At 44.0% G+C, this 104,346-nt stretch overlaps 6 protein-coding genes and 1 long non-coding RNA gene across 8 annotated transcripts; 2 read left to right on the top strand and 5 right to left on the bottom strand.

Moving 5' to 3' along the window:
• Positions 1–9,557: 9,557 nt before the first annotated feature.
• Positions 9,558–11,027, top strand: LOC115780002 (nuclear factor 7, ovary-like). The gene has a single exon (XM_030728917.1). The coding sequence runs from the start codon at positions 9,603–9,605 to the stop codon at positions 11,025–11,027; it is 1,425 nt and encodes a 474-aa protein (XP_030584777.1). The 5' UTR covers positions 9,558–9,602.
• Positions 11,028–18,854: 7,827 nt separating this feature from the next.
• LOC115780414 (tripartite motif-containing protein 35-like) lies at positions 18,855–20,303 on the bottom strand. The gene has a single exon (XM_030729589.1). The coding sequence runs from the start codon at positions 20,283–20,285 to the stop codon at positions 18,855–18,857; it is 1,431 nt and encodes a 476-aa protein (XP_030585449.1). The 5' UTR covers positions 20,286–20,303.
• Positions 20,304–41,952: 21,649 nt separating this feature from the next.
• On the bottom strand, positions 41,953–43,446 carry LOC115779997 (tripartite motif-containing protein 35-like). The gene has a single exon (XM_030728908.1). The coding sequence runs from the start codon at positions 43,444–43,446 to the stop codon at positions 41,953–41,955; it is 1,494 nt and encodes a 497-aa protein (XP_030584768.1).
• Positions 43,447–52,208: 8,762 nt separating this feature from the next.
• LOC115779996 (tripartite motif-containing protein 35-like) lies at positions 52,209–53,633 on the top strand. Its single transcript, XM_030728907.1, has one exon. The coding sequence runs from the start codon at positions 52,209–52,211 to the stop codon at positions 53,631–53,633; it is 1,425 nt and encodes a 474-aa protein (XP_030584767.1).
• A 1,956-nt stretch (positions 53,634–55,589) lies between these two features.
• Positions 55,590–65,112, bottom strand: gmppb (GDP-mannose pyrophosphorylase B). 2 transcript variants are annotated; one of them, XM_030729304.1, is made up of 11 exons: positions 64,980–65,112; positions 62,864–63,035; positions 62,698–62,778; positions 61,892–61,940; positions 61,573–61,715; positions 61,215–61,373; positions 60,626–60,704; positions 60,254–60,271; positions 59,176–59,303; positions 58,889–59,071; positions 55,590–57,416 (listed from the first exon to the last, which is right to left on the bottom strand). In XM_030729304.1, exons 2-11 carry the CDS (start codon positions 62,990–62,992, stop codon positions 57,285–57,287), a joined length of 1,101 nt encoding a protein of 366 aa, XP_030585164.1. In that variant the 5' UTR covers positions 62,993–63,035; positions 64,980–65,112; the 3' UTR covers positions 55,590–57,284. The 2 variants fall into 2 exon arrangements, with proteins under 2 accessions (XP_030585164.1, XP_030585165.1); XM_030729305.1 differs by lacking the exon at positions 60,254–60,271.
• Positions 65,113–74,557: 9,445 nt separating this feature from the next.
• LOC115780224 (uncharacterized) lies at positions 74,558–76,200 on the bottom strand. Its single transcript, XM_030729311.1, has 4 exons — positions 75,780–76,200; positions 75,537–75,698; positions 75,361–75,456; positions 74,558–75,185 (listed from the first exon to the last, which is right to left on the bottom strand). Exons 1-4 carry the CDS (start codon positions 75,939–75,941, stop codon positions 74,877–74,879), a joined length of 729 nt encoding a protein of 242 aa, XP_030585171.1. The 5' UTR covers positions 75,942–76,200; the 3' UTR covers positions 74,558–74,876.
• Positions 76,201–76,290: 90 nt separating this feature from the next.
• Positions 76,291–80,652, bottom strand: LOC115780229 (uncharacterized). The gene is made up of 5 exons (XR_004019966.1): positions 80,315–80,652; positions 79,616–79,686; positions 77,894–77,965; positions 76,852–76,915; positions 76,291–76,772 (listed from the first exon to the last, which is right to left on the bottom strand). It is a non-coding gene; the product is annotated as an uncharacterized LOC115780229 (long non-coding RNA).
• Positions 80,653–104,346: the final 23,694 nt, after the last annotated feature.

The raw sequence follows: 104,346 nt of genomic DNA, 5'->3' as shown, positions 1-104,346 counted from the left end.
TATCCGCCGATCACTGATCAATGTGTCATTGGCAACATGGAAAAAGGGTTAGAGCACAGGTCTTGGCCTGTGCGGCAGCTGTTGCAGTGCATTGTGGGATTTGTAGTGGTGGGAGCACCATTTACCTACGAGCCATTAATAATAGCGATATGAAATCATCTCACGGGCCGTATAAAATTATATTGCAGGCCGGACTGGCCCGCGGGCCTTGATTCTGACATGTGTCCTAGGGGGTTGTATAATTGTTTCTTTCTTCCTTTTTAATATTGTGGGGTATTTACTGTACAATATAAAGCACTTTGAGGTGACTGTTGATAACTTCTGCTATATCCTGGGAATCCAGAAAAACAAGCGTCAACTTTGTCTTTCTTTCTAATTTCCTACATCTTTGGGATCAAAGAAACATCTCACAATGTTTTCTTTTGTTCATAGAAAACAAACAGGGGAACTGAACGATTTAACTAATTATGTATGGTCATTAACGAACAATGCAAAATTAAAACCAAAAAGAGCAACAGAATTGTGATATCTTATTCTGGACCCTCTACAGTACATGCAGATGCTTCTTTAATACAGTCCTGCTTGCACTGCCACACCCCACAGCTTATCTATAAAACAGCTGATGTGAAGTTACTGATAGTTTAATGGGAATGTGTCTCTGGGTGGCCTTAAAATGAAAGAGTCTCTCATTCAAAGAATTAAGGTACAACATAACCATATGTCCTTAATCTCTCCACTTTGTTACATATTCCATATGTACGAGGTAACTCTTTGAGACACCCCGAGAGGAGATGGTACAGCCTAATATCCTAACCACCACAGTTTAAGTACACGAGCTATGCACAAATGTACGCATTTACATGACAACCAGGTCAGGACCCTACAAAACATGAGCAGAGGGGCTATTAGTGTGCAAAATGCAAGACTGGCACCAAGAAGATCCTGCAGAGATGCAGAGGGAAAGTCATAAAGGCGCTGTGATTGGTCCACAAGACACTAGATTGACCATGGAGAATATTTCCAGCTGGCTACCTCTGAGATGCACCCAGCACTTGCTCTCTGAAGAGAAACTGTCTGCCATATTAAGATGGTCGAATCTGGAAAACGTGGACTCACATGACCATGTCGCAGCCCTCCACAAGGCCCAAGAAGTAACCACACCTCGGACTGAGTGGCACCGTGCTCAGGACGGGAGGAGAGTACCCAAAAAGGCATATCCTTGGTGAATGGCCTCTACAACTCAATGGGACAGCCTGGGCTTTGACTCTCTGGGTCTCCCCAAGACTCAGAGAGTCAAAGCAGACAAAAAGATGGTCTGTCTTGCTAGAGGTCTGTGTGCATCTTACATACTCTGTCAAGATCCGGCTAGGGCACAGCTACTTCCTGACCCAAAGCCACTAGTGGGAAGTGACCATAGCTCAACAAACTGGGACAGGAGGACTTGGATAGAGCCTTTGCAAGAAATGCAGGGTTAGGTCGAAGGATACCCCTGATCCTTCTGTCAAAAACCTGCAGCCGTCGGTGTGAACTGACGGAAGAGGGAGGCTTTTAAAAGTGGGGACAAAGACTGCTACAAAGAGGCCAAGTACAGGTTTAGCAAGGAAGTGGCCACTGCTAGATCACATCACTCTGAGAATATACAGCAGCAGATCTCAGAGAACGACGCGGCCTCTGTATGGAAAGGTTTTAGGCAGATTACCAACTACAAGCCTAAAACCCCCCACTCCACAGACGACCTACAAACTGCAAATAGACTGAACGAGTTCTATTGTCGTTTTGATGGTCAGTTCAGCAGCCTTCACACCTCCACCAGTCCCAACTACAATACAGCCAACACAAATATTCACCCCCCAACCTCCCCCACTCCCCACACCTCAGAGAAGCCCACATCATCAAGGACTCCCACCCCAGAGTCCCCCTCCTCCCCCACCCCCACAGTCTTTTGTATTCAGGAGGACCAGGTGCTAAAGCAGTTCAGGAGTGTCAAAGCTCGCAAAGCTCCAGGTCCAGATGGTGTCTCACCTGCCACACTGAGACACTGTGCTAACGAGCTTGCCCCATTGTTCACGAACATCTTCAACTCCTCACTGGAGGCTTGCCACGTGCCTGTCTGCTTTAAAACCGCTACCATTGTTCCTGTCCCCAAGAAGCCAAGGATCACTGGACTAAATGACTACAGACCTGTGGCACTGACTTCTGTGGTCATGAAGTCATTTGAGCGTCTGGTGCTGTCCCACCTCAAGTCCCTCACAGCCCCCCTTCTGGACCCCCTGCAGTTTGCCTACAGAGCCAACAGGTCTGTGGACGACGCCATCAACCTGACTCTGCACTTCATCCTACAGCATCTGGACTCCCAGGGAACCTACGCCAGGATCCTGTTTGTGGACTTCAGCTCTGCCTTCAACACCATCATCCCTGATCTCCTCCAAGACAAGCTGTCCCAGATGAACGTGCCAGATCCCATCTGCAGGTGGATCATTGACTTCCTGATGAACAGGAAGCAGCACGTGAGGCTGGGGAAGAATGTCTCGGACTCCCGGACCATCAGCACCGGCACTCCTCAGGGCTGTGTCCTCTCTCCTCTGCTCTTCTCCCTGTATACCAACTGCTGCACCTCTGACCACCAGTCTGTCAAGCTTATTAAGTTTGCAGACGACATGACTCTCATCGGACTCATCTCAGACGGGGACGAGTCGGCCTACAGGATGGAGGTCAAACGTCTGGTGTCCTGGTGCAGCCACAATAACCTGGTACTGAACGCTCAGAAGACAGTGGAGATTATAGTGGACTTTAGGAAGCACACAGCCCCTCTACCCTCCATCATCCTGACTGACACCCCCATCACCACAGTGGACTCTTTTCGCTTCCTGGGAACTACCATCACCCAGGACCTCAAGTGGGAGCCCACCATCACCTCTGTCGTCAAAAAGGCCCAGCAGAGGATGTACTTCCTGCGGCAGTTGAAGAAATTCAACTTGCCAGCAAGGACCATGGTGCAGTTCTATACTGCCATCATTGAGTCCATCCTTACCTCCTCCATCACTGTGTGGTACGCTGGAGCCACCACTAGGGACAAACAGAGACTACAGCACGTTGTGCACTCTGCTGAGAAGGTGATTGGCTGTAACCTCCCATCTCTCCAGGACCTGTACACCTCCAGGACACTGGGGCGTGCAGGTCGGATCACAGCCGACCACTCTCACCCTGGGCACAGACTTTTTGACCCTCTCCCCTCAATTCAATTTTCAATTTTATTTATATAGCGCCAAATCACAACAAACTGTCGCCTCAAGGCAGGAGGCTACGGTCCATACGGACCAGAACCTCCCGCCATAAGAACAGTTTCTTCCCCTCTGCTGTTGGACTCATGAACAATAACCCTAAGACTGTTACCACCACCCTCCACAAACGCTGATGACCCTATGTTTATGCGCCTGTCTGACTGCACTGATGTACATATTAGTGGAATATAGTCTACATTCTTTTATCTTTTAATTAGTCTCTGCACTGTATATTTTGTAATTTTGTAATATTGTGCTATAGTTATAGCTCTAATATCTCTGTATATTTGCAATTTGTATACTTGTATATTGTCTTATAGTTTTTATACTTATTTGTTTTTTTTCTGTACGCACGAAGTACCGCAGCAATTTCCTAATGCGGTGAACCTGTTCACCCATATGGCAATAAAAACCTTCTGATTCTGATTCTGATTCTGACAGAGCATGGAGCTCTCTTATCCTGGCAAATGTTATGGCAATCAGAAAAGCTGTTTTAAGGGAAAGTCATTTAAAATTTGCATCATTGAGGGAATTAAAGGGGGGGATGCTGAAGAGTGCCAGAGACTGTGGAGGTATCATGGGGGAACCAAGAGTCCAGACATGTGAACTGTATGTCTGTGGGCACCTTTAAGAAACCGGGAGTCAGAGATGATTCATACGGATTGAGTGCTGAGCGACCAACATGATCTGCCTGAAGTGCTGCCACCTGCCTCCAGCTGGGATTGCAGAAATTGCCAGGATGTCCTGGCTGTGGCCTCAGAGTGGTCAATCTGGTTGACTGCCCACCAGTAGGCAAACAGTCCCTAGTGGTAGCCAGCCCTAGTGGATGGTGCAAAGTCTTGTACTTCTGTACTATCTTGTACAGAATCATCTCTGCCTCAGTCCTGTTGCCTACAAGAATTTAGTATCAAAGTACTTAAAGACGGTCCTGATGTCCATTACAATTGACATTTATTCAAAGACAGTTATTTCAACACATATATGATTTAACTCCAATACTCTTTCTGTAACCATTACAAACAAAGTCATATATGATAACCATGATTAAAACAACAAAAAGTAACAATATTTGACTTCTCCTATTTTAATAAAATGTTCTTCCTGCAATGCTGGACAATTTGGAATAGGAACAAAAAAGTTCCCAACATGCCAGCCTGTCATATGGCATATCCCCAGAAAGAAAGGAAGTCCTCTTTAGAGTACAACAGGATTTAATTGAGTTTCTTGAAAAACTTAAAAGATGTGCATGAAAATGTAATGTCCAATACAGAGGACAAAAGTCAATGGGCCGGGTCTCAGGAAGCATATAAATGAAACTGAATTGAATTGACCTGAATAGGACCACAGGACTGAACAGACAATCACTCTCTCACAGCCACACCGACAACTACTTTATCACCAGTTTAACTAACAATGACGTCACTGGACTGAGGGAGAGTCTGAGTACCCAGAGGAAACAGCCCATGACAGAGCAAACAAGCAGCACCAAATAATGACCTCCCTGTCTGTGCGTGCTCTCGTTCAAAATAACCACCGAGATCTCAAATGTTGATCTGTTTCAAACAAAAGAATAAAGCAGCAATCCTCCACTCAGATGAAGATGACACAGTAATGTACGGCACGCTCTGCAAGAATTGAGGAAACGTGTGAAATGTGTTTCCTCATTCCTTGACCGTACGAGTATCATATAACATGCTTCATAATTCAGAGTTTGACTCGATTTCTGGACAGTTTGTTCGAGACTCAGAACCAGAGTAGATGCAGGATTTACAGCTCCATCAGAAAGAATCCTGGAGACACTGGAGTGCTGGTAAACCTGCTGCTAGTTCCCTGTCATGGATGGAAATTAAAGAAGACAAGGCTCTGAAGCACATTTTAGTTTTAATCAGCTGACTTTTCCAGAACCAAATGTCTTCTCAAACTGAACAGGAGCTCTGCTGTTCCGTCTGCCATGACATCTTCAGAGACCCTGTCATCCTGTCGTGCTGCCACAGCTTCTGCAAAGACTGTCTGCAGATGTGGTGGAAGGAGAAGACGACACACACCTGCCCGCTCTGCATGAAGATACCCTCGTCAAGCAATCCACCTGTTAGTTTAGTACTAAAGAACCTGTGTGAGGCTATGTTAGAGGAGAAAGCTGCAAGAGGAGGGGCACCAGAGACAGCAGCTGCTGCAGAGGCACCAGAGACAGCAGCTGCTGCAGCATGTGAGGCTCTCTGCAGTCTGCACTCCGAGAAACTCAAACAGGTGGGGACCACAGACCACTTCTCAGTACCTATGCTTTCTGGCTGATGTTTTGGTCACTTTTGAATGTTGGTGGTGCTTTCACACTCGTGGTAGCATGAGACGGACTCTACAACCCACACAAGTGGCTCAGGTAGTGCAGCTCATCCAGGATGGCACATCAATGCGAGCTGTGGCAAGAAGGTTTGCTGTGTCTGTCAGCGTAGTGTCCAGAGGCTGGAGGCGCTACCAGGAGACAGGCCAGGACACCAGGAGACGTGGAGGACGCCGTAGGAGGGCAACAACCCAGCAGCAGGACCGCTACCTCCACCTTTGTGCAAGGGGGAACAGGAGAAGCACTGCCAGAGCCCTGCACAATGACCTCCAGCAGGCCACAAATGTGCATGTGTCTGCACAAACGGTTAGAAACCGACTCCATGAGGATGGTATGAGGGCCCGACATCCACAGATAGGGGTTGTGCTCACAGCCCAACACCGTGCAGGACGCTTGGCATTTGCCAGAGAACACCAGGATTGGCAAATTCACCACTGGCGCCCTGTGCTCTTCACAGATGAAAGCAGGTTCACACTGAGCACATGTGACAGACGTGACAGAGTCTGGAGACGCCGTGGAGAGCGATCTGCTGCCTGCAACATCCTTCAGCATGACCAGTTTGGCAGTGGGTCAGTAATGGTGTGGGGTGGCATTTCTTTGGAGGGCCGCACAGCCCTCCATGTGCTCGCCAGAGGTAGCATGACTGCCATTAGGTACCGAGATGAGATCCTCAGACCCCTTGTGAGACCATATGCTGGTGCGGTTGGCCCTGGGTTCCTCCTAATGCAGGACAATGCTAGACCTCATGTGGCTGGAGTGTGTCAGCAGTTCCTGCAAGATGAAGGCATTGAAGCTATGGACTGGCCCGCCCGTTCCCCAGACCTGAATCTGATTGAGCACATCTGGGACATCATGTCTCGCTCCATCCACCAACGTCACGTTGCACCACAGACAGTCCAGGAGTTGGCGGATGCTTTAGTCCAGGTCTGGGAAGAGATCCCTCAGGAGACCATCAGCCACCTCATCAGGAGCATGCCCAGGCCTTGTAGGGAGGTCATAAAGGCACGTGGAGGCCACACACAATACTGAGCCTCATTTTGACTTGTTTTAAGGACATTACATCAAAGTTGGATCGGCCTGTAGTGTGTTTTTACACTTTAATTTTGTGTTTGACTCTAAATCCAGGCCTCAATTGGTTAATAAATTTGATTTCCATTGATGATTTTTGTGTGATTTTGTTGTCAGCACATTCAACTTTGTACAGAACAAAGTATTCAATGAGAATATTTCATTCATTCAGATCTAGGATGTGTTATTTGAGTGATCCCTTTATTTTTTTGAGCAGTGTATCTTGCAGACCTATTTAAAATGTAATCAGCCACTGCGTCGTATAGTATATTTTGGTGAGCCAGCCAGGAGGTGGCATTGGTGGACTCCAAGACCATCACTCGATAGTCCACCCAAGAGACCAACCTTCACCTTTCAGAATGGAGGACATTCACCTTCTGCAAGCCAGACTGAGAGCAGTGCCATGCCAGATGAGGGAGGAACATCTCACGGATGTCTGCAGGTCCCTGAAATGTGACAGCCTGGACAGGAGAGAGCCCGGCAGTGTCCCTGGCAGCTGCTTAATAGGAAAGCAGCCGATAAGTTTGAAATTGTTCAGGGTGATAAAGGCATTAAAGAAATCCTGAATGATGTCTTGATAAAAATGGAGAAGCAGAACAAAGGACACAAGACTGGTCCAAAGGGAGGGACAGAGGGGAGGTGCTCACCACCCTGTAAACGTTCCCTAAAGAGTAAAGAACATCAGCCCTGAAGCCCCACATTCATATCACTAGACAGGGGTGTAGAATTAGGTAGGAATGGGAGGGCTACGTCCCTACCACTATACAAATAAGGGCTGTTATGTCCCATCTAATATTTTTGATTGACATATCACACTCCGTGCTCCACGAAGTGTTAACAAGATGCAGAATACTCACTGTAGGGCTGTGGTCATTACCATGTCAGCAAATACAGATGTAAGTCGCTCTACACCGAGGGGAACCCGCCAAACCTACGTCTTTGCCATCAGAGGTCACACTGAAAAGAGAGGTAGGTGGACAAATAGGTAAAAATGCACAGAAAGATAAGTGGTCGCACCTTAGCTTTGTCCAACAGATAGACTGAAACAGAAAAAGGCCATACAGAAACTAATAATAGAAGCAGAGATTACAACTGACAACTCACTGACCTCTACCACCAACTCATTAACCTGTCTCAAGAGAACAAGAAACCTAGATTTGATTTCAGAACCCATGGATGAGGTAGCCATAGGTAAGAAATATTGGAAATTTTAATGGTATACTACTTCAAGATGATAATTATTGGAAAATGGTTGGGGACATAATAAAAATAGATTATACATAGAAATTGGAATTTATTAAGATTAGGAAATTTGCCTTAGAATTTTGTAAAGAAATCATTAGACAAAAAAGAGAACATGAAAGCCAATTGCTCAGAAAAATAAGCCAGTGTTGTAACAAAGCCAAATTAGATTAGTTAGAAAAAAATAAGTTGATGAAGCTGCAGGTTGTTAGATCAGTTGTATTTGGAAAGAGCTTATGGTGCTTTTAGAAGATCATGAGCAAAGAAATTCTTCTCACCTCTTTCCAAAAGAGGTGAGAAATATCATATTTAAGACCTCAGAGGAATGTATGCAGAAGAAAACACTCATGTCAACTATGAAACTAGGACGAATCTCTGATCCCCAAACCTGGAAAGATAAAAGGATTTTAGATCATCTGAGAACAAACACGTAGCTAAATACTGATTACAAATTATTCTCTGGTGCTGTTGCTGCTAGACGCTAAAAGGTAAAAGGTATCTCAACTATTATCAGCGAGACACAGTCGGGTTTCTTAAAAGGAAGGACAATTCATAACAATGTAAGACTGTACAGGCACGAAGGAACGAACCTGACTGACTCGCCCTCACTCATTCACACAAACACACACACCTGCCCCGCCCCCTTCTCCTCTCAGCTACTCACCTGCCTAGCTCAGCCTCAGCACACATACAGGTAACAGAAGAACATCTTTTATGTTGAGTTCATAGTTTAGACCAAGCTCAAAATAAAAATCTATGAATCTCTCCAACAGGCTGTGTGTCCTGATGTTGGCTAAAGTCAGACGCTGTTCTGTGCAGATGTTCTGTAATTTCCCACTTTTCTACTGTCACCTGAATGTGTGCTGAGGCTGGGCCAGGCAGGTGAGTGGCTGAGAGCTCTTTTGTAACCGCTGAGTTAGCAATTAAAGACAACTATTGCCGGCAGCCTCTCGCCTGTCCTTTCAACATCCCGACGAAGGCTCCAGTATCAAGACTGAAGTGGAAGTTCATGGCCTTCAATCAAAAACTACTGCAGGATATTTTTTCTTCTCTCATGTCCCCTGCGGGGCTCCGTAGTAAATGACATCTCCCAGAGACTGAAAGTTGCTCATCTGTTGTGTTGTTTTGAGTTTTCATATTCTTTAAACTTCTGAACCCATATTAGAATTTCTATTTTACTCTCTTACTACTTTCTAACTTACTTTGGAAATTTTATCTTTATTGTTCATCTTTTGAGGATTTAATTTTTAATGTATCATTTATTTTATTATTATTATTTACAGTGAAAATGCTTTTTGTAGTACTTGTTACCATCCTCTCTCCATCTATTAGTTAAAAAAGAGCCACTCCCTGTTTTGCATTCATGTTCCTCATTTATTGTCTACATGTCAGTTTTGATGCACCATGACAGTTTCACTCTGTGAGTGTTTGGATTCATCGTCAGAACAGAGACGAATTACACGAACAGCAAGAATGATACCGGGAACACTGAAGTACTGGGAACACTGAAGTACTGGGAACACTGAAGTACTGGGAATACCGGGATACACTTCAGCTCTGTGCTGCTGATTCCATGTTACAAACAGGAGTTTTAAAGAAGTCGCAGCTAAAAGTGAAAGTAAGTTTTGAGACACTTCCTCTCTGGACGGCTCACCGTCTCCATTGTTGATAAAATGTCCTCTCAGTCTGAAAAGGATCTCTGCTGTCCCGTCTGCTACGACATCTTCAGAGATCCCATCATCCTCTCATGCAGCCACAGCTTCTGCAAAGACTGTCTGCAGACGTGGTGGAGGGAGAATCCAGTGCACACCTGCCCGCTTTGTAAGAAGACAAACCTGTTAGAGGATCCTCCCTGTAACCTGGTGTTGAAGAACCTGTGTGAGGCCTTCTTACTGCAGAGAGATCTCAAAGCTTCTGCAGAGTCTGAGCCTCTCTGCAGTCTGCACTCTGAGAAACTCAGACTCTTCTGCCTGGATCATCAGCAGCCAGCGTGCGTCGTATGTCGGGATTCAAAAGCACACAAAAACCACAAGTTCAGCCCAATTGATGAAGCTGCACAGGATCACAGAAAGGAGCTGCAGGAATCCCTGAAGCCTTTAAAGGAGCTAAAGATGATCACTGAAGGTATTAAAGAACAGTTTGACCAAACAGCAAAACACATTAATGTCCAGGCCCAGCAGACAGAGAGGCAGATTAAGGAGCAGTTTAAGAAGTTTCAGCAGTTTCTACACGAGGAAGAAGAAGCCAGAATTGCTGCTCTAAGGGAGGAAGAGGAGCAGAAGAGCCAGATAATGAAGAAAAAGATTGACGATCTGAACAGAAAGACCGAAGTTCTCTCTGAAACAATCAGAGCCACACAGGATGAGCTGAGAGCTGATGATGTCCCCTTCCTGCAGAACTACAGGGCCACACTGAACAGAGTCCAGCAGCGCCCTCTGGAGGAGGATCCACAGCTGGTCTCAGGAGCTCTGATAGATGTGGCCAAACATGTAGGTAACCTGGCCTACAACATCTGGAAGAAGATGAAGGAGATGGTCTCCTACACTCCTGTGATCCTGGATCCAAACTCTGCTGAATTGCACCTCATCCTCTCTGAAGATCTGAGTACTGCGAGTCTTGGAGAGACGCAACAGCTTCCTGACAACCCAGAGAGATTTAACTACGATCTAATGGTTTTGGGCTCTGAGGGCTTCGACTCAGGGATTCACAGCTGGGATGTTGAGATTAGAGATGATGAATTTTGGGGCTTTGGGGTGTTAAAGGAGTCTGTTAACAGAAAGGGACAGGTACAGTCTGGTTTCTGGCAATTATGTTTAAATGAAAGGAAATATGTAGCATACTCTCCACCAGTTACATATAAAGTTCTCTCAGTGAAGAAGCTGCAGAGGGTCAGAGTTCAGCTGGACTACAACAGAGGGAAGCTCTCATTCTTTGATCTGGACACCAACTCACACATTCACACCTTCAAACACACTTTTACTGAGAAGCTGTTTCCATACTTTGGCACTGAGAAAGAACCACTGAAGATTTTACCACTGACCATAAAATTGGAACATCATATGAACGTTCTACCAACAGGTTTTTGGTCTCGATTCTAAACCAGCAAAACATACAAACAGAATCAGGGACATAGAACCAATCACTATATCAGACCATGCTCTGGTCATCTTAAAGAGCAACCAGTTAAAATATTGGAGATTAAATGTGTCACTACTAAATGAGGAAACAGAAACAATTTAATAGTAAATCCTATGATAATAACACTTCATCCCCTCTACTCTACTCAGTGTGTATGTGTGTGGGGGAAGGGGGGGGGGTAACATTACCATTTCTTCCAGATTAAAAATCTGAGACTAGCAGAAAAAATATTTTGAGAGGGAAATTAGAAGACTACAGTCAGAATACCAGCACCCAAAAGAACAGAAAACCTTGATGCTGTTAAAAGAGACTAGACAGAAACTAGATGACCTGCTAACTTATAAAGTTGAAGAAAACAGAAATTACTATGAATTTAGCAATAAAGCAAACTGCTAACTGGCTTTCCAGCTATGCAAGACCCAGTCTAACAGAGTAGTACATAAAATGAAAGGCCAGAATACTAATCTGATGCTAACTCAGCCAAAAGATGGTACAGAAGCTTTTGCCACCTACTGCTATAATCTATATAGAGAAGAATCACCCCCATGAAACCAAATCCCTCCTCAGCTCAAACTGAATAGACTAACGGCAGAAGAAGCAGATATGATTATATGTCCAAATACAGAAGAAGAAATTCAAAGAAATATTTCCACATAAAAAAAAATCCCCAGGCATAGAAAGTTTCCCTAGAGAATATTATAAGATCTTTGTGAATGAATTAACCATAGTTCTGTGTAGAGTATATAAGTACACTTTGACTGAGGAGACACCCCCCCCCCCCCCAGCTCACAGTCAGATGCAGTGGTAAGTTTGATAAAGAAAACAAAGATCCAACTTTATGTACCTCATACTGACCAGCAGTGATCGTATAGTTACCTTGAAAAAGTAATCCGATTACTGATTACTCCTTTCAAAAGTAACTTAGTTACTTTACTGATTACTTAATTTTAGAACTACGTTAGATTACAAGTTACTTTATCAGTTACTTTCAGCAGCTGCCAGTGTTGTGCCAAAAAGTGATCCCAATGTTTCTGTGTGTTTTTATGTTAATGTCTTTGCTTATATTGGTAAACAGAGTGCTGTCAGCATGAATTATGAAGGGCTTATATATAAAATGAAGAAATAACCTGTTTTTCAAGAATCTTATTGTACCTACATGATAATCAATCCAGAGCTTTTTGGCCACTTCAGATATCTTTATAGATCTGTGATGTTATATTTGTTGTGATTTCTGCAGCTTTCTGAGCCAGATTTCTGTTTAAAAAGATATTTTTAATGTCAATGATGACTTTACCTTGATAAAAAAACAAAACTGCCTATTACAGGGAATGTAGAGATTTTACAATCTTTATTTGACAGGCCTTATGCAAGATCGGCAGAGAAGGGTCTGACTATAATAAATCAACTTCTTGATGGGCATGTATTCAAATCATTTACACAACTTAGAGATGAGTTTTACCTCAAAGTAACTTATATAGATTCCTACTAATCAGAAGCTACACTGGGAATCTATCAGAAAACCACTTTATTGGTCTGAACTCCTGCTGCTAACAAAGAAACAAGTTTCCCTTCTGTATGAAAACTAATGCTGGGTGTGTCTGATGACACACAGCATGTGAAACATGGACGAGGACGCCTGCTTCAAACATCATGAAGCCAACTTCGGAAAGAATTTGACTGGAAGACTAAAACGAGATTCTTCAGGATGCCACTGGCAACCTTTGCATCTAAAACCCACCACAGCAGTAAATGCTGGAGGGCCTGTGATGGTGGGAGACCACACTCACATCTTCATCTTCTGGGACTGTCCAATAAATATTAAGGAGGAACTGGAAAAAGATGTTAATGGACCTTCCAGTGGACCTTTTATTGTTTCTACCAGCTGTGTTTCCTGACCACATGTTTGCCATAGAGCAATGTTACATATATTATTGATGATTGCAAGGAAGATGATTACTATTAATTGGAGGAAACCCGAGCCTCCAAGGGTTGGCTGCATGAAGATGAAGCATATATATAAGATGGAGCACATGACTGCCCAGCTGCAGCTAAAAATGACTTTTTACAAGACAATGGAAACCAATTACCAAATATCTTGCCTAGGGCTCTCATGCCCACAGTATTATTATTAATTTCATTGTGAGTGCAAAATGTGAGTGCAAGTGTATCTGCTGTAAGATACAAAGTGTGGCTACATTTCAACTTCCTGTTTCGATAACAAGATGGTGACGATACAATTACACTAATCTATATTTTGTACTGAGATTTGAATTTTAACAATATATTGTAAGATAAGTGATATTCCTTACTGCAACAAACACATACAGTTTTATCTGTGAATCAGAAAAAAAAAAAGTTTTTCTTTTTTAACGTAAGAGTGCGGCACCTCTGCTGAACACCAGAGGGCGCTCCTCAGTCATCGCTGTTGGCTGGAATAACTTAAGCTACTCCCAAACTGCGTCCTGTTATTGGAAGCAGCGATCCATATGTTGTCTCCAGTTAAATATATAATCATATGTATATTCCCAACAGTGTGTAATGGGTTTGGAATATGTCATAATTATTAAGTTACCAAACTGGAAACTATATGAATCAGTTTTATTGCTAAATCAGTAAAACTGTTGGTGAACATTATTAGGTTTGGACCCATTAGCTCGCAGCATTTTGTTTTTGTACATTTCTTTGTATTTAATTTGTTCAAAGGTGAGTCTGTAAGATATTTTTTATTCACCTACAATAAGTTAATGTTGATAAAATTATTTAGATTTGAAAGTATTTAAAATGTAAAAATAAAGTTATAAAAAGAAGGTGCTAATTTTTTAAGAATCATAATAACGTTTATGTGATAAAATTTTGACTCTCTTCTGTCTCAAGCTTACTCGGCTCCATGAAAGGCTCCACAGCATCATGTTGTGTCTCCATATAATCTTTCATTACTCAGCTGTACATGCTCTTTCACACACAATGTTCTGACTGTATTCTGTGACCATGACTATAAATGATTATATGCTTCATCAAATGTCCTGCAGACTGATGCTGTACTCTGTACTGGTGTTTGACCCCTTTGCAAAGGCAAATTAAAGTAAGGAGAAATCCCTGAAACACTTACAGGATAAACTGTAATTATTTGAACAAAGTGAAGGAAGCTACAATCAACCAGCAGTCGACAGAGAGATCCAGGCCTTTCACACAGAGAGGTAGAATAATAAACAGTTTATAAGACTTCACAAGATTCTTCTACAACAATGAGCAGGAATCCACAGAAGGAAGCGAAAGCCGAGATCGTTGAGGGCAGAAAAGAAGCAGAAGTGCCAAATAATGAAAGAGAAAATTGAGGATGTGAGCAGAGAAAGATCAGCTCTTTCAGAAACACTCAGAGGAACTGAGAGCTAAAGATGTCTCACTCCTGCAGAAGTACAACATTGCACTGAACACAGTTCAGGAACGCCCCCTAATGATCCAGAGTTGGTCTCAGGAGCTCTGATAGATGTAGCTGAACACCTGGGCAACCTGGCTCTCAACATCTGGAACAAAATGCTGGAGATGGTCTCCTGACTGCTGTGATTCTGGCTCCAAATGCTGCTGAACCACAACTCATTCCTTACTGAAGATCTGACTAGTGTGAGCAGGGCTTTCAAATTGTTTTGGAGTAGCAGGCGCCTTCTGACCGAGACCGAAGCCATGACGGCAGCAGACGATATGAATAGTCACATGGCAGTCGTGAACCAATCAAATGGCTCAGATTGAAAGAACGTAAATATTGCCATGTGCGTCCACATGGCGCTGGAAATGGAGACTGCGCAAAAATTTATATTTAGGAAAATTAAAATGTAGATGGCACAGAGTGGTGAAGTAGGTGGAAAATGCACCTGCCACCAGGATAATTTGAAAGCCCTGGTGAGTCTTGGACTCCTCTGGTATCCAGAGGAAACTGGGAATATAACAGGGTAAACAAATAGCAAAAAAAAAAAAAAAATCAGACATGGATAACACAGTAATACAGTACACTCTGCAAGAACTGAGGAACCTTCTCAAATCTATTTCCCTCATTCCCTGACTGTATGGGCATCAAACATGCTTCGTAACTCAGAGTTTGACTTGATGTGTTCGAGAATCAGAACAGGAGCAGACGCAGGATTTACAACTAGAAGGAAATCCTGGAGACAGCTGAGTGATGGTAAACCTGCTAAGTCCTTCCCATGTGTTATAGTGGACACAATAACCCACCACCTCTGGAACATGTAACAATGCTGTCACCTTGTAGTCCAGTCAGAGACATGAGATGATGTCCCATTAGGTTATTTTCCACTGTTACATGTCAAGCACACACTCAGGCTGACCAGTCAAAAAGTGCTTCTGAAATAGGTACAAGTAGAAAACATTCAAATCTCTCTTTCAACATCTATTCAGCTGTGTCGTGGTCATCAACAACAAATGATCCTAACCCTATGGACAGTAGAGGCAGGGAAGGAGAGATGAGCACAGAATCATTACAAGGGGTCTACACTGCCCTCTACTGGACCTGTGAATTCACTCACGTGCCCCTCTGACACCTGGGTTAACACAGAGGTGTTGTCAGCAGCAACAGGTGTAAATATTACAACAGCTTAGTTTGATACATATTAGCTCACCACAATAACAATCACATTATGAAAAATAGCCTGTGAAGCATGGCTATCACATTTTTTATATAGTAACATAGCTGCTCTTACACTAGCAGCAGTATAAGTAGCAAGCATGGCTAACAACAACAAGCACCAGGCTCTCAAAGTGAACCTACTGGTCCCGTGAACACTGCTGAACTGCTCCTCATCCTCTCTGAAGCAGTGTGACGTTAGGAGAGAGACAGCACCTTCCTGCCAATCCAGAGAGAGCTGACGGTGCTGAGGCCTTCACTCTGGGATTCACTGCTGGGGTGTTGGGGTTAGAAATGATCAGTACTGACAGGGTCATTTCAAAGGGAGGGACAAATACAGACGGGATTCTGGGACATGTGTTTCTGTGATGGCAAATGCCCAGCAGCCTCTCCACCACCTCCACCTCTCAGTGAAGAAGCTGCAGAGGGTCAGAGACCAGCTGGACTATAGCGCACACACGCACGCACGCACGCACGCGCACACACAAGCTCAGCTGTTTCCTACATTAAAACAAAGAATGAACCCCTGAGGGTCACTGGTGCCTGAAGAGTGGATCATCATGTGACCCCTTTGGTTTCTGAACCAGCTTCACGTGTTTCAGGTTCATCTTCCCTGGAGAAGAGACAGAACATGTTCTCTCACACCGATATGTGTCAGTGTGTCACAGGTATAAATCATGGTGGAGATGATCTGTGTATGCTGCATGTATATGAGTCATTATAATCTTTTTTGATCTTTCATATTTGCTGCTGAAACCTCGTTTTTGTAACATTTGCAGTAAATTGTGTGCCACAGGCAGCCACAAAAATACTAGACTGAGCCTATTTGAAGAAACTGCTGGATTTAATAATAAAAGATGTACAGTATGTTGTGTTAATATTAGCAAGATGTGATTTTTGCATTATTATAATTTAACTCAACTGTGCAAAGATTATTTTTGTTTTTGCTTTTTCATTTGTTAGTTTTCATGAAGCCTGCATGAAGTTTATCTTTGGTTAAAAGAAAAACGAGACAAAAGTGTTTTTATTATGCAACTATTTCAGTTTAAATTCTGTTCTGACTTTTAATATGATGATAAAAGATGCGCACACACACATATACACAGTCCATGCAGTTCATGATGAAAATATCGTTCAGGTAAGTTGATCGAAGTGTGACTGCTTGTCGAGCAGCTGCAGGTGAAGCAGAGGTGTTTCTGGCTGCAGCAGATATCAAACAAACAGACGAGGTGGGTTTTGTTTTGGTCGTGCAGTACTGTTGTGGGTCTCGCTCACATGATTCTTATTAATAGATATTAATAGATTAATAGGTGTCTGGTTTGCATGATTAGTATTACATGATTGCATGATTATTGTCAGAGTTCACCAAACTCTGACATGATCAACCGTAAGCTTTGAACACTCAGTTTCTTTTTCAGGAGAGGTGATCATAGCTGGATCAACCAGCATGTGTGTAAATCATAAAGAAACCATCATCGTCGCATCTCTGATACCAGCATCACCACAGAAACGAGTAAATAAAGCGAGCCTTCATTTTAATCCAGGGGACTGAGGAATGTGTCACTGAGGAGCATGGCTTATGTTTGATATTGTCTTCTGAACATCAGGTACATCAAACCTCTCAACCTTTAAAGTAAGTTTATTAAAAAGAAGAGAAAAATCATTGTTTTTAATGAAGAGTTCTGTTGGACCATGAAATAAATCAATATAATAAGGAAATTGAAAGTGCTCATTTCTGCCAGGTAATGTTACTGCATTGTATCACATGAGTTTATCTCACTGTTTGCTGAGCTTTAGAAGAAAATCCACCAACACTGAAGCAAGGACTGTGGATGGGGCAGCAATGCTCCCACCTCTGAAGAAGAAAGCGAGGAAAGCCTTCAGAAGGATGTCTTCTATGCCTACTGCTGTCAGGAAGAGAGTCCCTGAGAGGGGTCGATGGTGATCAGGAGCACTGGGACATTTCCCCGTGGCCTGAGGGTATTTTGGTTCATGGTGAACAGATGCAGAACCACACATCAGATTCTCTCAGCCACAGACTGTGCTCTCTTTCTGTGTGGTCTACGTGGTGCACACAGCAGTTATTCATATAAATGCATCTGTGCAGTGTCTTTCTCACCACTGGCAAAGTAAGCAGTATGAACCAGGTAATAATGAACACCTTGATAAGAAGGAAGGATGGAGGAACGAATGAGGATGTGATACCGAGAAGTTATAACAAATCAACAGTTAGGAACCACGTCCCCCTAACACGAGCTAAAACACTAAGTTTTACATCAACAATCAGTTTCTGTGTGTGTGTGTGTGTGTGTGTGTGTGTGTGTGTGTGTGTGTGTGAGAGAGAGAGAGAAATGTTGAGCTAACTGTGTCTCTGCTTAAAAAAGTCTGATTCAGTTATTTTGTATAGCCGTGACCAACCACACCAAACCTGACGGTGCACACAGATGAGCACGGGGCAGTCGGCGTGTTTGTGACTGCAGACTCATTTTAATAATAATCGTCTGACTGGATGTTTGAGTCAAAGGAACATTTAATGAATGGAGAAGTTTTGATGCATAAAACAAAAACATCAGGAGTCGGTGTACTGCAGCAAAGCGAATGTTTCCTGCAGCATCAGATCTGCTGGTTAAAGTGGAGGTAACAGGAAACATGACTCTTTTCCTCATGTTTACTTCTGTCACTTCCTCACTGCTCACACCTGCTTTTCCCAGACTGTAAATCAGCAGGACACAGTTAATGTCTCTGCTGCTGCTGTGATCTTCAATCTTTGACTGTTTTTAAATATAAAGGATGTTTATGGCACTGATGAGTTTTTGCTTCATGGTTTTGTGAAACTGAGTCACGAGTCATCAACACATCAGTTTGTAATGAATGCTCGGTTATTCTGACTGAACTGTGTCTCCTCTGAGAACACTGTGTGGGTTTCCTTTACAGGCGTGCATGCAGTGTATGATGATTGTCCACCTTGGAGCACTGACTGGCGTTACTGCAGTCAATGAAAACTAAACTAAAACTGGGGCTAAAGCTCAGTTTTAGTGAAAAGAAAGAAAATTAAAGCAGACAGTGACCATTAGAAGAACCTGAGGGCATTCGAGCAATAAGCTGCAAACCTTAAACACTGCTGGAGTGTGTTTCATGAGCACAAAGCTGGCTAACTAAACCAAAGTCCTGTTGGCAGAGGGGCTGTGTGCTGCTCCACTCTTACAGGCACTGCTGAGATCTGCAGGGGTAGCTTGTTGTGGTTTCCAAAGTATGGAAAGAGCTTCTCGGTGAAGCTGAGCTTGAAGGTGTGAATGTGTGTGTTGGTGTCCAGATCGAAGAAGGAGAGCTTCCCTCTGTCGCAGTCCAGCTGGACTCGGACCCTCTGCAGCTTCTTCACTGACAGAGCTTTAAATGGAGGTGGAGGGGTGGATGCTGTGTATTTGCCATCAAGGAGACATAATTCCCAGTATCCAGTCTGTACTATTCCTTGTCTCCGAAAAGACTCCTTTACCACACCAATTGCCCAGAATCGATTCTGATCATTTCTGATCTCAACATCCCAGCAGTGAATCCCTGAGTCGAAGCCCTCAGAGGTCAGGACACAGTGGTGTGAATCAATTCTCTCTGGGTTGGCAGGAAGCTGCTGCCTCTCTCCGAGACTCACACTGGTCAGATCTTCAGAGAGGATGAGGTGAGCTTCAGCCGTGTTTGGATCCAGGATCACAGGACTGTAGGATACCATCTCCTTCATTTTGTTCCAGATGTTATAGGCCAGGTTACCCACATGTTTGGCGACATCTATCAGAGCTCCTGAGACCAGCTGTGGATCATCCAGCAGGGGGTGCTGCTGGGCTCTGTTCACTGCAGCCCTGTAGTTCTGCAGGAAGGGGACATCTTTGCCTCTCAGCTGCTCCTCTGTGGCTCGGATTGTTTCTGAAAGAGTTTCTATCTCTCTGCTCAGAGACTCAATTTTCTTCTTCATCTTACTCAACTTCTGCCCCTCTTCCTCCCTCAGAGCAGTGATCCTGGCCTCCTCTTCATTTTGCAGAAACTGCTGAAACTTCTTAAACTGCTCCTTAATCTGCCTCTCTGTCTGCTGGGCCTGGACCTTAATGTGTTCTGCTGTCTGAACAAAGTTTCCTTTAGCATGTTGAAAGATTTCCAGTTTATCCTGTAAGGGCTTCAGACGTCTCTGGAGCTCCTTTCTGTGATCCTGTGCAGCTTCATCAATTGGGCTGAACTTGTGGTTTTTGTGTGCTTTTGAATCCCGACAGACGACACACGCTGGCTGCTGATGATCCAGGCAGAAGAGTCTGAGTTTCTCAGAGTGCAGACTGCAGAGAGGCTCAGACTCTGCAGAAGCTTTGAGATCTCTCTGCAGTAAGAAGGCCTCACACAGGTTCTTCAACACCAGGTTACAGGGAGGATCCTCTAACAGGTTTGTCTTCTTACAAAGCGGGCAGGTGTGCACTGGATTCTCCCTCCACCACGTCTGCAGACAGTCTTTGCAGAAGCTGTGGCTGCATGAGAGGATGATGGGATCTCTGAAGATGTCGTAGCAGACGGGACAGCAGAGATCCTTTTCAGACTGAGAGGACATTTTATCAACAATGGAGACGGTGAGCCGTCCAGAGAGGAAGTGTCTCAAAACTTACTTTCACTTTTAGCTGCGACTTCTTTAAAACTCCTGTTTGTGACATGGAATCAGCAGCACAGAGCTGAAGTGTATCCCACTATTCCCAGTACTTCAGTGTTCCCAGGACTTCAGTGTTCCCGGTATCGTTCTTGCTGTTTGTGTAATTCGTCTCTGTTCTGACGATGAATCCAAACACTCACAGAGTGAAACTGTCATGGTGCATGAAATCTGACACCCATGTAAACAATAACATGCTTATGAAAAAGGGGAGTGGCCGTTCTTTTGTGCCCAGGGTGGAGCGAGGTGCTGTGGACATGAATCACGGAGCGCGCACCCACGCTGTCTTTAAGGGTTTTGTTTACCTTCTTTTATAAAGATCAGTTATCTGCTGGGCTCACAGGACTGAATTACAACTCTGGGTCATAAAAGTGAACTCATGTCAGCTTTTCAAAGATTACACAGAGACAGAACGTGACAGCATGGAGATTTTAATTCCCACCGTCAGCTCGACACAGAGCTGCAGCAGAACGTTGCAATGTTCTGTTACACATGGGGGTAACAAAGTTACCACAGGCCAACAGTAGTGAAAAACATGTTTGCAATAAAAACATTTGGACCCCAAAGTATAGATAAAAATGAAAAGTGGGAGAGGTGATGCAATGGTTAACAGCCAGTGGCTTATTACTTACTGCATGTCAAATCTCCAAATGCTCACCAAAAAGCAGCGTTCTTCCCTTTTGGCTTCCCAGTCACTGCCCGGCATTCCTCTGTGTGTCAGGCAGCTTCCCTCCTCCGACTCATCCTGCTGGTCTAAACTGTCGCAGTCGAAGAAGCACGTTATTACACTGATGCCACATTCAGGAACTTTAATACGCTGGTAAATGGGGTCAGCAGGCTCTCAGCTTAGAGAGGGATATGCTGCTCACACAAGCACCGCTCCACAGCAGCAGCTGTATCCACTCAGCTCTACGAACTCATCGCTTTAGATCAGGACAAAACATCTGGACACATTTTAACATTTAAAGCTGAAATCTTTAAGTTTTACAAACATTTCTTTTCATTGTATTAAGAAAACTAGCAGTCCAGTTAATATACAGATAAAAATAAATACATTCATCAGACAGAAAAACCAAACTGAAACCAAATACACTAAATCTGACAGGGACGTGTGGATACATGCTTTGACTGTTTCCTGTGTATGTCTACTCTGCTGCACAAAGGCAAAAATATAAAATGATTTTATAGACACATGAATCATATAAACATTAAAATGAACACAGAAGGAAACCTGCAACAGAAAGTACTGAAGAAACTGAGAGACGTGAGAGGGGGGGGGGGAGCTAAAAACCATACCCACGGGCTAACCTGCGCCCTCTAGAGGAATAAACGTGGTCATTGCCAACATCACGCTGGAATGGCTTCTATTGTTATGACAAACCGGCCAATGCTGCTGTGGACCAGCGCTTCATTGGGTTACTTTGAATTTTAGTTGCATATATTTCTAAGGATTAACTTTGCCATTTGTTTTCATACCATAATAATACAGATACAGTGTGCCACACACTCTAAACATTCATTATTGCAGTCATGTCAATTATCAGCATTACCAGAATGTTTGATGAATGTGCTGCTCCATGCTGCCACCATCTCTGAGGTCCGGACTGTCAAACAGGAAGTGGAAGATTCCAAACCCTTTTATAATGGGGGGGGGGGGGGGGGGGGGCAAACTGGTGTATTTGTGTAAAAGCTTCAGAAAAAATATCTAATTTTGTGAGTTAATTGATAAATGCTCACATGGTTTATTCTGGGGCGGGGCTTAAGTTGTAGAATAGAATAGAATAGAATAGAATGCCTTTATTGTCATTAAACAGGATGTACAATGAGATTGGAGCCTGGGTTGGTGCTCTGAGGGGTATTTATGGGCACATGAAGCTTTTGTGAAACAGTGAAACACTTTGAGCCAATTGTTTAAAAAATGGCTTCATTACTCGAAGCTTCAGTTACAGCATCTTTGCATTCTTTGAGGCGCACACATTATGACCAAATATCATGATATCAGCTTCTATTTAGAAACCAAGATGGAGGATCGTGTGTGCTGGGAAGCAGAGTGCTGGGAACACATGGCGTACATTGGGTGTGCTTGTGTAACTATGGCAGGATGTTTGGATGTTTGGTTTCTTTTTTTGCTCGTAATGGGATGTGTCAGTGAATCACCTGACTGGACCTTGAACCTGTCAGGTGATTCATTCGGGGAATGAAGCAGTTTCTGCTTTGGACGTCATATGTCACCTGATTTATTTCAGCCCAAAGCGAGCTTTGAAGCAGTGATTTGATGGAACTGTAAGCCCAGAGTTCGAGGGATGTATCAAAGCTTCAGTGTTGCACTGCCATCATTACTGAGGAGAGTCAGGGAGCACTGCAGGCCTAGAGTGTTGGCTCAGGCCCAGTAGCCACGGGGCTAGTCTTTGGGGGATTATTGGTTTAGCTGACTTTTGAGTTTCCTTTGGTTCTTTTGAAAAGTTTGTTTTTGTATAATTTTGGTGTTGGTCATCAGCCTGACCTGTCTTGTTATCAGCACCTGTAAATAAACTGCACATCTGGTAAAGAGAGTTCGTGGCTCCAAGTGTGCTTCCTCAACTGCAGCTGTAGCCCTACTACAAGGGATTACTGCAGCTGATCAATGCTTTGGTAGGCAGCATGTTTCTCTGTAACCTTCCAGCATCTTTCAGTTCAGGTGTTCAGCCAGGTAATGAGACTCCTGCACGTCCTCTGGGCTCCATGGTTGGGTTTTAGAAAAGTCAGATTGTGAAGAAATTTGGTGAATCACATCTTGTTAGACCAGGTCAGATGAGTGTGCAGGAAGTTTGTCTAGTGGGAGAGGAAATCTGCAGGAGGAGGCCCATTTTAAACTGTATCTTTGTTACTAGCAGCCTGTGACAAAATCACACAGTTTGTTCCTATTTCTTTATTTGGTCCAACAAAAATGCCAAAGATAACTCAGTTTGACCAAGGTGATTACCAGAGAGCTTCTAAAACTTGGCCTCTGCTATTATGGTGTATTCTGTGTGCTTGACAAAATGTTGAGGAAACTGAAGAAGTGGAGGATAAAAGAAGCAACAGGCCTAAAAAAATCTTTCTATAGCCGATCAGTATCTGAAAGTTCTTTCAGGAAACAGGAGCAAATCCAGCAAAGACCTGACAGGACCTGAGAGCTGCATCTGGACCTTCAGCTGATCCATCTACTGTTCACTGAAGCATCATCAGAAACGGTCTCAGTGGAAGAGCGGCCATTTATATTGAAGGGAAACAGTGAGGACGGGCTGAGGTCTGCCACATTACACAAGAACTGTACTGAAAATCAGTGGCAGCAGGTCTGATGGAGGGATGGATCCAAATCTGGAACTGATCGATACTGATCGATAGGTAGAGAGGAGCTCAGGAGAGGTCCAGTAGTGAGAGTCTACAGCCATCTGTAGAGCATGGTGGAGGCTCTGTCATGGTTTGGGCTGCATTACAGCCGGTGGTTTTGGAGATCTTATCAAAACTGGTGGAATTACAAATGCAGAAAAGTGCCTTCAGACTTTTTATCCCCCATCTGGAAATCTGAAAGATATCTGAAGCTCCTGTCTGTGAGCCTGTGCAGCTTCTCCCATGGGTCTGAACCTGTGTTGAAGGTGTGTTTTTGAATCCCCACGGACGACACACGCTGGCTGCTGCTGATCCAGGCTGGCTGCTGCTGCAGAAGCTTTTAGATCTCTCTGCAGTAAGAAGGCCTCACACAGGTTCTTTAACACCAGGTTACACTAACAGATGTAACTTTTTACAAAGCGTGCATCTTTGTTTGTTTCTCCACCACAGCTGCTGTGGCTGCATGACCGGATGGCAGGGTCTCTGAAGACATCGTAGCAGACGGGACAGCAGAGCTCCTTTCAGACTGAGAGGACATTTTGTCCATTAGAGAACCGCCCACTGAGGAAGTTTCTGTAAAACTCCTCTTCATAACATGGAATCATCAGCAGGATTAACTGCCAGGAATTCCAGCGTTCCCAGTGTTCCCAGTATTTTCTCCTCTGAGGTTGTAGTCCCTCAGCCTGCTCACATGGTGAGTCTCAGACACACGGCTCAGTGAAAAGTGAAACTGTTGCGTGACTTGTGTGCTGTCACACCTGCAGGAGTAAGGAATGAGGAACAGATTCAGGGAGGGAATGAAACAATGTTTCACTCATTAAAGCAGCTCCACAGCAGTGATGCAGGTGGAGCTGTTACCACACAGTGGTAATCAGTCGGAAATCCTAATATGAAACTAAGAGAATCTTTGCAGATGTTAACAGAGTGTCGGTGAGATTTGGTTCGTTCTTCTTTCCAAACTGACTTTTAATCTTGAAGGTTGGAGTCTGTGGCTGACTTCACGTCTGGATTGTTGTCATGCTGGAAAGTCCACCTGCGTCTCAGTGGGGGATGGTGTGGAAGTGGATTTGGCCTGAACTCAGTCAGCCACACCTGAGAGCTGTGCTGTGCACTAGGGTTTAATATTTTTCCCGAAAATGACATGAATCAAATCCTGGGAAATGACGAGCCATTTCCCGGGAATCCCGGGAAAAAGTTTATTTATTTTTTTATTTTAATTAGGCCTTCTGTAGCCTGTGTCGGCCTTAAACTATTGTGATATTGTAGAGGTAGCTTTCCAGCTATGTCCTGTTATGCCCAGTAGGGGGTAACGTTGGCTTGATTAACGCAATAAAACCTACATCTCGACATTCGAGTGCTCGAGCTATGCGGTGTTGTATCGTTCCTCAACACTCCCTTAACAAATATAATTCAAATATTCCTCCATTGTACATGGAATTATACCAAGATATTTTACAACTGCTGGTGCAAAACAATACGGTTCATCTCCACAGCATTGATAAAGGCTCAGCCACGCTGTTGTGGTGACATCTGTTGCGCTATATCTCCACCAGTGGAACGCTGTAATAGTCATTGAAAAGTTAACTACTGTACTACACTATAATATGGCATAACACAGGGCCTTGAGTAATGCACTACGACTTGGTCATTGCCATTCTGGCAACAACAAATTTATAACACCATCTGAGGGTTAAAGTAGGTTCGCTGTGAATCGTCTATTGAAAAACTGGCCAATCCTTATAGCCTAAAAAATATACATTTTACTCAACTCCATTTTAAAAGCGAAATATGTTAAAGCAATCTATTTCATGATAATTTCTTCACACATTAGGCCCGTATCCTAATTCATGATTGTTAGTAAGCGGCTGCAAACGAGGAAAAGAAACACTCGAAGTTAAACAGATATTTCTTTATTGTTCAGGGCAGGCATATTTTATAGGCTATATAATGCAATATAACAATATATAATAATATAAAATTATATAATACAAAATACCTTAGGGTAAACACATTGCCTACGATTTCAATAAATTAAAGAGGAAAAAAGTACAACTGTGTAATACCTCTATTAAAACGCTTGAGATGAAGGCTGAAGCCTTAAACGGAGGCTGAACGTGCCTGAAATGAAGAGTAATGCTTTTCGCATTAAACGAACCCTTCTCTCAATATTTCCTTAAATTTAACATTCTGAAGCTTTCTTTTCTTTCTGAAAGTCAAATCGACGCGCGCGACTTTTTTCCCGGTTTCCCGTCTAACGTTTCCCGGGAAACGGGAAATGGTTCTGATCGCATTTCCCGGGAATCCCGGATCCCGGGATTAAACCCTACTGTGCACTGCTGATGAAGATTTATAAGGAAAACAAAAATATAACAGCTAAAGGCAACAATGTTGCTTCCAAAAAGACTGCTTTTTTTTTAAATCTAAGTGAGCTTCTGCTTATCTCTCAAAGTTCCCACATATGATTTCTAGCTGCCCACATTCAGCTGCAGGCTACGACCTCCTGCTGCAGATCATTCTCTGTCTTCAACTCTCACTGAGCCTGTGCTCTGAGCTGACCCTCACTCAATAAAACACATTTGTTCTGTTTTCACTTGTAATGATTTGGGTTTTGGTTTGGACGCCCTGCTCGATTCCTGTTAGTTAACTAATTAATTATTCTGCATCTCTCATGTATCCATTTTTCTTCTGGCAACAAATGTAGAGAAGAGGTTCAAATCTCTGTCTTCCAGCATGCTTTTTAAACAGAAACACACATGCCTACACACATATACTTAACAGGCAAACATGCTCTCTCATACACAATAAAATATTAATAATTAATAGCAGATTAGAAAAAAATTGCCTGGTCTGATGATTCTCAATTTCCACAGCAACATTCAAATAGTAGTTTCAGAATTTGGCATAAACAGCATGAAAGCATGAATCCATGCTGCCTGTATCAGTGGTTCAGGCCGCTGCTGCTGGTGTGATGGTGATGATGGAGGGGGGGTATGTTCTTGGCACACTTCCCCTCAGTAATAACAGAGCATCATGTCAACACCGCAGCCTAGCTGAATATTGCTGATGAAGATCCCTTTATGAATAAAATACAATTCTGTCATGTAACGTCTGTGTGGCAGACAGGAAGGAGGACCCCAATGCAGGACACGCCGGGCAAAGGTAAAAGGTAATTCACTTTATTTACAGGTGCTGAACAAAAGGCCGGACTAGGCAAAACTCAGGGCAAAAATACCAGACTTAATTCACAGGCAGAACAGAACACACAGCAGGGAGACGAGACGAGGAAAAGACAACGACGCGACAACAGGCACCGAAAACACTGGACTAAAATACACGGGGGACTGATGAGGGAAGAGGAAACAGTTGGGAACACAGGTGATGCTGATTACCAAGACGAGACCAGGTGTAATTCCTCCAGGTAACGACAGACACAAGTGGCTCTCTCTACTGATGCAGTTTATTGAATCGGTTTGATCAGGATTCATAAACACACCGTGAAAACTAAAAACACAGACGAGACAATGATTAGCTTGGTTAAAATAAAGACAATTGGCGAATAAACTACTTCCAAAACATTAAACGAACAAAATACCTCGTTGGCTGAGTACCACATGAGGAATTAAGCTTTCTTCTTGGTTTGCTTCTTCTTTCCTTAAACTTCTGCGTCTATAGCCTTTCTTTCTGCTTTCTGAAATCGCCTTTCCTTGTTTCCCTTCCGGGATCTCTTCTTCTACTTATCTATACTTCTAACATCACAGCACCCCCTAGTGGCGCTACACCAAGTTAACATAGAAATACACAAATGTAGAAATAGAAATGTGACAGTTACACTCCCACCAAATCTCACACTCTTAGTAGTGGGATTTCCATAACACAAACTCAAACTGACACATAGTTTAAACAGTAAAAATGAATAAAATAAACTTACTCCGCTTCAATCAAAACAACAACTTTATGTACAGGTCGTTCTAAAGAAACTGTTTTCATCACTAGTTTGTCATTTTTGTTATATGCCTTGTCACTGAGTAAAAGGCTGACTTTTCTCACTTTCTTATCTGCTCCAGGATAAACAGCTGTGACTTTAGCTAGCCTCCATTCATTTCGTGGTGCAAGATCTTCTTGTAGCAGCACGATATCATTTATCTGCAGATCTCTTCTGTGCACATTCCACTTTTGTCTTGGTTGCAGGTTGAGCAAATATTCTTTCCTCCAACGGATCCAAAACTCGTTGGCCAAATATTGTACTCTTCTCCATCTTTTTTGAAGATACAAATCTTCCTTTGTGAACTCTCCTGGCGGAGGCTGAACAATGGTTGACTTCATAGTTAGAATGTGGTTCGGTGTCAATGGTTCAGGACCAGTTGGATCATTCAAATGTTCCACAGAGAGTGGCCTACTATTGATAATCGCCATGACTTCATACAACAAAGTTCTCAACGATGTACTGTCGAGTCTTCTCATGGAATGGTCAAAAACAGCTGAAAGAACACTACGGATGGTCCTTATCTGCCTCTCCCACACTCCGCCCATGTGGCTTGCTGACGGAGTATTCATGAGAAATTCACATCCAAGTGCTTTCACCTTTTCCTGATCCATATCCTTTAAGAGATTAGCAAACTCTCTCTGGGCACCAACAAAATTGGTTCCTCTGTCACATCTTAGCTGCCGAACATTACCTCTGATTGCAATAAACGCACGCAAAGCATTGAGGAATGCGTCTGTGCTTAAGTCGTCTACTACTTCCATATGTATGGCTCGTGAACATAGACATGTAAGTATGAGTCCATACCTCTTAAACTCCTTCCGTCCATCTTTGATGAAAATTGGACCAAAACAATCCATACCTACATAGGTAAAGGGTGGTGTAGTTTCTGTCTGGTCTTTTGGTAAATCTCCCATGGTTTGAGACTCTGTTTTTCGTCTGTACTTCCGACACTTGACACATTTGAAGATGTATGATGAAACTGCACGGCTGCTTCCAAGGATCCACCAACCGTTAGCACGCAGTTCATTCATAGTCATTCCACGACCTTGATGCTGAACCTTAGAGTGAAAATGTCTTATCAATAAAGTTGAAATATGACTGTCCTTAGGCAGTATTGCTGGATGTTTCACATGTGGATGTAACACTGCTTGACTCAAACGTCCGCCGACTCTGAGTATGCCTTCCTCATCCAGGAATGGATTTAACTTGTACAGTTTACGGTCCTTGGTCTTGGAAACAGTTTCCTTTGACTTCAGACTCCTTATTGCTTCAGCAAAGGCTTTCTGTTGAACAAGTTTAATGACAAACAGTTCTGTTTCTCTTCTCTCTTCTAAACTTGTACTTTCCTTACTTTTCTGTATATCACCCTTAAATTCCTTGACCCTTTTTCTCAAGATTGCAAGTGCTTTGATTAGTCTGGACCATTCTGAGAACTTCTCGAATCTGTCAAGAATAGTTAGGTCTTCCTTGGCATTGGTTGTACACACAAAGGCTTTGCGAAGTTCCGGGTCATTTCCCTTAGTCTCTCCCACCTTGACATCTCTATCGGGTAGGTTCTTTTCCCAGAGAAAGGCTGGTCCTGTGAGGACTTCAGTTGTTCTGCTGTTAAACCTCTAGAAGTGTGGTCTGCAGGGTTGAACTCTGACGTAATATACGCCCATTGCTCTGGTTGTGTGCTTGATTTGATTCTTTGGATGCGGTTAGCAACAAACACTTGAAATCTTCTGGAGTCATTATTAATGTAGCCGAGAACAACGGCTGAATCTGTCCAAAAGAACTCTTGTACATCTGGGATTTCAAGCTCTGTTTTGAGTAAATCACTGACCCTAACGGCAACAACTGCTGCTGAGAGCTCGAGTCGAGGAATAGTTGTGACAGTAGAAGGTATGACTCTTGACTTGGCCATTACCAAACAGCAATGAACTTGATCTGTTTGGCTAATGACTCGCAGGTAAGTACATGCGCCATATCCATTGACACTGGCATCTGCAAAGTGATGTAACTCATAGCCTTTGACTTGTCCAAAATCACACGGAACGAAACATCTTTGGATCTGTAAGTCAGCTAAATTGGAAAGATCTTTGATCCAGGACTCCCACTGGGGTCTTAAGTGCTCTGGAAGCTCTTGATCCCAATCTACCTTATCCCGGCACATTTGCTGGAGAATCTGCTTGCCCGCAAGAACAAATGGTGCAATAAAGCCAAAGGGATCGTAAACTGAGGCTACGGTGGAAAGTACTCCCCTTCTTGTCAATGGGTTTGACTTGACTTGAACTCTGAATCTGAAAGTGTCTGATGTGATGCACCATTCTACTCCAAGGGCTCTCAATGCGTGAACTAAGAGACATATCCAGATCTTTAACTGTGGCACGCTCTTCAATTGGAATAGTGGACATAACACCCTCACTATTGGACACAAACTTGTGGAGTCTTAACTTCCCTGTAGAGCACAGTTCTCTTTAGTCTTTGATAAGTTGAATGGCTTCACTCTCAGTAGAAACACTTGCCAAGCCATCATCGACATAAAAGTCTCTCTGTATGAAGCGTATCACGTTTTCTGGAAATCTATCTTCACCTTGGGCCGCCAGGTGTTTCAAACCGAAATTGGCGCAGCCTGGAGAAGATGCCGCTCCAAAAAGATGAACTTTCATGCGATAGACTGCTGGTGTTGCTTCCAACTCTCCATTCTCCCACCAAAGAAACCTCAAATAATCCTGATCTGCTTTTGTGATGTGGAATTGGTGAAACATTCGCTCTATATCGCACATGAATGCGATAGGACCTTTGCGAAAACGACAAAGAACACCCACCAATGTGTTCGTCAGGTCAGGGCCGGTTAACAGATGGTCGTTGAGAGAGGTATCTTGGTACTTGGCAGAGGCATCAAATACAACTTTGATCTTTCCTGGTTTATGTGGATGATAGACCCCATGGTGTGGGATGTACCATGCAGGATTGTTGTCTATTTTTGTTGTCTATGATCCAAGATGGCGCCGCGAATGGATGCCCTGGTACTTCGGTGCGCTCTGTTTTGTTTGTTTTTGTGCGTTATTTCTGTGTCTGGACACTCTTCTGGGTATTCTTACACCAGAGAAGAGCTTTTCAACATTAGGTCCACAACACCTTCGGATTTATTTCCTGTTTTTGTCGCATCTGCGGCGGATTTATTACACACTCTGGCCCAGAAAGTGAGACGCCGAAAGAGAGGGAAGCGCGCTGGCGTCCTTGTGAGGCTAAGGAGACGTGGATTACGCACAGCCTTACCTGGGATTTTCCTCTCCAACGTGCGTTCACTTAGGAACAAAATGGACGAACTGACACTGATGAGGAGCATGAATAGAGACTTTTCCATATCCTGTGTGTTATGCTTCACGGAGTCATGGCTGTGTGAGTAGATACCGGACTGCGCGCTCCAGTTGGAGGGATTTCATCTCCTCCGCGCAGACCGGCAAGCTGCGCTTTCCAGCAAGGCTACAGGTGGAGGAGTCTGCTTCTACATAAACAGTGGCTGGTGTACGGATGTGACAGAGATTGCTAAGCACTGCTCTCCCTCACTGGAATATCTTTTCATTCACTGTAAACCGTTCTACTCTCCGCGGGAGTTCGCTTCATTCATACTGGCTGCTGTTTACATCCCGCCGGACGCGGACGTGCACGAGGCCCAGTGCGCGCTCACAGAGCAGATTCTGTGCATGGAGCGGACATACCCGGACTCTCTTATCATCGTACTTGGGGACTTTAATAAAGCCAGCCTGAGACAGGAACTTCCCAAATATAAACAATATATCACATGTCCGACCAGAGAGGAGAAGACACTAGACCACTGCTACAGCACGATAAGCGGGGCTTATCACGCAGTGCCCCGCGCTGCACTTGGCCTCTCTGACCACGACATGATCCACCTGATCCCCGCGTACAGACAGAGGCTGAAGCTCTCAAAACCTGTGGTGAGGACAACAAAGCAGTGGACCCGTGAGGCTGTGGAGGAGATCCGCACATGCTTCGAAACTACAGACTGGGACTCAATGAGGGCTGCCTGTGACAGTCTGGATGACTACACGGACACTGTAACCTCGTATATCCACTTCTGCGAGGACAGCATTGTGCCATCACGCACCAGGGTGAGTTATAACAGTGACAAACCCTGGTTTACTCCCAAACTGAAGCAGCTGTGGATAGAGAAGAGGGAGGCTTTTAAAAGTGGGGACAAAGACTGCTACAAAGAGGCCAAGTACAGGTTTAGCAAGGAAGTGGCCACTGCTAGATCACATCACTCTGAGAATATACAGCAGCAGATCTCAGAGAACGACGCGGCCTCTGTATGGAAAAGTTTTAGGCAGATTACCAACTACAAGCCTAAACCCCCCACTCCACAGACGACCTACAAACTGCAAATAGACTGAACGAGTTCTATTGTCGTTTTGATGGTCAGTTCAGCAGCCTTCACACCTCCACCAGTCCCAACTACAATACAGCCAACACAAATATTCACCCCCCAACCTCCCCCACTCCCCACACCTCAGAGAAGCCCACATCATCAAAGACTCCCACCCCAGAGTCCCCCTCCTCCCCCACCCCCACAGTCTTTTGTATTCAGGAGGACCAGGTGCTAAAGCAGTTCAGGAGTGTCAAAGCTCGCAAAGCTCCAGGTCCAGATGGTGTCTCACCTGCCACACCTGCCACACTGTGCTAACGAGCTTGCCCCATTGTTCACGAACATCTTCAACTCCTCACTGGAGGCTTGCCACGTGCCTGTCTGCTTTAAAACCGCTACCATTGTTCCTGTCCCCAAGAAGCCAAGGATCACTGGACTAAATGACTACAGACCTGTGGCACTGACTTCTGTGGTCATGAAGTCATTTGAGCGTCTGGTGCTGTCCCACCTCAAGTCCCTCACAGCCCCCCTTCTGGACCCCCTGCAGTTTGCCTACAGAGCCAACAGGTCTGTGGACGACGCCATCAACCTGACTCTGCACTTCATCCTACAGCATCTGGACTCCCAGGGAACCTACGCCAGGATCCTGTTTGTGGACTTCAGCTCTGCCTTCAACACCATCATCCCTGATCTCCTCCAAGACAAGCTGTCCCAGATGAACGTGCCAGATCCCATCTGCAGGTGGATCATTGACTTCCTGATGAACAGGAAGCAGCACGTGAGGCTGGGGAAGAATGTCTCGGACTCCCGGACCATCAGCACTGGCACTCCTCAGGGCTGTGTCCTCTCTCCTCTGCTCTTCTCCCTGTATACCAACTGCTGCACCTCTGACCACCAGTCTGTCAAGCTTATTAAGTTTGCAGACGACATGACTCTCATCGGACTCATCTCAGACGGGGACGAGTCGGCCTACAGGATGGAGGTCAAACGTCTGGCGTCCTGGTGCAGCCACAATAACCTGGTACTGAACGCCCAGAAGACAGTGGAGATTATAGTGGACTTTAGGAAGCACACAGCCCCTCTACCCTCCATCATCCTGACTGACACCCCCATCACCACAGTGGACTCTTTTCGCTTCCTGGGAACTACCATCACCCAGGACCTCAAGTGGGAGCCCACCATCACCTCTGTTGTCAAAAAGGCCCAGCAGAGGATGTACTTCCTGCGGCAGTTGAAGAAATTCAACTTGCCAGCAAGGACCATGGTGCAGTTCTATACTGCCATCATTGAGTCCATCCTCACCTCCTCCATCACTGTGTGGTACGCTGGAGCCACCACTAGGGACAAACAGAGACTACAGCGCGTTGTGCACTCTGCTGAGAAGGTGATTGGCTGTAACCTCCCATCTCTCCAGGACCTGTACACCTCCAGGACACTGGGGCGTGCAGGTCGGATCACAGCCGACCACTCTCACCCTGGGCACAGACTTTTTGACCCTCTCCCCTCAGGCAGGAGGCTACGGTCCATACGGACCAGAACCTCCCGCCATAAGAACAGTTTCTTCCCCTCTGCTGTTGGACTCATGAACAATTACCCTAAGACTGTTACCACCACCCTCCACAAACGCTGATGACCCTATGTCTATGCACCTGTCTGATTGCACTGATGTACATATTAGTGGAATATAGTCTACATTCTTTTATATTTTAATTAGTCTCTGTACTGTATATTTTGTAATTTTGTAATATTGTGCTATAGTTATAGCTCTAATATCTGTGTATATTTGCAATTGTATACTTGTATATTGTCTTATAGTTTTTATACTTATTTGTTTTTTTCTGTAAGCACGAAGTACCGCAGCAATTTCCTAATGCTGTGAACCTGTTCACCCATATGGCAATAAAAACCTTCTGATTCTGATTCTGATTCTGATTCTGATTCTATTTCTTCGTCAGGGACCTTAGTTGCGTCCCCTCTTGCGATTATATCATTCATAAAGTTTGTGTAGTCACTGTGGTATGTTTTATCCTTCTTAAGCCTCCTTTCCAAACACTTCAGACGATGTATTGCACGTATTTTGTTGTTCGGTAACCTTGGTCTACCATCTCGAAATGGTAATGGCATCTCATAGTGACCCCTCTCATTTTTCTTGATGTTCTCTTTAAGTTTGGTGAGAAACTTCAAGTCTTCTTGTGAAACAGGATTGTCATCTGCGGCCCTTTCAGAGAAGTCTGCTTCGAGTGCCTTGACAATATCTGAATGAGTAACATCTCTCACCTTTGTTCTGTTTACATAATGAACACGTTTCTGAAGCATTACAGAAGGCTTGAGTTCTGGAATGACATTCTTGACAATGATGCGATGACTGATTCCAATTGCATCTCCATAGTCCAAACAGGGATTATGTTGCCCGACGATGCTCCAACCAAGATCTGTGCGCTGAATGTATGGTTCGTCTTCTCTGCCTGAGACAATCTCTCTTGGAAGTAGAGCTTGAGAGCAGTTGTATCCAATCAACAGTCCTACTTCGCAATCTTGCAAAGGTGCGATTTCCGATTGTATGTGTTGTAAATGTGACCAAGCTTTAGCTGTTTCATTAGTTGGAATGTGAGCCTTGTTGGCTGGAATAAACTCTCTTGTATAAGTTGGAGGCAGAGTTATCTTCTTCCTTAGGTTGAAGCCACGAACTTGGAGATTTCGAAGTCTGCAAGACTGAACAACTGTGGTCTGAGAAGACATAGTAGACAGCTCTAGTCTGACAGGTTCTTGGGTTGTTTCAAGTGAGTCAGCAACTTCACTGAGTACAAAGGTAGTGTCACTTTGTGAGTCCAGTAAGGCATATACAAGGACTTCCTTGGGGTTGGCTGAACATGACAGCCACACAGGAATGATCGCAGCTGTTTGTGTATTGTTCTCCTTGTTTACAACTCTGTTTGTTGTAACTTGTTCTTGAGCTTCAATTTTCTGACTTGGTTCAGTATTTGTGTTTGACTTATCTTGATGTTTATTTCCTTCTTTTATTTTGACTCTATCTTCATGAAGACAAGTAGGATGTCCTTTGCTGCACATCTCACAAATGTTGCGGTCGATACAGTTCTTTGAATAGTGACCTGATTTAAGACAACCAAAACACAACCTTGCTGACTGAATAAACTTGACTCTGTCTGTCACAGCTTTCTCCAGAAAGCTTCTGCATTGGTGTAGACTATGCTTGGGTTTTTTACAGAATATACATGTTAGCTGTGGGTTTTCTTGGGAAGTTGTTATCAGTGTTTTAGCTCCAATTTGTCTCTGTTTTGTGGTCTTGAGCTTTTCTACTTTGTCAGACTCACCTTGCTTCAGTGACTGCAGTGATGTAACTGGATTACACGCGATCTTAGCTTCTCTTGTTAGAAATGCAACAAACTGGCTAAAAGTGGGAAACTGACTTGTTTGTCCTTCTATTTCCATAACCTTGCGATTCCAGCTGGCTGTGAGCCAATCTGGGAGTTTGGAAAGAATCTTTCTGTTCTCGTTGCAGTCGTTAAGAATCTCTAAGGACTTGAGATGTAACATTGCTGCTTCACAACTGCGTAAAAAGTCTGCAAAGTCTCGAAGCTCAAAACTGTCCCTTGAGGTCAACTTTGGCCATGCTTGTAACTTATCTCTGTAAGCTTTTGCAATTGTGAATGGGTTTCCGTATCTTTCGTCTAAAATCTTCCGGGCAGCCACGTATGCAGATTCCGTTCCGAGCAGGAAGTATCCTTCTAGCGCACTCCTAACTTGTCCACTCACATATCTCCTAAGGTAGAATATTTTCTCCTTATCTGGGATGTTTTTTTGATCAATAAGCATTTCAAATGAATGCTTCCAGTCACTGTATCTTATTGGGTCGCCATTAAACACTGCAGGTTCAGCAACAGGAATGCGACTTGTGCTCAGTGCACTTGCTAGCACTTTAACCAGATCTGCTGTACCATCACTTGGAAGTGTGGCAATAACTTGTGGCGCTACCTGTTCAAGCAGAGATGGGGAACTTACATGTGTATTTCCTTTAACTTCTGTGTTGATCTTTGTTACATCTACCTTGTCCTCCTCCTTAAGGCTTGTCTGGTCATACACCTGCATTTTTGCTTGTGCTGCTTTAAGATCTTTAATCCTTTCCAGGTGCTGAATCTTTCTTTTCTTTTGTTCTAGAATTCTCTGCAGCTCTGCATACTCTTCCTCTTGCTGAGCCTTTAACTTAACTTCATCTGCTTCTCGTTGCATCCTCAGCTTTATTTCTTCTGCTTCCCTCTCTAAGCACATTTGTTTGACCAATGCTTCTCTTTCTAAGACCTTTTTTCTAACTTCGGCTTCAAGTATAGCAATTTCTTGCTGCTCCTTTTCTTGTTCTTGTAACACTATGAGAACAGCTTGACTTGCAGCTGCTTCTGCTGCTGCTTCCTGATGTTTACCAGAGGATCTGGTTGAATGCTCAGATGTTTTCCTGCTTGTATTAACGAAGCTCAACTTACTTTTTGTTGTCTGGAAGAGGGAGCCTGCCTCTGGCCAATCTTGTTCCTCATCTTCTTCCCCCTCCAATCGAGCGGTTGCTTTCTTGACGATGTAATTCGAGATCTCCACACATAGATCTACTCTGCGACGTGTCGCTTGATCCGGAGGGGTAAGCTTACGCAGCTCTTCATACACCTTTGTGACATCTGCACGAAGACCTGTGACATCACCAATGATATCTTTAAGTAAGTCTTCACTTAATGCGTCTGATTGAGAGAGGGGTTGCTTGGATGACTTGGCATGTGTTCTCCACTTTTCAAAATTATAGTTAAATCTTTGCTGGAGTCCTTGAATCGTCTTCTCTTGCATTTCTTTTCCCTTTTCTCTGAGTGTTTTCACTCGCTGACTTCTTCTTAGTTGTATTTGCTCTTGCTGTTCATTAGGAACAGTAACTTGTCCTTCCTCAGACTGCAACTGAGGCTCTGCGCTAACTTCAAGGTCAACTGAGAAGTCACCTGGCTCAGTCATAGTAGTGGCTTGTAATAACTGTCACTAGAGTGAATTACATCTAGTGTAACTGAGAATTATCTCCAACTGAAAATGATACTTGAAATATACGTGTCTTATAAACGCTGTAATAAGGGGTAGTGTATAAACTGTAATATATCTTAGCTTAATGAAGAAGAAATGTAACTTAAAGAGTTATATCAACTTAACTGTTCCCAAAATAATTTCCAAACGTTACTTAATAACATTTCAACCTGTTCAAACAGTATACAGCAATAATTTAACTGTTACCACATTCTAAATATGAACTAAGATATTACTGCTTAAACTTACAGTATGTACCAATAAACTTAAAACTTGGGATCAGCTTGAAAACAGACAACCAGGGGCCTTCTTTTCACAGTTTAACTAGTCAACCTTTAAACTTGTACCTTTTGCTTAGACCAACTCTTAACCTTTAAGTGTCCAAGCTACTTGTGGTCTTATCTTAAATGTTGCTTCTCAAACTGCATGCTTTTGGTCCCATGTGCTCCTGGCTCCAGTGCTCCTTCACTGATCCACACTGTGCACGCGCTGATCACGCTCTGATGAGGCTGCTGCTTCTTGGCTCAAGTTGCTCCGCACGTGCTCTCCACCCGCGCAGATCAATGAGTTTTCACTTTAATTCCTCCAGGTAACGACAGACACAAGTGGCTCTCTCTACTGATGCAGTTTATTGAATCAGTTTGATCAGGATTCATAAACACACCGTGAAAACTAAAAACACAGACAAGACAATGATTAGCTTGGTTAAAATAAAGACAATTGGCGAATAAACTACTTCCAAAACATAAAACGAACAAAATACCTCGTTGGCTGAGTACCACATGAGGAATTAAGCTTTCTTCTTGGTTTGCTTCTTCTTTCCTTAAACTTCTGCGTCTATAGCCTTTCTTTCTGCTTTCTGAAATCGCCTTTCCTTGTTTCCCTTCCGGGATCTCTTCTTCTACTTATCTATACTTCTAACATCACAGCACCCCCTAGTGGCGCTACACCAAGTTAACATAGAAATACACAAATGTAGAAATAGAAATGTGACAGTTACACCAGGGGAAACAAAACTGAACACAGACAGAGACCAGACAACTATCAAAATAAAACAGGAAGACAGACGGGGGAACCAAGATGCAGACTTGACACAGAATACTGGGAGAACACAAGGAACTACAGGGGTTGGACAATGAAACTGAAACACCTGTCATTTTAGTGTGGGAGGTTTCATGGCTAAATTGGACCAGCCTGGTGGCCAATCTTCATTAATTGCACGTTGCACCAGTAAGAGCAGAGTGTGAAGGTCCAATTAGCAGGGTAAGAGCACAGTTTTGCTCAAAATATTGCAATGCACACAACATTATGGGTGACATACCATAATGTTGGTGCACGTCTTGCTGGCGCATCTGTGACCAAGACAGCAAGTCTTTGTGATGTATCAAGAGCCACGGTATCCAGGGTAATGTCAGCATACCACCAAGAAGGACGAACCACATCCAACAGGATTAACTGTGGACGCAAGAGGAAGCTGTCTGAAAGGGATGTTCGGGTGCTAACCCGGATTGTCGGGAGCTCCACAGGGTCAATATACATTCAATTCAATTCAATTCAATTCAATTCAATTTTATTTATATAGCGCCAAATCACAACAAACTGTCGCCTCAAGGCGCTTTGTATTGTGGGTAAAGACCCTACAATAATACAGAGAAAACCCAACAGTCAAAACGACCCCCTATGAGCAAGCACTTGGCGACAGTGGAAAGGAAAAACTCCCTTTTAACAGGAAGAAACCTCCAGCAGAACCAGGCTCAGGGAGGGGCAGTCATCTGCCGCGACCGGTTGGGCTGAGGGGAGAGAAAGACATGCTGTGGAAGAGAGCCAGAGATTAATATCAATTAATGATTAAATGCAGAGTGGAGTATAAACAAAGTAAATAAGGTGAACGAGAAACAGTGCATTATGTGAACCCCCCAGCAGACTAGGCCTATAGCAGCATAACTAAGGGATGGTTCAGGGTCACCTGAACCAGCCCTAACTATAAGCTTTATCATAAAGGAAAGTTTTAAGCCTAATCTTAAAAATAGAGAGGGTGTCTGTCTCCCGAATCCAAGCTGGAAGCTGGTTCCACAGAAGAGGCGCCTGAAAGCTGAAGGCTCTGCCTCCCATTCTACTCTTAAGTATCCTAGGAACCACAAGTAAGCCAGCAGTCTGAGAGCGAAGTGCTCTGTTGGGGTGATATGGTACTATGAGGTCTTTGAGATAAGATGGTGCCTGATTATTCAAGACCTTGTATGTGAGGAGAAGAATTTTAAATTCTATTTGGCCGGGCTGCTATAGCCAAACCTTTGGTCACTCGTGCCAATGCCAAACGTCGGTTTCAATGGTGCAAGGAGCGCAAATCTTGGGCTGTGGACAATGTGAAACATGTATTGTTCTCTGATGAGTCCACCTTTACTGTTTTCCCCACATCCAGGAGAGTTACGGTGTGGAGAAGCCCCAAAGAAGCGTACCACCCAGACTGTTGCAGGCCCAGAGTGAAGCATGGGGGTGGATCAGTGATGGGTTGGGCTGCCATATCATGGCATTCCCTTGGCCCAATACTTGTGCTAGATGGGCACGTCACTGCCAAGGACTACCGAACCATTCTGGAGGACCATGTGCATCCAGTGGTTCAAACATTGTATCCTGAAGGCGGTGCCGTGTATCAGGATGACAATGCACCAATACACACAGCAAGACTGGTGAAAGATTGGTTTGATGAACATGAAAGTGAAGTTGAACATCTCCCATAGCCTGCACAGTCACCAGATCTAAATATTATTGAGCCACTTTGGGGTGTTTTGGAGGAGCGAGTCAGGAAACGTTTTCCTCCACCAGCATCACGTCGTGACCTGGCCACTATCCTGCAAGAAGAATGGCTTAAAATCCCTCTGACCACTGTGCAGGACTTGTATATGTCATTCCCAAGATGAATTGACGCTGTATTGACCGCAAAAGGAGGCCCTACACCATACTAATAAATTATTGTTGTCTAAAACCAGGTGTTTCGGCGCCTGGGTGGCTTAGCGGTGAAGCCGGCGACCACATACACATGCCTCGTTGCGGTGCGGGCGGCCCGGGTTCGCATCCCGGCCTGGCGCCGATTTGCCCGCGTGTCTTCCCCTGTATCTTTCCCCCATTTCCTGTCTCTCTCTACTGTCAGAAAAGGCTGCTGTGGCCAAAAATGGAAAAAAATAAATAAATAAAACCAGGTGTTTCAGTTTCATTGTCCAACCCCTGTAGAAATAACTAAATAAACCCCACAACCAAAAGAAACCCAGAACAGATCAGACAAGACAAAACAAAACACACAGGGTCCAAAGGACCCCGGACCATGACATATTCAATTCAGTTTTACAGCACCAAATCACAACAGTCGCCACAAGATGCTTTCTATTATAAGATAAAGACCCTACAATAATACAGAGAAAACCCAACAGTCAAAATGACCCCCTATGAGCAGCACTTGGTGACAGTAGGAAGGAAAAACTCCCTTTAACAGGAAGAAACCTCCAGCAGGGGTCCTCGAAAGGTGAACCCACTGAAGTGAGTCTGTTTATGCTGCCTGTTGTTAATTTATGTGTCTCTGAGAGCATTTTGTCACTGGAGTTTTGTTGTTGCAGACAGTGTAGCTTGATCACAGTTTTTAAAGAGCATATTTAAGAGAAATAAATTACAGCGAGTGTTTACACAATAAAAGTTTACACTGATCAATAAAGTGTTATTGGATTCACAAAACAAACAAATTCCACGAACAAAACACATCATCATAATCATCATGTTCTTCATCATCATCAGCTTCATCATCATCATATCATAGTTATCATAACCTTCATTATCATCATCATCATCACCACCATCACATCACGTCATCATCATCATCATAAGTCTTATTCATTCACCAAGTGCAAAAATCACCACCTTCATTATTATATGCACATCTATTTATTTTACATTTTTATAATGTATATTTTTTCTATACATTCTGTATATTTTCTGTACATTCTTGGAAGTTTTATTTTATATTTTTAGAAAGTGACTTTCTACTGCATGAACAGGAGTGTCCCTCCAATCTCACTGTATATTCTGTATAATGACAAATAAAGGTATTCTCTTCTATTCGATCATCATCATCATGTTCTTCTTCATCATCTTCATCATACCAGAGCAGGAGCTCTGAATGTGCACCTGTCTGTGATGTTATTAACCCAGTAAATCAATAATAATATCAGTTATTATGATTCCCACAGATGTGCAAGAAAAGTGCAGAAGAAGGAGGAGTTGGTGTTGTGATGATGCAAACATCAACGCAATAAAATTAAGTTACACCAGCTTATTTCAAGCATGAGTATCTAAAGGTGATGAGTCACATGAATTTAATATTGCAGCCCAAGGTTCATCTGTGATGGGTACTGGGACCAGTAACACACAGTGGCCTTCCTGGTATTTGCTGTCTGTGGACATGATTACAGGTTATCACATGATCACAGTCAAAGCAGGTGGAGCAGCATGCTTCTTACAGCCCTCATACAGTTTTCTACAGGATGAAGATGCCATTTGAGATTTTACATGCAGATCTTCACCTGAAACAGGCCTGAAAGTCCATTTAGCTGCATTGTGATTATCAGTGACCAGAAACAGGCTGATGGGAAGTCCCAACAACACACTTCTTACATCTCTGACACTCACACTTCTTTCATGGGATAGAAAAGCCTGAAGACATTTATGCAATAAACTACAGCATCAACTCTTTGGACTCCACTCCCAGGTTCTTTCTGAGCAGCCATACTTACACATAATAATAAGATCATCTAAACATGCTTATGTAGGCTGAAACTGGGAGCAAACTTTTTGGAGCGGAGCAGCTGCCTGTCTGCATTTACAGAGATGGTTGATGGTAGTATCATCAGTGGTTTAGTCTTGGTCTCAAAGTAAGGAAACAGCTTCTCTGTGACACTGAATTTAAAGGTGTGTATGAGTGTGTTGGTATCAAGATCAAAGAAAGAGATCTTCCCTTTCTTGCAGTGCAGGAGAACCTGGACCTTCTGGAGTGTCTGTACTTGGAGGACTTTGCTTGGAAGTGGTGGAGAGGCTGCTGTGTATGTCCCATCCTGGAGACATATTTCCCAGAATCCAGTCTCTGATTGTCCCTTTCTCTTAAGGGACTCCTGCAGCACACCGAGACTCCAAACTCCATCACTGCTAACCTCAACATCCCAGCTGTGAATCCCTGAGTCGAAGCCCTCAGAGCCCAGGACCACTGAATAGCTGTCAAACCTTTCTGGGTTTTCAGGAAGCTTCTGCTTGCTTCCTTGCCTCACACTGGTCAGATCTTCAGAGATGAAGAGGTGAGCTTCAGCAGTGTTTGGATCCAGAATCACAGGAGAGTAGGAGACCATCTCCTTCATTTTGTTCCAGATGTTGTAGGCCAGGTTTCCCAGATGTTTGGCCACATCAATCAGAGCTCCTGAGACCACTTCAGGATCCTCCAGCAGGGGTTGCTGTCGGGTTCTTTCTGCTGCAGCCTTGTAGTTATGGAGAAACAAGGAGTCTTCAGCTCTCAGCTCCTCCTGTGTGGCCCTGATTGTTTGAGAAAGAGCTGCTATCTTTCTGCTCAAAGCCTCAATCTTCTTCTTCATCATCTGAGTCTTCTGCTCCTCTTCTGTCTTCAGAGCAGTGATTCTCGCCTCCTCTTCCTCAAACAGAAAGTGGTGAAGCTTCTTAAACTGCTCCGTAATCTGGTTCTCTGTATACTGGACCTGCATCCTGTTGTGTTCTACTGTTAGTTCACTGTTTGCTTTCATGGATTCAAAGAGCTTCAGTTTCTCTTGTAAGCACTGAAGTGATATCTGGAGCTTCTCTTTTAGATCCTGTGCAGCTTCTTCGATGGGTCTGAATCTGTGGTTGTTGTGTGCTTTTGAATCTCGACAGACGAGACACGCCGGCTCCTCGTGATTCAGACAGAAGAGTTTGAGTTTCTCGGAGTGCAGACTGCAGAGAGCCTCACATGCTGCAGCAGCTGCTGTCTCTGGTGCCTCTGCAGCAGCTGCTGTCTCTGGTGCCCCTCCTCTCGCAGCTTTCTCCTCTAACATAGCCTCACACAGGTTCTTTAGTACTAAACTAACAGGTGGATTGCTTGACGAGGGTATCTTCATGCAGAGCGGGCAGGTGTGTGTCGTCTTCTCCTTCCACCACATCTGCAGACAGTCTTTGCAGAAGCTGTGGCAGCACGACAGGATGACAGGGTCTCTGAAGATGTCATGGCAGACGGAACAGCAGAGCTCCTGTTCAGTTTGAGAAGACATTTGGTTCTGGAAAAGTCAGCTGATTAAAACTAAAATGTGCTTCAGAGCCTTGTCTTCTTTAATTTCCATCCATGACAGGGAACTAGCAGCAGGTTTACCAGCACTCCAGTGTCTCCAGGATTCTTTCTGATGGAGCTGTAAATCCTGCATCTACTCTGGTTCTGAGTCTCGAACAAACTGTCCAGAAATCGAGTCAAACTCTGAATTATGAAGCATGTTATCTGATACTCGTACAGTCAAGGAATGAGGAAACACATTTCACACGTTTCCTCATTTCTTGCAGAGCGTGCCGTACATTACTGTGTTATCTTCATCTGAGTGGAGGATTGCTGCTTTATTCTTTTGTTTGAAACAGATCAACATTTGAGATCTCGGTGGTTATTTTGAACGAGAGCACGCACAGACAGGGAGGTCATTATTTGGTGCTGCTTGTTTGCTCTGTCATGGGCTGTTTCCTCTGGGTACTCAGACTCTCCCTCAGTCCAGTGACGTCATTGTTAGTTAAACTGGTGATAAAGTAGTTGTAGGTGTGGCTGTGAGAGAGTGATTGTCTGTTCAGTCCTGTGGTCCTATTCAGGTCAATTCAATTCAGTTTCATTTATATAACAGAAGTTAACAACAGTCACATCAAACAGACAAATCCCCACATTGGTGGACATTTGTGAGCACCTACTCCGCTGACTCGGTGCCCTCCTCATGCCGTGGGCCACAATCTGATGTTGTCGGCAAGATAAGCCCTTAGATGTGCATTCAGAACATTTGAGTTTTTAAATAGTAGATAATGGAGCCCCAAGAGGTGTCTCAACCCCAGCTAGGTCCCTCTGGCACTCGTGCTGAGGCCCCTCCACAAGAGAAGTTGGTTTATATTCCTAGGGAGAGGTTGTGCCTTTTATTTAGTGGAACTGGAGAAATCAGTATTCAACTGTTGCAACTGATCCCGATAAGATCTCTGCAGTATCTACTTGGCAGGTGCTTAAGTCAACTGCTGAGTTAAGGTCATTCTTGGGGTTTGCTAGCTATTACTGCCATTTTGTCCCAGGCTTTGTGTCCTTAGGTGCCCCCCTTCATCAGTTGGTGGCTGAGCTGGCTGGTACTAAAGCACAAGCAGCCCTCTAAACAACCTTCGCAGAAGCCTGGACAGAACAGTGTGACACGTTTCCAAGACTTGAAGGCTAAATTAGTGGATACTCCTCTATTTTGGAGGTTGATGCCAGTCATTGGGGTTTGGGGGCTGTGCTTTCACAGAAATGGGCAGATGGTCAAATGCGTCCCATAGCCTGTGCCAGCAGAGGTCTAAAGCCCACTGAGTGGAATACCTTAAAGCACACGTATCATGCTTTAAAAACCTTTCTTTTTTATATGTGAATCATTCACTTCGTGTCTATATTATGTAGCACTGCAATGCTTCGGTATGAATTTCTCATTATCATTGCTCCACAGACCCCTCTTTTACACCTGTTCCTGTCTTTGAGCAGCTCGTTTTGGTGTGGTCTCTTTAAATGTGAATAAGACATTTCACGCCCCGCCCCCTCCAGGTCGCAGAGCGTTCCACTCCACCCTGTTCGGCCATTTTTGTAGTTTGATAGCAGCGATACGATTATTTACCGGCAGAAAAACAAGCACGTCAAGCAGGCTCTGATGCCGGGAATGGGGTGGGGGGGCATGTCAGGAATCATGTGGGTTAATACACCCAACAACCAAACATTTTGACTTGTCTACTTTCAACTTTGGCATGACTGAACTTGGACTACAAAGAAAAAGAAAATGGCTGGATGTCCATGCCCTTGTTTAGCAGTTCCACGGCAAATACTGTGACGTCACAGGACAGAAATCGTCACAGGGACTAGAGAAAACTGAACAGCCTGAAAAATATGACCCAAACAGAATATAAAGATATCTACGCAGCACCAGAACAGAATACATTTAAATTTCCTGCACTGCTACACACTGAAAGTACACAACAGAATTTATTTAAGGGCTAAAAAAGTGGATTTTGTGAACGTTGTGCTCAAGCTAAGGAGGTTTATCCTAAACCTAAAACAATCACGGGTGACGTCCTAGCTGCCACGCCTAATCAGATCCTTGCCATTGATTTCTGCTGTCTTGAACCCTCTGTGGATGGTTCTGAAAATGGGCTGATTCTTACTGATGTATTGCAACCAAGAACCAAAAAGCAACTACGGTGGCCTGTGTCTTGGTTCGTGAGTGGTTCTTCTGTTTTGGGGTCCCTGCTTGGATTCACTCAGATCAGGGAAGGAGTTCTAAAGGTGCCGTGATCCAACAACTGTGTCAGTTATATGGAGTGGAAAAAACTCACACCACTCCGTACCACCCACAAGGTAATGGACGGTTTGAGAGTTTCAATAGGACCTTGCCACCAACTCACCTTTGCTTATAACACCGCAAGCCATCAGACCACAGGTGAGTCACCCTATTTTCTGATGTTTGGCCAAGAACCCCAGCTTCCTATTGACTTCCTGCTTGGAAGGAAAGAGGAACAAACACCAGGCCTGCTTCATGTTTGGGTACAATACCATCAGAAACGTCTTGCAGTTGCTTATAAGGGCGCACGAAAATGGATGCAAATGACCACAAGACTTGCCCCTGTCTCTGATCCACTGCCCCTTGCACCAGTTGGTCTATTCGAGAGATCACAGCATTAAAGGTAGACACAAAATACAAGATCATTGCAGTTCCATTCCCTATCGCATTGTTAGGACTCCTGATGGGGCTGGTCTGGTTTATACTGTGGCTCCCTTGGACAATCCAGAAAAGGTGAGGCATGTCAACAGGCTGTTGATTAAACCAGTCCCTGCTAGTCTTTGTGAGAAGATTGAAGGGGAAATCCAGCAGGTTGCACAGCCCAGGGATTTATCTGAGAGGTTGCCAGCCTCAGATGCAGGTGGGGATTTCTATGTGTGGCAACGTATAGAGTCTCCTAGAAGTAACGCTTATATTCCCTTACCTGTTTCTGAACCCTGTTCAAGGCGAGCAGATTTTGGCACACAAACACCAAACTCATTTGAACTTAGTGTAACCCTGAGTTTTGGTTCAGGTAGCGTTCTCTGGTATCTCCTCCTTCTCGGGCAGTGGGTGTATGGCGAGTTACAATTAATCTTAAAATTAATCTTCTATAATAAACACCAACTCAGCAGGACAGTGTGAACTCAACTTTTACTCTGTCGTCACACACACCACACAGAAAAATCAATGTTGCACCAAAAACAGTCCCACCGTAAACAGTACAAGGTAGGAACCAAAATTACTTCTCACAAGGTTCAATAATAACTAACTTAAATGTTACACATAAAATTATAAGATGAGGCAAATGATAATTAATTATATAATAAACTCAATTAGGTAAAATCATGAATATTTCAAAACTTAATATGCAACACAAATTTATATTCTAAACCACACAAATTAAATGTAACCAAAAACAAATACGTGCCATAACTAAGGTTACAGTAGCTTAATGTAACTTGAACATGAGCACACAGCAGGAGGAACCAAAAATGACAATGTACACAAGGACAAAGACAAAAAGCAGACAACAAATACAGCAGGGCTAATGAGGGGAGAGAAAACAGGTGGGAATCACAGCTGAACATAATCACACTAAACACACAAGGGAAGCAAAACAGACCACAACACACAGGGACAGAAGACCGTCAAAATAAAACAGGAAGCAAGACGAGGCAACAAGGACATGGGCTAGGCACATAAGAAGGCAAGCACACAAAGGGAACCTGAACACGACTAAATGGAAACACAACACCGAGAAGTGAAACTAAACACGAGACCTGGCATTAAGATATAAACAAAACAGACAGGAACACCAACGGAGACGCAGGGAAGACAGGAACAAGACCCTGTCTTCCCTGCAAGACAAGGGAAGACCCAATCCAAGATGGCGCTGGTGAGGTCAGCAGCCGTCGTACCTGCTCCTACGCTTTGTTTGTATATATTAGGTTTAGCTCTAATTTTGGACTTTATAATTCCGCCTGCTCTGTGTCATATCACGTATGACAGACAGACTCTTTTTAATATCAGAATACAGCACTCTGGCTGTATTCTGACACCTTTTTCTCCCGACCCGACTTGGCCTCGGGAGATACTGCGTTTCCAGTGGGCCAGCTCAAACAAAGGACCCAGGTCACGGACAAGGCCCCGAGGGAAAAGAGCCGGCGTAAGAGAGAGGCTGAGGCGCAGAGCGCACCAAACGCCACTGCCGAGCATCCTGTTGGCTAATGTCCAGTCACTGGATAACAAGCTGGACGAACTCAGGGCCAGGATACAGTTTCAGAGGGACATAAGGGACTGCAACATCATCTGTCTCACGGAGACATGGCTGACTCCCCTCATACCGGACCACGCCGTACAGCCGTCGGAGTTCTTCAGTGTTCATCGCACGGACAGAACGAGTGAGTCTGGAAAATCAAGAGGAGGAGGTGTGTGCCTAATGATTAATAACAACTGGTGTGACAGTAGGAATGTTGTCCTTCTGAAACAATCATGTTCACCTAACCTGGAGCTCCTAACCCTGAAATGCCGCCCCCACTACCTGCCCCGCGAGTTTACTTCGGTCATCTTCAGCGCCGTCTATATTCCACCTCAGGCGGACACAAACACTGCACTATCCGAGCTACATGAGGCTATTTCCACCTATCAGGCTAACCAGCGTGATGCGGCTCTCATCGTAGCCGGGGACTTTAACAGTGCAAACTTGAAAAAGGTAATACCGCAGTTGATTCAACACATCGACTGCCCCACCAGAGGAGAGAGGACCCTAGACCACTGCTACTCTGCATTCAAAGATGGCTACAAAGCAAAGCCTCTTCCGCCTTTTGGGAAGTCTGACCACACCTCTGTGCTTCTCATGCCGAAATACAAACAACGGCTCAGGCAGGAACCCCCTGCTGTGAGAGAAGTGACACGGTGGTCTGATCAAACAGAGGCCGCTCTGCAGGGTGCGTTGGATTCAACCGACTGGGACATGTTTCGCAGCAGCGCGGGCGGAGACATCGAGGAGTTTACGGAAACTGTTGTGGGATTTATTGGGAAAGTTGTTGAAGACACTTCACTTAGGAGGACCATCAGGACTTTTCCCAACCAGAAGCCGTGGGTGGATAAATCTGTCCGCGACGCCCTGAGGTCCCGCACCGTTGCCTACAACTCCGGCCTCGCCTCTGGGAACATGGAGGACTACAAGGTTGCATCATACAACGTCCGCAGAGCGGTGAAAGAGGCAAAACATCGCTACGGCCGCAGACTGGAACAGCAACTACAACAGTCTGACCCCAGGGGACTGTGGCAGGGACTACGCACCATCACGGACTACAAAGCACCACACACACACCCGGTGAGTGCCGACGCTTCTCTGGCTGATGAACTCAACATCTTCTTTGCGCGCTTTGAGTCGGGAAGCCGACAGCCCGCTGCGCTCCCGGCCGGAGGGGCGGAGACACTCACTGTGACGGAGCGCGACGTGAGGAGGGCGTTTAGACGTGTAAACACCAGGAAAGCGGCTGGACCAGACGGTATTAGCGGACGTGTCCTTAAGACCTGCGCTGACCAGCTGGCACCTGTGTTTACACTGATATTCAACCTCTCACTGAAACTGTGTGTGATTCCCACCTGCTTTGAAAAGTCCATCATAGTCCCTGTCCCAAAGAAACCACACCCCAGCAGCCCCAATGACTTCAGGCCCATAGCACTCACCTCTGTGGTGATGAAGTGTTTTGAGAGACTCATCAAGACATTCATCACCTCCTCACTGCCCACCACCCTCGACCCACTACAGTTTGCATACCGGCCAGACAGATCCACAGATGACGCCATATCCTTCCTCCTCCACAAGACCCTTTCACACATAGACACTGGTAAGGGGAACTATGTGAGAGTGCTGTTTGTAGATTACAGCTCAGCATTCAACACCATAGTTCCCTCCAGGCTGGTCTCTAAGCTGCTGGACCTGGGCCTGGGCCCATCCCTGTGCAGGTGGGTTCACAGCTTCCTGACCAGCAGACCACAGGTGGTACGAGTGGGTCACCTCACCTCATCCTCCCTCACCCTCAACACTGGATCCCCCCAAGGCTGTGTGCTCAGCCCTCTGCTGTACTCACTGTACACCCATGACTGCGAGGCCACGTCAGAGTCCAACGTCATCATCAAGTTTGCTGCCGACACTGCTGTTGTGGGACTAATCTCTCACAATGAGGAGACAGCCTACAGGAGAGAGGTCTCCCGCCTGGAGAACTGGTGCCAGGAGAACCACCTCCTGCTCAACGTCAGCAAAACGAAGGAACTGATCGTGGACTTCAGCAGGAAGCAGCAGAGGGACTACCATCCACTTGTCATCAGTGGTGCTGAGGTGGAAAGAGTGGACACTTTCAAATACCTGGGAGTGACCATCTCACAGGACCTGTCCTGGACTCATCACATAAACATCACTGTGAAGAAGGCCAGACAGCGTCTCTACCTCCTCAGGCGGCTGAGAGACTTCAAGCTCCCACTCAAGGTGCTCAGGAACTTTTACACCTGCACCATCGAGAGCATCATGCGTGGGAGCATCACCACCTGGATGGGAAACTGCACCAAGCAGGACTTCATGGCCCTAAAAAGGGTGGTTCGTTCAGCTGAACGGACCATCAGAACCACCCTCCCCAACCTGCAGGACATTTACACCAAGCAGTGCAGGCTGAGGGCCATGAAGATCCTAAAACAGCCCAGCCACCCTGGACACTCTCTCTTCTCCCTGCTCCCATCAGGCCGGCGTTACCGCTGCCTGAGGGCTAAGACTGAAAGGTTGAAGAAGAGTTTTTACCCACAAGCCATCCGTCTGCTCAACTCTGAGCCCTAACTGGACCATTATTGCACAGTGTAAATATTATAATTTAAAAAGTGTGTATAGTGTATAGTATATAGAGTATAGTGTATAGTGTGAATTACTTTTTTTATTTTTATTCTTCTTATTTATATGTGTGTGTATATAAGGTTGCAGGTACAAAATACATTTCACTGTGCATTGTACTGTGTATAACTGTGCATGTGACAAATAAACACTATCTTATCTTATCTTATCTTATCTTAAGAGGAAACTGGCAGTCGATCATAACAATAACTAAACCTAGAAAACTCGGGACAACCCAGAATCCAAACCATGAACAGACTTAGAACTACAATGAGAACAGAACAAAAAGAAAAACATCATGAAACGCTGGCATGAGGACCATGACAGCAAAAAACCCCCAACAGCAGCATAACTAAGGAAGGGCTCAGGGTCACCTGATCCAGCCCTAACTATGAGCTTGATCAAAAAGGAAAGTTTTAAGCCTAATCTTAAAAATAGAGAGGGTGTCTGTCTCCTGAATCCAAGCTGGGAGCTGGTTCCACAGAAGAGGGGCCTGAAAGCTGAAGGCTCCCTGTAACCTGGTGTTAAAGAACCTGTGGGAGGCCTTTTTACTGCAGAGAGATCTAGAAGCTTCTGCAGAGTCTGAGCAGTCAACATGACGGCAACCTGACCTTTAACATCTGGTGGACAAACATCATACACTGCATGCACGCCTGTAAAGGAAACCCACACAGTGTTCTCAGAGGAGACACAGTTCAGTCAGAATAACCGAGCATTCATTACAAACTGATGTGTTGATGACACGTGACTCAGTTTCACAAAACCATGAAGCAAAAACTCATCAGTGCCATAAGAAGAAGAAGAAGAAGAAGAAAACAGTCAAAGATTGAAGATCACAGCAGCAGCAGAGACATTAACTGTGTCCTGCTGATTTACAGTCTGGGAAAAGCAGGTGTGAGCAGTGAGGAAGTGACAGAAGTAAACATGAGGAAAAGAGTCATGTTTCCTGTTACCTCAGCTTTAACCAGCAGCTCTGATGCTGCAGGAAACATTCGCTTTGCTGCAGTACACCGACTCCTGATGTTTTTGTTTTATGCATCAAAACTTCTCCATTCATTAAATGTTCCTTTGACTCAAACATCCAGTCAGACGATTATTATTAAAATGAGTCTGCAGTCACAAACACGCCGACTGCCCCGTGCTCATCTGTGTGCACCGTCAGGTTTGGTGTTTGTCGCCATCTCGTGGTCGAGGCCAGATATACAAAATAACTGAATCGGACTTTTTAAGCAGAGACACAGTTTAACCACACACACACACACACACACACACACACACACACACACACACACACACACACACACACACACACACACACACACGTTTTGTTGATGCTGAGTTTTGGTTCTGGTTTTAGTTTGATTGTCTCATCCAAGCATCAGTCCTGTCAGGTTACAACACATCCCAGCAGCAACGTTAGCCTGATGTTAGAGCGCCTGCCAGGCAGAAATCCCTGAAGCCAAGCGTCCCTCATGTGTGAGAGCTGCTGAGATCTGATGAGACGTCCTGCTGTGTTTTTGGTTGGCTGTAACAGACAAAGGAATTCTAAACAGAGATCGGAGGCTTAGTCTGCAAAGACGGCAGAGAGCACATTTCTGGGAAGCAAACCAGGAACCACACTGTGATTGTTACATGTCACAGTTTTACTGTCTGAGTGTTTGAGATTCACCATCAGAGGGAGGAAGAATGGTACCAGCTATGGGAAGAACACTGGAATAATGGGGATCTTCTACCTGTTGTGTTATAATCAGGGCCTTTAAAGCTGGAATTTACAGTGCGTTTCAGGATATCACTTCACTCAGAGTTTTCCATTCTTCTGCAGCTGCTTTCTTTTTACTCTAAGAAAAAAATGTCCTCTCAGTCTGAAAAGGATCTCTGCTGTTCGATCTGCTACGACATCTTCAGAGACCCCATCATCCTGTCATGCAGCCACAGCTTCTGTAAGGACTGTCTGCAGCTGTGGTGGAGGGACAAAGAAATAAAAACCTGCCCGCTTTGTAAGAAGATGCAGCTGTTAGAGGATCCTCCCTGTAACCTGGTGTTGAAGAACCTGTGTGAGGCCTTCTTACTGCAGAGAGATCTCAAAGCTTCTGCAGAGTCTGAGCCTCTCTGCAGTCTGCACTCTGAGAAACTCAGACTCTTCTGCCTGGATCATCAGCAGCCAGCGTGCGTCGTCTGTCGGGATTCAAGAGCACACCTCGACCACACGTTCAGACCTGTTAATGAGGCTGCGCAGGACCACAGACAGGAGCTGCAGGAATCCCTGAAGCCCTTCAAAGAGAAACTGAAAATCTTTGAATTCATTCAAAGATGCTTTGTTCAGACAGCAGAACACATTAAGGTCCAGGCCCAGCAGACCGAGAAACAAATTAAGGAGCAGTTTAAGAAGCTTCGCCAGTTTTTACAGGAGGAAGAGAAGGCGAGAATCACTGCTCTGAGGGAGGAAGAGGAGCAAAAGAGTCAGAAGATACAGGAGAAGGTTGAAGATCTGAGCAGGGAGATAACAGTTCTATCAGAAACTATCAGAGCCACAGAGGAGGAGCTGAGAGCCGAGGATGTCTCACTCCTGCAGAACTACAGGGCCACACTGAACAGAGTCCAGCAGCGTCCCCTGCAGGAGGATCCACAGCTGGTCTCAGGAGCTCTGATAGATGTGGCTAAATACCTGGGGAATCTGACCCACAACATCTGGAATAGGATGAAGGAGATGGTCTCCTACACTCCTGTGATCCTGGACCCAAACACTGCTGAAGCTCACCTCATCCTCTCTGAAGATCTGAGCAGTGTGAGATGTGGGAGCAAGCAGAAGCTTCCTGAAAACCCGGAAAGGTTTGACAGCTATCCAGTTGTTCTGGGCTGTGAGGGCTTCGACTCAGGGACGCACAGCTGGGATGTTGAGGTTGGAAATGATGGAGTCTGGTGCCTTGGAGTGCTAAAGGAGTCCATTAAGAGAAAGGGACACTTACAGACTGGATTCTGGGAACTAGGTTTTATTGACAAAAAATATATAGCATCCTCTCCACCACTTCCAAATAAAGTTCTGTCAGTGAAGAAGCTGCAGAGGGTCAGAGTTCAGCTGGACTGTGACAGAGGAAAGCTCTCATTCTTCAATCTGGACACCAACAAACTCATCCACAGCTTCAAGCTCAGCTTCACTGAGAAGCTGTTTCCATATGTTGAGCTTAAAACTCTGTCGCTGAAGATCTTACCATCAACCATCTCTGCAGCAGTGGGCGAGCCGCCTGTCCCTCCATCCAGAAGGTCTTTTTTATGAGTTTCATCGATGTCAGAACTTCATTGTTGGTCACTTCCACCAATTTCAAATGTTATACTTTGAGAAGAAGTTATTTTTAGAGAGAAATGTTTAATATGTGTGTTCCAAAGTCAAGGCTTAAATCGAAATGATGCTGTCAGCACCCCCAGCCCCCCAGCTGACCACTGAAGTGTACTGGTTATTGTCTGAGAGCAGCTGTTATTACAGCTTTGTTGCTTCAGCCTCAGGTCGGCTCTGTGATCGACTGTCTCACCTGCATCGTACCTGCAAACCACCCTGAGCTGAATGTGTCCTCAGTCTCATCATGTTGATTGTGTTTCTATCTGAACGCTGTTGTGTAGTCCTGGACTGATGCTGCTGAGGCTGATTGATCGATGAGTCCAGGTGGTTCGGTGTACGTCCTGTACTCCGGTCCTGACTGGATCGATCAGCTGTTTCAGTTTAAAATGGATATTTTGTCTGTTTCACTAACTGTGCCTATTCCACATGAAAACAGCAACACGCTTTCTGTACGACACACAGACTGAACCTGGTTTGATTCTGTAAACATGATGTATCCGTGTGATCAATAAGTGATCAAACAGGAGGAATGTGATGGAAAATTTAAAGACGATGCTCTTCTCTGTGCTGATGTGGCTGAATGGAAGGCTCCACAGCATCATGTTTTGTCTTTATATAACAAGATATCCTCGTCTGTACACGTTATCTGGGACCATGGCGGGAAGATATCACACTTGTTATCATTCTTTGTCAAAGCCATGCAGGCTGCTGTTGCACTGTTGTGTTGTTTGAGCCATTTGCACAGGCAGATTAAAACCTCACAAACACAACCTCCAAATGGCTTTTAAAGAGCCACGCAAACACAACACAACAAAATGATGAACATCTAGCAATCAAACCGAGGGTACCCTAAATTTAGGCTCACACTGAACACTGGGAGCTACCCTGGTGCTGCAGACACCTAAAGATGTTTGCACACGTGTACAGTGCAGGTTGTCTGTGAAACAAACATGTTCACTCCTACCTAAAATTAGAGAATACAGAGCAAAGCACATATTCAGATTTGTTTTTGTTTGTCTTTCAAATTTAATAAAAATTTAAATTATAAAGATTTGCATGTCTGGAACTGAACTTCTGTTTTTATTCCTGCTAAAGCCTCAAACAGGTGATCTCAGCTCTCAGGCTCTGAATGAACCTGAGCTGATACTCACAGGTCTCACAGGGAGACGACGATGCCACTCAGCACCAGTGTTTGGGACACTTTGCCATCCTTTCGGTGATTATCTGGATCCTGGCTTTTAAATTAGGACTGAAAGTTTATTTTAGAGCCTGAAATAAGTCAAAGAAAAGTTCCAGCTGTTCTAAAGTTTATGCTGGTTAAAACCCAGAATGTGATTTTTAGGATGAAAACAGGAAATAAAACATCGCCTGTCAGTGTTGGGTTTGATGAAAGGCTATCATTTAACTACAGACAAGCGTACAATCAAAGACTGATCACACACGAGTGGGTGTGTTAATGACGCAGTTATTATTAGAGAAAACGACCTGATGAAGTTAACGAGTTATTGTGCAGATAAACTCAGACTCTTTTTATTTCTGTGGCTTTTTCTGTTATTTTTGGGGATGATGAAAATGCTGAAGTTGGACACGTTTGACCTACGGGGGGGGTTTCACTGCAGTTTCCTGACCACAGATCAGAATCACCTGCATCAACAATGTTGTGTTGCCATGTTGTTTCCAGCTGTGGCATCAACACCAGTATTTTCTGATGGAAATCTATGCAACTGGTTCCAGACAAAACTAAGCATTCTGATTTTATTCTGAAAACCCCAACAGGAAGCGGTGATATCGATCCCTTTTCGGTACATTGATGATCTCTCGTCCTCATCTGTCCTCTCCTCCTGTTACACCTCTCAGATCAGCAGAGCTTTGAAACCAAACTCACTTCAGCTCATGTGGAGCAGGAACTTTTAGACAGTGTATTTATTTAATCTGTACACTTATTCTGAAAAGCAGATCACACAGCACACTGAAGTCATCCATGTTATAAAGTTGTTGTTCACCTGACATCGAATCGAACCGTTAAAAAGAAAGAAGAGAAAAAAGTTCATCAGGGTCACGAGACCAACGTTTACTAAAGCTGCAATAATCTGTATTTCTGTATAAAAATGGATCCAATCATCGAGTGTTATGAGACAAAAATTACATTCAGGTGGACACAAACACGACTCCAACATTCACATGTTCACGGAGGTGTTTGCAGCGTGTTCTGCTGCCCTCGTTAATAAACTGCTGTGGCTTTAAAGGACCAGTGTGTGGGAATCAGTGCCACCTAGTGGTGAGGTTGTAGACTGCAACACACTGAATCATCAACATGTTTCCAATTAGCTGCAACCTCCAGGACTGAACTGAAGCCAAAGCAGCGCTGCTGGAAACTGCACTTCCTCTGATGTCCACTGGAGGCAGCGCTATGACTGAGTCAGTCCCCTCGATGTTAAAAATCAACAGCAGAAATAAGCGTGTTAGCAGCCTGGTAACAACTGTGTGGAGGATGATTTCATATATAAATATAATTCAGCCATTTTGATTTTGCCAAGGCTTAAAATTGGAGGCGTGGCCACTTTGATTGACAGGTGTGCTGGCAGAGGTCTCCTCTGGAGCTTGAAAAAAGGCGACTGGACTTCTTTTTGTTTCTTGAAGACGTTTCACCTCTCATCCAAAAGGCTTTAAAACCCCTGTGGGCGCTTAAATACCCGGGTATTTAAACCCCTGTTTAAATACCCGGGTATTTAAACCCGTGTTTAAATACCCGGGTATTTAAACCCCTGTTTAAATACCCGGGTACTTAAACGCCTGTGAGTTTGGATGAGAGGTGAAACCAAAAAGAAGTCCAGTCGCCTTTTTTCAGGCTCCAGAGGCGACTATGACCTGGATGACTGAGTATCTACACAGACATATGACAGAGGTCTCATTTCTTTGCCAGTCTTCACCTTTGCTAATTAGGCCCAGCTGATAACTTCACGCTTTCATCTAAATACTTCGAGGTCCAAAGAAACGACCTGGCAGCGGCCATAACTTCATCCATCTTTGATGTACAGTCTGTGGTTTACAGACATGTCGGAGCGCCTACAGTTATAGTCATAAACATGTGGGAGGACGTGTTTATAGCCTGCATTGTTTGTCCTTTCTGGGCTGCTGTAGAAACACTAATTATGAATATTACATTTCTGCTAACGGCTCTTCAGAAATCCTGCACACTGGCCTGTGACCAACACTGCGTTTAGTCAGAGTCCAGCATCAGCCACCGCGACCTGCAGCTGTGGTTTAAATGCATAGTGAATCTAACCAGCAGTGTTCATAGTGCTCTGTAACCCCACCACCTCCTCAGTACACTGATCTTCAGTCCCTCCACCCATGACGTCAGCACCTTCTCTCATCTTTACCAACATGAGCGTTTGACCTGTGAGTCTTTAAGAAACCTTCCTTCAGACTAATGCAGCCAAGCAGGGCTAAAACAAGTCCAAATTAATTCAAACAAAAGAAAAAGAAGCCGTTTGTTCTTCCTCCTCCTCCTCGTCCCTCTCCTCTGGCACAGTTTGGGTCTTCATCGAGTTTATAGAAAAGGCGCCGGGATTTTTCCTCCACCTGACGCTACATGATGATCCGTGGCTCCGGCACGGACTCGCTGATGGACTTGTGAGGCAGGACGTTGGCGCCGTTCAGGTAAAGCTCGTCATTCACAATCACATCCTCCCCCAGCACCGTCACGTTCTCCATACGCACCTGAGGACACACAGCAACCCAGAGACAAGTCATCCAACATCGCACACGACGCGTCTTTGTGCACTAGCAGAGATGAAGCAGGGCTGCAGCAGCAGCTCCAAACCCTTCAGTATTCCCTGTGAGCTCCGACTGGGAAAAATTCTTCCTGTGAGAATAACTTAGGGCCGGGCCATATGGACCAAAAGTAATATGTCAATATTTTTTAGCTGAAGGGCGATATATGATATACCGTATTTTTCGGGCTATAAGGCGCACTTAAAATCCTTAAATTTCCTCAAAAATCAGCAGCGCGCCTTATGTATGAATTCTTGTTGTGCTTACTGACCTTGAACCAATTGTATGTGGTACACTGCGCTCAAAAAATCTGTCAAAGTATATTAGTGCTACTTTGGTAAGGGACACTTCACAAATAACGACATTTTCCAGAGTGTACAAAGCGTACAACAAGGGGGCGGGGGGGGTAACACCCAGCGCACGCTTTTCAAATAGTTAGAAAATCTCTGTCTGTGTAATTTGAGCGCTGCCGTCTGAGTGCCGACGGCCGAGGCATCCACACTGCACCATCGTGTGATCTGCAATGATATGGCCTCAGGTCCGGCAGATCAGTTCAAAGGCCTCATTGAACTCCAATCTCATTGTACATCCTGTATAATGACAATAAAGGCATTCTAATTCTCTAAAATAGGCCATCATCATTCACAAAATGACTCTACTGACAATATTAGACAGGAACAAGCTGTGAGTGCCGCGCAGCAGGTGTGGAAAGCAGCCAAAGCCATAATCTGGTGATCAGCGGCCGGCGCTGTTGCCAACTTTTGTGTAATGAAACTAGCTGTCGACTGTCTCAAAAGATGCTAAAGGACGAATTGAGGTCCGGGGGTGTGTGCTGTCCCCCTCGGTGCCAAAGAGAGGTCCGGGCGATGCCACAGCGTACGAGCGCTGTATGTGCACAAAACACGGCGACAGCGCAGTTTTCAGGTTTCTCTCCAACAGTCTTCGACCTCACCGGAAAAAGTCACTAAATTTATCGCTAGTCGCTTTTTGGAAGAAAAAAAAAGTCGCCGGGGGGGTCCGAAAAGCCGTTAAATCTAGCAACAAAGTCGCTAAGTTGGGAGCGCTGCCATACTGTCACTTCCTGCAGGACTAACGGGTGAAGCTGTGCACGGAAACTGGGAGAAGAGAAAAGTGAACTGGTGGAGCTACAAGTGTGACTGTAACGCGACACAGACTATATCAATATAAACGATATAGTGTCATCTTATATCGCGTACGAAAATATATATTGATATCTTTTAAGAACTCGATATATCGCCCAGCCCTAGAATAACTGATATGAAAAGCTTCGATGTAACAGAGCTGTGCACCACGGGCACCAGAGGCTGAGCCGATACAGCGACGCTCTAAAAGAAAGAGCTGAAATACTGAGACTGAGCTCAACAGCACAGACACGACACACAGACACCCCCACTCACCCACTGGCCCACTGACGAGCTCCACCCCACGATGCAGCTCTCCAGCCACGAGTGCGATCGAACCCTCGACCCTTTTAGCACCGTGCATCGTTTTATCCTCACGCCGTCCTCCACGACCACGCCGGCGCCGATGGTGACGTTCGGGCCGATGGTGCAGTTCTCCCCGATCTGCGCCGTTGGATCCTTCAGAGAAGAAGAAGGAAGAACGAGTGAGGATCATCATCATCATCATCATCATCATAGGGTACGATCCTTTATTTGACACGATGTCAACAAGCTGCACTCACCACCAGGACGTTGCCAAGGAAACCGGGGCCGGTGCGTAACCTCTCAGGAGCGTGTTGCCGTAGTGACTGGAGGTACATACACATCCCTGTCAGGAAGTCTTTAGGCTGACCGATGTCCATCCAGAAACCTGCAGACACACACAGGCAGGAGGAGCTGTCGGTCAGTATGAAAACAACCAGGACGTCCTCGTGACCTCCAACAGGTGAGTCACTAAACGAGGTCACATGATCAGCAGAGGCAGACTTTAATCTAACTCTAACATATATTTTACATTAGAGAGTTTAGTTTTCCTTCTCATGGCTGCACTGGGCTGAGCATCCATCTCCTCAGCCAATTATCCAGCTCAGTATCGTGGGGGGTGGAGCCTATCCGGGGGGGGGGGGGGGGGGGGGGGGGGGCACCTGGACAGGTCACAAGTCTGTCAGAGAACAATAACCACACATCTAAACCTACGGCCACCAGAATCACTGATCCGAACCTAACGAGCACTAACGAGTACTCCTGTGGAGTACAGGAGCATCGAACCCAGCACCTAACTGTTCTAACCGCTGTGCCACCGCCCTGCAGCCAGGCTGCGGGGAACGCTGGGAAACCGGGACAGGCAGATACACGTTTCAACTCAAAACTGAAAATACTGGAAACTGGAAAAAGCCCGAGAACGACACCTTTCTGCAGGTTTAAGAAAAATCTCCCTCAGTTCAGCTCAACAAACCTGCAAACCCAGAATAAAAACAGCAGAATAATAAAATCGTTTTTACTGAAGATAAGTGGGGAATAGATGGATGGATGGATCACGTGGATTTTAATTCACTTTCATCACATCATCGTCTAAAGGGAAACAAATACTACTGACTGGGACCAGGAAGCCTGCCTGGGCTACAGGACGGGAGAGGGTGGAGGTTTGACTGCTCAGCTACGTAGCTCCACTGTTTCAAAGCTGAAGGCCCCCCGAGAGGAACGAGGATGCAGAGAAGCATCAGCTCTGATCGGATAGATTTATCAAACTCCAGAGAACCTTCAGGTCTGAACATAGAGACGAGGTCAGGGGTGCTTCGCTACAAAAGCCCAAACACTTACGTCTGGTGGAGCTGTGAGCTGCAGAGAGCAGAACAAGCACAGGTCAGAGTCAGTGTTTCCGTCCTACTGATCCTACTGCTGCGTTAAGAAAAAGGCACCACTGTGTACTATTACTAACTGTCTTTGATAAACAGGCTCCATTTTTGACCCCAGACCCCATAAAGTACACGGAGCTGTTTGACATCTCAGATGGAGACGCTGGAAAGATCGCACACTCGGGTCTTTAACCCACCAGCTCCCAGTACAAAGTCTGTGGGAGCAGCAGGTGGACCAGCGTGTCCTGAGAGCACATCTGAAGCAACACTGTTCATGTGTGAAAACAGCTTCATGGTCCTGCTGTAGTACTGCAGCAGTAATATTAGTATTAGTTACCTTGCAGCTCCATGGTATACAGCTGCCCCTCCTCTGCCATGACAGGAAATATTTCTTTCTCTATGGACGTTGGTCTCAGCTGCAAAACAACAGATGAAAAATGAAACTGCACATCTGTAATCACATCTGTAATCACACCATCAGCTGCAGGTGAAGTTCAGCTCCACCCTGTTGGAGACGAGCTGCTGACTGTGGTCCTCGTTCTGCTCTTCGATCTCAGTGGAGCAGCACACAGACCGGCGGCCACCGTCTCACAGCAGGAGGCTGCCATCAGCAGCTGCAGTACAGACCAGCATCACACTGACTGAAGAAAACGCACTTATACTGGCCAGTAGGTGGCGCAATGACTACGATTAAATATCAGGTCTCTGACACGTTATTGTTTCATGGTAAAACACCGATGTGCTGTTTACGAGCTGTTGAGCAGATTCAGAACCTCATAAATGTGATTAATAGGAGAAATTTAATTAGAGTGTAACATAATAGCAGGGTGGCCTGACCAAATAAAGCCCATGTCCAGAGAGTTACACACAGAGTCTATTCCTTAATAAGGCGCTGATCTCAGGTCTGTGTGTGACAGCCTCCTCACCTGGATCCTGCTGAGCATGCTGGGATTGAAGATGTACATGCCGGCGTTAATTTTGTTGGAGACAAAGACCTGCGGCTTCTCCACAAACCGATGGATCCTCCCGCTGTCCGCCTCATACACCACCACACCGTACTTAGAGGGCTCCTCCACCCGCGTCACCTTCACACACACACACACACACACACACACACACACACACACACACACACACACACACACACACACACACACACACACACACACACACACACACACACACACACACACACACACACACAGAGAGGTCAGTGTTCCTCTGAAACACCTTAAATCCTACAAACAGTCTGCAGAAGCTGAACGAAGAGGAGGCGGCTCTCACCACGATGGTTCCCTCCTTGCCGTGGTTCCGGTGGAACTGCAGCAGATCTTTGAAGGGAAAATCACAGATGACGTCTGAGTTGAGAACGAAGAACGGCTCACTGTCGACGTTCAGCAGCTCTTGAGCCAATGCCAGGGGACCAGCTGTGCACAGAGTACACTTTCATACAGTGCTCACTAATCTGCTGGGCTTCAAATGAAAGAGCTGCAAACATCATCTGCAGTGTTCACACTGATACAGGAACTCCATCTTGAGTTCTGCTCACTGTGGTGCAGCGTTCCTGCCTGTTTGGATTTGTCGTCAGTAAAGAGAAACTCACCGGTTCCCAGAGGCTCCTTCTCATGAGAGAGAGAGATCCGAATCCCGAGCTGAGGAGAAAACAGAGTTTGGTGTTTGGGCTCAGAAATCACACGAGTCCAGCAAACTAGTCTGTGAGGTCCTGTTCAAACATGCTCCTGTGGCTCAGGAGGTAGAGCGGGTCATCTACTAACTGCAAGGTTGGTGGTTTGATTCCTGGCTGCTCCAGGCTGCATGCCAAAGTATCCTTGGGCAAGATACTGAACCCCAAAATGCTCTCTGATGCAGCAGTCAGAGTGTGAATGTTAGTAAGCAGTACAGAAAACAGTGCTTGTATGAATGTTTGTGAATGGATAAAACGTGACGAGTGCTCAGCTAGAGCACAAAAGCACTACAGAAGAACTCATTTACCCCCCAGTGTGGAGCCATAAAGCCGAACATCACAGCTGAAAACTGTCTGCGCTGGAACGAGATTCATGTTCTGAATCAAACCGGACCTGAGAAAGTCACAGTGAGGTCACTGAGTGACACTCACACCCAGCTTAACCTGTAACTCTACAGGAAGAATTACTTTAGTGTGTGTGTGTGTGTGTGTGTGTGTGTGTGTGTGTGTGTGTGTGTGTGTGTGTGTATATATATATATATAAAAATCTGATTTATGCTTCTGTTTGTATTCCACCTGTAGTCTGAGATTACACCGACAATCATATTTGATAAGATTTTTACATGAACAAAGAACTGAGTGTTGCAGAGTTACACCTCAGTCAGAGAAACCTGATTAATAAATGTGGTTAAAATAAAGTTTGTTTGCAGCTCTGTCTCACGTACCCTCTGCTCCTGCACTCGCATCTCTCTCTCCAGCAGCTCTGACATGTAGCTCACCGCCAGAACCACGTGGTCCACCCCAGCCTGAGAACACACACACACACACACACACACACATCAGTACAACACCAAATACCCTCTCAGCAGCATCAGTAAGCCTCCTCCATACCTTCACCAGCGCCTCCACCTGGTGCAGCAGGATGGGTTTGTTGCAGAACTCCACGAGAGGTTTGGGGACGCTCAGGGTGAGAGGTCGCAGCCGGGTCCCGTACCCCCCCACCAGGATCAAAGCCTTCATGCTTCTGCCGTTAGCAACCGTTCATCAACGAGACGCTGACCGCCTGAAAAACGAGTCGCAGAGATCAACAAATACGACACGTTTGTTTCTGTGAGGATTTAAATTTGAACGACTTTCAGTGGATTTGTTGAGTTTAAAGTTCAGCATCTCAACTCAGGAACATGTTTATTACGACCTCCAGGAGAAACAGATCCATTTGATCATGATGTGAATGTATTCACTTTATCAGCAGCTTTCTTTTCTCCTCATATTTGATCATTTCACATAAAACACGTCAACGTTTTGCTTCTGGTTTTACAAACAGGGCAAAGATCACTTATTGTTGTTCTCTGGATCGACCTGAAGAACAGGTCCTCCTGTGAGGTCACAGTGTGACTCACAGACCTTGTGGCTACACCTGTGTTTAATTATGTAAAATAATGTTTTCATTTCTGCCAATACTGGCAGTAATATTAGTCCACTAATATAAATGTGGGGCTTTATTTATTAAAACAGAGATTTATAAGAACCACGAGCGGTTTCTATCCTAACCAGGTAGATTTAATGATAAAGAATTTTAAAGTAATAATGTTAAAAAACAATACAAATCTGTCACATCGTTCCACCTGCAAATGTGGAGTTTTTTTGCCCTCTAAAAGTGGAAGATAGTAATTTCCTGTTTCATTTTATTCTCTTTAACTGAGCTTCAGGTTTTCCTGACTCACACTGAGCCTCTGGGACTGAGTATCACATACAGTTAAAGCACAGCATCTGTGTTAACTCACACAAGTCTGTGCATTTCCCTGATATCTGCCACATACAGTTGATTAAAAATGTATTTGAAGTTTGAGAAAATCCAACAGCACTTTATCCAAAATCACAGTGCTGCTGATGTTTCTTTGTGTGAAGGCCAAAAACTCTTTGATGGACATGGAAGTAAAATCCTGCAGCTCCTTTACAGTAACTTTTACTTTAAGTATTTCATGTTTACAGTTTCGGATGCAGTAACAGGAGTTTCACCTTTTTGCATGAAGTGATTATAATCTAATTTTTAACTTACTAATTCATTACAGACAGTACTGTGCAAAAGTCTTGAGTGTCCTTTAAAAACAGGTGATCCAGTTAAATTAAAATGTGTCTCACTTAATGAACTGTGTTCAGGGTGTTAGTCATGGTGCTGAGGCACGCTTCAAGGTTTACAAGTGCAGTCAGATGTTTGGAGACGGTGGCATTAACAAAAAGACGGGAGGCAGAGCTGAAGATGCTCAGATCTTCATTGGCAGTGAGCAGGATGGACAGGATCAGGAATGAGTCCATCAGAGGGACAGCTCAGAGTCAGAGAGGCTGAGATGGTTTGGACATGTGCAGAGGAGGGAGGGTGGATATACTGGACAAAGGATGCTGAAGATGGAGCTGCCAGGCAGGAGAACGAGGAAGACCTCAGAGGAGGTTCATGGATGTATTGAAGGAGGACATGCAGAGGGTTGGTGTGACAGAGGAGGATGCTGGGATAGGGTGAGATGGAGGCAGGTGATCTGCTGTGGCGCCCCCTAAAGGGAACAGCCGGAAGAAGAAGCCATGGTGCCACCTCAGTTCAACGCTTTCATTCATTCATTCAGGCTGTACACACGCGTTAGTGTGACATTTAAGTCCCCGAACAGTTTAGAAAAAATGAACACACACACACACACACACACACACACACACACACACACACACATGTGATAAAATAAGCATACACGGGGAGCTAAACCGATTAAACAGGTCCTAATTTCAGCACAACAGCAGCAGTTAGCATTACTGTGTTTTATTCAGAGTACAGCGGCGCTTTATCTTAAAAACGCACCTTTAAGTCTGAGCAGTGAGATATAAGCTGACTCTGTCATGTTTTGGTTTTGACCCTAGCAGCTAACAGTGCTAATTGTAATCTACCCCAAACGGGCTGCTAGCTAGTTAGCATTCAGCTCTTAAAGTGTGCGTGTGAGCGAATAAAAATATGAAAACTCACTGGGTTCTGCTAACCAACTGCTGTCGGCAGGTTTCTGAATCACTGAAACTCTGGGAATGACACGTAAGATCGCTCCAACGCCGATTCCGTGTTTGGCTTCCGGTGCTGCAGCGGCGCGTCAAAGCAACCCACGTCACACATGCGTTATCCGGTCAGACGTTTCAAAATAAGAGTCGCTTCAAAAGCCCACAAACTGTATAGATAAGATGGACTTCCTGCTCTGAAAGTGGAAGAACAAGAATGAATTATTTTTTCTAATTTTCAGCATTCTGGATCATTAGATCCGGAATTCTCCTTCAATCATGAGTAAACTTTGCTGTATGACAAAACTTATTATACTAATTATTTTTAGAGGATTCTGACTCATCCTCCAAAGGTTAGACATAAATGTGTGAATATTGTCCCTATCTCACAAGAATCCTTTTAAAAATTCCTGGATCCAAATCACGATCCATTTAACCACCAACATTAAATCAGTTGTTCCTTGTACCACCCCAACAACTACAGAAATCTTCATCAAGATCTCTTCATAATTTTCTGAGTTAACCTGCAGACAGACAGACCAGTACAGCCTCCCTCCACCTGTCAGTGGAGCAGGTAATAAAATAATTAAAAACCAAAGTAAAAAAAGATGAATTCAAGTCTTATTGAATTCAATGTGATGTTTATTTTGTATGTTATGGCCATTATTAGAGTCAGGAAAGAGGATTATTGAGAGGATAATAGTATCTTTGCTGTCCTAAAGGGACCCACTAAACTGGTGTGAACTAGTTCAAAGAAACCCTGTGTTACAGTTTTACATGACAAAAAGAAAAGACTCACGTGAGGTTGAACAGGATAAATAAATAAATACATTAAAAATAGCGGAGACACATTTCTTTGCTTAAAGCTATGATTTTTAATGTTTGTTATCTTCCAGTACAGCTTTTTATGTTATTATAGTTTCAGTATCAAAAAAAGATTCAGTGCATGTGTTTCAGTGCCAGTGCTTCCTTTTTCAGTTCCTCATTTTCATCTTTCTGTGCCAAATATTTTTTTTCCTTTTTTTTTTCAATACCAGAATCAGGTAGTGTTGCTCTAGCTGCACACACCAGCGCTATTAGGACGTGCGCTTTCACTGTTATGCTTTTATTTTAAAGGCCAAATGAATCAGGTTCCGGTCTGACTGGCTACAGTCCCTCTAACTCGATGGTTGTCTCCAACTGCTTTCAGAAACTCGGGGATGTTCCAGTCTAACAGAGTCTAACCTACAAACGTGAAACGTCCCTAAATTATAAAAAAGTAGGTTCGAGATATATTTTACAGCCGTATTTTGTCCGAAAACAAGTCAAAATGTCACAGCTGTCACGCATTATATGTAACATTTATTTAAACTTTGAATTCCACCACTGGGAGAACAGCTAATGGTACGTGCCACACACTCTAGCCCCGCCCCTTCTACACTTTTGACCAATCAGAGAAAAACAGCGTGTCGATGACAAGTGCGTGATGCCCGAGTCCTGGAAAGGTATCAGGCCGAGTCTGACATCTGTATCGCTCAGCCAGGGGCGCAGCTATATACTTTCTGAGGTGTATGCGGACACATTTTGGACGCCCCCACCCCCCCAATGCTAATTAGCAAGCTAATGCTAACCACTAAAAGTTGCTCCTGTTTGTTAACTGAGTGACGGGGCCTACACATGTAACCAGAAAGCACATCTAAAGCCTAATCACAGTCTTTGTGAACCTGTAGTTACATTTCTCGAGGTGCAGGTCATTTTTCTTGAAGGCCTTTCACAGCTCCACTGGTGCTGAAAACTAATGTTTGACTATGGCTTTCTGAATACAAGTAGGGCTGCAACTATTTTATTAATCGAGTATTGTTTTGATTATTCCATCAATTAATCAAGTAATCAGATAAGAAATAATTTTTCGTACTAACAATTCATCTGCACATTTTAACTTCCGTACTGCAGTTTTTCTCTATGTCACATGTGTCAGACTCGAGGCTTGCGGGCCACTTCCAGCCCACGATCTAATTTTATACGGCCAGCAAGATGATTTCATATAGCTTGGCCCGCGGATAAATGTGCTTCCACCACTTACACTACAAATCCCACAATGCACTGCAACAGCTGCCGGCAGCCGGCAAGAACTGTGCTATCCCGTTTTCCGTATTGCCGAGTGATCAATGATCAGCGGATAAAAACATCGGTCAGCACTTTGGTGACATTTAAGCTGCCTGACTCCCCAAAAATGACCAAACAAAAAGTGGAAAACAGGGATTTTCCAATCAGGTGGGAGGCAAAAGACCTGAACGCTGACATCGGAGGTAAACCATCTGTCTCTTTTCCTCACTCGCGATGCGGGGAAAAGAGCGGATTGGTGGGACAGATACGGGACATGAAGAGGGAGACCTGCACAGGTGAGCTGACAGTGCATCACTGCGTCACACAGCAGGAAACGGTGCGCAGCAAAGTCCTGAAGACAGAACGCGTCATAAACACCGAAACACAGACAGGGAACTTTGTAAGAGGTTTAAATCACAGCAGTTTCAGTCTTTTCTGGAGTAAATAGCTTCTGAGTTTGGTGACGTGCCTTATTACACAGGTGTGATTATCTGCCTGAGGAAATCTGTCAGTTCATAGAAAGTGAAGGAAACGGCACCAAACAATCGCACAAACCACAATAGTGTGATTATCACCAGATTGTGGTTATAGTGATCGGTCTGGTGGCTACAGCTGATGTAAGGAAAAAATAACAGCTGACATTCTCTGCACAGGAGTAAAACCACACAGAACAATGGAGGCATGAAAAAAAAACTTGTCAGCGATGATCCACTCATGCTAAAGCATGCCTGAAATTTTCATTTGATCTTCGTTTTTCTTCTTACTTCTCCTCATTCATGCCGGTTGTCATTTCAATTTCTGTAGCTGCGAAATCAAGTGCGCGCATGACCTTAGGGACATCAAACGTGCACATTGTGAACTTTCCCTGCTGTGGTAGATTGTAAATTGCAGTGAAATAATAGAGGCGCAAGCAGCGATAAAAGCAGCGATCTAGCCGGTGAGGAGCCCGCGGGGCTCCTGTTTGCTGAATGCAGAGACAGCAGAGCTCCGAAAGTGAAGGTGAAATCCGGAGCGGCGCCTTGTGACAACACTGCACACACATACACACACACACACACACACACACACACACACACACACACACACACACACACACACACACACACACAACGCACCATCCGCATCCTCTCAACATTTACTGTGTTCATGTGTGCAGATCACTTATTCGTGGACTTATAAAATACGAGACTTCTATGACATAACTTACCGACTCTTTAAACGGGGACAGGAGGAGGGGAGGTGAAGGAGCACAGGGGCGCCTAATCAGCGCCGCACATCTGTTATTGATCATGTCATATGCACAGCTGTTAAATACAGAAAATGCAACTACACTGTAAAACCTGACAAGTCAAGTTAACTCAAATGGTTTGGGGAAACTGATTGCACAAATAGATTTAAGTTTTGTAACTCAAACTATTTGAGTTTATTTAATTACGTGATTAGAGTATTAAGAACCCTAAGCAATTATGATAAGGTAGCTCAAATGGATATGTTTATTAGCTCATTTTATTTAGTATGTTGCAACTTAAATCATTAACTATGTTGGACTAAAATACTGTATTTATTCACACTTATTTAAAAGTGTTACATGTTCATATTCAAATTAAGTTTAATTAACTTGAATGGTTCTTATTTAAACAACTTAAAAGTCTAATAGAGTTACTCAATCCAACTGGGGAAACCGATTGCACCAAACTGTATGAGTAGCATTAACACAACAAACTGACTTTTTCCATTGAGATTTTATTAACGGAAAAATGTAGCTTCAAACATAAAATAAGGCTACAAAAGCCATTATCAAACAAAACTTGGTCTTTTAAACCTGACACTTTGAATAATACATAAAACATTTGTTTATTATTCAATTTTCTAAATGATTATAAAACATTGCTTTAGGTGTACATCAATAAATTTGAATATTGTACAAAGTGAGAATAATTTAAATTTTTTAGAAGCAAATGAGTTTAGTTGTCATTAACTATCAGCCATAACCATCACAATTTTAAGATAAATTTTGATTAACGATTGTTACTTTACTTGTGCACAATATTCTGATGTACTGACATACACCTACAGCAAATGGAAATACAGCTGAACTACAAGGATGTCTGTAACAACAATTATCCATGCATAATGTAAGAATGCATCATTTCAGTTGAACAATGTAAATGTAAAACAGTTTGCACGAAGATATGTGGCTTTTCAACTGCTTTGCCCAAACCTCAAAATCAAAATGGCAAGCACTTATCTCACAACTCAAAAATAAGGATTCTAAATATTGTAATGATCCATGATGGACGTTATTGCTAAATGTGTGTCACAGTTATTGTTCTCTTTAAGTTAGGTTGTTTTGGGGTTGAACCGGAAGGAGATGTGGGGGGTCGCTTTTGGGAGGGAGGTCTCTTTTTTTCTTGTGTGAGTTAGAGTTGGCTGTATCCGGCGAGAGCTGTTCTGTGTGTGTCCGGCCTGATTAAATGGTGTTAGTAACGAAACCTCTGCCTGGTGCTTGGGTGACATAACGGAACGTTACACTGGTGTCAGAAGCTTAAACTACGAACTACCACGCCTGGATCTATTACCAGCGGCTCTGCTCACGGCTCAGGGACACAACTCCCGATTATGCGGAGGAACACTGTTAAGAAGGAGGAGCAGGAGATGGATATCCGACCCGCTCGCAGCGTGAGGGAAGCGGCGCTCCAGCTGGCTGCTGAGGCTGGGTTCTCCCCAGGTTTGTCTCGGCTGGAGGGCCGTTCGCGCCATGATCGCCATTTCGGCGGGACGGAGCGGAGGTCATGTGATGTAAACAATGATGGCAGCGCCCATGCACAGCCGGCTACGGTAAACATAAAGACACCCAAGTTCAGCGGTAAGACGCCGTGGGAAGTGTTTATTGCTCAGTTTGAACTATTAGCTGCTGCAGCTGGCTGGTCTGTCGAACATAAAGCATTGCAATTAGCTGTGCCTGTGTGAGGATGCAGCAGCATGCCTGCTGCTGCTGAGTGAAAGAGAGAGGGGAGACTATACTGCTCTAGTTGGGGCACTCCAGAGACGGTTTGGGCAGTATAACCAGCCTGTGCTACTGAGGTCAGAGTTTCACAACAGACGGAGACTGCCTGGAGAACCGCTGCGTATCCTGGCCCATGACATTGAGTGCCTCTGCAGGCGGGCCTATGACAACATGCCCCTTGCAGTGCAGACAGAGCTCGCCCGTGATCAGTTCCTACAGGCCCTCAGTCCCAAAGAGCTCCGTATTCAGACACAGCTTGCTCGTCCAACCACACTCAGTGCAGCTCTGGAGTTGGCGGTGGAGAGGGAGATGCTGACAGGACCTCCTGGAGGGGCTGAGGATTCACCAGTGGTCAGAGCAACATCTGCACCTGCTGAGCGGACGGAGAGGCAGGGGGGACCACACAGCATGACCCAGGCGGCTGCTCTTCAGTCACCTTCTCCCCGTGCTGGCACACGCCGCCGACCACAAAGCTGCTGGGGATGTGGACAAGCTGGACATCTCATCAGGCAGTGCCCCAGGTTTGCAGCGGCGCAGGGAAACGGTCAGGGGCCCGTGTAGGTGGGAGTACACGGGCCGTCGTGACCAACACCCCCACACCACCCACATTGTCACCTGGCATGGTCATCACTGTAGGCTGGACCCAAGTTGGTGACTTTTGCCACATTCCGGTGGTGGTTGATGGGGTATCCTGCACAGCACTCCTCGACACAGGGTCCAACACAACACTGGTCCGACCTGACATCATTCCAGCTGGGACTGCCATGCAAACAACCAATGTGCAGCTTAAGACAGTGACTGGTGACCTGGCCCCCATAAAAGGGAGGGGGATGTTTCAGTTTAAGGTTGGAGACCTAACCATGCCTTTTGCTGCCTGGGTGGCTGACGTCCAGGATGCCTGCATCCTGGGGCTGGACTTTTTACGAGCCATTGATGGTGTGCTGGACCTCGGGGAAGGCTGTCTGTTACTCCCGGGAGGAGAGAGGGTGCAGCTTAAACCCCCACCTTTAAACCCATCCCCTGCTGTAATAGCGGCTTGCACCTCGGAGTCCCCTGTATTACCACTAGTTGAACAGCGAACTGATGAAGAGGAGAGGCTGTCAGCAGTGAGAAACATCTGGTCCAGGAACTGTGAGGGCCTGACTCAGCAGCAGCAAGGAAGTCTATGGCAGGTGCTCTTGGACTTTAAAGACATTTTTGCCCTCACAGAGTGTGATGTAGGCCTGACACACTTGGTGGAACACGTTATTGACACTGGGGATGCTCGTCCTGTTAAAATGCGTCCTCGTCGCCTTCCTCTGGCTCATCAGGAGGCGGCTGACCAAGAACTGCGTGAGATGCTAAAGATGGGCATCATAGAGCCATCTGAAAGTCCCTGGGCATCTGCAGTGGTGATGGTGCCCAAGAAGAACAGTCCACGAATGCGCTTCTGCGTGGACTACAGGCCACTTAATAAAGTTACTAAAAAGGACTCTTATCCCCTTCCCAGAATCGATGAGTCTCTCGACCTGGTGGCAGGGTCTTCCTGGTTCTCCACCCTGGACCTGCGAAGTGGTTACTGGCAGGTGCCTCTGTCCCCAGATTCTAGACCAAAGACGGCCTTTTGCACGAACAGGGGACTGTGGCAGTTCAGAGTCCTGAGCTTTGGCCTGTGCAACGCCCCAGCCACCTTTGAGAGACTTATGGACGGTGTGCTGGCTGGTGTCCCAAGACAGCAGTGTCTGGTCTACCTGGACGACCTCCTGGTGCATGGGACCTCTTTTGAAACCACCATGGATACCCTGATACAGGTAATGGAGAGAGTAAGGGCCGCAGGCCTTAAGCTGCACCCGGACAAGTGTCACTTCATGAGGAGGGAGGTGGAGTTCCTTGGGCACAAGTTGGGTCGGGAGGGCATCAGCACTTTGGAGGAAAAAGTGCAGACCATTAGGGACTGGCCCACTCCCGCAGACCAGGTGCAACTAAAAAGCTTCCTGGGACTGGCGTCATATTACAGGAGGTTTGTAAAAGGCTTCTCCTCCATAGCTGCACCACTCTTTCGCCTGCTGCAGAAGGATCACGACTTCAGCTGGACCCAAGACTGTCAGCAGGCATTCGACACCCTGCGCAGATCCCTGACGGAGTCTCCGATCCTTGCCCCACCTGACCCCGCACTACCATTTGTCCTGGACACAGATGCAAGTAGTGTGGGACTGGGAGCCGTGCTGTCGCAGGTCGGACCTGAAGGTGAGAAGGTGGTGGCATACTTCAGCCGGGTCCTGAATAAGAGTGAGCGACGCTATTGTGTCACACGGCGAGAGCTCCTGGCTGTGGTGATGGCAGTGAGACACTTTAAGTACTACCTATGTGGCACGCCTTTTATCATCAGGACTGATCATGCCGCCCTCCAGTGGCTTATGTCTTTCAGAGAACCAGAGGGGCAGGTGGCTCGTTGGCTGGAGGAGCTCCAGGCCTTTAATTTCACTGTGGAGCACAGAGCAGGGGCACACCACTCCAATGCGGATGCACTATCCCGCCGCCCATGTGCCGCGACAGGCTGCCGCTATTGTGGGAAGCGGGAGGAGAAGGAGAGGGAACTCACAGCAACAGATAATCCTGCACAGCTCTCCTGCAGGGCACTCCTAGTGGTGGACATGGCAGAATGGAGGGCCCAGCAGGAGCAAGACACCGACCTGCTACCAGTACTACGATGGCTTGAGAACGAGCAGCGACCTAACTGGGATGAGGTTACCGGGCTCTCTATCGCCACCAAAGGGCTGTGGGCCAAGTTCAATGCTCTATGGTTGGACAAGGGAGTGCTGCAGCGCGGCTGGAAAGATCCTGCTACAGGCGAGGAAAGGTGGCAAGTTGTGGTACCCAAGTCGCTAAGGCCAGCGGTGCTGGAAGCCTGCCATGGGAGTAGAGGCGCTGGCCACTTTGGCGTGTCAAAGACCCTTCGCCGCCTGCGCCAGGGTTACTATTGGGGCCAGCAGCGTAGAGATGTGGAGGGCTTCTGCCGAAGCTGTGACTCCTGTGCCGCCCACAAAGGTCCGCTGGACCAGTCCCGTGCTCAACTTCAACAGCAACCGGCAGGTGCACCGATGGAGCGAGTGGCTGTGGACATCATGGGGCCATTTCCCCGGACTGATAGGGGAAACCGCTATGTGGTTGCTGCTATGGACTATTTTACCAAATGGCCGGAAGCATACGCCATCCCGGACCAGGAGGCGGAGACAGTGGCTGACACATTAGTGGAGGGAATGCTCAGCAGATTTGGAACGGCAGGGGTTCTTCACAGTGACCAAGGCCGTAACTTTGAGTCCAGGGTGTTTGCTGCCATGTGCGAACGCCTTGGAATTCAGAAGACCCGCACCACGCCACTCCACCCCCAGAGTGATGGCCTGGTGGAAAGGTTTAATAGGACACTGGCCCAGCAGTTAGCCATCATCACGTCAGAACACCAGCGTGACTGGGACACTCACCTCCCACTCATCCTAATGGCCTACAGGTCGGCCGTCCAGGACTCCACCCAGTGCACACCCGCCCTGCTCATGTTAGGGAGAGAACTAAGGACCCCGGCTGAACTGGCTTTTGGGAAACCTCCTGATGCTCCGGATGCGCCACCGGGTCAAAGCTATGCCAGGAAGCTGCAGGACCGACTGGAGTCGGCGCATTCCTATGCTCGGGACCAGCTGGCAAAGGCGGGACTGCGGCAAAAGAGAAACTACGACCTGACTACTAAAGGGAGGCACTTCCGTGCTGGAGAGCTGGTGTGGGTCTACAGCCCGAAGAGAAAAAAAGGACGGTGTCCTAAACTGGACAGCAACTGGGTTGGACCCTGCAGTGTCCTGGAACGAGTTGGGGAAGTGGTTTATAGAGTACAGTTACCACCTAGAGGCAGGAAAGTGGTCCTGCACAGAGACAGGATGGCCCCTTATAAGGGTCGTTCTCCTTCCCCTTTCTCTGAGGGATGCGTGCAAATCCCCCACACTCCAGCTCAGCTGGACTCCCAGCTGGACATGGCTCCCTCCCCATCCCCTTGTTCTCCCCCTCAGTTTCCTGTAGTTCATGCCACCCCTCGGAAGCCAAAGAGGCGACGTCAACTGCCTCCCCGCCTCAGAGACTGTGTTTTTCCCTCGAGGACGAGGAACTTTTTGTTGGGGGAGCAGTGTAATGATCCATGATGGACGTTATTGCTAAATGTGTGTCACAGTTATTGTTCTCTTTAAGTTAGGTTGTTTTGGGGTTGAACCGGAAGGAGATGTGGGGGGTCGCTTTTGGGAGGGAGGTCTCTTTTTTTCTTGTGTGAGTTAGAGTTGGCTGTATCCGGTGAGAGCTGTTCTGTGTGTGTCCGGCCTGATTAAATGGTGTTAGTAACGAAACCTCTGCCTGGTGCTTGGGTGACATAACGGAACGTTACAATATAAATTTTGACTAATTATCAATTATTTTTTTGCTTTCAAATGTACTGACATGAATCTATAGTAAATACAAATATAGCTAAGATGTACAAGGATCTCAATAATTAAATGCTAAGAATGCATCAAATTAGCTAAAAAATATAGACTGCATGGAAAAAAAAATACTCAGATACTTGTGGCTTCTCAGTTGTTTGCCTTAAAATCAGAATCACAACAGAAATGTCAAGTATTCATTTGAACTTTTTCCTTAGTTTTAGTTTTATGCATATTGCCTACTTTAGAAAGCTTATCACCTGAACAAATAGAACTATTGACTTGAAGATATTCACCACTGATTCCTGGACAAGCATGAATGTACTAACCTGTGAACAACAAACCCCATCTACACCAGCTCATTTTTCAGTGTCTGCAACTTTGGTTTAAGTTGCTTTCTCTCATCGTTGAGCTTCAGCAACACTACTTGAATGAACTCAAAAAAGCTAATGCACTTCACAGGATAGCTCAGATGTAGAGCATAGATTAGCCCAAACAAACACACCAGTGCATCAGTCCATGAGTGATGAGTCATTACAACCTGATCCTCAAGCACAATGAACACTTGGCGTGGTGAGAAAGGAACTCCAGCAGGCGCCTCTTCTTCATCCACATCAGCAACCAGAGCAACTGCACCTTCATGGAACTCCATTTCATCCTGAAATGTCACACAGTTTGCAAAATTATTGATCAATAATATCCATGTCAAAGACAAAGGTGAGAATAAATACACATTGTCAGCTACCTTTTACTTTTTTTTTTTTACTTTATTCATTACAACCTTTTTATTTATTCCAATGGGCAAATTATTGTATTCCCCAAGTATAACATACCTTGCATGTTTTGAAAATGCCTGAAGAATCCTCTTTGAGGTAAATGGGTAGGCCAGCCAGGGCTGCTGTTCTTGTTGCATGAATGTCGTTTTTGTCCTTAAAGGATAAAAAAATAAATAAAACATGACAATGGGAACTATCATGCTAACAGTAAAGTGAATGTATTTTTTAACTACCTGTTTCTCATATGCCAACATAAGCTGGTCCATCTTTTCACCAACCCGTCCAGTTTTCTTCTTTTTGTAAAGTCCAATCAGCTTAGGAGCATATTCATCCAATGCAGCATAAAACACGTGTGGCAGATGCTGATTGGTAATCCGGTGAAATTCACAGTAGAGCTGAGGAGAATTAGCACAAAGGGATAAAATGAAAAAACATTGCATACTTGATAAGCACTACATTTAAATAATTGCACTTACCTGTGTCTCACAAAAGAGTGCTGGCCATCTTTCCTTAAGTTCTGACACAGGAGGAGAAGTTGTGATGATCTCTTCACGCCGGAGGGCAAAGGTGCGCATCATGTGTTGATGAATAAGAGGGATGGCTCTTTCACCAGAGGTCTTCTGGAACTCCTCAACCATCTCAACCCTCCTGGTCTCCAGAGACTCCCTTGTTTCTCCAGAAGGATAACTGGGAAGGAAGTTGACCTCACCTCTCCTAGGTCTTTTAATATTGGCCCTTGGTGCAGCTCCTTCTGGGTTTGTTCTGCTGCGCTTCCCAGAATTTACAGCTACATCTTTGATGCCAGCTTTAGCCAACTTCTTTCTTTGGTTTCCTATTTTATGTCTCAGACTATTCTTCCATCCTTCCCACCCGGTGTCAGAGTTTCTCTCCTTTAAACAGGGATGATTTCTAACTAAAGCTTCTGCAGCCTTGCCAATTTGTGTGCTACTAGGATATGCCTTCAATCTTAAGATTTCTTCCCCCATTGTCTCGAGTATGTTGTGTTTTTGATCTCTAGGGAGTCTAATTACTGTCCCATCTTTTTCATATGCTGCATTACCTTCCCTTAGCACATGTTCCATCTCATAAGAAAATATTGGAACAATAAAAACCTCTGGCCACCGACTAATACGCTCTGGTGTATCTGTGCTATCAGTACTATCAGTCAGAATGATTGTGTCATCAGTGCTGGTTGAAATCTGGTCCAGCTCAACTAATCTGACAACTTTGACAGATGCTGTGCTTGGCAGGTGTTCTATTTCAACCAAATTACACAATGCATTATCAAAATCTGGGTCGTGAAACTGAAGCCGAAAGTCAAAAGTCAACTTTAGCCTAGTTCTGATCTCATCTATGAGGGCTTGTACACTGCTTGGGCAAGATGGTAAAATTAGTCTTTCAGCATTATCAGGATCAAGGATGACCCTTAGCTTCAATCTCTCTGTTGGCTCCATCTGAGGTTGTAGTTTCTGTAACATACAGGATTCAAATATTATAGTGATATTTCAACACACATTGAGTTGTCATGTAATGCCACTTATGTATTACCTTTACATTGGCGGAAGGCTGGGGAGATCTGCTGATGTTTCAGTTCTGCTTCTTTAGTCAGACACTGGAATGAAATGTTTTGTTGTTAGAATAAGTTCATTTGCAATCTTATAAGCAAAATGCGGCATGTGGTCAGACAGCTGGCACAGAGATTTTATACTATGACCCTTCGGTTTATGCTCCACTAGTTCATATGACCTCAAGTGCTCAACATACAATGTGTCATAGTCTTTCAAGAGAAAATAAATGTTGTTTCTGATGAGTAGTACATTTAGAATCTCTTTGAACTCTGGCAATGCAGCATAAGCACCAGTACATACAAACATGCCAATTACAAAGTTTGTACCATCAATTGTTACTTGTTTTGTTCCATATATGGTGTCGCTGTCAGCAATACCTGAGATAAATGATTGTGTATCTGCAGGTAGTGATGCAATGTACAAAGACTCCATTTTGGATGTCTGTACAGGTGGTTTGAAAAACTTTGATGACGACAAGTAAAATGCCATCATGCTCTGATGTCGCTCTGCCAAAGTTTTTAACACATTTTTGTAGTTGTGAGTGTCATGAATTATTTTTTTGAAAACCTTATGCTTTCCCTCAAATTTCATTGTCCAGAGATGGACTAAGGGACCAAAGCACTTTATTAAGTGTGGGTAATGCTCGATGTAATGATGCTTTGGCCTGAATCGAACATTCGGAAAAACTTCCTTGAAGAAATGTCGGTGCTCCAAAATTTTACAAGCCATGTACTGAATGGTCTCTTCATTAAAAGTGTGGGACATGGCAAGTTGAACGACATCCTTTAAGTCCATTAGCACTTCCCAAAATTTGTCTCTTTCTGGGACTTTTGAACCAATGAGAAGAGGAAACAGTCTAAGCAGGGCATGATTTTCATGTCCATTTCCACCAATGGTTCCCCGGCTGGCAAAATTTGAGGGTACTGGATGAGGGCGCTCAACTTTGTCAGAATGTTGGTATGGAAAGCGCAATATTGCTCTGTTCAAGTCTTCTAGGGTAAAATATTTTCTAGAAATCAAACCTTTTAAGCAATGCGCCAACTCCACTGGAATGACACCTTCAAACAGGTCATGCAGGAGGTCAGGTGGGAAGCCTGTGACAGGATGGAAGTAGGAGAGATGGTCAGAAAGAACACAACTGTTTTTCACACCATAATTTTCCTCACTGCCATTGCTCTGAAGCTGATGTACAAGATTATCATGAAAATCTTTTGTTCTCATCACGTAATCTCCTGTTACAGCATTTTCTGTTTGCATTTCTGTTTGTGTGGCATGACAAAACCTGCAGAAATGTGTAGACCTGAAGCTTTCATTGAAACCAGCAAGCCCATGGGCAGCAAGGTTATCTGCCACAACAGAGTAGACAGTGCCTCTAAGACATTCACCAAGGGTATCAATGTAGACACCTACTTCTTCAAGAGTTTTCAGATCATTCAAGAGTGGTGACAACACTTTCTTATATCCAAAAAGGCGTACATCATTAGAATTGCACAAGAGAGCGAGCTGAGTGCAGTGGAGAGCAGAACGGGATTTAACTGGAAAGTTTGCCAGTGTCCAATAAACTGCAAAAACTTTATGTATTTTTTTTGAGGTACCAAGTGGGTTTGTGATTTCAAAATCATCCACATAAAGTAATATTGACAGTTTTGTTCCCTCTTGTGACAGTAGAACGTTTTCCTGGTAGTGGGATCCATCACAAAATGACATGAAATGTCCAGGTGTCTGTGTGGGTGCTTGTTTAACTTCTTCAAGCACATCAGTTTTTTTCAGCAACAATTGCAAAGATGTAAGAATTGGCACATATATGTAGGTGTGCTTTGATGAATCAATTAAATACTCCACAGGCTTGACATATGGAAAGTTTGCTTCATAGTAAGATTTTCTCATCTTAGCTGTTGACAGTGGTCCTTCAGATGTTACACATTTGTGTAAAATATTGCTATCAGAAACTACCTGACAAATCTCACCAACCAGTTCTTCGGTATATGGACAGTTATGCTTCTGTAGAACATCAACAACTGATTTTCTAATCAGAGGTTCTGATAACAAAAACAGATGATCAATATGCTCAATGATCTCCTGTGTTGCTCTCTGGGACACATGGAGAATGCTCTGCATTTTCAAGAAAAAGCCAGCCAGATTGTACTGCAACTGCTCTTTTAAGTCCTCAGGTCTACCGATACTGCTAGTGGATGCCACTTCATTTTCATGTAATGACTCTAGTGATTCAAGCTGCATTTCATCTTTTTGGTCTACATTCATGACACATTGTACAATGCCTTCATCATAGTTTGTTGAACTTTGGTGGTCTCTGCATTTGTGGGCGTTGAATGTTGAGTATACATTGGTTTTAAAATTGCAGTCCTTGAAAGGACATAGGACAGTTTCTTTCCGTTTTAAATGCCCCCTCAGATGGATAAACACTTGTCTTTCAGTGAATGGCTGCTTAAAGTTACACACAGGGCAACAAAATCCATATTCATTAAAAGCTGGATAAGAGCTGTCTTTCCTTTGGGTAGCAGTGTGTATTCTTGACAGATGTATCTTTAATGAATTGAATGTACTAAACGTGCAGGTGTTGTAGAGACAGGGCAAAGGTGAAATTGTAGAGTACTGACTATGGTTAAGCCGATAATGCTTCAGCAACATGACTTTTATTGCAGTAGAAAAACTGCACAACTTGCAATTCCACATTTTGTCATAGATCAAAGGGTCACAATTAGATGTCAAATGTTTTATATCACCTTTACTGGCTGTCTTTAGAGGCAGAAGAGCAGTGGATGATCTCTCCGTGTGTGCTGCTTCTTATCAAACACTGTAATGTCACATAAAAAATATGTTAATATATTTGACATTTGAACAGAAAGCTAGCAGTGCGGTATTTTTACATTTACACTCTTACTACACCCAAAAATGCTAAAGTTGGATAATAAAAGTTTCAAAAACATTATCAACAGTAAGTTTTGGTCTTATGTAAGAGCAAATTTTCAATTTAGGTTGGTAAACTATGACTAAACATTAATTTTAACTTTAAGTTTTTTGCCATGAAGCTTTGAAAAAGTAAGTTTCACCACTCCAACAGTTTTATCCAAATAAGCCGCCAACCCTTATATTTAAAATTTTTTTACAGTTGGGCTTGTCCACTGAGTTTTTCACACATGTTGTTTAAACATTTGGACTAGTGAAAGTTTAGTTAAAAATAATTGAACTTTATTTTATCATTATGCTTTGTAGCTTTGAAAAGGTAGGTTACTTAACAACTATTTCACCAAACACTGTATAAAACAGGTGGACTTCAAAAAAAGCCAGGCGGGAGCTGTGCTAGCTACCTCCGTGTGCTTGCAAGAATCTTTTTTCTGCATATCAGCAATATCAGCAAGTCTGATAAATTCACCTGCAAGTTGTGTATAAGCATTTACATTAATTAAAGAAAAAACATTTACCTTCTAATTTTCACAATGTAGCCGCTAAAATTCTTCTGTGTCGTGTGCCTCTAATGGTGGACAAGTCCGGGCAAAACACCTTGCATCGTGCACAAAGCTCAGTGATGACATCAGAAAAAGGAGGGGTTTTATTTCTTTGGGCTGAATCAGTGATCACAACTCAAACAGGTCAAAGCAACAATACTCAAAATGAATGATAAACAGATGTGTACTTATTGCAAGTGAGTTAGTACAACAAACTGTTCATTTTGGATCTACTTAAATCAGTTTATAAAAGTTACTCTAACTATTTAGCTGATCTGAGTACAAATAACTAACTTATTTTAGTAAGAAGCACCATTGGGTTTTACAGTGTAGAGAAATATTTTCCCACATAGTTTTGGCGCCCCCTCTTTTGCGGCGCCCCTATGCATTGCATATAGTGCATACCTCCTTTTTGCGCCACTGCACTCAGCTTTCTGAAATTGGACATTTGGAAATGATTTGGTCGTGGCCAGGAGGAAGGTGTGTTAGGAGGCAGTGAGAAAGGAAAGGCGGGAGCGTGGAGTAGTGATGAGAGTGTGAAACTGAAGCTTAGATACCTGCTTCAAACCCTGGGCTTACGACTCCAGAGAACCACTGCTTCGAAGCTTGGAGGTGGTGGTGGAGGAGTGAGAGTGAGAGTGAGACAGTCAGTCAGGTTCATGCTTGTGCAGTTTTAGTGTTGTTACGGCCAACAGTAACCGCTGAGTTATGAAGTAAAGACAACTTTTACATATCTCGACCATCCTTTCAACGTAATGACGGATGCTGACGTATCAAGATTAACGTGGAAACGCATGGCCTTTATTTTCCCCCATGTCCCTTGTGGGTCTCTGTGAAAAACAGTTGAACAGTGTACTTCATTAAAAATCCCCCCCGAGTTACACAAGCACACTCAGTTAATGCCATGTTTTCCCAGCACTCTGCTCAATAACACAACAGAACCTGATATCATGATAATCGGTCATAACGCGTGTGCATCAAACAATGCAAAGATGCTTCAGATCATTGAGTTTTGTGCGCGTGTGTGAGTGTGTGTAATTAAAAGTATTGCACTTCTCCAGCAGAGGGCGCTATAATTGAAGCTTTGTTGGCAGATATGCTCTCAATTGTGCAAAAGGCATGTTTGTTTCCTGTTGTTTACAGACAAGTTATTTTTGTTAAATATTAATGTGGCAGAGGACGCCGACAGCCAATGAGGCGTGTTGTTTTTGACATGTGGTATACACTGGTGGGCGTGAATAAAGTTTTCCCTCTCGCGGGGAGTTGGTTCAAGTCTGGGAAAACTAATGGCTGGTGTGTTTTTGTTCCTCCGTAATGATCGTCGGTAAAGTCTAGGCTTCCATGCCAGGATCTCTGTGCATCTTGTCTCTGCTAACAGGTTATGGGCCCAGTATAGCTTAGACTTGCCCAGAGAAAGTTGTCAAGTGATTTTCCACCGAAAGAAACATCGCAACGTACAGCGTGTCCGGTGAGAGTTAGCATGCTAACACCATGAGTCGACGGGTCGCCGAGTCAAATAACCGCTGGTCTCGGCTAGTTTTTGACGGAGATGAAAAGAACTATGAACTGTGGGAGACGAAATTTTTGGGCCATCTTCGATTGCAAGGATTGAAAGATATCATTCTGAAGCAGCCTGCCGGCGTCGAGGAAGAAGAGGACAGCGCGAAAAACGCAGAGGCATATGCGGAGCTGATCCAGTTCCTGGATGACAAAAGTTTGTCTCTAGTGATGCGAGAAGCGGCGGACAATGGGCAGAAAGCGCTGAAGATCCTAAGGGACTATTATGCAGGTAAAGGAAAGCCTCGCATAATTAGTCTGTATACAGAACTGACTTCACTCCAAAAGTCTACCAGTGAGAGTGTGACTGAGTATGTAATACGGGCAGAGGCCGCCATCACTGCCCTGAGAAATGCTGGTGAGACATTGAGTGATGGGTTATTGGTAGCAATGGTTTTAAAGGGACTGCCAGATTCATTTAGACCGTTTGCTATCCATATCACACAAAGTGAAGTGACAGTGACCTTTGCAGAATTTAAAACTAAACTGCGGAGCTATGAGGACACTGAGAAAATGCGCACCGTAGCATCGGAGGATAATGTCATGAAAGCAGGAGCACGGCCGGGTGACAAACCCGCGTCTGAAATTCCAAATGACCGGGGAGCCGGGAATACAGACATTGTGTGTTTCAGATGTGGATTAAGGGGACACAAAGCCAGAACGTGTCAGCGCAAGCAGTGGTGCAGTGAGTGTAAAAGCTCTACACATCGGGACGCAACCTGCAGACGGAAATAGCGACGGGACAACGCGCGAAAAGTTTCTGAGGAACCAAGCGGCAAGGATTATGCATTCCGGACGAGCGACGAGGATCCAGGGATCCAGTCAGGGCGTGGCGTCAAAAAGAAAGGTCTGATGGTGGACACGGGAGCAACTTCGCATATCGTTACGGATATTGCAAAGTTTGTAAAATTCGATGACAGCTTCCAGGCCAAGACACACTACGTAGAGCTGGCTGATGGTACGAAGTGCAACGGAGTCGCAGAGCACAGAGGAGATGCAGAGGTTTGCTTGATCGACAGCAGGGGGCAGTGCCACAAAACAACTCTGAGGCAGGCACTGTACATTCCTTCATACCCACAGGACATCTTTTCTGTAAAAGCAGCTACTTCCAGCGGAGCAACTGTTATTTTCAAGCAAGAGAAAAATACCCTACAGCACAGAGACGGTACAAAGTTTCCCATATATGAATATAACAGATTGTACTACTTGCAAACAGTGAACAAAAGTGATGACCAGTGTAACGGTTGCTATGACATGCAAACATGGCATGAAATATTAGGGCACTGCAATTATGATGACATTCAAAAATTACAAGGTGTTGTCATTGGTATGACAATCAAAGGTAAAACTGATAAATCAGCCCTACATTGCCAGGTATGCACACAGGGGAAGTTTATTCAGACTAGGAACAGGGAGCCTGATGTAAGAGCCAAGGCTGCTCTAGAACTGGTGCACACAGATCTAGCAGGACCAGTAGACCCAGAATCCAAAGATGGATATAGGTTTGCATTATCATTCACTGATGATTATTCCAGTGCAGTGTTTGTGTATTTTCTGAAAAGTAAAAGCGACACAACACAAGCAACACAGAAATTTGTGGCTGATACAGCCCCATATGGGCAAATTAAATGTATCAGATCTGACAATGGAACGGAGTTTATGGGGAAGGATTACCAGGCACTTCTCAGAAAAAATGGGATCAGGCATGAGACTTCAGCACCATACTCGCCACATCAGAATGGTACTGCCGAACGAAACTGGCGCACACTCTTTGACATGGCCAGGTGTATGCTAATAGAGAGTGAGTTACCTAAGGAGTTATGGACATATGCAGTACAAACCGCAGCTGTGGTGAGGAACAGATGTTTTAACAAACGCACAAAACAGACACCATATCTAATGCTGACAGGAAGAAGACCAAACCTTTCTAGGATGCAGAGATTTGGGACAGTGTGTTATGTTTACAGACAGAACAAGAGGAAACTAGACTCGAGATGTGAGAAGGGAGTTTTTGTCGGCTATGACAAGAATAGTCCAGCTTACATGGTCTACTACCCTAACAGTGGGAAGGTACAGAAGCACAGACTGGTGAAGTTTGTTATCAAAACAACTGTAGAGAGAGAGACACAAACTCACATGATGCCAGGTGATGATGATGACTTTGAGGTACAAAACAGGACTAGCAAGACTAGAGAAAATACTGATGCTCAATGTCAGCTTCCAGTAACCATGCCTGAGGTGAACAACCAGTCACAAGAGTGTGAGACAAACCATGAGGCTGCACGTTACCCTTCCAGAGTGAGGAAGAAGCCAGAATATTTGAGTGAATATGTAACTGGTGAGGACAGTGGTGATCAAGTGTTGACTAACATGGATTATTGTTACAGAGTCATGTGTAACATACCCCTGACATTCAGAGAAGCAGTAACGTCATCTGACTCTCAGAAATGGGTAGGTGCAATGGATGAAGAAATGGAGTCACTGAAAGAAAATGACACATTTACCTTAACCACCTTGCCAGAGGGTAAGAAAACAGTGGGGGGTAGATGGGTATATGCAATCAAAAACAATGTAGATGGAACTGAATAATACAAGGCACGATACGTAGCCAAAGGATACAGTCAGAAGATGGGTGTAGATTATGAGGAAACATTTTCTCCTACTGCTAACCTGACCAGTATCAGAGTATTGATGCAAAAGGCAGCGCAAGAAAACATGATTTTACATCAGATGGATGTTAAAACTGCCTACCTACATGCACCGGTAGATTATGAGATATACATGGAACAGCCAGAAGGTTATGAGGTGGAATCCGACACCGATAAAAGATTGGTGTGCAAGTTGAAAAAGTCACTGTATGGGCTAAAGCAATCAGGCAGAAATTGGAATAGGATGTTGCATGAATATTTGAGTGAAAACAACTTTGTGCAGAATCCTGCTGACCATTGTGTTTACACAAGGGTGACAGAAAATGAGAAAGTGATCTTGATAATATGGGTAGATGACCTGCTTATCGCAGCCAGTGATGTGAAAGCATTGACTATTGTGAAAGAAATGCTCACAGCAAGGTTCAAAATGAAAGATTTGGGTAAACTGAAACATTTCATTGGTATAGATTTTGACCAGAGTGATGACTGTGTAAGAATGTCACAGAAAAAATATGTTGAAAGAATACTTACAAGGTTTGATATGCAAGATTGTAAAGCCAGAGTGACACCCTGTGAACAGAAAGTAAGCTACACGGATGGTGCAGACATGATGGACAATGTCAGGAAATATAGAGAGGCAGTGGGTAGCCTGCTCTATTTGGCTACATGCACAAGACCAGATTTGAGTTTTGTAGTAAGCAAACTGTCACAGTATTTCACTGAGCCAACTGAAGAACAATGGACTACAGTAAAACATGTACTGAGATACCTAAAGGGGACATCTGAGAAAGAACTGTGTTACAGAAAATGTGATGAGAAACTGAAGGTCCAAGCATACAGTGATGCAGATTGGGCAGCAGATCTAACTGACAGACGGAGCACAACTGGATATTGTGTAAGTCTGAGTGAGAATGGTCCTTTGATCTCATGGAAAACCAAAAAGCAACCCACTGTTGCTTTATCTACCTGTGAAGCTGAGTACATGGCATTAGCTGCAACTGTGCAAGAGTGTCTGTACCTGCTGCAACTATTAGAAGGTATCGATGGACAGCAATATGCACCGTTTAAGGTTTATGAAGATAACCAAGGTGCGATAGCATTGGCAAAGAATCCTGTTACCAGACAGAGATGTAAGCACGTTGATATAAAGTATCACTTTGTAAGGTCAACTGTGAATGAGGGAAAAATTATTTTGAGTTATTGTCCAACAGATGAGATGGTAGCAGATGTGATGACAAAACCTGCCACAAAAGTTAAGCTGGTTAAGTTTGAAAGGTTTATTTTTGGAGGTTGAATGTGTATCAGTGTATACAGTGTAAGGTAAGAAAACCTCATGTTTTTTTTTTTACATTATATTTATTGAATTTTTATGACATAGAAGAAAAACAAGTGATAGTGATACACTTAATACAGATTCACATTAAATAACTCAGTCCCCGAAGCGCAAAAAAAACCCAAAAAAAAAACACAAATAATAATAATAAAAAAAAAAAAAAAAAAAAAAAATTAAACTCAGCAATCTCTGCACAGTTCTCTTAATGTCCTTTGTAATGTTTCAGAAACTTGATCAATGGTGACCATGTTTCTTCAAATTCCGCTCCCTTTCCTCTGACAATATAAGTGAGTCGCTCCAGAGTCATACATGATGCCATATCCTTCACCCACATGTGGTTTGATGGTATATCCATTTTTTTCCAGTGTAAAGATATTAGTCTCCTGGCCTGCAGGAGTCCAAAGTCAATCAATTTTAACTGTCTGGAATTAAAAACACAGTTCTCTGGATAAATACCTAAAATACACATTTTGGCCTCAGCAGATACATTGACTCCAACGATCTTTGACAAAGTTTGCGTAACCAAGTTCCAATATTGTTGTAATTTTGGACACTCCCATACACAGTGAAAAAGAGTACCCTTTCCAACCAAACATTTACAGCAGATATCTGGGATGTTAGGTGCCCAGCGGTTCAGTTTGACAGGAGTTATATAAGTTCTCATCAACCACTTGTACTGAAGGAGTTTCATCCTTGTATTAATTGACTGCTTTTGGGCTTTTACGCATGCAGATTCCCAGTCCGCTACCTGTATCTCTTCTCGGATGTCAGATCTCCATGCATCCAATCTATCTGCAGTGGATTCCTTATCATGCACTAGTAAAGCTGCATAAAATAAGGAAATGTGACCTCTCCTCTCTAAATTTTCTAGTATAATGTTCTCTAGGTATGACAGTGGTGGTTTAGATTCAATCTGTTTGTGTTTTGACATAATAAAATGTTTAATTTGTAAGTACTTATAAAAGTGTTTCTTTGAAATGTTATATATTTGACATAACTGCTCAAATGTAAGAAGCCTGTCATCCTTATAAAGATCTGCCAGTTTCTGTACACCTTTATTTGACCAGATTTTGAAACCTCCATCAGCTCTTCCTGCCTTAAAATATCTGTTCCCCCAGATAGGTGAGAAAGAAGAAATGGAAGGGATATCTCCAATATATTGATGGGTTTTATACCAAACATCAATTGTGTTTTTTAAAAAGGGATTTTTTGTCATTTTTATCAATTGTTTTGGCCTTGTGGAATATAAATACAAATTTAATCTAAGGTTTGTTACTAATTGTTCAATTCTTATCCATGCTGGGGGCGTTTCGGTTGAAAAGTAGAACATGGCTGAACGCAGCTGGGCGGACCAATAATACAATTTAAGATTAGGAAGTTGTAACCCCCCTCTCTCATATGGCAGGTATAACAAGCGAAGTCTTAATCTAGGTTTTTTATTATTCCAAATAAATCTACTAAAAATACTGTTTAATCCATTAAAAAATTGTTTTGGAAGAGGCAAAGGTATTGACTGAAAAAGATACAAAAATTTTGGTAATATATTCATTTTGATCATGTTTATTCTGCCAATCAATGATATGGGCATTATCATCCATTTATTTAGTGACTCGTTTACTTCACTGACCAGAGGATCATAGTTTGTTGATACAATTGTTTTAATGTCTGGGGTTATTTTAACACCAAGGTACACAAATCCTTCTCTTGCATTGATAAATGGGGTTTGTATAACCGGGTTTAATCTTTCATCCCTGTTCAAAAATAGAATAGAGGACTTTGAATCATTTATTTTGTAGCCAGAAAACTGACCAAACAACTCCACCTGTTGCATTAAATTTGGGATGCTAATGGACAAACTTGTCAAAAAAACTATCAGATCGTCAGCATATAATGCCAATCTATGCTCTTGGTCTCCCAACTGAATGCCAAATAGATCAGTTCGCATTCTTATCATCATTGCCAAGGGTTCTATGGCTAAGACAAATAACATTGGGGATAACGGGCAACCCTGGCGAGTGGAACGTTCTAATGTGAAGGGTTTGGAGGCTAAGTTGTTTGTCCAAACACTAGCTTCGGGAATTGTATACAAAAGCTTAACCCATCTAAGGAAATTGCAGCCAAATCCATATCTCGGAAGAACGTTAAATAGATATGACCATTCAATTCTGTCAAAGGCCTGACGGGCATCAAGTGATAATAAAGCCGTATCTTTAGCGTCAAATTTCTCATGAATTATATTTAGGACTCTTCTTATGTTGTGAAACCCTTGACGTTTTGGTACAAAGCCATTTTGATCGTTATGAATTAAATGTGGGATAAAGGGGTCTAGTCTTTTTGCTAAGGCTTTGCAAAGTATTTTAGTGTCCACCCCCATCAGACTGATTGGTCTAAATGAAGAGCACTCCTCGGAAGGCTTACCAGGCTTTAACATCAGTACGATCATTGCTTGTCTTAGAGTAGGTGGGAGAACTTCATTTCTAAATGCTTCTTCATACATATTGAAGAGCGGGACTATAAGTTTTTCTTTGAAAGTTTTGTAGAATTCGATGGGGAAGCCGTCTGGCCCAGGAGCTTTACCACTATTGATACTTTGTATGGCCTGTGAAATTTCTTCAATCGTTAAATTTGTATCCAATTCCTTTTTTGTTTCTTCTGTGAGTGTCTGAAACTGAAGTTGGTCTAAGAATATATCTTGTTCTTCCAAGGTGTGGTAGCACTCTGATTTATATAGTTTCACATAGAATTGCCTAAAGCTATCGTTAATCTCAGATGGATCTACTGTTACACTGCCAGAGGGGGTCTTTATACTATTAATTGCTCTTTCACTTTGTATTTTCTTAATTCTCCATGCCAATAGTTTCCCAGCTTTCTCTCCTTGGTCATAGTAAGATTGTTTTAACCACATTAAACTTTTTGCTGCTGCCTCATAAGATAATTTATTATATTCAGTTCTCAAACGTAACAATTCACTCTGCTTTACTTGGTCGTCGTCGGCATTTAAGTCTAATTCCAAAAATTTGATTTGTTTATCCAAAATTTCCATTTGTTTCTTATGTTGTTTGTTTTTTGTACTTGTATAGCTAAGAATTTCACCTCGGATATATGCTTTAAATCCTTCCCATCTCACTGAGGCGCAAGTCTGATCCGTATTTAATGCAAAATAAGTATCTATCTTCTCCCCTATCAATTTGACAAAGTTTTGATCCTGTAGCCATTTTGCTTGAAACCGCCAACGGGGTGAATTATGCACAAAATTTTCCATGTAAATATTCAGTGAGATAGCTGCATGATCACTGATCACTATGCTGTCATACTGACATTGTTTGACCCTTGATAAAAGTTCTCTTGAAACAAGAAAATAATCTATACGTGAGCGGGATTTATGCATACTCGAGTGACAAGAGAATTCTATTTTATCAGGATTTTGTTCTCTCCACACTTCCACCAAGTTGATATCCAATATATATTGATTTATTAATTTTCTAGTTTGAGTTTTATAAACATCTGAGCCAATTGATCGGTCAATATTTGGTTTTAGAGTGCAATTAAAATCTCCTCCAATTACGTAAAATCCTTGAAGAGTAGATATAGTAAGAAACAGATCTTCAAAAAATTTTGGCTTATTTTCATTTGGGCCATATAAACTCACTAAATTTAAAGTAAATGAGAAAATATTACCCTGCACAATTACGTACCTACCAGCTGGATCTTTTATTGTTTTTACTATTTGGAATGGTATGCTTTTGTGGATCAAAATAATTACGCCTCTTGCATAATTATTATATGATGCATGTATCACATGGCCTGGCCATCTATTTTTTACAAACTTTATCTCACAATCTGTTAAATGCATTTCTTGAAGAAAAATTATCTTTGATTTAAGTTGCTTAATCCTGTTTATAACCTGTTTCAGTTTAGTTCGTTTCCTGAGTCCCCTCACATTCCAGCTTGTAATTTTTATGTAAGAGATATTATGAGTATTAACTTGTTCCATACTTTGTTTTTTCCTGGAATATTAATGACAATAGATGATGCTGAGTTAACGTAAAATGCACAAAGATTTGAGTAAAATAAAATAAGTAATTAAATAAGAAAAGAAAACCCTGAAAATGACACATAACCCTTAAATTCCCCCCTCCCTTACTCAGATTAATAAATTGGGGCTTATGCTAATCCACAAATAAGAGGAGTAGCTGAACTATGAAACCCACTTCAAAAGCAACAGTGGTGTCCGTGAACCATACACCATAATAAAACATTAATACAGCAAACCCATAAGTAGCCATAGATTCCCTCTTCTGAGAGGCGCTCAACCAAAAATATTTCGTATTAATATGACCTACATAGCCAGCAAGTACAAACTGTTAGAAGCGTTATATGAACATGTTAAACTATCCTGCATAAGAAAACAGTATACATAAAAGTCACTCCGTAGCTGCTTATGACTTATACATACATCAAAGATTAACTTGATATTATGTCAGCTGAGGTAGAGAAAAACAGCTATCAGTTATAAGCAGCTAATTCGGTGGTTCAGGAATTGAACCGCTCACCAGTACAGTCAGTCCTGTCCAGAGTGTGTGCGGAGGAAATCCCCAGCTTCCTTAGGAGATGAAAACAACTGTATCTTCCCTTTGTGGAGGATCCTCATTTTGCATGGGTTATATTGAAACCCGCGGAACAGTCCTTTTTCAGCAAAAGCTTTCCTGATGTTATCGAACTCAGCTCGCTGTCGGATGGTTTCTGCTGAAAGATCCTGAACGAAAAAAATTTTATTCCCATCGCATTCAATGTTGCGTTGTTTTGTAGAGCGGAAAACAAATTCCCGATCTTGGAAATTCAGGAAACGGATGAGGACGGCTCTGTGCTGGTTCGGTTTTGGAGGTGTTAGGGTGCGGTGGGCCCTCTCAATGATGAAGGATCTATCGGTCTCCAGCCAGCGCGGCAGCATCTCCCGTATAAACTCCAGCAAAGGCCGCTGACCCTCAGCGTTCTCCCGGAGCCCAAAAAGACGCAGGTTCTTCCTTCGGCCTCGGTTCTCCAGGTCGTCGGTCTTAGCTTCCAAGTAGGATATTCGCTTCAGAGCTTTGGCAAGATTAGCCGTACTAGTTTCTAAGAGTTCCTCCGCCGTAACAATTCTGTTTTCAGCTTCCTCCAGTCTAGTAGCATTAGCAGCCACATTTTGCTTCACCTCTGCTATGTTTTTCTCCAAAGAGGCGATGGACTTCGTCATTTCACCCATACGGTTATCTATGCTGTCCAATTTGTTTCCAAATCCACCGAACTCTGAATGCAACGACCGAAGTTCAGCTAGCACCGTGCTAAGGTCACACATGCTATCAATGCTAGCGGCTCCCTCTTTGTCTTGATCTGCTACCGAAGTATCAGTTTTAGCTGGTTTTTGGGAACCGCGTTTTCGTGTGAAAATATCACAGTCCTTAAGAGTGGTCGATTTTGACATTTTCGGGTCCAGATTACGTTTCTAATCCTGGGTTTTTCAAAGTTTTGGTGCAGGTCTCACGGAGCATCCACTTTAAGCTGCCATCTTAGTTCGCGGCTCCACAGCGCCCCCAAGAAAACCTCATGTTTTTGTTATTTGAAAGAATGACAATGTGAGAGCAAGTGGGGGTGTTGGCAGATATGCTCTCAATTGTGCAAAAGGCATGTTTGTTTCCTGTTGTTTACAGACAAGTTATTTTTGTTAAATATTAATGTGGCAGAGGACGCCGACAGCCAATGAGGCGTGTTGTTTTTGACATGTGGTATACACTGGTGGGCGTGAATAGTTTTCCCTCTCGCGGGGAGTTGGTTCAAGTCTGGGAAAACTAATGGCTGGTGTGTTTTTGTTCCTCCGTAATGATCGTCGGTAAAGTCTAGGCTTCCATGCCAGGATCTCTGTGCATCTTGTCTCTGCTAACAAGCTTTGAGTAATGAACCCATTTTCAAAACAGTTCAAGTGCTTCACAAAAGCTTCATTTTCTCATCACTAGTGTGGAGGTAAAAGTGAGGAGTCTAAATGTAGGGACTGTGCGTTCTGCAAGTCTTTGTGGACTTGGAGAAGGCATTCGACCGCATCCCTCGGGGTATCCTGTGGGAGGTGCTGCAGGAGTATGGGGTGTCTGGCCTGTTGTTGCGGGCCACTCAGTCCCTGTACTACCACAGTGAGATCTGGGTCTGTATAACCGGCAATAAGTCGGACTCGTTTCCTGTGTTGGACTTTGCCAGGGCTGCCCTTTGTCACTGAATTTCTAGGTGTAATAATAATAATAATAATGCATTAGTCTTATATAGCGCTTTTCTAGACACTCAAAGACGCTTTACAATTTCATGCACTATTCATTCACACCTCAATCATACCTGGTGGTAGCCAGGTGGCAGAAGGCTTCTACCTTGCTGGCCTCAGAATCACGTCTCTGCTCTTTGTGGATGACGTGGTCCTGTTGGCTTCATCAGGTGGTGGCCTCCAACTCACAGTGGCTAATGAATGTAGAAAATGAGAGAGGACAGTTTGTGAATCAGGAAGTGCAGAGGACTAGTGAAGAGGAAGTGTGGACAGCTATGATGAGGATGAAGAGTGGAAAGGTGACTGGTCCAGATGACATACCTGTGGGGGTATGAGAGAAGTATGGACTTTCTAACCAGTTCTGTTTAACACAATCTTGGACAGTGAGAGGATGCCGGAGGAATGGAGAAGAGGTGTATTGATGCAGATTTTCAAGAACAAGGCCGATGTGGTAAAGCTGAGGAGCTAGGTTATTAAAAGAGGTGACGCTCAGTGAGCAGCTGTCAGACAGGAGTCTCTATGATGTTTGCAGATGACACTATGATCTGTAGTGAAAGTAGAGAGCAGGTGGAAGAAAGCCAGGAGAAGTGGAGGTAGGCCCTGGAGAGAAGAGGAATGAAAGTCAGTAGAAGCGAGTCAGAATACATGTGTGTGAATGAGAGGGAGACAGGTGTAACAGTGAGGATGAAAGGAGTAGAGGGAGTGAAGGTAGGTGAGTTAAATACCTGGGATCAACCATCCAAAGCAGTTCAGAAGACAGAAGAAGAGAGTGCAGGCTGGGTGGAGTGGGTGGAGATGAGTGTCAGGGCTGATGTGTGACAGAAGGAGAGCAGCAAGAGTGAAAGGGAAGGTTTACAGGATGGTAGTGAGACCTGCTGTGATGGATGGTTTGGAGACGGTGGCACTGACGAAAATACTAAAGGCAGAACTGAAGATGCTCAGATCTTCACTGGTACTGAGCAGGATGGACAGGATTAGAAATGAGTCCATCAGAGGGACAGCTCAGGTTACATGTTTTGGAGTCAGAGGCGAGGCTGAGATGGTTTGGACATGTGCAGAGGACAGAGGGTGGAGATGCTGGAGCTGCCAGGCAGGAGGAAAAGAGAAAGATCTCAGAGAAGCACATGCAGAGGGTTAGTGTGACAGAGGATTTGGCTCTGCTTCAGGTTTTTACTCCTGTAAATGATGCTGCTGACAGTTCCTGCCTTTGTGACAGAAAAGCTTTGTTGGGATATTCTGACTCATGGGACTGGAGTTTAGATTCCAGTAAAGCTGCTTTCAGCTGCTTCTTTATCCACGTGTGATCACAGCAGGAAGCTCCTCGTGTTTGAGTTGGTTGATTTCTGTTATGTCCTCTGGGGATCAAACCTGGGATTTCACTTGTTAGCTTGTTAATGTAAACCACTACAGTATGGAGACACTGATGTTTAGACTCAGATACACAGTTTTTTTCTTTATTATGGAAGTCCATTTGTTCCCCTTTCCTGAAGTAATCTGTCATTGAGGTTGTAGGTTTTATTTAAGTGAATGTGGGAGGAGGGCTGAGAGTTTCTACATTTAGTGAATTATGCATCAATTTCTACCATATCTGCATTACTTTAAGAGAATAATTTATTGTCATTATACGTCAAAACATACAATGAAATTAGTTCCAGAACACCCATCCAAGAAATACAAACAGGGGGGACAGGTGTCTGAGGTCATGTAGCTGTTTTACCTTTAGCAAGAAAACAGAAAGAGATACAGTAGGACAGGTAGGTTAAAACAAAATCTCATACTGTGTTCATAATGAACACAGTATGAGATGATTTTTTTCCAAAAACACCTCAGCAAAGCAGTAACACATTTAAAGCCTGGAGAGCACTAGGGTGGGTAGGGGAGGGGCTGCCAGCAGAGACGAGCAGGATACTGTGATGGCCAATCAGCTTCCAGACCAGCAGTTCATGATAAGATGGTACAGTCAGCCTTGGTCGCCAGGATACCAGTTCATACAGGTCACAACATGGGGGGGCGAAGAGCATCTGTTTACATCCATCTATGCTAGCAATGTCTTTACTTATGGAAAGATACAACAGTATTTAACATGTAAGGACAGAAAAGGCTGTCAGCAGTCACGTCATCAGTAAACACCAATGACCCGGTTCGTCTGGTATCCAGACAGACAGATAGATAGATAGATAGATAGATAGATAGATAGATAGATACTTTATTGATTCCGACGGAAATTAGGGAATCCAGCAGCTTAATATGCACAATAAATAGAATCCAAACAATGAAGGTGTAAATTATAAATATATACTAAGCTGTACGGGGGCTTAGTGCTCTGAAAAAAAACAGAGCAGAACAAAGAACACAGGAATGAGTCGGTAGTGCAATAAACATATACAGATGTGTAAACATTGCATTAATATACAGACAGCAGTAAAGTGAGCAAGAAAAGCAGTCTGTCTGCACAAGCGGAAAGAGGCGGAGCCGGCTCAGATGGAGCAGAAGGAAATTTTTTTTCATCTTTTTCGTCCCTGTAACCTCCATAAACCTTTACTGGGAAACAGCTGGAGGTCCTTCATCAACCACCTGATCAGTAAGTGAAGAAAAGAGAACTTTGTAGCTGCTCCATCCACCCTGTTTGTTTCACACAGGGAAAAACTACAGTACAGAAGTTAAAATATGCAGATGAACCGTTGAAAAAAGTATTTCTTATCCAGTTACTTAGGTAATCAATATAAATAGAATAGTCAATTGCTAAAATAATCAATAGTTGCAGCCCTAATGAAATTTGCAACATACCATAAGCCAATGCATCACCTTCTCACACAGAAGCAACAGGATTCAGGTGATAGTTATTGTTGTAAGTGAAATTTATTTATATAACGTTTTTCACAGACAGAAAGGCACTGTACAATAATTAAAACACAATATCAACCCCCCACCCCCACCCCCAGAAAACACTATGTTGAAAACATAATAACATTACCATATTAAAAGAATAAAAATAAAGTCAGAAACCAGAAAGCCTGGTTAAACAGAAAAGTTTTCAACTATTTTTTAAATGATGCCACAGAGACGGCTAAATGGAGCTGGAGTGGTAAACAGTTCCAGAGCTTTGGTGCCACTGCCTAAAAAGCTCTGTCCACCCTGGTCCTTAGTCTTGTATGTGGGACAACTAAAAGACTTTGATTTTATTGTGTGAGAGACTGTTGACTTCTTTTTTTAAATTTAAAAAAAAAATGTTTTTAAATGCCTAGATAAATTTTAAATATCGGATTTATATCGGTATCGGCCGATATCCAAATTTAAAAGATCGGTATCGGTATCGGACATAAAAAAGTGGTATCGTGCCATCCCTAGTTTTCATGTATACATGTTTCCATGAAGGAGCTTCTGTAACACATTTTGCATAAAGACAACAGACAAATGACATTTCTCAGAAACAGGAACATAAAGCAGGAGCAGAATTTCCTTATACTGTACATTTACATATTATAAAGGCAGAGTTTCCTGCTCCAGTCCACAGAGCAGCATCATGAACATCCTGCTGGGTGTCTTGTATCTCTCAGGTCAGTGAATTTGGTCTCTTTGGTCTCTTTGGCAGTGCTGATTGCTGTGTTGTGTTGTAATGCAGCTACCTTACATCTTCAAAGATGTTCATCATCATATTTTCCTCACAGGGTGGCTCATCCTCTGCAGATGCCGTCAGTACTACTTTGTTAATCAGTCTCTGAATTGGGGTGATGCTGTGAACTACTGCAGACAGAACTACACAGGCCTGGCCAAGATTGGAAACACTGAAGAAATGACACAACTGATCACAACAGTTTCATCTGCTGGTTACAACTATGAGGTCTGGATCGGTATTTATGTTCATTTTGACTGGCGCTGGTCATCTCAGGTCACCGATGATTTCTGGAAATGGGAAAACCAAACTGCTAATGAACCTTTATTAGTTTATTATGAGTGTGATACAGTTTCATTGAATGGAGGGTCATGGCCATTGTTGAATCCCAACTGCTCAGTTAAATATCCATTCATCTGTTACAATGGTGAGAAAACAGCAAAGCATTGTTTAAAGACTGTTCTGATTTATTTTTTAGAATACTCACCATGACGTTTTCACTAAAATTTCTAATTGCAGGAACTCTCCATGGTCCTGAATATGTTTTTGTGAATGTAAGCATGGACTGGTTCAGAGCCCTGAGGTACTGCAGGGAGAATTTCACAGACCTGCCCCAGACTCGGCTTTCTTATAGGGACTATCAGAAGCTGGTGCCAAATGGGATTCAAGCATGGACAGGCCAGATTAGATGTCCTCACATTTACTGGAGTGATGACACATACGCCTCATTCAGATACTGGGATGATTCTAATATAATATCTAGCATTTCAGATTCACTACATGGAATTGCAGATTTGCAGAGATCGGGAAAATGGAGGTTAATTTCAAACACAGCACTACCATTTGTCTGCTATGACGAGCTGCCAGCTGCTCAACTTAGTACCACAGCTACCCCAAGAAAAGCAAATGTTCCCAAAAAAGGTACCTACTTGGAGTTTTGCGATCACAGCAATAATAAACTGAAAACTCATCATGACTGCTTTTGTCCTCTCTGTCTCAGTAATAAAAATGAGGCTGAAGCCGGAGAACTCCTCTGTGGATCTGAATGACCCAACTGTCAAAGCAAACCTCCTGAAAAAGGTAAGTCTCCACAATCCAGCCTGAAAACTTCTCTTCATGATCTGTTTCATTCTTCGCTGTAGGCGCTCTGAGTTTTACAGGTGTGTAATTAACTATTTACAGTAGATCATGTGACCATTTGGAAATCCTGAGGCGTTTTATGTGCTTCATCATTTCTCAGGTTCAACATTATTTAACTACATGATGAGCTTTAGGGTGGGGTTACTCTGTGAGGCTGTCCTCATGTTCTTAGTGAGAGTCACTGTTTGCTCAGAGCGTCTGTGAGTCGGCTGCTGTGAGGTTAAAGTGTGTGTTTGTGTTAGTTGCAGTCACTGAGGGCAGTTTTAAAGTGTGTGCTGTTTGTGTGTTGCAGCTGCAGGACAGGCTGAAGGAGAAAGGAGTGAATGGAGTCACTCTGAAGTGGAGAGAGCAGCCTGATGGAGCCGTCTTCCATAAAGAGGAGAAAAAAACTCCGAAAACTGAGCTGTGAATTTTAAAGCAGCTTTAATGAAACTTATCTGAAACTTTAATGTAAATGAAGCTGCTGCACACAGTGTGTTTATGCTCTGCATTTGTTTATGAAAATGATGTTAACAGTTCTCACCCTGATGATGTAAGAAGAATCAGATATATTTGTATTTATTGTTTCCATCAGATGTTTAATATTCCTGATATCATCATATATGGGACTAAATTAAAGTAAAGGGGGCAGGCCTACGAAGTCTGGGGACAATAAAATAAAATAAAAATATAAACAATCACATCATTCTGTGTCCAAAGGTTTTCTGTTATTTATGCAGGTTCAGATGTTCTATGATCAGTTTAAAATAAAATAATATAAATTTATGAAATAAACATAATTTGATGAATTTGTGTTAACAATGTAACCTTTTTACCTGGTTTTGTAAATAAAGCTGTAGTAAAAACTGTGGCAACAAAATGTTACATTTAGAAGGTAAAACATGGACTAAATACAGAAAATGTTTACATTAAAATGGAGTAAATCTTTCTGATGTTTGGAATACAGTCACATTTATAACTGTGACTCATGAAGAGTATTTGTTTCATTCAACCACTCAGTGAAGTGTTACAAAACTGTGGCGGAACAAATCAACTGGAATCAAACTGATCGAGAGCTTTACTTAGAGAAACCTTTGCAGAGGGATCAAAGCAGCACCGACAGTCTCCACACCAGCACGGATACTGAAAACCTCATTTATACTCTTGTGGATACAGATTTATTCCAGCTGTGGGGAGTTTTCTTCCCACCATCGTGTTGGCACCAGCACGATAATAACCTGCATCATGACAATGGACACGGCTTAGATTTTAGTTGTTTTCTCATCTTCGTACACTCAGTCTTTGAAACACATCATAACTTGGAAGGTGAGAATCAGGAATGTACAGATAATCATAATCATGATAAGGAAGCATCTGGTTGTTCCATTCTGTTAAACCACTCCAACATGGAACTCTCTGTGCCTGCATTTTCTTTAAGTCCATCAGCCAATGTTTCCAATTTAGTGAGTGCTTCTGTGAAAGAACCATCAGCAGCAGTATTGTTGGGAATGAAAGTGCAACATGCATCACCAAAATCACACACAACCGGGGCCGGCGGTAGCATAGGACAAATCTGATTGCACTGATGTACATATTACTGGAAAATAGTTTATATTCTTTTATCTTTTAATTAGTCTCTGCACTGTATATTTTGTAATTTTGTAATATTGTGTTATAGTTATAGTACTAATATCTCTGTATATTTGCAATTTGTATACTTGTATATTGTCTTATAGTTTTTATACTTATTTGTTTTTTCTGTAAGCACGAAGTACCGCAGCAATTTCCTAATGCTGTGAACCTGTTCACCCATATGGCAATAAAAACCTTCTGATTCTGATTCTTGCCCACCCAATCAAAATCTCCCATACCGCCTGCGGGCAGCGAATGGTACTCCCATCAAGCTACGCCTACAATAGTTTTTATTTTACACACTTTGACTTTCTCACACGCTTTCGACACGCGTTCGTGGTTCGAGACCAGCTAGTTTGCGGGGCCGGAATTGAACCCGTTTTTCAGCCGAGCACCGAGTGTTTCGGCGGTGGAAAACCCGCCTCATGGTTCAAATTACGGCACGGGCTCCGGAACCCTGTTGGTGGGAAAGAGGCCTGATTCAGGGCTGCACCCCCTCGTTTTGTGCTTTTCCTTAATCTGGGTCACACTCTAATTTCCATGTTAATATTTTTACTTCTTTTTACCATGAGCATGTATCGCTTCTATCAGTAAATCTAGCCCTAAAGTATCCCCAACAGCTCCCGTCCCGCTGCTGCCCATGCTCAAATATCTCCCCCTGAGCGGGTTACCTGCTCCGTCTCCTCCTCTGTCCGATCAGCAGACAATCTGCTGACTAGTTTCTCTGCATGTAATAACACAAGCACCCCTGATGCTAGTCCTACTCTAGCCACACCCCCAGACCCAAAGCAGGTCCTTCCTCTGGCCGTTTCAGCGCCAGGTCCTACCGTTGCGGACCTGAATAGCACTGTGCCCACACCAGGGTTATTATAGTTAACGAAAACGAACGAAATAACGAAAACTAAAATTGAAAAAACATTGTCGTTAACTGAAATAAATAAAGGCTACAATTAAAAGGAAAAAACGATAACTAACTAAAACTGTATTGTGAGTTTAAAAAACTAACTAAAACTAACTGAAATTATTGTGGATTGATCATTTTTCCGCTCTCTGAGTTTAAGCTGGGAGCGCCGTCGGGCAGCTGTGTGCGTGCGTGTGCACGAGAAAGCGGCAGAGTCGCTCTGAACCGACTGGGTTCAGAGTGGCTCCACAACGCTGTGATGAACCTGTTCAGTTCTTGTGCGTTTCCGTCTACTTTATCAGTGAGAGAATAACAATCAGGAATAATAATCAAAGCATCAGTATAAGGACTCACAAATGTCAGCAGATTCCTGGAGGGAGACGGCTGTCGGAATGGACGTGAGGAAATGAAGGAAGTGGAAAAACAGGGACAAATATGTTTGCAGCCAAAAAACTGAGCACAAAGAGCGAGGACCAAAAAAAGTCCCAGCTGGCACCGCAGCACACGACCACAAGGTAATTAACACACACAACACACACAGCTGCACAAGTAAATGCGGACATGAGGTCGGACACTTCTGTAAGTTGTGTACAGAGGCTGCAAAGACCCTGCAAGTCTAATCAGCAAGCATCTAACTAAGCTAACAGAAGCAGCTTCAGGTGGTGAGAACATCAGGATGCAGCTGGATTTGACCTTTGACTCCTTCAAAGAGTTTGTCTTTGTCAAACACCACATGTAGCTGTTGTTAATCTGCTGCACTGATGCTGAACTTTATTGGGAGTTTATTATAGAAGTTATTGAGTTTGGAGTTCATATTTTTCTTTGTTTCTCCCTGTTGATGCTCAGGTGTGTCCTAATTATTACACATTTAGCATGTAGTGCTGCTGTCTCGTGAACTGTTGGTTGTTGAATATATTTCTTTATGGTATCTTTGTTGAGTTTTTATTACACAATAGTCACTTTTGTGCATTGAATCTTGTACCTGACAAAGTATGAAAATACTAAAACTAATACTGAAACTAATGAAACTAAACTAAAACTAAGCATTAATCCTAAAATAAAAACTAATAAAAAACAAGCAAAACCACTCTGAAAACTAATTAAAACTAAATGAATTAGAGAAAAAAAAAGTAAAAACTAACAAAAACTAAACAATAATGTAAAAATCCAAAACTATTATAACCCTGGCCCACACAGCCAGTACTAGCTAACCATCGTGCCTTCGCCAATACATTCCGCTCATTCAGCCCGGCGTGGTACCGCACTAGACCTCGGCTGGAATACTCTGTGGCTCAGGACACATGTTTCTGCTTCCTGAATGAATTTGTCACAAAGTTGCCCAAAAAAAACCAGAAGAATGATTCTGTAGTTTTTCACATTTTGCATTTTTTGCAGTTGCTGTTCTCTTTCTGTTGTACTGTTGTATAATAAAAAAAAGAATAAAAAAAAATGTATATTCCAGCCACAGAAGGTCACAAATCTGTGTACTTTTTGTGATGTCCGAAACCCAGATAAATGGAGAGGGTATATGTATGTCTTTGTGCCTACTAGGGCTGTATTCAATTCCCAAAAAGCAAACAAATATAGCCTAATATTTTGTGTCATATTATATATATACTTGCCCACCTACATTTTCAGTCTGCCCACCCAACTACAGTGGGCTAGAACCGGGCCTGTTCAGTATTCTGGTGCTCTCAGCAGTGATTACCTTTATCGACCTCCTGCAGACAGATAATGTCACCGTTGTACCCGGCCAGCTCCTTCTTGATCAGGTTCTGTCTGTAGTCCAGCTGCAGGGCGTAGGGGGCGCAGTACGGGTACAGCACCGTCTTGGACAGGTCGGTCTGGGCGTAGATGTCGGCGAGGATGTTATACGACACCACCCTCACGGTCGGCCAGTCCGTCTCTTTGGCAGTGAAAGCGTGACGATTGTCGAACAGGCACACGCCCGGTCCGGCCTCCACGGCTCCCACAGAAACCAGCTCCTTGGCCGGGCCGCCACGGCTTCCATCTTTGGGCGTGCAGCTCAGTTTGAGTCTGAAGCTGATGTCCTGACTGGATGGGACGTAAACTTGCTCACACCCGACCTGAGTCCAACCACTGTCCTGACCTGAAGCCTCTCCATGAGCTTCAGACCTGGAACAAGGACAAAGAAGGAGAGCAGGATGTCAGTTTGATTTGATTAACACGTGCCAACCATCAACAACCTCAGAGAAATCAGCAGCTGTGACATCCAGCAGTGTAAAGGTTTGTTTACTCTTTGGGAGAATCAGACACGTTGGTGCTTTTGTGTCTTATCTTCACTAAACAGCCCATGAAGACACCTTCTACAGCCGAGGGGGTGTCTTCTCTGACAAACTGAGTCTATCTTACAGTGAAGATGACATCTAGAGCTTCTACAGTGTGTCCTGGGCCTGCCTGAGGGACCTGAGTCATCGAATTTAGTAAAGCAGAGCCAATAAAAATTGTGGGACACTGTCTCCATGTGTGGGATGACCGGGTCACCGTTTACTCCCCTGCCACCACACATGAAGGGTGCAGTTTTTGAGACCGTGGAGCTGGACTGCACCATACCATCTCTGCTTCACATTTAAACCTTCTTTTCTGGGGATTTACCTCGTGTGTGGGTTCTCTGAACCAGCTGAACTCGCAGTCCTGGAGGTTTCCAAACTCCACCTCCAGTTTGGGGCAGACGGGGAAGCCGGCCATCAGGGACACCGGGAGCTCCGCGGTGGTGAAAGTGGGAGCGTTCCTCTGCACCGAGTACTGAACATCTCCCACCTGCAGTACGGACCCGTCCCGCCACGCCTCCGCGTTCAGCAGTGTCTCCGGCACCTCTAACCCGCCGTAGAGCAGCTTCACCACGGCGGGCTCCGGCGCTTCACCGGGCTGCTCCTGACCCCGGTTCTTCTTCGACTTCTTCGCCTTTGCCTGGTTCTTGGCTATGCCGTTGGAGATCCGGGCCAGGACCTTGCCCACCTCACCACGTCCGCTTCCATCCCGCAAAAACGGCGGAGCGCTCCGGAGAAAGTTCGCGGGGAGGAAGCGACTAGTCGGCGAGGGAAGAGCGTTAGAGCAGCGGAGAGGTGGTTCAACATGAAGGCCCCGTCTGCAGGAACAGGACCGCGGGGCTGAACGGGAGGGTACCAGAACCGGTGACTGTCGGTTCCCGGGTCAGCAACTACACCGGTTAGCCATATGCTAACAGCAGGATGCTAACCCCAGCAGGAAAACCGCTAAAATGACGTGTTTAATTCACCCTCCAGCGGTGAGGATTCAGACTAAACAAGTCAAAGGGTTCGTGGATAAAACAGCTGATTCAGAAACGTTATTTAATATTTATAATCCATCAGAAACGTCAGCGCGAGCCGCATCTTCATGAAGCCTGAGCTGCTTTTTCTTCTTCTTTTTCGGCTGTTTCCCTACACAGGCTCCAGAGCGCCCCCACCGGACAGAATCAGAGTTACACCAGCTCCACTCTGTACGGAGAGCTGAAAATGTTACCAGTAACGCTTCACTTCACAGAAGCATTTACCGTTTGACTTTACTGTAGGGATTAATAATGAGCATTATTAAAATTCTCTATTTTCTAATTAGTTTTTTGTTTTATTTGCTTTGACTCTTTGTTTTATAGTTCATTTCCACAGTAGGTTTGAAAAGGCTTCGTTTTAGTCTTTTTGAGTATTATTGAGGGGAAATACAGGAGGCAAGATTAAGGAAAGTCAGAATAAGTATTACAATAAAAACAGAGCTTATTGAAAGTAAATACGTCCATCAAAGCCTCATCTGTACTAGAACAAAGCAGATTTCCTCCATAGTTTTAGTTTATTTTGGAGATATTGGAGATACTGGAGCTGCAGGCAGGAGGAAAACAGGAAGACCTCAGAGGAGGGTCATGGATGAAGGACATGCAGAGGGTTGGTGTGACAGAGGAGGATGCTGGGATAGATGGAGGCAGATGATCTGCTGTGGCGCCCCCTAAAGGGAGCAGCTGGAAGACGTTTTCATTATTTGTTTTTCAAAATTCTAGTTTTTAGTTTCGTTTTAGTTAATTATAATAACAGCGTTAATAATTAATGTTCAGCTCATAGACATCCAAACAGAGCTGAAGTCAGTTTGAAATTTGACAAACTACAGACCATTACAACCTGGCCTGAAAACGCACTCTCCGACCTACAGGACTGCTTTGCATACACAGACTGGGACTTATTCGAACACGAGGACCTAGAAACATTCACAGGGACGGTACTGGACTACATTAAGTTCTGTATCGGAAATGTGACTGTTAGCAAAACATCCGGGTTTTCCCTAACCAGAAACCCTGGATGAACAGCCAGGTCCGTTCACTCCTCAAAACCCGTGATGCTGCCTTCAGGTCAGGCGACAGAGCTCTGTACAGTGCTGCTCGAGCTGACCTGAAAAGAGGAATTAAAAAAGCCAAAACGAACTACAGGAGGAGAATAGAGTCCCATCTGTCCAGCAATAACACACGGGAGGTGTGGCAGGGCATTCAGAACATCACAAACTTCAGAGGCTGTGATGTCAAGTCAAGTCAAGTCAAGTTTATTTATAAAGCACATTTAAAACAATGACGTTGACCAAAGTGCTGTACAAGATCTGTAACCCCAAGGACTATACTAAATAAAAATAAAAATATATAAATAAATAAATAAAATAATAAAATAAAAATAAATAAATAAAAACATTAAGAACAATAAATAACATAAGAAAATTAAAAATTAAAACGTTTAAAACAAGTACCATAAAATACCATAAAACAATCATCTAAAAGGAGGTAGCACTGCAGCCAAATGCCAAGGAAAAGAAATGTGTTTTTAATAGAGATTTAAATGTGTGTATCGTCTGAGCTGTGCGGATATGGAGAGGTAGATCGTTCCATAGCTTTGGTGCTGCTGCTGCAA

The sequence above is a fragment of the Archocentrus centrarchus genome, chromosome 5 (genome assembly GCF_007364275.1).
Source record: "Archocentrus centrarchus isolate MPI-CPG fArcCen1 chromosome 5, fArcCen1, whole genome shotgun sequence".
Lineage (NCBI taxonomy): Eukaryota > Metazoa > Chordata > Actinopteri > Cichliformes > Cichlidae > Archocentrus > Archocentrus centrarchus.
Note: the sequence above shows the minus strand (reverse complement) of the source record. Positions and strands in the feature narration are given on the sequence as shown.

Bases quoted from the DNA above. Each gene is read 5' to 3' on its own strand.
- LOC115779997 (XM_030728908.1), bottom strand. From the start codon at position 43,446: ATGTCTTCTCAAACTGAACAGGAGCTCTGCTGTTCCGTCTGCCATGAC.
- LOC115779996 (XM_030728907.1), top strand. From the start codon at position 52,209: ATGTCCTCTCAGTCTGAAAAGGATCTCTGCTGTTCGATCTGCTACGAC.
- LOC115780224 (XM_030729311.1), bottom strand. From the start codon at position 75,941: ATGGTTGAGGAGTTCCAGAAGACCTCTGGTGAAAGAGCCATCCCTCTT. The intron at 75,457-75,536 runs GTAGTTAAAAAA...TTATCCTTTAAG, and splicing joins TGTTGGCATATGAGAAACAG to GACAAAAACGACATTCATGC. The intron at 75,186-75,360 runs GTATGTTATACT...GTGACATTTCAG, and splicing joins GCATTTTCAAAACATGCAAG to GATGAAATGGAGTTCCATGA.
- LOC115780414 (XM_030729589.1), bottom strand. From the start codon at position 20,285: ATGTCCTCTCAGTCTGAAAAGGATCTCTGCTGTCCCGTCTGCTACGAC.
- gmppb (XM_030729304.1), bottom strand. From the start codon at position 62,992: ATGAAGGCTTTGATCCTGGTGGGGGGGTACGGGACCCGGCTGCGACCT. The intron at 61,716-61,891 runs GTGAGTTTCTCT...CTCTGTGCACAG, and splicing joins GAAGGAGCCTCTGGGAACCG to CTGGTCCCCTGGCATTGGCT. The intron at 59,072-59,175 runs GTGAGTGCAGCT...TCTTCTCTGAAG, and splicing joins TCCTTGGCAACGTCCTGGTG to GATCCAACGGCGCAGATCGG.
- LOC115780002 (XM_030728917.1), top strand. From the start codon at position 9,603: ATGTCCTCTCAGTCTGAAAAGGATCTCTGCTGTCCCGTCTGCTACGAC.